Source organism: Equus przewalskii, chromosome 16, assembly GCF_037783145.1.
Source record: "Equus przewalskii isolate Varuska chromosome 16, EquPr2, whole genome shotgun sequence".
Taxonomy (NCBI): domain Eukaryota; kingdom Metazoa; phylum Chordata; class Mammalia; order Perissodactyla; family Equidae; genus Equus; species Equus przewalskii.
This window is the reverse complement of record NC_091846.1, coordinates 29,764,295-29,908,473: the sequence shown is the minus strand read 5'-3', so window position 1 is coordinate 29,908,473 and position 144,179 is coordinate 29,764,295. Positions and strand designations below refer to the sequence as shown.

The following is a 144,179-nucleotide window of genomic DNA, read 5'->3' as shown; positions in this document are numbered from 1 at the left end:
CAGTCTTCTACCACCCAAAAGGTTTGTTTGGAACAGTGCCAGTCACCTAATGGGTGCTCGATAAATACATCTAGGATTATTCCAGTCCAATCCATTACAGTCTTTTCAGGACAAGTCAACTTATCAGCATGACCTTTGACGTTGTTCTCTTGGGGTCTTTCTTACTTCTATAGAGCAGGCATTGTATCCTTAATTACTCTAAACTTTGGCTTAGTGCTTTCTTCTGACTTGGCAGTTCATCTGAAAATTCTTTCAATAAAATAGGTCTTGCTCAGGAGATCTGTTATAACTGGACAGGGAGACCCATCTGACCAAAACAATTAGGTGCTATCTTTACTGCAGGCCAGAGACCCAAAGTAAATATATTTTTATTGCCCTTCCTTATAGTCCTGTGAGTTTCTGATTTAAAATCCAGACATAAAGTTAATGTTCTGCACAGAACTTTTTCTAAGTGGGCCCTTCAGCAAGCCGGTCAGAGTTACTCTGTACAGAGATTCTGGTTTGTGCATTAAGAGGTATCTATTCTGCAAGAAAAAGACAAATAATGAATCCTTTTAACGTCATAGGTTGTTCTCTCTTTGTAACTGAAATTAGCTAATTCAGAAATCTAAAATCTTTGGAAGCAGTAACACAAAAATTTTCCCCTTCTTAATTTCCATAAATGGAATAATTTAATCCCTGTATTCTTGTCCATCATTCACAATTTTTTATATTCCTCTTCCCACCTCTGACCTCACAAGTCCTGCAATATAGTGTTAATGTTATAGGTAAGCGTTCTAAATCCTTTGAGGGCATGGGCCGGGATGTATGAACAGTACTCTACACTTTCTCATTCTCCCTGTCTGCCTCTTACTTTCGCTCTCCCTTTCCACTTGTTTTGTTTACAAATGCTTTCACTAATTATCCAGTTTTCTCCTTGGAAGAACTCCATGATTCATTATCATTACCTCCGTTTTAAAATTGAGAAAACTGAAACGTATGGGCTTATCTAAGGTAACACAGCAATCCAATGCATTGATTTGGTAAACATTGAACTGAGAAGAGAGTCTAGTCTTTCTTCTGCTTAAATCCCTTCAGTGTCTTCTAGTTGCTCTTAGAACAAAGTCCCAGATCCTTAACTTGGATGAAAGGCCTTGACTAATTGGCCCCTGCCTCAATCTCCCTCCTGTCTTCATGTCATTCTCCCTCCTACTTCCCCTCCAGTCACTCCGCACAGCTATCAGTCCCTCAGAGTTCCAAGTCTTCTCTCCTCTATAGCACTTTGCATACATGGTTCTCTCTTCCTGGATAATGCTTTTCTATCCTAATAAATGCTTCCCATTCTTTAATTTCAACTTAAATTTTATTCCCTCTGTGAAGTATTCTGTGATCCTCCCTAGACTACAGAGCTCCCCTTCATATACCCTCTCAAAGCACCTAGCATTTCTCTTCTTTCTTTAATCAAGTTGTTATCTAACAATTATCTGCTTAATTACAAGCTCCCTGAAGGCAGACACCGTTCAGAATGCTTTACACAAAGTACATAATCTATAAATATATCTAACATGTATGAAAGAATATGTATGAATGAATAAACTGCTTGAAAAAGCAGACTCTACCTACTAAAGCAATAATCTTCCTATAATGTGTTTTAATAACTTAAAAACATCACTAAAAACTAGTGATCCTGTTCTTTCCATTTGAATCAACTTTTCTCTTACTAACAACTCTATCTTTTTGTTTTTTGAGGAAGATTAGCCCTGAGCTAACATCTGCCGCCCATCCTCCTCTTTTTGCTGAGGAAGACTGGCCCTGAGCTAACATTTGTGCCCATCTTCCTCCACTTTATATGTGGGACACCTGCCACAGCATGGCTTCACTAATAACTCAAAAGAGGGCAGTAGTGGGAGCGTAAAGAGAAAGAGAGGGAAGAAACTTTGGCAGGGAGAATTAAAAGGACTTAGTGACGGATTTGTGAGATGGAGCTGAAGACAAGTCGTCAGTCAAAGATAACTTCAAGATTCCAGGCCCGCAGAATACAGACAATGGCTTAGTCATTTCCATTAACAGGAAATTAGGGAAGGATGTCCATTTGGGATACCAAAAAGATAATGAGTTGTGCTTTGAGATGAGAAAAATAGTTGTGAAACTATGTGATAATAATTGGAACATGAACCTGAATCTTGAAAGATAAACCAGACTAGAGATATAGATTTGGTAGTCAGCCACATAAAGCAGATAACCAAAGCTATGAATCAGAAAAATAAATTATCATACTCTACATAAATGCTATATATATTTTCTTTCAGCTAACTATTTCTAATTTCTTAATAATTTGATACTATTCTGTTACATACATAATATATTAAAAAATTTTCAAATATTATTGTACTCCCATATACTTTTGCAAGTTTATGTTCTTTAACATGAACCTTAATTAAGAGCCTTAAAATACTGAATTCTGTAGAATTATTAAGGTTTCTTCTTTCTCGGAAATTATTTACAGTATATTTTTTGAGTCTTAGGCTGTATTCTGGAAACCCTAAATGCTGCACTGTGCCAGTTGGAACTGTGTTCCATTTCTGTTTTGGGTTTTCCCTAAACATTGCTAATATGACTAACGAACCAGACAAAAGATTAGAGTGCTGGGTTTTTTTCTCCCACCTCCTATGGACGTGAATGCAGATGGCGCTTTACAAAACGTTCTCTGTTCTCCTTCCACCCTAGGGAGGAAACGTACATTTCTGTTTCCAAGTTACACATCCTTTTTGGCATCAGACTTATTCCCAAAGGATTTTCAACTCAAAAACCAAGGTGTTTTCTGTGCAAATCACATAACCAATTTAAATTTTAATAGCATCAATATTGTGCCTTTTACCATGTCTACTGTAATGTAGAAATGCAAGGGGACCTTTAGAGATTCCCACTTCTTCTGGAACTCACCTCTCTCGTTCATTGAGGAAAACTGTGCCCCTTTGTCAGCTATATCCAAATGATTCTTCATGACTCCCACTATCCTTCAAGATAGCTTCAGGGATTGCTCACGTTGGTTTTATCTTTGCAAAAGTCATGTACCAAGCACTGGCTACCCAGCTGTTACCAACCGAAATACGTTTTAATGGAATACTCTGTTAACATTAACATAAAAAACTGTTGTTAATGGTAGCAATTAAAAGGGATCAGAAAGAAGGGCAAAAATATGAGTTCAGGATACACACATGTTCTATGTTATATTTAAGAGATAAACTTTGGCTAAGATACAAAACTGTGCACTGAACATGTGCTCTGTCTTTTGAAGAAAAGTTCTGTTTTCTTATGATTAGAGAAACATACATCTCTCTCTGATGAAAGAGATTTTTGGACAGGCAGAAATGAAGGGTACAGCGATTTAGCTGTAATTGAGTAAAAGCCAAATAATATTCAGAGAGTGTCTTCAGAGTACCCAAGTAATCTACCTAGATATAATGGCCGTACCTGGCAACTACCTTATCATGGTCTGGCTGAATGTGCATAAAAGCACAGAAGAAACTCTTGAGGGTATTTATGCATATGTTTTGTTTCCTAAACTATATCCAAAAAAAACGGCACACTGTGGATTGTAACAAAAGGGTTTACCTACGAATGGGATTATTTGTCTGTGTGAAACCAGCATTAAATACACACACACTCACACAGTAGAACTGATCTTGGGTTCTTCTCCCGATTGAAGATGAAAGAAAATTTGTACCACCACAGCCAAGGTCAAGCGTCAGGTATTAATTTTGGCAATATAAGACAGTTAAGTAAACTTACTCATATGACTAAATTCCAGGTTTTCTGTTAATTCTATGTGTTTCCCAGAGACACTGGCCTATCGTTCTGTGGGATCTCAGTAATATCGATTATCTCATAGAAGAATTTTAAAAATTAAACGCAACTCTTCCGTAAGAAATATTCTTTACAAAAAGGTTAAAGGTTGGTTTGTGTGTGTATGGTGTGTGGGAAGGGGGTGTGTTTCCTTTAGCCATAATCCCCAAAAAGAAATTCTGGAATCGTCTCTCCATTAGCAAATCTCCTAATTTGGAATCTACTCCCAAACTTGGATCTATACTTGCTAAATGTAACAAAAACAAAAGGCATTAAAACACAAGATAATTCAGATAAAATAGATCGCTGTTCAGTTACAGATAAAATACAAGATCCTAAAACCCTAGAGTTCCATGAAGAGACACAGCCCCTCCATCAGGAATGCTTCTGGAAGTGGAGACCATTCTGTGAGTCTCCCAGGATATTTCGCAATACATCCTGCTGTTTTTATGCCACCTGCTGAAAACACCTGTGCATGGCATTTCTAATCTCCCCGTTCCTCACCAGCATGGAGTAGGGCTCGCCTCGTTCTCTGCCTGCGTTCTGGCATGTGTCTTTTCTTGGCCGTTCAATGACTACCAGTTCTCTCTGTGTGCACTGAATAGTAGTAAAAGAATTCTAAAAATTCCTGCCTCAATCTGTCAGAGCTTACTGCTCCTCTAAGCAGTGCTCACAAGCTCTAGCAATAAAGGTGCCAGGTCAGGGATTCATTCACTCTTCCCGAAATGCATGTCCTCGATTTTCTGCGTAATCTAATGCTGCACACAGAGTTTCTCCAGGAGGGAGGGGTATCACTATGGCTATGCACACAGTTGACCCCTCTCTGCTTCAGTCCTTCACCTCCCCTCTCAACTATAGCACAGCACCAATTCCCCTCAAGTAAGATCGGGAGAGTCGCACCCTAGTCATCATTCATTCCTACCTCTCCATCAGAGGAGGTACCACTTTCAATGTCTTTTCTCCGTACTGGGCTGGTTGCTGATAAGGCTATAATTTCCAAACTATCAAGATCTCAATTCAAGTAAAGCCGTTGTCTTACATAAAATATGAGAAGAGTGCCCCAAAGACCTCTTTCCTCTCTCTCTGTAAACTTTCTTGCAGGTGATATATTTTGAAAATTAAGAGCAAACATTGAAGATGTAAAGAATTTTTGAAAATTGCAGGAGATTATAATAAATGCCAAATTATTTTTATTTATTTTTAAAGATTTTATTTTTCCTTTTTCTCCCCAAAGCCCCTCAGTACACAGTTGTGTATTTTTAGTTGTGGGTCCTTCTAGGTGTGGCGTGTGGGATGTCGCCTCAGTGTGGCCTGACGAGTGGTGCCATGTCCGTGCCCAGGATCCGAACAGGCGAAACCCCGGACCGCTGAAACAGAGCACGCAAACCTAACCACTCAGCCAAGGGGCCGGCCCCAATGCAAAATTATTTTCTAGGAAGAGTACTAGTATTGGCTTTTGTTACTTTAAGCCGCAGAAACAAACAACTCCCAAATTTCAGTGTTTTACAAAATCCCTCAGTTTACAGCAGCAAGTCCATTGTGCCTCTGTTCTGGGGTCCAAGATGAAGGAGCAGCAAGTATATAACACATACCATTCGATGGCAGAGGGAAAGAACAGCAGAACCAAGCAATGGTTGTTAAAGCTTTCATTGATCAAACAAATTCACATGGCCAAGACTTATGTCAGCATAGTGGAGAGTATAACCCTCGTAAAGAGGTGGTGAGGAAACAATTGGCAACAATAACACAATCTACCACATTGCTATCTAGTGAAAAGCACCTATAGGTGACTTTATTAATTTAGTATATTGTTCACAATCTCACATGCCCACATGAGCCTAAAAAGCAACATAAATGAATTAAGACAATGAGATGTAAGGAAATGGGATACATCAGCCTGGTCTGCTAGTTCACTCCAGACCCCAAGCATCACCAATGGGTTAGTAAAGCTTTCTAGCAAGACTCCAATTAATTCTTGGCTTTGCAAATTCACAAAACTCAACACTTATCCATTCACTTGAGAATGAACAGATTTTGTTCATTGACCCATATTATCCATTCTTACAAGAGAATTCTTGATAAATCAGAATATAAACCTAAGGAGTATTGATCGATAGGATATAAATATAAAGTGGAACTGAAACAATTAAGCCTTAAATCCAGACACCCACAAACAGTATCAAAGACTGTGGAAAGCCAAAATTGTAATCTGAAGGTTTTGTTTTAGAACCAAGAATCAAAACAGAAAGAGTTGGATAGTAAAACAGGATATATAATTTTTATTATATCTGAACTTTCAAACGAAGTTTGCCCTTCCAGTTACTTCTAGTAAATAATGTCTCCTTCACTAGAATAATTCGAAGGTTATTTCTGATGTGGTCTCACCCTCTGATTTTCATTATAGAATATATCATTAAGACAGGTGACTTCTGGGGCTGGCCCCGTGGCCGAGCGGTTAAGTTCGCACGCTCCGCTGCAGGCGGCCCAGTATTTCATTGGTTCGAATCCTGGGCGCGGACATGACACTGCTCATCAAACCACGCTGAGGCAGCGTCCCACATGCCACAACTAGAAGGACCCACAACGAAGAATATACAACTATGTACTGGGGGGCTTTGGGGAGAAAAAGGAAAAAATAAAATCTTTAAAAGAAAAAAAAAGACAGGTGACTTCTGTTTGTACTTGTCATTAAGTCACTTTCCTTCATTTTTCATAATATATTATAATTCCAAGTTTGTAGATGATGGGAATCTGATTATATTTTAGTTTAATTTCTTTCTGGTTACAAAAATAGAGAATCTTTGACTCATCAGGAAAACATTCCTATTCTACATTTTGTAATGGATGATTTCTGAGGATTTGCTGAGAACTTGTTCTTTCAACTTGCCTTGCGAGGTGAGGCAACTCTCCTTATTAGGCTGTCCATATGTGATTACTTTTCCATTTTAATTTTCTCTGATAATTTTAAGATCTATCCACTCATTACAACTCACAGAATACATTTGATTTACGGAGTGGTTCCCCAATGTACTAATGACTTAATTCAAAGGTAGAAAACCATTGAGACCACCTGAGGCTGCCTGTCAATCAATCAGTGTATATTTGTTGATTGCCTATAAATATGCACAAAAGTGGAGAAGATATAGCCCCTGCTCTCAGAGAATTTACAAAAGAGTATGTGACAGGAATACACAAAAGCTGATACACAAGTCACTGTTTTAGAGGCGATGTGAGAGAAGCACAAAATCCTGTAGAAGACCAGAGGAATGAGAAGAGCTTTTCTGAAGACATGGACTTTGAAGAATGTGCGAGTATGGTGACTCGACAGGCAGAATTGGGCAAAAGCACATTCCAGACATAATTACTTTTTCTTCTGGTTTCAGGCATGGAATGGTTCTATGTCTTTTTCTGTTATCAAAGTCAAGTTCTCAAATGTCTTATCAATATTTTTATATGTTTTTATTCAGTCTGTTTACTTGATTGATCACAGCTGCTAGTGATATTTGCATATCATCACTTATTAATTACTCTCAAAGTATTTTGACCCAAATGACAATATTATGATTTTTGATGACAAAATTTTCAATTACTTTATTCCAAATTTGATCTAATCTGTGCTAATCTGCAAATTGTCAGTTTTCTGAATATAAGACACAGCACACAGAATCATGGTGGGTATAACTGGTAAGGGTTCTAGGAACAAAGCAAAAAGTAAAACTTTTTACATAAGGGCTCCTTGTTGTGCAACTGCCTTGGGTATTTTGATGAGCCCTTCAGTTCCTTTGTAAAGCCCTTTTCCACTTCATGAGGATGAAAATATACTTAGACCATAGGACCAAGCTTTAGAATCATACTCTAAAGCTAGACCTCTCTAGTTTAGATTCCAGCTCATAAACCCACCAGATCTGTAACCCTAAGCAAGTGACTTAACCTTTATTAGTTACTCTATCAATGAAATGGGGATAGTAAGAAGAGCAAGAGCACAGTGTTATGTGGATTAAATGAGGTAATACATGTAGAATGCTTGCAACAGCAACTGGAAGAGCATCAGGCATCAATCAATGATGTTAAAGGCTAAATTTAGTACAGAGTAAACACCATAAAAATGTTTGCTCTAACAATTATTATTGCTATAAATGCTATCTACATTTAAGAAAAGAGAATGCCAACTGACTGCCAAAATTGACATGGAAGAAGGGTTAAGTGGATGGAAGAATGCTAAGTATTTATTATCAGCTTGTCAGGTGAGACATTTTCAGGAGAATAAAACTTTAATTGTGGTTGATCCTGTAAGTCAGAAATTTACAAGTGGTCTATGCCTCATTAATGAAGCACTAAATTGGACAATCAGCGTTAATGGGAATTGCACAGTAAAATCACAGCACGTCAAGCTGAGACTGGACTAAATGTGTAATCGTACACTTTAGCAATTCACTTCCAAGCACTCTTGTATCATCCTTCAGACTAGATAGATGGATAGATAGATTATCTTTATTTGCAGAGGATGTTTTACTTTTTGTTTATTAATTATACCTTACTTCCTTCAAAGAAAGAATTACAATAAAAATAGGTCAGTTAAAATAGTTGAAAAAAATATTGTTACGGCACAGAGAAAGAATCAAATTTATCAAAGAATTAGATTGATATAGTTATTTTGATTGAATATAAAATTGAGTTCAAAACTTCCTGGTTGTCAAGGATAAGAGCAAATGTTTAATGTTATTGGTAACTATCTTAGCAAGAAATATTTCAAAGTCTATTTCTCTTGTATACCTGACACGCTTTTTCTAAGTATGTAGGAAACTCTAAACATCCACATCCATTCCCTCACTGCTTTAAAGTTTTGTTTTCCCTTTATTTAATAGGAGAGACTTGCCATTTGTTGCAGAAGTTTCTTTATCATGTCTCCTAGGAAACATATCTAATGCTCAGGCAAATAAGCCTATTTGTGTGACGGCCTTAACTCCTAGCGTCCCCTGAGAGATGAAGGTAGTAGCCTGCAGACTCACCATCCTTGAGGAGCTCACCTTTAGCTTGCGTGATTAGGCATCTGAAATATGTCTCACTTTCCTTTTATAGCTTAGATTTCCTGGACAGATGATTGACATGACACCTCCTAGGTTAGCATCATGGAGCAGTTAAATCTGACTCCATTACCTGTCGAATTTAGTTTCTTAATCCCAAACACAATGTGCACACAATTTAGCCCTTTCCGGCTTTTATTCAAAGCTCATGTCATGGTGCTTTATACGGAGTCAAGCGGTATTAAACGGGGTGGAGTGAAGCAAATGGAAAGATTAATTTTGCAACGTGACACTAAAGGGAGCACTTTAAAACAGGGATTAGGGGCTGGGACTGCTCAGGGGAAATACCGAAACATATCCATTATAAGCACCAATACTTCTATCTACTGCCATGAGAAAATCCAGCTTTATAAGCATAGATTTTATATTCTTAGGGAAAAACACACCTAAATTGGAATAAAAAGATCAACATTTATGGCTAGAAGTAGTCTGGCACCTTTATGACTTATGCCCTCTCGCTCTTAATCAAAAATTTGTTAAAGGAAAACCAAAACCTAAATTTCTACAGAAAAAAAAGAAAAATATCTATGAATGTAATTTTCAGAAAACTCAAGTTCACAAAGCCTTGCAACAAAATCACTACCCTCCCGCGTAATCATTACAACCATGCCGGAGAACAGAAGTTACGTCATGACTTTTCTATAAGCAAAAATACAAGAGAAGTAAAATAATAACTTAGTTTTGATTTTGTTTAGTTTCTTATATCTCCTCTGATATAAACTCTTTGGAACATAATTAAAGAGAATACATCCAGATTTTTTCTTAAAAAATCTATAGCGATCATTTGAAGGCCTATTATTTTGTCTTGAGGAACAGCTGAAGGAAGACGTGAAACAAACTTTCAAGTGCATAAAGGGCCATCACACAGAGGATGTTTGAAGGATTCAGTGGAGAGGGGAAATGGCATGAGGGATTCAGAGAAGAACTGAGGGCAAATTTCTTGACAGTTAATGCTGATGGACCTCGGGATGTGTTACCACGGGAGGCAGAGGAATCTCATTTTTCAGAAATATTTAAAAACATGAGAGGTTCTCATCTCACTGAACAACAACACTTATTGGATTTCTGTTGTAAGCAGAGCACTGGATTAGAGAGTCTTGGGAGTATTCAAAGGCAATAGAAGGCGTTCTCTAACTTTGAAGAACTTTGAGTGGGAGGAGTGAAAACCCAACTAGAAAATTATCAGAAAATACCAAATCAAAGTCAAGTTGGCAAACTGTAAGTTGGAGAGTAGACATTCACGGCAGTGAACACGTCTTGAGGAGCCAATATAGAAAGACCTGCAGATTGATGGAGAAGAAAGCGGGCCTTTGATCTTGTGGGAGGTATAGAGAGGATCTAAAAGACCAGGAAAGCACTAAATTTCATAAAAATAATATTGATGTATTTTGTAGAAAGAGAATAGTATTAATTTTTTCATATGATTGTACATAAAGTAATATATATAACACATTGTCAGACCGAGTAACGATTCAACAAACAGAAATAATTGCTAATAGTTATCATCATCATCATTGTCAACACCTTTATCACCTACTTTTATTACCTCTATCCCTACTGCCGGGAACAGAATTGAATTTAATAGGTAGCAGTTTCTGCTGTTCCACTTCTCCTGAGATCTGCGCTGAAGTTTTTCTTCTAACCAGCTCACATCCGCGCTCGCTAACATGCTGGAAGCTCAGTGATTCCTGTGGCGTTAGGCAGCACCCGATAAACTTGAAATAAGAGATTCTCTCATTTCACTGTCGGTTTAATAGGAGTCACCCTTGTCTGAACACAGGAAAGCAAATGCCTCAAAACCAAACTCTTGGGCAGACAAATCAACCAGCTGAAGCCACATTAGTGCTCAAGATTAATTTTTACCTGGCATTTCCTCACAGAAAGATTTACACTCATGTGAAGGATATTTTTCAGGATTTTAGATTCATATTTACCATTTTCATATGAGTGGTAAATGGTTTTATTAGGAGCATTCATTCAGCCCTATAATTTGGCAACTTTGAGCAGACAGACCTGCTAATTAACCATTGTGAATTCTATCTTCAATCAGAAGCAAAAAGTTCATTACTACGTTCAAAATAGTCCTTAATGAATGTGCTAATTGGGAGCACATTAGCACATTTCATCTGCTTCTGTGTTTAATTCTAAGGAAAAGGAGTAAATTTGCTTTCCTGCGTATGTTTAACATTAAGTAAATTTCTACTGTAAGAAAACCATTTCTAGTTCCTCACCTCAGCAGCAAAAAGCTTGAAGATAAGAAAAATTCACCATCAAGATATTTTTAAAAGTGATATTATTCAAAGGGAAATTGTTCTGACTTTTAAGAGAAATGGCTGAGGACGTTACAGGTCACAAAGAGGAGCCATCATTACATTTTGTTATAAAGAGGAGTCATTCGTGATAATGACCAACATGAGTCTATGGAGCCCCTGACACTCAGCAAAATCCCACTCAGTTTCAAAATGCCTAATAAAAATTCATAGGTTCAACGCTTTGATATTTACTTAGATGTTCACTGAAGGGCATTTCGCAAGGTTAAAAAAAAGGAAATTATTTTCTAAAGGAATCATTCTCTTAAAAGAGCCCTAATTATGCCCAGTTCTCAAATAACCCCTGTTTACAATTTACAGTCATTGTCTCTTGGCACACATATCTGATAAAATGCCTTCCATTGTTGAAAAAATCCTGTTTCATTCCTTGTTCCCTCCGTGTTCAAGTCACAGGCTTCCTCTTGTTTCAGGCCCTCATGGAATGGACTTGAATGGTCAATGAGAAAACAGGACACTGTTCCTGAGGCAGAATTACAGATTCTGTCTCCATCCTCCTTCAGGACTCATTAATTATTCTATTCACTAATGACTTAGAGTTTTGTTATAATTCAAGTAAATCGGGGTGGGAAAAACAACAGAACTAGAAAATGATGGTTCTGAATGTTAAAGGGAAGCTTTGGTCTAGTGTAGAGAATTTGGATCTCTTGTTAAAGGACATGAGTTTCAATCTCAGTCTGTCTCTTTCTAGCCTTTAGAACCATGGGCAAATCTCTTAACCTCTCCAGTTTTTTTATTTGTATAAACGCAGAAAATAATAATCTGCCTTGGAGTGTTATTGGAAGAATCTTGAGGTAACATGTAAAAGACACTGGCAAACTATAGCAAGTGAGGATCACGAGAGTTACTGTTATTAGCAATAATATCAGCAAAAATTTTATCCTCCTTAGCACTTCAAGCCAATGGGATGCCCACCCCAATGTGACTGGCCCATTAGGGAAAATAGCTTAAGACTATGAATAGATGTCCACAGGCCTGCTCTAGCACTTGCAAGGGGTTCAGACAACTTTGACTCTTCCTTACCCTTCCTTCTCTGCCTATCCAAATGCCACTAATCCTTCAAGATCTAACTCATGCTCCATTCTCTCCTTAAAGCAGCACCTAAAGGACCTATAAGATGTGTACTGAGTGCCCCCTTTCGTGTCATACTTTGAGAGAAGTCAGTCAGAGTTCCATCCTTACCAATTAGTATCTATCTTAAAATGCAACACACCTAATGCATATGAGCATCTAACACTATATATATTCTACTTCCATACCCAACTGGGTGTACCTCAATTCAATTCTAACAATACCTACTCAGTTAGTGCAGACCCCACATATTAAGGGATCAGTCCTCCACAGGACTACCCTTTTAAGATGCCAGCCACACTCTGGGGATCCCCAGGCCACCACACTTCTGACTAACTGGCTATAAATTTGGGGATTTGCACAAGCCCTTCAGGTTCAATAATTTGCTAGACCAACTCAGGAAAGGGCTATGCTTATGATTACAGTTTTATTTTAAAGGATATACATAGATGAGGTCTGAGAAGGAGCACAACACTTCCATTCCCTTTCTCAGTGGAGTCAGGGTGCATCACCCTCCTTGCACATCAATGTGTTCACCAACTGGGAAGCACCACCAAGCCTTGGTGTCCAGAGGTTTTATTGGGTGTCATCATGTAGGCATGATTGATTAAATCATTGGCCACAAGATTGAACTTAATCTCCAGTCTCCCTCCCTTCTCCAGAGGTCAAGCTTACCCAAAGTTCCAACCCTCTAATAACATAGTTGGTCCTTCTGGTGACCCCATCCTGAAGCTACCTAAGGGACTCACTATTATTTATCTTATTAGCATAATAAAGATACTCCTGTCACTCAGGAAGTTCCAAGGGTTTTTGAAGCTCTGTGGTAGGAACTGGGGACAAAGACCAGATATATTTGTTATTATGTTGCAGTATTTTACATAGGTATTTATTATTTGTCCCCTACATTGAAATATAAATTCCATAAGACCAGAGACCTTGTCTGTCTCATTCACCTCTATACCCTAGCAACAAAAAGGGTTCTAATCACATGATAGACGCTCAATATTCATTACCTGAAGGAATCAATAAATGTATGGATGAAAAAATTCTACCATCATAACTTTTTTCATTTGAATCTTGAAAGATTTAGTAGTCCTCTAGCCTTCTTGGTAAAACACAACATCTTCAGCCAGCCCCCTGGCCGAGTGGTTAAGTTGGTGCACTCCGCTTCAGGGGCCCGGGGTTTGCCAGTTCAGATCCTGGGTGTGGACCCAGGCACCACTCATCAACTCATGCTGTGGTGGCATCCCACATAGAAGAACTTAACTGACTTACACCTAGGATATAGAACTATGTGCTGGGGTGTTGAGGAGGAAAAGGAAAAAGAGTAAGATCAGCAACAGAGCTTAGCTCAGGGCCAAACTTCCTCACCAAAAAAAAAAAAAAAGGAATACAAAAAAATAAAGCAAAACACAACATCTATGATATCTATGATTATGGTCACTCATAAATCATGAACAAACAACACATGGATTAGGATAGACTCAAGACTGGTAAAAATTCAATTCAATTCAATAAATATTTATTATCTACCATGTGCCAGGCACTGTTTTAGATATTACAGATTTTAACAATTGACTTAGGTGATTTTAACTTCAGTAAGTTTGAAAGTCACTGTGATCTTACAGTCTGCTGATGTCTCCTATCACCATCTTATGCAATATTTGCAGCTTAATCATCCCAAACACGACTTTTATTGTCTTTTCTAGATCAAATACTCAGAATTTTATCCATAGCCTCGTGGATCAAGTTCAAGATCTATCACATTCCCACCAAATTAATCATTTCCATTCTTACTATCCCCTAGGATGCATGCTCTATTTTTCATGGACATCAGAATATATCTTAGTCATTCCCATCTTCAAGCTCTTGCTCCTTCATTGCACCCTCCAAGAACGCTATTCTCTGTCTTCTCCATTAATCCACGTCTGACTCCTCTATCTATTGCAATCCAGCAGAAGTTTCCTTTATGGTGGCTTCCCCAATCTTTCTATCCACAAAAACCCTCAATTCCTATAGTACTTGTATCTTTAGCACTCATTTGGCACTTGTCCTACTAATTATAATAATTCTGTGACTGTATTATAAAAGATTATTACTAATATCTTTCAAATCTGAGTTAATTGTTAACTGATTCTTTTAAATTACATTTTCCACATTCAGAAAAGAGCTCCAGAATGTTGGATTCCTGTCTTGTGTTTTCTTGAATTCCTTTTTTAAGCATTTAGAAACCTGGAATTCGTTGTCTGACTCTAAGATTTTACAGTTCTACAAAACTGATTAAACAAAAAACAAAATAACCTTAGACATCACCTACTTATAACCATGTTATAGATTTTCTGCTAATTCTTTCCTGCAGAATTTAACTTAATAAGGCAAACTTAATTTTTTTCTAATCTTCAATAGCTCCAAATAGATATAGGAATCTCTTTATTGCCTGAAGTTTCAAGGTATACAGAGCTTAGATGTAGATTTCCTGGGGGCCACTCCAAAATAAGTAGAGCTATGATATAACTATGTATTTATCATTCACAATAGAAAATTATGTGGGCAGCTTTCATTATAGCTGAATAAATTTAGATAAATGAAGTGTGTCAACTCAGTAATTACTAAATGTTATATGTGAAGCAATTAAAGCATAAATGCTTTTAGACATTGTTGTAACTACAGGCTGTTTTTTTTTTTAAATTGTGACTCAAAATAATAAAAGCTGCCTCAAAAGTGAGTCAAAGAAGGAACAAAGGAGAGGATACCCTAGGAATCACTCTACTTTTAGGAAGGTTGGCTTTCACCCTTTGGTAATCAAGGGTAGAACCATGAGACTATTTTTATATCAACATCCTCTTCCATTGAGCTTAGAAATGAACAACCCATAATGTTTTTAATGTTCCTAAGAGTGTAACTGAGGCAGGGATATTGTACTGTTTTATACAATATTAAACTAGGATTCAGCAACTGGAACTCATATTATACATTAAAACATATCCTCTTGACACTCCTAATATTAGACTATTTCTCAAAACCAGTAAGGTCTGAATTCCCTTACAATGAACAAAATGTAGCATAGATAAACTTTTTGGCAATAAGGCTATTTCAAACAATAGTTATTTATAGATGGTGTCCTAAAGCAAGAGTTGATCAATACTCTGTTTTCTCTCTAAATATGTTGCAGTAAGATCAAGCCATGCATTCATTTTGTTAAGCTCTGTGAATTCTCATCAGTTCTTGGAATTACCAATTTTACCTATATTGATATTTGGCTCCAACTTAAAATTAAAAATCAATATTTTAGGGAAAGAAATGTGCCTTGTTCTTGAAATATTTTTCCCCCTCTCTCTTTCTCTTTCTCGTTGCAATGACCAAAATTTTGTCCTCAGAGTAATATACTTTTAAACACCAAAGACTAGTTAAGTCCTGTCTAGAACATAGTGACAACTAGCATCTATTTGCCTACTATTTTAAAATCATACATCGGATGCTATCCAAGTAAAAATATCTGTCAGTTATGCTCAACATTTGGTTGTTTCTTGTCAATGTTATCCCCATTGGGTAATACAGCCCCAGAGTGAAGGCTGCATGAAACATGATATCAGAGACTATAAATTTCCCCGAATCTCTGATGTTAAGCTGGGTGCATGACTCCCCAGAATAAAACCACATTCTCCCAGCTTACATTGTATTAAGTGGAATGTAAGCAAAGTGAAAAGGAAAGATTCCAGGAGTGTTCATAAAGGGGAATGCCCCTTTTCCCATTTCTTCTTCATACACTCTGAAATGAGAATGCAGCAGTTGGATCTTAAGTAGCCATCTTGGATAGTGAGGTGGAAGATATATATTGGGGATAATGAAGCAAGAAGATAGAAAGAAACTGGATCTCTGATAAACAAACTGCGGCACCATATCAGCCCTTGGCTGCTTATTTCTGCCTTTATTTCTATGAGAGAAAAATCAATCTTTACATTAACTAAACTATTGTTATTTGAGAGTTTCAGTCACATGCAGCCAAACTAATTCTAACTGATACAAATATAAGAGTTCAATGAATTTCTTTCTTTTGTCTGGATATGGAATTTTCAATATCCAAATGATGAGTACTCTTAAGAAAAGAACACTCATTCTGTTCTATTTGTCATTTGATTAAATTGATCCTTTCTGGTCACCTCTTCTGAACTCTATTTAATACACTATGTTTCTAGAATAACCAAAAGCAAAACAATGTACTTTTTTTTTTAAAGAAAAGGAAATTTGTGTGATGCTGATCCCACTAAACCTATATGCTCCTGCTTCTCAGGGCTGCACTGAAACATCCTCGTTTTATTTTGTATTCTGAACAACCCCCAATTCATTAAGTATGTGCAGTCACAAGTATCTATTATAATTCTAGGTGTAACCAATTATCTCCCACCCAAATGTCTTCAAGAACGCTTGTCATCCTGGGTGGCCTTTTCCTTGAATGTGTAAACAAAAATTTCTGATCCTCTGCAGCCCAGGAACAGCAGACCAGACGTTCAAGAAGTCCTCAGAATTCTCGCATTCCTCATCATCTAACTCTCTCCAGTTTTTTGCTTCTGCTGACTCCCCGACTTCCACCTTGGTCTTGCTTTCTGAGGCCCATCTCTCCCTTTCTTCTCTGCTTTATGCCACACTGGACATCAAACCTATTCATTCTTTTAAGAATTGCACACACAAGCCTGTTCTGTGTGTTGCAGGTCAAATTTCTGGTCATAAACACCATAGAAACTTCTTACTGCCCATCTTTTTCATTCTGGCCTCCACTTTCTACGGATTTCTCCCTTCTCTTCTCTTTTCCTCATCATCCTGACCCCTGAGATAGCATCTTCTTTTGGAGCTCTCAAGAGACTGTCCTCTAATTCCTACTACTTTGTTTGCAAATCAAAGTAATTTGTTCACTTTATAGTCTTCTTTGACATAATCCTCTGTTACAGTCCAGGTTAGGAAGTGAAGGGGCAGTGGGGAGGAACCTATTGTCTCTTTCACAATCAAAAGTTTCATTAATGTAAAGAATAACAAATACAAATGTGAGAAATATAACCTTTATCTTCATTTATGAATAAGGATCAAAAAAATTGTAAGTATCAATTTTTCTTAACTTTAAGCCAGTTTAAAGTTTAAATATTTAGGGAAGACTTTCTCCTAAATGAGAAAAACCCCTGCTATAGAACACGTCTTCTCCTGACCTTCAGATCACGTTCTCCAGGATTTCATTTTTTCTTTCTCTTTACATGAGCCCAAGTCTCTCTACCTATAGGTCTTCTGATTTCTAGGGCATTGCTCTTCCCACTAAATTACATTGATTCCCAAACCACTTTATTGGAGTTCTTTTTCTAAATCCATTTTGATCTCTTGTACGAAAGGAACAGGAACACTTTTGAACAGTATGTCTCTTGAATTACTTACTGATAAAGCTGTGTCATTTCTTTGAGTAAAGGCATGACTAGACTGTATTTGCTTTTTATAAGTGAAGAAACTCTCTCATCACAACTACTGCTTACAATCCTCATATGCAGAACTAAAGCTCCTTCTTACACAAAATCCCAAGTATGAATGCCTACAGAAAATATAGTCCTAGAATCTTGGAATTATTTCAGTTTTTTCCCCAATAATCATCTATTGAACACTTTTTATCTGCTGCCATCACACTAGTTACTAGAGCTATTTGAAGCTAATAAGATTTCATTTTATACTCTGGAGGAGGGAGAAAGTGGAAGAAAGACATGATAAAGTTATGATAAGGAGCTATGTGAGTACGAAGGAGGGGCCCTTATCCCAGTCAGAGAAGTATCACTGAATGCCTCATAATGGAGGTATTACCTGAGCTGAATCTTGAAAGACAAAAGAAAATAATGGTTAACTAGAAAAATGGGAGTTCAAAGGATACATCATGCAAAGCAAAAAATATGAGCAAAGATTTGGAGGAATCAAAGCTTATGTGCAAGTAGTTTAGAATTGCTGTAGCATTAATTGCAGAGTGATAAACGGAAAAAGATAAGTTATACCTTAGTTATGTATTTGCTTATGTGTGTTTCCTCTGTCTTCCCCATTAGCTCTATGAGAATGGGAATTTTGTCTTCTTTTTCCTCAGCACCTAGAACAGTGATGTCCACATAGTTGATGCTCAATAAATATTTGTTGAATGATTGAATGACTCTAACTGTAGTCAGGGGAAAAGGTGGTTCAGTGTAGGGATGAAGAACATGAGCTCTGTCCAGAGGAAATTCATGCATGCATACACTAGGAAATATGTATAAGAATGTACGTGGCAGCACTGTTCACAACAAAGTCCTGGATGCAACCCAATGCCCATAAACTAAAGAGCAGATCAATAAACGATAGTATATTCACAAAATTGTTTATTATATAGTCATTATATAGCAATAAGTGTATATAAAAAGAAAAATGAAGTCAGAATGACAGTAACTTCTGGGAAGCAGGAGAAAGGAAACAGAATGAATGGATCACATTTTTAGGTTTATATTATTGTCGAGGTCTTAACTCACGTTTTGGGTGGCATTTTGGAGTGTTGTTACATTATTAAAAGTAAGAAATTATCCATGCACGGCAATGTTGAGAACATGTCATCAAACAAACACTAAGCTGATTTTGTGCAACTGAGGCCCAAAGAAGAAAAAGGAGGAAAAACTGTGTTCCTGAGCACCTGCTCTCTACTGGGAGTGGGAGAGGGCGGCGGGGTATTCTGTGCTCTGGAATCAGACCTTCTGGTTTCAAATTCCAAACATACAGCTTTTGAGCTGTGTGGTCTCAGATAAATTCCTTATAGACTTTGTGACTCAGTTTCCTCAACTGTAAATGGAGGGTAAAAACAATACTTTCATTTTAGGGTTATTTTGAGATTAAATTAAATATACGTAAATGCATGTGCTTGGTACACAGTGCTAAGTAAATGTTGAGATAAATCCAAATGATAAATAAATATTGACTGTTAGTAGTATGAGACCAGAAACTGGAGGACCTTGTATATATGCTAAATAGTTTCTGCCTTACCTGTAAAGGCTTTGAGAGCTCCAGAAAAAAGGTCAAGTCAGGAAATAACATGATTAGGTTTTCATTTTGGACAGACCCCTCTATCTGTAGTACTTTGGAAGGAGTATAACAGTTTCAGCAGGGAGGCCAGCTGATATATTATTACAGTAGTTATGAAGAAATATGATGAAAGCCTAAACTAAGGCAATAGTAGTGGAGAAGGAAAAGTGGGGACAGAAATGACAAAATAGTAAGGAAATAGAATCTTGGTGCTCAATCATATATGGAATGAGGAGCTTGGAATGACTCCCAGAACTTAAGATTAAGGGGTGAGTGAATGTGGACACTGTTCCCATGATAGGAAATACAGAAAAAGAGGAGGTTTCTCAGTGCAAGCGCTATTGACATTTTGGCATAAATAAGCCCTGAATATAGAGAAAGAGCAGATTTACAAGGGGAAGATAATGACCTCAGTGTTGGATATACTGAATATGTCAACTTTGAGATGATTCTGAAGCAAATAGGTGGTGCTGTCTAACAAAAAGTTGGAGTTAAGAGTGCGATTCAGGAGCAAAGTCTGAATTTTCAGTACAGATTTGGAGTGCTAAATTTATACACTATAACTAAAACCAGAGGAAGCAATGAATTCACCTACGGGGAGCATGTGCAGTAAGAAGTTAAAGCATTGAGGATATAAACCTGGAGAACACGCCAATTCAGGCACCAGCAGAAGATAAACCAGCAAATGGATAATTTCTTTTTTTCTCGTCTTATTGCATTTGCTAGGACCTCCACTAGAGTGTTATATAACAGGGATAGCAAGCATTGCTGTGTTGTTCCCAAATATAATGAGAATACTTCTAAGATGTTCACCATTTAGAATGATGCTTTCTTGAGAATGTTGGTGGATAGGAAGGCAGAGATTGTTAAAGAGCTTATTTGCAAGGAAATAAAAACTGGACCAAGGACACAGGTAGAGGAATAAGCTTGAACAAAGGAATATACAAAGAAGAATGTACCACTTCCTTCAAGAATGGAGAGAAGGAAGTGGGAAGGGTCTTTAATTGTTTTATAATAATTATGTCCCATTGTTTTATATAAAATACATGAGATATTTAACTTACTTAGACTAACTCTCATAACCATTCTGCCGGTAAAATCAGAACAACAGTTTGACTGGTAAGTTTATAGGTTTAGGGAACGGAGAGCAGTTTATACCTTGTAGTCTTGATTTTTTTTCAAGTAGTAAGGGATCTGAATGCAGAAATCTTCATGGATTCAAAGTGTCCCCCAAAAGGCTAGCAACCCAAAGCTTTACATGGTAAAGCTGGACAGAACTGATTCCATTTAGGGGAAAATGACCCTTAAATATGATTTTGCTCCATGATTGAGTTAAATTCTGCTATTGTTAAAAACTCAAAAACATTTGGAAATTCCCTTCAGATTGAGACTAAATAACCCTCTCCTAGAAAAATGAAGATGGCAAAATACAAGATCCAGAATGGTGTAGGTAGGGAGTTGACAAACTACAGCCCACAAGACAACTTCTCGTCCTGTTTCTCTAAAGCCCATGAGCACCACTTGAGTAGCTAGCACTACAGAGGTTCTTGGAACCAAGCTGAGGCAGCCACCCCGTGTCCCAGGCTCCACCCCCAGCACCCACCTCCCGAGCTGGCAGCTGAGCCTTGCCACTGCCCAGGGCCAGCACTCATTGCCCCATGAATGTTGGGGACTTTGCCCTTAGCCCCGAGTGGTGGAATCTCAGTCCAGGAGTCGCCTCACTGCCAGGCCCCACCCTCGAGCTGGTTAGCTCTTCCTCTAGCGAACAGCAACTGGATGCAAAGCTTGCCTACCACCTAGGACCACCCATTCCAAGCAAACGTAGCAGAAAGCAACAGGGATTTTCTCCCTTCTATAATTATCTTCAATTTTGCCCCTTGGCCCCACAAAGTCTAAAACAATTACTATCTGGCACAGAAAATGCTTGCTGATCCCTGGTATAGATCATTTCTTCGAAATTGGGTAAAGGGAGGAGCCAAGAATAAAATAATTGTTCCAAAGAAAACTGCATCCATTTGCCTAGCTAGGGAAAATGTATCTCCTTCTTCCTAAATAAACTAAATTGCCAAATGTAAATAATACGACTTTGTCACAGTTAGGGTCATTGAAATTTTTTCATCCGGGGCACAACTGACATTTTAGGCCTGATCAATCCTGTGCATTGAAGGACGTTAAGGGGCATCCCTGACCTCTACCTTCCAGTGCTGGTAGCAATCACCTGCCTCCTCCCAAAGCTGTTGTGACAACCAAAAATGTCTCCAGACATTGCCAAATGTCCCCTGGGGTGGAGCGCAAAATCCTCCCCCCTCAGTTGAGGACTACTGGAGTAATTAAAAGCATGAATCCCCTTGACCTGCCCCACTTCCTATTCTACCAGTATTTTAACTTTGTAAAAATTACTTTCTCACTTTTGGGAAATTATTGTAACAGTATTCTTTCCTCAATCAGTATGAGAATTTTAATTTCTGGGATGTCTGTATCAGTCCTCCCATGGTGGGGTGTGTGGGGAGGGGAAGAGTAGTGGGGTACAGGTGGTAGTGTGTGTAGGCAGAGAAAGGGAGAGCACTCCCATCAATGAACGTGCTGGAAACACGGAAATCAGGAAAGGAAACGGAGCTAGGAACCGAGGCGCTGTTACTCAATTCCCTATGGACAGGAGTCCATTGATCCGCCAAAGACAAAAAGGCCAGAATCATGGATTAAAGCAGGACGGCAGAGCCTGGAAGATGATGGCAAGCATACCACTTAAATGCGGAAACGTCCAAGAGTGTTGCTTTGAAAGACTCAATGCCTATGGCTTTTATTTGTCAGCTGGCACATGGCGTCTAAATTGGTGAGCAAAGTTGAAAGGGCCAGAGAGGATAATGACATACTGATCTGATCTTATTGGCACTTCGGTTAGCAAAAGGAAGTAAACTTCTTCATTCCAATATCTATTCAGAAAGAGAAAGACATGGTCAGCCACCTGTGTTAAGTGAAGGCAACCTTTGTTTCCCAAAGCTTCAAGTTTTCTGGCACTCACTGACCCGTCAGCCCGTCCCAAGCTAAGATGGAACATGTGTAGGAAAGGGCTCTGAGCCAAGAGTTTGCAGTAAGAACAGCTGACCGGTAAGGCCTTCCTGGAGCTTTGCTCCCTCACTGCTTCAGCCCCCTGACCCCCTTTGTTGTCTCTTTCTATCAGACGCAAATTTTCTTGGTATTCAAGGGCCACCTCCCTGCCACCTGAAGAGGCCCTACCAATCCCCTTCGGGTTCTAGTTGCTTCTGTCACTGTAGCCACATCCTTAGCACTCAGGTAGCGACGTACTGGATTACACATGTTTCTGAGAATAAGGTTTTTTTCCTGTGTATTTTCAGTACTTTCTTATTCTGTCCCTCTTATTTTTCTCAGAGTGCCTTGCTTCCACATAGTTCCCTACTGCGACGGGGACAGTTGTCTGCAACGCTGCAGGTACTCGGTAAATGCTGCCCACCTGCCTGGCCACTCAGACAAGGACTCCCATCCCCGGCATATTAATGACAGGATCTCTCCTGAGATGACATAGTTGTTGTGTTATATCTATGCTGGAGATTCTTTGAGTCTCTGTTGGTCTCTGCCTCATTATCTCTTTTTCTAAAGGCTGTATCAGTCATACACACAAGAATTCTAGCCATGTCTTTTCCTCTAGGAACAGGGATATGGGTAAGAATAGCAAAATGAGATTCAACTTGGAAAAGTGCACAGAATTTTCCCTAAGAGAGTTTAAGAATAAGGGGAAAAGATTCAATGAATTGGAGAGGAGTAAATTTAAAAGAAAAAAGGGAGACAAATAGCAGAAGAATAGTGCTTCTTTTAATGGTTTGCCCTTGAACAGCCTGGATCAATTTGTACTTGTCTTAATGAGAGACCATAGTCTCCTTGTATCCTTGACAGTAATCGCTACTGGTATGTGCTGTAAGTATTGTACCTTGGTATGTACATATAATAAACAGTGATGATCATTCTCACTATTTAACCCTTAATGTTCCCCCCAGAGTAACCATCTTGGGAAATGCTCCAGAACAAGTTAATTGATTAGGCAGTTTGGGAAACACCTTTTCCTGTAGACACATCCCACATTAGCATTGTTTAACTTTGTTATATACCGCATATCCCCACCTTGTTTGACCCTGAAACCTTTCCATCATATCACTCATTTCTCATCCATTGTCATGCTGAGAAATGCTTCTCGGCAACGCCCAGTGAGGCCAGAGAAGGAACTGTAGCAGCAGCCAGAGGCTGCTCTCCAAAATCTATCCCCCTCTATTCCTATCCTCTTACTAGGGAGCAAGAGGACCAGACTGGCCGGCCTCTCCCCTTCAAAGCAGAAAGCTTTCATTAGCAGACACAGCGAGGAACAGAGAGGATGAAATGCACTCACTTGATCCCCTGTGACTTTTGGAAGATTCCAGAAGGCAGCCTAAGGCTAGCAGCAGGACTATGTCCGCTACTGAGCCAGGCAGGTGCCTGCTGGGATCTGGATGGGGGTTGGCAGCTGAAAGCCTAAGTCAAGTCACAAGAGAATCTTGAAAGAGAAAGTAGGAGAGAGGCATACTAGATTGCTGTCCTTTTGGGTAAAAACAATGACTTCAACAAACCAGCATGACCTCCCAGGCCAGGCGACTCAATGGGCTTCCTTTTGGCACTTTTCTTTCTGTTTGGAACCCTGTGAGTGACAGCTGCAGGATGAAAAAGAAAAAGACAAGTCATGACACCTGTTCTTTTTCTTCCTTCTATAATATAAGCTTTAAATCCTGCAGAAAGGCCAGAAGTTATACTATGACTCTCTGCACTGTCTGCTGTTAATGAGGCCTCCAGTGACATTTCCCCCCTAGACAGTGGAACAGGTAACGATTCTGGTTCTGAGAAAGGAGAGGTGGGTCACACCTGGGGCATCCCTGATTGTTTCCAGCAGCCAACCCCCACCTTGGGGGAACCCTGGCCCTGGCAGGTACACTAATCATGGTGGAGTGGCTGGGATAAAAGGCCCTGGATTATTGGGGTGTTGGCCATGCCAGTCTACAGAGCTTTTTGCAGATACTCATCTTAGGGATTTTGCAAGTGAGCTGCCTGTGTAGTGAAAGGTGCAGGCTCTCTGGGAGCCTCTGTGTTTCTTTGCAGCTCTTCAGTCACTTGCAGGGCTGAAGGTAGCTCTAAGGCTTGTCCCAGGCATTTAGGTTGACCCTCAGCCATGCTGTAGATGGGCTATGCAGGCCTCATCTAGAACCTAACCTGCATGCAAGACAAAACAACCTTGTTACCAAGACTGATTTGCTTGGTTCTCCAAGGCTGTCACCAGATAAAACCCTCTGAGCAGAAAACACTCAGAAAATGCTTCCTAAGATGGCAGTGTTTAGGGCTGCTTCCTGGGCACGTTGATTTGTCTCGATCGATAGTATGAATGTGTTATACTTCTCCCCATCTCGCCCTCTTCAGATAGCATCTCTAGAGGCTAAAACATGCAGCTTTGCCTGGCACCCATGTCAGCCATAAACTGGTTCTTTCATGCACTCCACGGTCCACTCTCCCTTTTTTTTCTGTAGCTCAGTATATCATTACATTCTGAGCAAATGCTACTTCCCTGACTGTGATTGATCCCCACTTATTTCATCCTGAATGCAAAGTGTTTGATTTCAAGTGCGGTTCATTCTGCTCGGTGAACTCATTATAAAGTCAAGCCGAGCATCTCACAGATGTGAAGCACCTTGTCTGTGAGGTTCAGCAATCTAATTTGGAATCTCATTACAGACCTTCTACTGGTGGTGGGCACAGGGGCAACTACCTGGCTGATGCTTCCCTGCCCATCTCCTATCCCATAAAGAAGCTGTCATTTCAATACCAGCACACCAGAATATTCCCCATTTTGGAAAATAGCTTTATTTATCTCTCCACAAATGCTTCTTGGCACTGATGAGAGAGTAATACTTTGTAGGCTGTTTTATTAAGCGTCTCAGGAGGTCAGGTGCTGAAAGAGACAGCTCGCAGCTGCTTGCTTCCCATCTATTTAGTAGGCTTCTCTATGGATTGCATGTTACATTTTCTAAAGTTGGCAGTGTGGTTGTCATTTTGCTAAGGATCCATATACCAAGAATCTTTGCTTGGCACTGTAATGCAGTTTAACTCAGGGAGGATCTGATTTCTGGTGTCTCTCTGGTGGATGAAGGGAGAGTGGGGTTGAAATGGAAAGTTAGCTTTATTTGCAGAGAGATGCATTGATTCTGAAAGACTGATGCATTCATTTTTTCACCTATTTGGTGCTTTCAAAACCAATGAGCGTCCAAGGCTCAGTTCTGGCTACTAATGAAGTTTGTATTTTTCCACTTTCTATTTTAAAACTTTGGTAAGGGAGAATATTTGCTTTTCCAATTGCAATTGTTTCCACTCCCCTATAGAGCAGGTCAAGCCTGGAAGAGAACTGGAACTTTGTGTCCTTGCTATAGAAGAGTAAAGTAGATTTCTGAAATCACATAGAAGGAAACATGAGCTGATAGTGTTTACATGTATCAATGAATAAGGATGGATTAATGTAGCCATGTCCAGCAACACATACAGATATTTATCTTGCATTTTATGTTCAGCAAAAACACAGATTTTCCTAACATCACGTCTCATCTCCTGACTTCTCAGTTTGATCGAGGAAAGAGATCGAAAACTACAGGGCGCAGGCCAAACCGGTCCACTGCCTGTCTTTGGAAATAAAGTCACACCTACTTGTTTATGTCTGTTGCTGCTTTTGAGCTGCAAAGGCAGAGTTAAGAAGTTGTGACAGAAACTGTGGCCCACAAAGCCTAAAATATTTACTCTCTGGCCCTCTACAGGAAAGGTTTTGTGACCTCTAATCTAGGAAAAGGGATCTTATTGGTTCTATTTAATTCATGTGAACAAAGCATGTGTTTTGAAAATAATTTTCAGTATGAAAACTAGGATGAGGATTACAATGAGCATAGAACAGAGTCTGACCTGCTGGCCTTCCGAGAAGGCTTTATGACTCTTAAACCTCTGCTATTTCTACTGAAGAGAGGTCTTGAATGGAATGGTTAATTAATAGCAAAAATCTGATACAATTTATTGATGTTTTGGATGACTTTGTGACTGGGAAAAGCTCCCTTTCCACTGACTTTTGATTTCCACTTATGGACTTGGAAATTAATTATTTCATTTTATTTTTATCACATGACATTCGGACCAGACACATTACCCAGGAAAGGTGGAATTAGGAATACGTGATAGTAAAATTTTATAGCATATCCACCCTATAAAATTGTCTCATTACTGTATTTCTCCCCTTTTGGTCTTCCTTTCTGATAGTTTCTCCTTGGTTGTTATGACCCTTTAGAAAGTGCTGGCAGCTTCAGTGGTGGTAGACCTTAAGGGTTGGCACACAGCACGATGTAGTTGGGAAGTTGGGAGCATGTCAACCATCCGTGACTATTGGCTCTTGCATTCTACTCTCAGACCATGAGTTACATGCATCCAATCTAGTATGGGTACAGTAAAGCAAAAAGACTAGATGAATGAATGGAGATATATAGATGATGGAAGATAGACAGATAAAGAGAGAGAGAGAGAGACAGAGAGAGAAGCACAGGACTAGGAGTTAGAAGACCTGGATTCAAGTTTTGTCTCTGCACTTATCTCAGCCAAGTCACGTACCTCTTTGAAATCTCAGACCCTTAAAAATAATAATATATTATGAGAATCTCATAAGAGGAAATATGACAATATATCTGAATGTACATTTAAGTTGTATGTTTATAATTATAAAGTTATTAATATTTTGACAGGGCTAAAAATTACTTTTTACATGAAAGTTCACAACCTTTCCCCTAGTCCAAGAAAGAGAATCCCGGAATTGCCCAGGCCGACTCCACCCTCCTCCCTGCTTTTAAACAGAAGGGAGTTTGTGTAGCTGGAGCCAGGACAGCTGAATGTGCATTGGAAAGGAATGAAGTGGGAGAGCTGGGGGGAGGCAGGGAAGACACTGGGCCTGAGATAAGCCTGGGAGCTGCAGAGCAGCTTCAAGTATGCAATGGATACAGAGAAGAGAGAAATTAGGGTTTTCATAAATGACGCTCAGGATGATGTATTTGACCATCCTCCCGAGCCTGGGAAATGCAACTTAAAGATTTGTTATTTCAAAATTCATTGGTTACTGGAATTTGTTTCTTTTAACTGGAAAAGACCAATAAAGACTGAACGTCATAGTTCACCCAGGCTTTTAAGGGGGTATTATGCGTTATCATAATGAGTCCCTGGTTTGTTTGTATAGTATTACTCTTTAAAAGACCTAAATGTAACTTAGGTTACCTAAATGTAACTTTAAAAGACCTTTATGTAACTGAGTGATTCTAGGTGCTTTTAAGGGGTATACTAAAGACTGTCTCATTTAAAAAGCTCTTCTCCAAAATCATAGAAATGCCAATCATTCATATTTGTCAGACAACGGCAGGGTACCATTTCCGGTGAGTCATGGTTAGAGTATTAATTCAGAGATTTTCAAATTGGGAGGGTGGGTTGTGATGAGAATATAGTTTGAAACAAAAAAACTTACATTCAACATATTTTCTTAAAACAAAGAGAGAATCCAACACACATATCCTTGTCTGTCGGTGACATGTAGAAGACTGAGCCAGGAAGCCCGTAAAGGATGAAAAGTGGGGGGAAAAATGGAAATTTTAAGAAAAGAGATTAAGAAACCTACTTGGCAGTCACCAGAAAGGACTCCAGGATTGAGTTAACATGATGGTAAACTGGCCCTGAAGTATTCAAAACAAAATTTAAAGTTTATTGGACAGAGAAAAATCATTCTTGAATACCTACTATATGCCAAAAATATGTTTTACGTATATTTTTCCATTTAAGCCACCCGCTAACCCTCTAAAGTAGGCATAATGCTCATTATTATAGAGAAGAAAACTTGAGGGTTAGCAACCAAGTGACGGGGTAAGTGCCACATCCAGATGCCTTTGTTCCAAAGTCTTGGTTCTGCCAAGACACCTTCCACTCCACTTCCACTTCCAGGGGAATGGCAGTGCCAAGCTGGCAGGCCTCAAGGTGAGAAAGTGAATCATCCAGTTTTAAAGCTGGCTGGAGGCCCCACTGCACCAGTTCTATAGATGAGGCTCTGAGACGTTAAGTGACTTTCCCAGAGTCACATAATTAATTAGTGGATGTCCTACAATTGTAATCTCCTGAATCACATCCGCACCAACTTTTAAACCTGCAGGTCAGGGAAGACAGACGAATAGCACGTGGAAACCTGGCCCCTAAGAGCACTGGAGAAGGCTCATTTGCTTCCACTAATGGTTTGGTTTCTTTTTTTTGTTTTCTGTCAGCATCTTCTAATCAACTTGCCATTTTTGCCAGCTTTCTATATCAAACAAAGGTAGCCAAAATTATGACTTTTGTATATTATTATTTCTATGGTTTCTAGAAGAGAGCCTAGCTAGTTGAATTTCGTAGAGCTGCCATGAAAAAATCACCACAGACTTCGTGGCTTAAAACAACAGAAGTTCATTCTCTTGCAGTTCTGGAGCACAGATGTATATAATCAATGTGTCAGCATGGTTGGAACCTTCTGGAAGCTCTGAGGGAGTACCCATTCCATGTTTCTCTCCTGTTTTCTGGTGGTTGTGGGCAATTCTTGATATTCCTTGGCTAGCTGCATAATTTCAATCTATGTCTTCATCTTTACCTAGATTCTATGTCTCTATGTCCTCTTCTTTTTTTGTCTCTTATCAGGACACTTGTCATTGGATTTAAGGCCCAAGCTCCAAGGTAATCTCATTCTTAACTGAATTACAACTGCAAAGACTACTTCCAAAGAAGGTCACATTCCTAAGTACTGGGGATTAGGATCTGCAATATCTTTTGGGGGAACACAATTCAACTCACTACGCCAGCAAAGGTGCTGTGACCCATGAGGCGATTAATCCCATGGGAGCATCAGACTCTGTATACTGTGTCGTAATCATAAAGAAGAGGAGTTTTCCTCTTCATCTCTCAGAATCCTGGATGTATGTGCTGTCCACTGGGCTTTCCAAGGATCTGATAGTAGAGACTGTGGTCTGAACCCCAGTGGCTTCCCCACTGTGACCTTGGGTAAGCTGCTAAATGTCCTTAAACTTTATTTTCTTTGTCTGTAAAATGGGACAACAATAATAACATCTACATCCAATTTTGATTACTATATATTAAAGTGATTTTTATTTTATACAATAGTAATTTTATTAGCCAGTTCAAAGTCCAAATAAAACATTCCATTTCCTTTTTTATTTTGCATAGCTTTTCCTGCTTCCATTCATTCAGAATCAGTATTATTCCCACAGTATTTTTGGAAGACTCTTATTTTGTGTCAGACCCTTGGCATGATCCAAAATGGCTTTCTGTATTCTATATTTATATTGAAAGGATTATTTGAAGGTGTGTACAAGAAGGCAAAGGTGACATTAACAACAGTTAATTTATGAAATCAAATATTTCAAAAGTAGGAAATATATCTAAATATTTCACTACATTCCTGACTCACATTATGGCTTATCCTAATAGCAGATAAACAAGGAAAAAAGACGGAGAAAAGTTAAATGTCTTTGGCAAATATCATGTAAACTTGTCCTTCTGAAAACATTTTCATGATCATTTAAAAGGAAATGAATAATATAATTCAAAAATATAAATAGATGATCATATTGGACTGCAATGAGAGCAGATGTTTTAAGTTATGTAAAATCTTACCCCATCTGGTAAACAGTAAAAATGTCTTAACAGCAACCCACAGATGAAATGTTTCCAACGAAGTCAGGATAGCGGGGATAGGGTAGAAGTCAATTTTACTGGATTGCTTCATAAAACGCTGAAAGGCCGTACATATATGTATATAACACTTTCACCTCTTACGTTAATTATCATTCCAAGAATTATTTTCAAAAATATTAGAAATTGCAGCTGACCAACTGCATGATACATTATGCTATCAATCACAGTTCTTAAATGAAACACTTCATTTTCTCCCAGAGAGTCTGGAACCTAGAATCCATCCTGGAGTGGTTACAGGTTTAAGTTAATTGAGACATTTACTCCATCTCCAATCTCGTGAGGATGAGCATCAGTAAGAGAATAAAATTAGATCTGCACCAGACTCCCACTGTCGCAGACCCATTCTGTTTGTGAAGAGTAGGCGGAAGCATCAGGAGCATTTGGTTTATGTCAGTTTGCCTTATAGCTGAGTTTCATTGTGTGAACTATTTCCAGTCATTTCAGCTACAGATAGGTGGCTACCAATATAAACTTGCTGCCTTACTCGAAGTTGAATTACTACCAGAAAAGTTTTCTAAGAGCAATAGAATTGAATCTCTTCAAACATAAAGTCTACTCTTCAGCCTCTCCACCACTTGGGTCTAAAAGTTGTTCGCAGTTCTTGTCCCCTCTTTTTAGCTGCTGTCGGGAAACCAGTACCACTTCACTTTTTCATTCTAAATGGAAGAAAGGCCAGCAAAGATGCCCTGCACCACAAAGAAGTCTGCAAAAAGTTATATTAATCCCTCCCAGGTATGTGCAGGTTCCTCTTTAGAGCAATAAATGGTTTCTTGCATTGATGAGGAGTAATCCAAGATGCAGAGAGAAATAAAGCGAGGACATTTTAATTACAAGGACAAGTTATTGTGCTAATTTTTAAATACTTTTTCTGAGAATTCAGTTAAAGGGGTACCATACTGACACAAATATGTACCACCCCATTCCCCCAATGTTCTACTTATACTAAAAGTTTGTTTAGCAAAACCCTTTCTCATAGATTAGTAGAAATGAGACAATTAAAATGAACTGGCCAAGACAACGAATCTGAAAAATTGAATTAAGTATTCTTTTATTTTTAATGGTTGTCTAGTCTTACTCATTGAGTCCTTGAACCCTCTGGAAATGCTTCATATGAAAAAACAAAGACCATTAATATTCATTTAGAGTAAAAAAGCTCTGCTCTTATAAGACATAGTTTAATTCAACAAATGTCTATATTATCTTTGAAAAGTATAAATCAAGCAATATTACATTCCTGCTTAAAGTTCTCCGATGGCTTCCTACTGCATTTCAAACGGAATCCAAACTTCTGGTCCTGAATGATCTGGCTCTTGCCTGCCTGTCCAACTCTCTCTCTCTGCCTTACATGAAATGACTTCAGACCATTCCTAGAACAAGCCAAGCTTTCTCGTGCCTCAGGATTTTGTTGATCCCACTCTTCAGAATGCTCTACTTGGGCTGACCACTGCCATTCCCCAGAGTGGCACTTTTTCATCCCCCAGGTCACCACCACAAACGGGCCACTCTTACACCCTATCTAATGGAATATCTCACTTCCTCAAAGACTCTCTTATCCCATTATCCTGTTTGCTTGCTTTATAGCATGAATCACAATTTGTAATTATTTATCTGTCTATGTGTCTATTGTTATTCTCCCACCTCCAGAATATAAATTCCACGAGAACACGGATTTTGTGTGTTTTGTTCTATGTTTCCCTGGCACCCAGAATAATGCAATTAGAATGTGCTCACTAAATGTCCTTTGGATGTGCTAGTTTCTGAAAGAGACACAGTGATGAAATGATTCATTGTTCTCAAAGAGCTTACAGTCTAAAGGGAAAAGAGGCTAGAAACACAACTATAAGAGAGGAATGTGAAAATGCTAAAACTGGGGATGGAAGCAAAATGCAAAAACTGGGGATAGAAATAGAAAATAGGTAGTAATGATCTGAAGAGTTATGGAGAAGATTTAATGAAAAGAGGTGAAATTAGAAAGGGGTCATTAAGTGTGATAATAACATCAGGGACAAAGGCACAGAATGAGGTAAGTACAAGAGAGTCTGCAGAATGATGGAGAGTTTGGGATGCATATGACATTGGGTGTATGCAATGGGAGTGATATGGGAACGATACTGGGAAGGTGGCTTGGGGACTGAGAGCAGAGAGCATTAGTGCTCTGCCAAGGTATTCAGGCCAGACTTAAAGGGCACTCAAGGAATGGCCCCCTCAGCAGAGGGAAGGATGTGTGGTCCACGTGGAAGTGCATACCCTAACAGGGCCAAAGCAGAGGGGAGCCAACAGAGGACCTGGCTGGCAGAGCTGCTTTGACGCCTTAAGGAAACCCTTTTCACATCTCTTACTCTCTTCTTGCTTCAGCATCTTGGGCTCTTGATTGAATAAGCCCTCCAGAGATAATGGTTCTATAAACTGTGTGTCAAAAATGAATTCTTACATTTTCCCCTCTTTAAGTGCATTTCATTACAAATAGTTACCCTCCCCTCCCAATTCTCAAAGGCTCTGGTGAGTGATAAAGGAAGGGAAGTAAGGACTTAGGTATTTGAGGTTTATGTTTCTAAGTAATGTTTTTAAACTCATGTCTAGTTTTATCAAGAGGAGAAATCGGGCAATTTTTCACAGGGTGAAGATAATGGCTTCTGCCTGTGGCAGGTAAAGTACCTCGGTGGCCCTCTCTTTTCCTGGCTTTAATGCCGACTACAGCAGCACTAAACCTCGGCCAGACAAAGGCTGATACAGTCAGTGGACTGTTTTACCAAGATAAGAGGAAAGGTGAAAATAAGTCTTTATGCTCTAGGCACATATGTTTTACCCTATGATAGCAGGAAGCCCATTTATTAGCTTTTTAGAAAGCTGTTTTCTAGTTGACGTAACAGAAAGAGATTTTAAGTAATCAAAAATAACACCAAAAATTCCCTTAAGGAAGACTGCCGTTCCTCCTAAATTCCTTTTTAAAATCTGCTAGTAGTTGCCTTCGTTCACTGTACATAATTCAACATTTTTAATGTGGACAGTCCTGACACCCCTGTGTCTCCCTACTACCCATGATGATGTCATTTCTGTGCTAATGTTTCTAAACACTGTTGAGGACGTTAAGCACTAGTTTGTTAGAAAGACTCTCAGAACTTCATCAAGCTACAGTGCTAGAGCAGGCCCTAATGCGATTATCTGAATTTTGCTACTCTGAACCTACCTGCCTTTAACACACACAAAAAGTAAAATACATAACAACTTCTGTGTTATTCCTATTGGGCTTTTGTGGACATGCATCCAAAGCACTTAAGTATTAAAAGATGTTGACTGACCTAGGAGCCTGTGGGGATAACAGGGGCAAAGTAGAGCCACCTTCCCCGGGGCAACTTTCCTGACTCCCAGCTTCAAGGACTGGCTTCTCTTTGGACTCCTAGAGTCTCTGAACTTCAGGCTGGGGAGCAGGCACCACATGTGTGAAGAGTTTCCATTTTTGCGTGGTCTTCCACCCTAAACAGTAACATTCTATCTTCTCTATGTGTCCATAGTTCTTACGTAGCATATAGTAGGCACTCAATAAACATAAAATGAAACAGTATGGGAGGAAGAAAAATTTGAAATTTGTGAACTTAGAAAAGTATTGGTTTTGTCAAGACTCCAAGTAATATCAATACATCAAGTGTATTTAGAAACAAAGAGAAAAATACTCAGGCTTTCCAAAACACAAGTCTGAGCGTATCTTCCCCTACTTAAAGACTTTTAGTGGCTTCGTATTGCATTGTATTTAGAATATATCCAGACGTCTTCCCATGGCTAAGAAGTCCCTGCCTGATCAGACCCTCTGTCCACCATGCATCGCTCTTTCCTTCTCCTACACACTGCACATTCTGGTACATCTCGGTTCTTGGAACGAATCTAGCTGCTACCTTTGCACAGAAGGTTTCATCTTCCCCATTCCAACATTGTTATGACTAAGGCCTTCTTTTATTATGGATCTAAATACAGAGTCAATGCTTCATTGAGATCTTTTATTACCAAAATCAAGCCAAAGATTATGTTTTTTTATTTGATTATTTGCCTCTTTCACAATCTCAGCCTCTTTTTTGTTTCCTCCATGGCCTTAAATACAACTTTCCAATCCATTTACTTATGGATGTCCTTACTGTATGTGTGTACTTTTGTGCATTTTCTGTCTCCCACAGTAGAAAGTCCACTCCAGGAAGGCAGGGCCCCTTTCTGTCCTGTTCACCGTTGTATCCCTAGCATCCGGCACAATGTCTGGAAAATGGTAGACGTTCAATAAACATCTGTTGATTTTAAAATTGAAGAGCGGGTGCCAGGCAACTGGAACTCTACTATTTCCTTCTAAAGTGCCATCTCCAGGGAACGTTTTTACATAAAATTGCTTTAAAGCATCTCTGACCCACGTTTTTCAGACTATTCTTGGAGCAATGAGTCATTCATCTCTAGTGTGAGGACCAAGTGACTGGCTACCTGGACAGTTGAGCCATTTAAATACAATCCATTTGTAAGTAACATTTCAGGTCATTTGGATGAGTATAGAATTGTGTGTACTTAAAGGGAGCACTCCCTTTGGAAACTTGGCTCATTAGCAACAGCGAGGAGTAATGGAGTGTGATCTGGGTGGGCATCAGTGCTTTCCTCCAGAGGCCGCCTCGTTGGGGTCACCGTCCAATTGCTAACCTCAACTTACTAGCACCAGAGCCCCTTCTCTCAGACTCTGAGAAACTGCCTGAGGCCAACAAGCCATATGCCTTGCTCCTTGCCTGACTCCTTTCACAGACTTACAGAACATTCTTTCAGGTTCTGAAGTGCATTGTTGCTTATTTAGATGATAAAGAGCAATCTAAGGCATCAATCATGTGGAATACTCAGTGACAAATTCATGCTTTCAGCCGTCACAGGAAAAAAAAAAGATTTCTTTATTACTAACAGATCTCTCCCCACCTTACACATTCATGTCTCAGTTTTGTAGAAATTGATACATTTGCTCAGGGTTTTTCTCCCTTTTTGACAGTTGCTTTGCTGGTTTAAAATTCTCAGAGGCGCATACCGTAAGAAGACAAAAGTCCTTGGGAAACTGAAGTGGAAAGGCAATGGCTGCAACTGCTGGGTTTCCCAGAAACCTCAGCTCCTCCTCCCAGCTCTGCGCGTCTTGCTTTGAGAAGCACCCAAAAGGTCAGCTGGAATTCAAGTCGCGTCAAGCTATCCCTAATCGTAGAGGAGGCACACTTTAGATCTTGAACAGCTCACAGGTGTTTCGGCGCTTCTGGAGTTGCTCACAAGGTGGGTCATGTTTATTGACAACGTAATAACCACACGAAGCTACTTCAGTTGTCCAAGTGAAACTTTACTGATTTGATGGGTTTTGGAGAATACTCAGTACTCAGAAAAGTTTAACATTGCTAAAAACTAAAATAAAGTGTTAGTATATTTACAGGCGTGAAGGGACATCTACACAGGTTTTACAACAATGTTGGCTGCAAGAACAGTAAAAATTTTAAGGAACTACAGTGATTGGACACTCTAGTGGAAAAAACATGTATACAAAAAGCAGAAAGACAATATGAGGTAAGAGCTCATAAGGAAGTGAAAGAACACCTCTTCCACTCTTTAAACCTTACAGTGGCATCCCATTGCATCTAGAAAAATTCAAAACCAGTTACCAGTTATCATTACTAGTTACCATTTAAAACTAAATGATTCTACATGATTTACCCATGACCACTTCTATACCCTCTTGTCCTCCTGCTCTTTCCTTACCCTCTTTGTACCAAGCTTGTTTCTGCCTCAGGGCCTTTGTACTGTCTGTGTTCTCTGACTTGACGTTTGTTTCCCAGATGGTAGAAAACATCTCGACTCAAAGGATATCCCCCTTTCATCACGACTCGCATCCCTGTTTCATTTCCTTCAGTGTTTATCACTGTGATATCTTATTTACTAAAATTATCTTATTTAGCTGTTTATTATTTGTCTTTCTACTCCAGGATGTAAGCTCCATGAAGGCAGGGAATTTGTATATCCTATTTTCTGCTGTATATACAGAACCTACATCTGCCACACAGTATGTTTAATAAGTGTGTGTTGAATGAATAAATTAACAATGAATAAAACAGTAGTAGTAACAAACACTTTGAGGCTCTATATTATTAAAGAACAGCGTTACACAGCACTGGGAGGAAAGTATAAAATGGGTGGAATAGACACAAGGACTACAGCAGTTCAGGGGAGAAGGACTCCCTAAGGGACAAACCCATCAGAACGGCCCCCCTTAGGCAGGTGGGCCATATAAAAGGCTGAATTTGAGGACAGAGGCTTGAAGGAAGGGATTTACTGGAACAAATATAAAGGAAGGAAGAAGCAATGTACGTTACATGTTGAGGGTCATATAAATCGACCAGAAGTTATAGACACTTCAAGTAGGAAAATAATAGGAAATGAGAACAGAATCTCTCCTGTGGAAGGACTTGAATGTTGGTTTAAAAAAAATGACACATTATCAAGGGTTATAAGCGCTGATGATAAAATTACAAAAGAGCAAGAAAATGGTCATCACAATTATCACAAATTGATACCTCTAGGTAATGAGGTGGTGTCAGAAGGGAACATGACATAGAAGGCTGCTCACAAAGCTTCCAGAGCCCTGGCAATGTTCTGTTTGTTTTTAGGGCTGCAGCTTATACAAGCATCTGCCTTACAGGAGTTCTTTAAATTGTATATATAGGTTTTAAATACTTTTCTGAGTGTATGCTAGCATTCAGAAGAAAAAGCATGTTTTTTTTTAAAGGCAGAGGTTAGGAGGGTAGGCACTGGTGTCAGACGGCCTGAGTTTAAATGCCAGCCTTGCCACTTAGAACCTGTGTGCTCCACAGCATGTCACTTCAGTCCTCTGAACCTCAGTTCTCTCCTTGGTAAAAATGGGGGTAATTTCCTACCAAGCATGGGTTGTCATGAGAACTAAATGAAACACTACAGGTAAACCATTTAAGAGAGCGCCTGGAAGATAGCAAACACTCACTGTTGGCATCTGTTCATATTAACTCTGCAGGCCCCTGTGTATCCCCAACTGCATTCATTTGAGTCGCATCTTCACTACGTTTCTTGTCTATAAACAAAAGGAAGTGCCATGTTATCGCTGAAAATGCGCTGATACCTAAGGAGATTCAGTTGACAAGACTCCATCCCAGCCATCTGCATCACTGTTACTCTCCCTACATTCCAACAATATATCACAGACGCTCCAGTGACTTAGGGTTTGAAGATTCATGAGCATGCACAGAGCTCTAAGATGCTGTGTCTCCTAAGATGGATTACTACTGAACTACTGATCTTAGCCCCAACCTAAACTTGAAAAATGGTGGAATTCAGAAGCCAATTATAGTCTTAGCAAGAATTTGTTTTCATATTCATAGCATCTAAAGTTATTTCATGGTGAACACGTACACTAATATTGCTGCTTTCAGCAACAAGGATTTTTGAAAATTTAATGTGCGTGTAACTCCTTACTATGTGCCAAGACTGTTTTCAGCATTTTACAAATATAAATTCATTGACTGCTCTTGATTACCCTTTAAGCCATTGAAGGTTTAAGGAAGGGGAGTGATAAGAGTCCAGTTCCAAAACCATGGCTATATATAAGAATTATCTGGTATATTAGTTCCTAGGGCTCCCACAGAAAAGCACCACAAACTGGATGACTTAAAACAACATAAATGTATTGTCTCAGGAGGCCAGAAGTCCAAGACCAAGCTGTCAGCAGGGCTAATTCCATCTGAGGTCTGTGAGGAAAAAACTCTTCCATATTGCATCCCTAGCTTCTGGTGTTTGCTGGCAATCTCTGGTATTCCTTGACTTGAAGAAGCATCACCCCAAACTCTGCCTTCTTCTTCACATGGTGATATCCCTGTGTGTGTGTCTGTGTCCAAATTTCCCCTTTTTATAAGGATACCAGTCATATTGGATTAGGGCCCACCCTATTCCAGTATGACCTCATCTAAACTTAACTAATTACATCTGCAATGATCCTATTTACAAATAAGGTTCTATTCTGAGATACCAAGGATTAGGATGTCAGCATATGAATTTACAGGGACACAGTTCAACCCATAACTGGGAAGCTCTTTAAAATAAAGAGCTCTATGTTCGTTCAGAACCTCCAGAGATTATGCCAATTTTGTAATAAACTCCCTGGGTAATTTTGGCCCAGTCATCCTGTCACTGGTCCATGGACTTGTACCTGGAAATAATCGATAGAAGCAAGGAGATGATATGAAGAGTTTCTTCTGTCGCTGGGTTTAGGAGTGGTTGGAATACTCTGAGTGCAATCAGACATGAAGAGCTAAGAATCAGACTTTAGTGAAAATCTTAGCAATGCAAAGAGAGGGATGACTGTGAAGAATGTATGAACCAGACTTAAGGAATATTTGATCGGAAGGAAAAGTAAAAGGGGGAGTCAGGTATGGCTGTAGGATTCAAGCCTTAGTGACTGCAAGGTTGATGAGAAAGTTGAATGATTCAGAGGGAGAAAATGGTTTTTCCCCTTTCAACAATGAAAGTCAACATGTATGAAGTGCTCACTGAGTGGAGGCACTTCATTAGGCACCAGAAACACAAAGATGAATGACACACCATGCCTTATCTCCAGGAGTTCACAGTCTATTGGGTGAAAACAGTTAAACAAACTACAGTTTGAGAAGGGCTATAATTCAGATGACCAAGATCCTCTGGGGGAATCCTGGGGAAGATGGTGGACTCCTTTGGAGTAGTTCAGAAGTGACTCCCGCTTTAGGCATTCAGGAGGCTTACCCTCAGGAGAAACCACCTCTATTGACATCTTGTCCCACAGAATAAAGGCAAATCAGAGGGAGGACCAACATTTAGTCCTGCTGCAAACAGGCCCCAGATGCAGGACTGGAGTTCTTCTTGCTTATTGTACAGATGTGTGCAGAAGTCATGGAAAACATCCAGGACCAGGTGACTGTTTTCTCTCTGGTGATTCATTCCTTTTACATGCTAAGTGTTTTGTTTAGGTTTGTTTTTCTCAGTTTCTGTTCTCTCTGCTATCTGTTTACTAAGATATCCAATGACAGGTAGAAACTTCTTGAGTTGTTACAAGGAAATAAAAATCATTGAGCTCAAAGAAGTTCATAGAACTTCAGGAATTATCTGCTCCAAATCATTATCACTTCCAGTCCTCCAGCAAGTTATATTTGATGTAGAAACAAGTTGTGTTATAATCAGAAGTAAGTACCCCATTAATTCTTAACTGAGCCTTTTCTAGGATTATTTTTGCATCATTTCAGGTCTATCTACAAGTACAAGTTGTCAAGAGGAGACCATATATGCTTCTGTCTTGTAGTTTCCCAATTTATTCAGAAAGGATATCGATCCGAGCGAAGATAAGGTGGCTGCAGACAGCAGGAGGAGAAACGCCATCACACATTTTCCTCTCATCCCTTGGCTCCTCATGGGTAAGGCTGATGCTGCTCTACTTGGGGACCACCCAGCTAGAGTTGAGAAAGATGACGAATTCTTGCTATGCCACAGTTCTTTTATACTCAGGCTTACATCTTCCTTCCAGAAGAACTTACAATAGCTGTTTATGAATTTGATTGTATTAGTTTCCTATTGCTGCTGTAACAAAGTACCACAAACTTAGTGGTTTATAACAACACAAATTTATTACCTTACAGTTCTATAAGTTAGCAATATGATACGGTCACACTGGGCTAAAATCAAGGTGTCAGCAGGGCTGCTATCTACCTTTCTGGAGACTCTGGGGAAGAACCTGTTTCCTTGCTTTTTCCGGCTTCTAGAGGCTGCCTGCTTTCCTTTGTTTATGGTCCATTCTTTCATCTTCAAAGCACACCACTCCAATCTCTGCTTTCATAGTCACTTCTTTACTGATTCTGATCGTCATGCCTTCCTAAGGATGCTTGTGATTGCATTGAGCTCGCCCAGATAATCCAGGATGATCTTTCCATCTCAAGATCCTTAACTTGGTCACATCTGCAAAGTCCTTTTGCCATGTGCCATATTCACAGATTATGGAGATTAGGACATGGGCATCTTTAAGCAAGGAGAGGGGGCGTTATTCACCTACCACAGTGATTAAGGAGTTCTTTACACATTTTCAGCTCTCTCGATTCTTGAACCAAACTCTACACCAAGAAGAGCACATCTTCATCTGTTAGCCACCCCTGAACAACATCATGGACTCCAGCTTGTACCAGTTTCAGAAAGCCAAACTCCTAGCAACCACCAAATAGGTGTTTCAGCTAAGCTACTCATTTCTTTAAAGGAGGGAGACTGACATGATTGATAACTTACTGAAATTAAGCATGTCTTTGCACCATTAACTTTCATGTAAGTTTCTTATGTCTCCAGCAGAGCCTGGCATATTTTCTTCTACATAGTAGGTATATAGTAACTTTAATATTATTGACTGAGTGAATTAGCCTGTTATAACAGTAGGTGTTAATTTTACATGCCAATATTTTTGCATGGCAGTATCAAAGCTAATTTAAAAATGAAAGTGTTTTAGTCAGACAGCAGCGACATAAAAACATTCATTACAGAAAAAGTGGAAATTTCAACTTGGACTCCAAACAGCTTAGAAAACAAAACAAAAACAAACAAACAAACAAATGAAACCGTCTATTTATAACAAGTTCGATTCTTTAAAGTACGTGTTACATTTGTTATATGTGTTATATATACATTTATCTGAATGCTTGATAATAACAAGTGAAGGCAAAATAGCTTAAGGCAAATCGACCCACTTTCCTGGCACAGTAAATGTCGTCTGGGAAACTTGATGTATTAACAATGTTATTCAAATAACATGTTTTATCTTTTGTTGTCACCTCCTCCCGCTCTCCCCTAACATAAACTGGGCAACTGTACCTTGTTCATTTTGCTCGCTTTCTATGAAAATAAAATCCCATTCACACTCTCCACATCCTACAAGTCTGTTGTAAATCTGAGGTGGGCAGGAGCAAACTCATTTCCACCCACATATTTTAAAGTTCTTTCCCCTACAATCAACAAAAGCCCAAAGCTTTCCCTACCCCTCCATCTCGTGCTAGATAAGAAAGCAAGTAGCCCTGGTCCCAGCACCAAGCATTTCTGGATCTAAAAACCCCTTAGTTGTATAATCACAAGACAAAACTCATTTTCTTATGCACTTTTTAAATTAATAGTCTGTAATACATTCTCTTTATGAGTGTGAAAGAATAGAATACAAAAACAAATGCTTATTTGTTCTCTCTGCTGAAAATGTCTGATGTTAGAAGAAGAAACTTTGGTTTCCACAGAAAATATTGGCTTCCCCATTAGCCATCTGCTAGGTGGTGGGAATGTTCTGTGTGGCTTTCTCAGCTGGAACATTTGGAAAATGAATACATTGTTGCAAGAACTCACATTGTTGGCCATAATGTTTGTGATAATGGTGTTGACTTACCAGATGTCCTGGAAATTCCTGGAGTGGAAGTATTTCCAGTCGTTCCAAACCCCTCTGTTATGTTGCAGAATGGTATTTGGTAAATATGACTCTAGCTATGTCTCATGGTTCACCATGGAATTTTTCATTCATTCACTCATTCTGTAGATTGAAACAAGATGGAAATAGAAACCATCGAACTGTTCATGTTATTTCAAACTCTGCCCTGATACTCAGTGCATAACAGATCTATTTGCCATTTTTCAAAATAATTCCTTCTTCAATCCCAACTATATACATCTGTTTGTAAGATTAAATAGCATGACCTTCATTGTGCTTCTCTCCAGCTGGTAGAAAAGCAACAGAGTCTAACAGTTGAAGGCTTTGCTCACTCATTATGCCTAAGGAGTTCGTTTGAAATGTGAATAACCTCTGTTTTCAGTCCTGGCCTTCCCTTTTGAAATTAGATTAATGAAGTGGTGAATAAAGTGAAAAGTCCTTTACACACTGGCATGAAAATAGATTAGACTTCTTCTCTTGCAAATGGAATTATCTCTTACAGGTCGGCTTCTCTACCTATTTGCCTTTCATTTAAAGCAATGGAATTCTCTGAGCAGAGTGAAGACTTGTTCTAAATGGGAATCCATTTTAATATTCCATAGAATTCTGACTGCCACACTAATCATACATGGCTGTATATATTTGCCAAACTACACCTCATGATTCATTTTTATCTTCTATTTCTGTCCAAAGGAGATCCCATAAGGGTTTATATCTCCAAAGATTTTTAAAGGGTGACAATTTATATTTGAGTACTCTAGTCCACCATACAATTCCAGTTTCATTTGTTCCTTGGAACTTACACAATGTCAAGGCAAAGAGGTGGCCTATCTGGTCTTATGTCACTTGTCTTTACAAGCATCCACCTACCATCCATCCTCCGTCCTGGTGCTCTGCTCTACTCAGTCACTACAGAGATGACCTCATCCCACAGCCCCTTCAGCTCAGCTGGTTCTTTCTGTTGCCTGTAGACATGGGGAGACCTGATGAACTGTCTACAGCATGTCCTCTTTGATGGGCCTGACAGCCATCCCCTTGTTACTAATTTTACTTCCCTCTGGTGGGCCTTGAACCCACAATCAGCCCTTCTCTTCCTCAGAGTGTTCTTTTCTGTTTGGTGTCGCAGAGCTCAAAAGAAACCTGAGCTGAGCATTCATCAGCACAGCTTTATTCAATGCCCAAACACTGGAGAAGTAGGAACTATGTTCACAAATCAACATCTTGGCTCCCGGGGTGATTAAGCAGCTATTGTAAGGGGTCTAGGTAATGAAGGGGAGGAATACTCAGAGTTATTTGGGAAAATGGGCAGGCTTTTCTGGGGAGCAAGGGTGCCACCTCTTTTCTTTATTTGGTTACATCCTTCCATTATCATGGCAGTTGTAAACTGTCTTGACATCCTGGGTGTATCCTATAATATGGTAATGTATTAAAATGAGCATATAATGAGCTGTGGGTCAAGTTGGACTGCCTCATTGCCTACTACCGGTTTTAACTGGATTTGAGCTATGTCTCAGCCATCTTTTCCTTCCTCTCTTTGTGGTTTCCTGTAAGTTAAAGAGAACACATTAGGTTTATTCTGAGCAGGGTTGTGGTTAATGTCTTATGGAGTGGGTGGGCCGGGTAACATCCTCACTGGCCTTTTTCATTTTGGGCATCTCCATCAAAAAAGTGGGCTTAATCACCTTGGCCCTTTGGTCTCCTACACCCCTGGGTTGTCCTGCCTCCCCAGCACTCCTCCTGCAAACAACGCCGGGGTCTCCTGAGCCCACTGAGGTCTCTGTTCACGCTTCCCCTTCCTTCCTCTTCATTCCCCTTCATTCCTCCTTGAGGAATTCCATAATCTAGAGAACATTCCCTCTATCAGAATAATCTCCTTAAAGGGACCAGGCTTGGGGAACCTAAAGCTGTGTATGTTTCTCTTTTTTTTTTTTTTGGTCCATCCTACCCCTAAGGCAAAAATTATAAAACTAGCTATCTGCTTGAATGTGGTAATGGAGGAGGGAAAAGAAAACATGGGGAGGAGGCATTTAAAAGTATCTGTTATCTCAAAAATATCATGCCATCACTGAACTAGATACAGAACAGAGGAATAAACAGAAGAAAAGACGACAATGTAGAATGTAGGATCAAGAACTTTATCAGCAATTTTCTGATATTCAAAGAACTTTGCTCCAACTGCCTTTTATAGAGGTTGGTATCCATGGGACACACCTCCACACTCATGGTCCCCACTGCACGATGTGCAAGTAAACCCAGGCCTCATACGTCCAACTTTGAATTTGACAAGAATTGCCAAGATTTGTTCAGTCTCTGATTATTGAATGAATGAATACAAATTGGTAGCAGAAAAAATATTACCACCATATTATTGTCCTTCAATGACATATGTTCTTCTGATGGAAAGTTTTCTTATCAACCAGTATCCTCTGCTCTGGGAATATCCCCATAAGTAGAAAAGAATTGTGGAAATATAAGGCTGAAGACACTTGAAGCTTATATAATCCAGTTGTTTTCAGTCTTCACAGTACATATTAATCACCTGGGGAGATTTCACAACCACATATATGCCCCACCCCATGCCCAGACTAATTGGATCAGGTGGGCCCCAATCATTGCTGTTTTTTAAAAGCTTCTCAGGTGATTCTAATACACGCTGGAGATTGAGAACCACCATTCCTGCTTACCTGTCCCATTTACACAGGTAGGTTGTCATTTATCCAAGGTACATCACCATAAGTGAAAAAGCAATGGTTTAAAACTGCTTCTCCTGACCCTTTGTTACATATTCTTTCCACCACACCCCCACTAAATCCCAGCATTTAAAAAACATCTTAGAGTGTGCAAAAAGGATTCTGCTCCAGTTGATTCCAATGTTGAAGAGAACATATTAGAATGGTATCAAATGTTATTCTCACGGTTTTCACACTTCCAAAGCTATAACATTTGTTCCTATTTCCCCAAAGAATAACTCCACAGTCCCCCAACCCCACCCCATCCACATATTTGATAAATGTTAAACAACACCTTTATGAGATGGCATTCCATTCTAGAATGACATTTAAAAGCTCTGAAGTTTAATTGCTGTGGATAACCGTCGATCATTGCTGGGCTGCCCCTGGGACGGTGGACTTTGAGGTATGCCATCCATCTCGTGGCGATATTGTGGCTGGCTGCCTTCCCCTCTTCATCACTGGTTGATGGGGCTGATGGAGATGGCTGCCGCACTTTCAAAGTGCCTCCCGTTCGCTCACCTGCTCTGCATGACTACTGAACTGAGCCGTGTTGTGACAGTCTGCCTGCTCTTCCCTGTTCAGATTAATGAATACAGCTTTAGCTGTTAATTCAAAGCTAGTCAAGCTTGTATCCAACAATTAGAGACCAATTTTCATATTCAGCTCTAGCGTATGTGTGGAAGGGTGTGGGAGCGGAGTGCAATTTGGCAGGATTCTTTCTATCTAGGGTGAGCACAAAGAAGCAAGAGTAAGGATCTTGAAGACAGTACCTGAAACTCTCCTTGGGTCTGGCTACAATAAAATCTTTCAAGCCTCAGCTTCTTTGCAAGCTACAACGATGTGACCCTGGGGGTTTGAGCTTCCTGCCCTGCAGCTAGACTGCAATCCATCAAAAATAACAAGCATGCGGCAGGCCCCTCTGCACTTCTGCCTTCGAGGGGGGTCAGCAGCTAAGCCGGTATTTGAAGGGCCTTTAGAATCAAACCCCAAATCTCCCACTTTTCTTTTCTTCCCTCCATAATACGAAATGAAATGTTTACTTATACATAGAATTATGTGAGTGACCTCATCCTGCCCCTTTCAGGATCATTCAGGGCAATAGAAACTGAATCCTTAATTCTCAACCCTGAAATGTCCTCCTCAATAAAGAGAGGACTACACATGCCCTGTCTTGCATGGAAAAGCTATGTATGGATCCCAAGTGCCAAACACTGTTGAAATGCACTCTTGCTGGAATTTCTATTTACAGAGAGGAGAAAACAAGCCCAGGCAGAGCATCCTGCCCCTGGTCATTGATGGTAGAGCTGGTTCAGAGGAACACATGCTGGTCCAAGGTATGCTACAGCTTTGCCCTGGGAATAGAAACCTCCCCCTAGTCATTTTGACTGATCTCATTTTTAAAGCATGTGGCCTGGGGTTGGAACACAATACATAGCAGCTGGTAGTAAGTTTGGTAATGTTGATAAACTAGTTACTTTCTTTATTGAATTTCTTTCAGTTCTGCCTTAGTATTGCCAACTGTCTTTGGCATCAGACTAGCTCAGCTGTGCAAGGAGAGATCAAGGAATGGAGCTGCTATCCCCTTTTGGGCAGTGCACCCATGGGGACCATATGGAGATGGTAGAGATCATCCAGTATGAATATCTCCACCTGGTAGGTGAAACAGAGACAGAGAATCAGAGGCAGCACAAGCAATAACCATTTTTCTGGATCTCTATTCTGCTCAAATGTTTGAAGTCTCTGTTTGGTGTTTTTAAAGGGTGTCTATTATCTTGTCTGTAAAGTAGTGATTAAAAAGACCTAACTTACAGAATTGATGCTAGAAGTAAATGGGATAAATGCAAAGTGTTTAGTAGAGCGTCTAGCACATAGGTAGAACTTAATAAATGGTAGAGGGAAATGATATCAGTAATGGTTCCTGTTTTCCTGGAAGGTTATATCCAATTGGGGACACATACAATAAACATGGAAAAACACATAAATGGTAACAGAATGAGTAAGGGCTAGTTATGATGGAAGAAATAGTCTAATAGACAATGATTGGAAATAAGGAGTCTGCTTTGGATAGGGTGGTCAGGGGAAGCCATTCTGGAGGTGACTTTTACTCTGAGACCAGAGAAGGAGAAGCTAGAACAGCGGGTGAGTGGCATTCCATGCGCAGGAAACAGAAATTGCAAAGTCTGTGAGGCAGCGACGAGATGAGAGCAGTTGGCATGTGGACGCACAAGGGAGAAAACAGAGTGAAGGGAGGCCAGGCAATTTTGATTGTGCTTCAAGTTCTCACTACTCCAAGTGTGGTTCCGGCATCACCTGGAGCCTGTTGGAAATGCGGAAACTCCGGTACCACCCCAGACCTCCTAGCCAGAATCTGCACTTTAACAAGATCCTTGAGCGATCCCTTTGTCCTTCTGAGATAAGGAAGCACTGGTTTAGGAAGCTACTGGAAAGGTTAGGCAGCACAGTGGTGTGATCTGCTTTATATTTTTAAAAGGATCACTCCAGAGGCTATGGTGGAAGTGGATTAGAGGGGAGTGTTTTCACTGCTGTTTTATTATTACTTTCAAAGTCGTATGCCTAGTTTACTGTTCCTTCTCCTTCCAAGACTGGGTGCTACTGTAACCTGGCCGTCTTCCACCTGAAGTCCAGCCCAGTGCCTACTGCCCTGCTTTCTGCTTATGCGTTGCTCAGTGCTGCAGCCTGCCTGCCTTGGCTTTTCAAGTGTCATCTGTTCCTGTATTCCCCAGATCCCAGCTCTGCCCGCCACATCAGGAAGTCCACCCTCTTACAGCCTGATGAGCCCCTCGGAGGCTGGAGACTGCCCTGCCTTCGATACTGTACCCCACACCTTCAGCTGGATCTCTTCCAGACCTGGCCTCTGTCCCGGTGGTAGTTTCATGCCACATCCATCTGTTCCCACTACATGCCCCTTCCATGCCCCAGGAATTCAGAGACCAAGTAAAAAATGAGCATTCCTAGCGACCATAATTAGATTCCAAAGATGAGAAAGGAGTTTGTAAGTAAATGCCAACCATCTCCATATAAAAAAAGAAAACTTTTTAATCGATTGTTGGGGGGAGCTGTTAATGAGCTAACCACTTTTAATTCAATATTTGACAGTAATTGCAACAGAATTACATTTAACAAGACAAGAACCTCTATGGGTTTTTAGCAGTCAAATGAGGTACAGAATGGTTCTTTTCAAGGAACTGAAATATAATCAAAGGAGCCTTCATGCCTGTTGCTGAGTCTGAGTGACAAGACTACCAACAGTAACCCCCAAAGACGGATGATACTGGTTGTCTGGAATAAGAAGTACAATACAAGTGAGCCCTGTGCTTCGCATAGAAGAGTCTAAATGTCGGGGCTGATGGAGCACGTAGGTTGTTGAGGATGGTGGGAGATCTTGCTCAGCTAAAGCTGTCAAGGAGGCTGGGAGCCAAGGGAAAAAAGACTTAATGAGTTCTAATGGAGGTTCATATGTAACTTCTGCAGTGATGCTGCAAGTAGATATAACCCCTTCCCATTGTGTGGCAATAGTGAGGATATTTTTTTCACATTCTATGCTGGGCCCTGGAGAGAAGGAGCAGTTCACGTTGCTGCTCTATATCCTTCTCTCTGAATAGCATTGTGAAGCAGCCCTTAAATTAGCAGAGTTTAATCCAACCCACTAAATGAGGGCAGTATTAAGAGGGGACAGGAGACAGAGGAGGGACGATGAGAACATCATAAGGATTTAATCAGGTCACATTGCATTTCATCCTTGGGAGATCTGAGTTAGGCAGCTGGGAGTACCAAAGAAACATGGCTCCAAAATTGTTTTCATTATGCACTTTCTGGAAACCCTCTGAAGAAGCTCACCTTTCTCACCTCAAATGGCTATGTCATCACCTTTATTTCTGCTCTAACTCTGGCTTTGATGGATTTTCTGAGCTTCTAGCTTTGAAACCACACAGAAAGAACAGCTGTACCTGAGTACCATAGCTGTTACTCAGATCATATGTCATCGGTCCTCAAGAACAGCTTTCACTTCAGAATGCTGTTCACATTTGGGGGCTTTAAAGCTAAGCAAATAGATTCTCTATATTTTCAATGGTCTCTAAAAGAAACTTCAGGAAGAAGACTCTTATTTTCTTTCAATTTAACACTATATCTGTTATAAAACAAATAAAGGAAATCAAAATACCATTTTATACAGTATCTTTGGGGGAAAGTCATGTGAGAAGAAAGAAAAATAGCTAACAAAATATTCACTTTGCTATATAAGGAAAAAGAACCTTTGGATACAAAGTTCATATTTGACAGGTAATGTGACAATAAAAGGGGGGGAAACGTGAATTAAAATGCAATGAAAAGTTCATACTCTCCGTGCACAGAAAAATAAGTGAATGTTCTTAAATTGATCAGTTCTCCAGCTGGGAGAAGGGCTTCAACTGACTGATGGATGCTTCATGGTTTTTCTTTTAGATCCGTGTTGAACCATAGGAGATTAATTGGAGTCACTTTTTGAAGAGAACATATAAATGCATTTGTAATGTACTGTGCTTTGCATACAGTAGGAAGTTAAAAGTGTTTTTAAGATTTACTCAAAACCAAGGCATAGCTTGATGGTAGAGAACTAAGGAATCTACATATTTAGTGTGAAGAAAAAATGCTTTAAATATTGGAATTCATTTGAAAGCTAAACCTAAAGATGGTGTCAGACTGAGCAACATTGGAGGAAAATCCAGTAATGGGTAATGGGGCTCACAGCCACAGAGCACTGGGAGAGTTTTCAAGTTCTCATCAATAAAACACAGTGGACTCATCACCTGTCACATACCAGCAAGACAGAGGTTAAAAAAGTGTTGAAACTGGGGCTGGCCCCGTGGCCGAGTGGTTAAGTTCACGTGCACCGCTGCAGGTGGCCCAGTGTTTCATTGGTTTGAATCCTGGGCGCGGACATGGCGCTGCTCATCAAGCCACGCTGAGGCGGCGTCCCACATGCCATAGCTAGAAGGACCCACAACGAAGAATATACAACTATGTACCGGGGGGCTTTGGGGAGAAAAAGGAAAAAATAAAATCTTTAAAAAAAAAAAAAGTGTTGAAACAGAACCACACTACATGCATAAATGTAATTTTCCAAACTGACCGCTCATGAAAATCACAAGAAGCTTCTTTTTTCATTTTGCAACTTGCTTTTCTCACTTTATTTTAGACACAGTACATTGTGATCTTCATTATTTTTATCGAGGTAACTCTGGTTTATAACACTATATAAATTTCATGTGTACATCATTGTATTTCAACTTTTGTATAGACTATATCATACCACCCAAAGTCTAGTTTCCATCCGTCATCATACAAATATCTCCCTTTACCCCTTTCACCATTCCCCCACTCCCTTCCCCTCTGGCAACCACCAATCTATTCTCTGTATCTATGTGCTTATTTGTTGTTGTTTTGTCTTCCACATATAAGTGAAATCATACAGTATTTGTCTTTCTCCATCTGACTTATTTCACTTAGCATAATACCCTCAAAGTGCATCCATTTGTTGCAAATGGTAAGATTTCATCTTTTTATGGCTGAGTAGTATTCCATTGTATATATATATATACCACATCTTATTTATCCATTCATCTGTCATTACGCACTCGGGTTGTTTCCAAGTCTTGGCTATTGTAAATAATGCTGCAATGAAATAGGGTACACATATCTCTTGCATTTAGTGTTTTTGTGTTCTTTGGATAAATACCCAGAAGTGCAATGGCTGGATCATATGATAATTCTATTTTTAATTTTTTGTGGAATCTCTATACTATTTTCCATAGTGGCTGCACCAATTTACATTCCCACCAGTGGTGCACAAGGGCTCCCTTTTCTCCACATTGTCTCCAACACTTCCTATTTCTTGTTTTTTTGAATAATAACCGTCTGACATATGTGAGGTGATATCTCATTGTGGTTGTGATTTGCATTTCCCTAATAAGTAGACATGCTGAACATCTTTTCATTTGCTTGTTGGCCATCAGTATATCTTCTTTGGAAAAACGTCTGTTCAGACCCTCCCTATAAAAGTCCCAATGACATTTTTCATGGAACTAGAACAAAGAATCCCAAAACTTATATGGAATGACAAAAGACCCCAAATAGCCAAAGCAATCCTGAGAAAAAAGAACAAAGCTGGAAGCATCACACTCTCTGATTTAAAACTATATTACAAAGCTAGTAATCAAAACAGCATGGACTAGCAGAAGAACAGACTCATAGATCAAGGAAACAAAACTAAGAGCCTAGAAATAAACCCACACATTTATGGGCGGCTAATTTCTGACAAAAGATCCAAGAACATACAAAAGAGAAAGGAAAGTCTCTTCAATAAATGGTGCTGGGAAAGCTAGACAGCCACACGCAAAAGAATGAGATTAGACTACTACCTTTTCCCATACACAAAATATTAACTTATAATGGATTAAAGACTCGAATGTAAGACCTGAAACCACAAAACCCCTAGAAGAAAGCATAGGCAGCATGCTCTTCGACATCCATCTTAGCAATATCTTTTTAGATATGTCCCCTTAGGCAAGGGAGAAAAAAGCGAAAATAAACAAGTGGGACTACATCAAACTGAAAAGCTTCTGCACAGCAAAGGAAACCAGCAACAAAAGGAAAAGACAACCTACTGGTTGGGAGAAGATATTTGAAATCATGTATCTGATGAGGGGTTAATATCCAAAATATACAAAGAACTCATACAACTCAACAACAAAGAAAAAAATAACCCAATTAAAAACTGGGAAACTTCTGAGACAAAAGACCCTAGGATTCCCTTAACACTTACCAAATCAGAACCACACAGTGGACCCCAGGATGTTTCCTAGATTTCAGAGCCATTGCTTCTTTTTCAGGCTGAATCAGCATGTTTTATGTGCAATGATTGAGTGTAAGACCCTCATTTTAATGCCACAAAATTTGGAGGATCGTTATGTTTATAGTTGTAGAGTCTGCTGCCACTGCTGAATGAGAAACGTAGCAAGCATACATGCACGGTAGCTCTGACGCTCAATGGTTGGAAATCATTGATACAGAACGTAAGATTCATGAGAGCAGGAACTGTCTTCTCCATCATTGTTTCTCCAGACCCTAACGTGGTGTCTGATGCACTGTGGGTGATCACAAAACATTCATTGAACTAATTAGGGAACGGGGAGGCCTCCAATCATTTATTACCATCTCTTAGGTTAGACTGAGGATTTAAGAATTCTATAGTCAGTGGCAATACAAAGGACATCAGAGTGGAGAGCCCTTCAAGCCCAAGTTTCATAGTGTCTTGGAACAACTGGACCCAGGAATCTTGCCCACCGTGACCTTTGAGACCTGTGAGACTCCTCTTCTTTGTGTCTCACCTTATGCTTATCACAATGACAGGTTCACAGGAGATGTACAATAAATAGCATTTCTTTAACAAATCAATGAACGCATCCTCTTTTAAAAGATTTTATTTTTCCTTTTTCTCCCTAAAGCCCCCCCATACATAGTTGTATATTCTTCGTTTGGGTCCTTCTGGTTGTGGCATGTGGGACGCGGCCTCAGCGTGGTTTGATGAGCAGTGCCATGTCCATGCCCAGGACTCGAACCAACAAAACACTGGGCCGCCTGCAGTGGAGCGCACGAACTTAACCACTCGGCCATGGGGCCAGCCCCGCATCCTCTTTTAAAGTTATTAGGAGAATACAGATTCATTGGTTATGAGGAAAAATTTTGCAGGGCCTCTTCCAATTTTTTTCAAAATAAATGGATACTACAAAGAACCTATAACTATATCTAAACTATATGAATGTCATATTAATTCACATGATTCATAGATCAAAAGAAAGCTATTTTAAGTTTTTAAATTTTTTTTTTAAATTTTATCAATTCTTTATTGTCAATAGAAATGAAGGTGTATAAAAGCTCAAGGAGTATCCAGTATATCCAGCATGATTCACCCACTTCTGTGGATTTGCCAGTCAGTCAGAGTGACAGGGAGAATCATATTTCAGGTTTCCTGGCAGCCTTCAATACCTATGGCACCTCCCTAGCCATGTGTCAGAGTTCTGACTGATGGGATGGGAGCTGAAGTGTTGTGGCCAACTTCTGTATCATCATCTTCAAAATGAAGCTGCCTGTCCTTGCCTCCCCCTATTTTCCCTTTCCACTGGATGGCAATGGTGTGTGGACTTGCAGTGACCCACACATGGACAACACCCCAGAGGATGATGGAGCCACAAGATGGAAGGAACCTGGGTCCTCAAATGACTGCTGTGAACAGAGCCTTCCCCACGAGGCTGAGTTGCTCCCCTTTGGACTGTCATGTGAGAAGAAAGAAATTTTTGCCTGGTTTCAGTCCCTGTATTTATGACTTCTTTGTTTCAGTACCTTAGCTCTTACCTAAGTATTATACTTCATATTTTAAAGTTCTGTGAGTTCATATATATCTAATAGGCAAAAAACGTTTCATCTATACTGGTTACAAGTTTTCTTCTAAAGAGGATTTCATGGGTTAAAGCAAGTACTCCACTCTGTTATCCTGCACAAATCACAACCACCAATAGAAAATGTTCTCAGGACAACTGTGCTAAATAGTGAAAAAAGGTGAGGTCATGAAGCTGAAAATATTATGATACACAGTATTCTTTTGACCTGCGTATATCATCTGAAGGTTCATTTTGTTGGGCATATTTTAAATACATTCTTAGTGACAAGAAACAATATTTGTGAGTATTTCTGGTCATGTGCAGAGAGTTAATTAGCAACTCCTAACTTACTGTGCATGCAAATTTCAAAGTTCAAGAAGTGGCAATTTTCCCACATAAACCTTAGGCAGCTTTTATTGTTTTGTCAGATCTGCTTACTTAAATGCATAAATTAAGTACTATGTGTTGTACCCACTTAAAAATATGGCAGAATTCCTCAGGAGAAGTGAAAATTAAAATGTCAGAGGAAAAAAGCTCTGCCATCCCACTCTCAAAGGTGTGCCACAGGTGAAAGTCACTCTTGGAGATGTGTTGGCTGCCAGGCCAAGTGTAGCAATAAAGTCTGTTCCTTTTCCTAGCCCCACCCAACCCGACATACACACACTCACTCTCAGCACAAGGGAAGTCTATATATGCTGGGTATTGAGGACCCATGAGCTTCAGGAGAACAACCAAGCATCGAGTTCACCTCTCCTTTTCCAAGTATTTCACTCAACATTTCAGAACCCAAAGCTCATCCAAGATTCTCAGGTCAAGATTATTTTTGTCATTCTACGTAGAGTAGGCCTCTTCATTCTTCCTTTTGTCTGAATTGTCTAGACATTCCTGGCAGAGGGCTATATTTTCCTTTGCCCTGCCTCCTTCATGACAGAGAGTATCCTTTTTAAAGATTTTATTTTTTTCCTTTTCCTCCCCAAAGCCCCCAGGTACATAGTTGTATATTCTTCGTTGTGGATCCTTCTAATTGTGACATGTGGGACGCCTCCTCAGTGTGGCCTGACGAGCAGTGCCATGTCTGCGCTCAGGATCCGAACCAATGAAACACTGGGCCGCCTGCAGTGGAGCGTGTGAACCTAACCACTCGGCCACGGGGCCAGCGCTGAGAGTATCCTTTTTAAAAGACAAAGAGGTCTCCACAGCACTCGGCAAAGTTGCTTTCTATCATAATTATTCATTTAATATTTTTAAATGTTTGCTTTGGACTACTTTGAAACAGATTACTTATTCTTATATTAACTGAGATTGCTCAGTGATTTTCAATGTGGATTTTAAGTGACTTAAATATCCCTGAAGGTGATGAAGGGGCTTCTCCAACTACATTTGGCATTTCAAAATGACACATGCCCATGTGTGTGCGCACACACACACACACTTACTCTTGAGATGACCACACAGGTTAGCAGATATAAATTTCCTTAGGCTAGAATTATTTTAATTCAGCGTAGCAAAACTGGTTACCTCGTGCCAGCTGGTCAGAAGTTTAACCAACCAGAAACTTGGTTCTGAAAGAGAATCAGTTATTACTGAGTGAAGCTTATTTTTGGGAGATATATTTTTTTCAAAACAAGGGACATACTGAATGATGGAAAATAATAAAGTTCCTTGTTGTTTAAAAATTAGGATACATCTTATCATTTTCTCTGGAGGTTTTAAGATTCTATCCCAAGATAATTTAAACAATTTCTTGATAATACTGTTAAACTACCAAATGGGATAATCACAGAAAATTCTGCTTGTCTTCCATCTCTCCTTAATTCTGCCAATAAAGCAGGTGATACCACCTTTTTATCAACTCCCAAAGGGAAAAGAAATCCCTCTATTTCCCAATCATTTACTACTCAGAAAAATAATCAATATACTCAAAATAGAACCTATGCCTATTCTGTTCTCCGAATATTTTTGTACGTTAAAAAAAAAAAACACCTCATCACTTCCTATTCGACTCCACCTTATTTCCTGCCTTAATCTTAAAAATTCAAGGTACTTTTTTGACTAAACAGTCTTCATCCTATCCACACTTCCACAGGCAGTTTAAAGAAACATGAAAGAGAGGGGCTGCAGCCATGATATCCTATTGTCATTGTGGCCCTCTGCACCAAGCCAGCCATGTGAAAGAGATCCACATCTCTCGGTCTCACATCGAGTGTTTACTTTTTATCATTTCAAAATGTTTCTCTCTGATAGCACTCCTGTCAAATTTATGAATAAGTCTGGAAATTTTCAAGATAAGCTGAAATCGGTCTTCTTTGTTGGCTTATGACTCAAATTCCTTCTACTTCTTCAGAGAGGAAGCTACTGATTTTAGAATCCAACTGCTGTATGTTTCTTTGCCCCAACTCTAGTTGTAAATCACACTTGGTTTCACAGATTTGATAAAGCCTGTGAGCTTATAATGTCCCTGCCAGAACTAGCCAAGAGTTACTTCCCGGGGAATGAAGTCAGTTGGCAGCCCTTCTAGCCACATAAATATGACCCTATTAGGTGGAAGTCAGTGGGCCTGTCTAACGGTGGGGATTTGCTCAAACAACTCCACAAAGTAGCATGATCAAAGTGATAAAAGAAATTTCCTAAAATGACAGGAGGACAAAAAAAAAAACAAAACAGAGCATTCTGTGTTGATTTTTGTCATCTGCCCTTCAACTCTACTTGGGCTCTGCAGCAAGAAGGATTTTCTACCAATACGTAACTGATTTCTATATAAAAACACGAGCTTATCCACTAATACAGACCATCTCTCACACCTCAGATCCCACATCACATCAGAAACTTCTATTTTGAAAACTGAAAGCACAGAGACTTGTATAGGTTTTGGCAGTGGTGGGAGAGGAGCAGGGAGTTATAAAACTTCAGATACTGACTTTATACATTTCCTGTCTTTCTAAATTTGAAATACACTCAGTGCCCTTTGATGGTGCTGGTGAAGACCAATGGTAATGGCAGAGAAGAATTATGCTGTCACACTGACATATATTTTACCCATGAATAAAAAGAGTGCCTATAATAGAACTGATAATGGTTTATTATCACAAGAACTGCCTTGCTCAGTGGCTCTTATTTGACTCTATCAAAGACCATCTGCTAACATGGAAATATGTTGTTTGAATATTCACTCATTATTTAATTCACTGAGCATATACTGAGTGTCTACTATGCACATATGCTATGTGCATTTGCCTCTGATATTACTGACACAAAGATTGTGCATGCATGGTTTGGGGGTGGATAAGGAGAGCATAGACAAGCATTTAAAATCTAAATCTAAAAGACCAAAGTAAGCTTGGATAATTTTTTCCCCAACGTAGATGTCCATTATTCTAGTTTATCCCCAAATAAGGGGGTTTAGATTTCACTATGTTGCATGAGTTAGTGTTTGTATTAATAGTAAAGTCTGAGAATAACGGACCCTAAACTTTAAGTACTAGCTTGAAACAATGTTAGACTAACTTGAATAAATGATAATGATAATATTGTTTTTATTTCCCAATATTGTCTTTAATAAAATAATTTTTTAAAACAATAAGTATTTAAAAATATGACAGGAACCTCAAAGATCAAATAATCTAACATTATCATTTTATAGATGGGCAATCTGAGAACCACAGGGGTTGAGTTTCCTAATGTTGCACAAATAATTGCTGCGAGATACAGAAATGATTAACTGTATAAAGAGATTCAGATTGCATCCAGTATGACCTGTCACCATCTAAACTAAGAATTGTGCTCAGACTCATGCCTGTGTTATGGGTCTCTTTGTTCAGGTGCTCGGGGCAAAGTGAGTATGTGATTAAGGCAGATTTTTCATCTGGGCCCTGAAAGGGTTTCCTGACAGGGAGAACTTGCTTTCAAGTTTCTCTCTCAACATGGTCTTGACAAATTAATGGATGAGACGAAGATTAAAATATCTCAAATTAGATACTAAATTCTGTGAATTGTTTTCACTCTATAATTAGAATAAAAATCAAAATTGGGAACCTGCCAGTTCCCAGAGTTTTTCAGGTCTTCACAAAGGGGAAACTCACTGTCTCCTCATCTTTTTATTAGGGACAAAACACACTGGATAAGTATTGCCAGCCTTGGATAGACAGTAATGGGCTGCGTTTCATCATGGGCAGGACCCCTACAGAGATTCTAATCATCCAGCCCCTGTAAGGAGACACTGCAAAAAAAAATTAAGCAGGCAATAGAGGGCTGAAGGCCACTCGTCTTATCCTCAGTAAGCTGACGGATGCAACGGTGTCACTTGACAGCTAGCTTTGTACTGAGCAGCTTGACACAGAAAAGCCCATGCTCTGAAGCTGTCATTTAAGGCACATCTGCTCTGGCAGAACCTCATACGAGGCATCCCCTTCTTAAAGGGACCCCTTTAGTGGATAATATAAACCTCCTGCAAATGAAAATAACCATGTCAATGCAAAGAGTAAACACAAGTGGTGATATAGTGCATCCCTGTTTTCTTCCCATAACCCGTGCCAAATAAAACATAAGAAGTTGGGATCAAAATACACACTGAAGGACTTTCATGGAGATAATTTTTGTATAGTCCCATGAGAATCACACCAAGAGAAGCATCCCAAGGAAGCTCCTGTGGAGATGCCCATTTTCCAGGAGCAGAGTTTGAAGTTTGGATCAGTGTGTCTCCAAAGGCCTTGCTTTATTTCTATGCTGTACCCTGTTCCAAATGTTTACTCTTATGGCTCCAATGAAGAGTGTGATGACACTTCTCCAGCTGTCTTCCATTGAATAACTGGTAAAGGTAGGGGGAAAATACTTCCTCTTTCAATCAGCATACAAAATCAATTAGAATCCACCAACTGGTGAGATTTGCCCTAGCATCTCATATTCGGAGACATCTGAGAGCATGCAATAAATTTCTGAAATGGTCAGTTGGAGCTACCATTTTTGGACCTTGTGAAGTTTGACGTTTATGATATCCTAAGAAATACAGAAATATTTCTTTAGGGTAATCATTATTCCTACATTTTTGTAGCACTTTCCAGTTTGCAAACAGTTTTTACACTTATCACCTTATTTAATCACAAACTATTAATTTTAAAGAAGAAGAAACTGAGGCTCAGAAAATTTAAGTGGCTTGCTGCAGGTCACACAGCTGGGAAATAAGAGATGCAGTTGAACCCAGGTGCAATGGACTTTTGTCGTGTTTTACTCACCAGCATTCGCCATCCAGAAATGTGGGGAATGCACTATTGTGTATTCCTGGATGGAAGGCATGGCCCCAATTCCCCATTGTTGTGCAACATAGTGAAATCAGTAGACGTTTTATATGTATAAATGTACCATGAGTAACAATGCCCTTTGCAAAGCTTATAAGAATTCCTTATCCAGTCAGCCATCACCTCTGATTATTATTTTCTCCCTACTCTATCTCTGTCTGATCAAAGGACTCTCTCTCACTATTGTTTAAGTAAATTTCTATAGTCACAGATATCAAGGAAGCAGAAGGTGGTTGATCTCCCTCTCCCAGTTTTCTGGGATTTGGATGCAGGCCCCTGACACAGACTTAGTCAATCAGAATCTCCTTCTCTGGTCCCTAAAACTTGAGGGAGGAATGAAGGGCAAAGAGAGCCTCACCTACCACTCAGAGCCATAGTGGAGAGCTCCATGCCCAACACAGTAGCGGGGATATAACACAGTAGCACAGAGATATAACCACCCCGCTCCTCGGAGCTCAAGTTCCCCTGGCTACTACCCATTGTGTGAGCTACCCAATGGCCCTTCTATAACTCCGTTTCTGCTAAGTTAGCCAGGGTCCATTTCTATTGTTTGCAGTTAAGAACCCTGCATGACACACTCAATTGTCCAACTTTAATATCAGGGGTTTTTCCAACACCCTCAGCCTCTTCCAATAATTATATTTGATATTTGATAAAGTTCCAAATACCAAATATACCCCTTTCTGAAAATCAGAAAAACTACAGTGTCTTATATTCAGAAGTCTACCATGAAGTCTGTATACATTAATTTTTTGTTCTTCGGCATTACATAATATGGAGTTAATTCAAGGATAGGCTATAAGGACCAGCTATAATTTTTTTGCTAAAATTGTCCAAAACCACTCCAGCATACGGTAAGTGCTTTCTCCCTGGAACTCATAACACTTAATGTGTAGAGCATCATCTGGCAAGCCACCACATATTGTCTTATGACAATTCTTGCATTAGCATTATATCTTAAATATATCCTTAAATTTGGCTCTTAAATGTTTCGTATACTATCATCCAATTTTCCTAATTAGAATCATGACAAACTGGAAGAAGACAGGGATGGATACTAGGTTTTTGTATTTCTAACCAACCGTGCTATAGAGATCAAGAGCCTGTGCCTATAAAAGGTACCCACTCTTCTGTAAATTTGAAGCAAAAATATTTCTTCTAGTTTGAGACTAACCAGTTATTCTATGTTTATTTATATACCTTACAACTCTCCTTTTATATTTTCTTATCTGCTAGTACAGTGACTTACACATAGTGGAGGAGTAATAAATATTTGAAAACCGGCGGTTGATTGGTTCAGAAAAGATCTGTGACATCAATGACTGCCCAATATTATTAAAGCAGCAGTTGACATGAAATGACCAGAGAGAAGGATCATAGAAAAAAGATGGCAATAATTAGAGGTTGGATTTGTTGTTAGTGCTGTGGAGTCGATGCCAATTCCTAGTGACCCTGTGTACAGCAGAGCAGAATCCTGCACCGTCTTTGTGTGTGAGACGCTGCCCGGTCTTTTTGCATCATCCGCTCACCTTCTGGCACTATATCAGACAATGCTCTGCTGCTCTTCATAAGGTTTTCATGGCCAATTTTTTTGGAAGTGGATGGCCAGGTCCTTCTTCTTAGTCTGTCTTAGTCAAAGACTTCACTGAAACCTGTCCACCATGAATGACCCTGCTGGTATTTGAACTACTAGTGGCATAGCTTTCAGTATCACAGCAACACGCAGCCACCACAGTGTGACAAGTGACAGATGGGTAGTATGGTTCCCTGACCAGGAAACGAATCTGAGTTGTGGTGGTGAGAGCCCCAGATCTTAACTGCTAGACCACCAGGGCAGGTTATAGGTTGAATAGGCATTCTTATAATAGGACTTCGTTAAATCAATACACACACACATATGTACATATATAGCATATTTGTACATTTAAATACTCAAGGACTTCATATTTTGTGTGAAGAGATCCCCTTCCACCTCATCTCCTGCCCCTGCCTAAAAAATTGACCTCATAGAAAAAGAAGCTGTTGATAATTATCATTTTTGCCATAGACCCAAATTTTTCTGGTTGTAATTATATCTAACAAAACAAAACAAAAAATGCCTCTGGTAAATGCAGACAGTGGAAGATACAGTGAACTGCTAGTGGGAAATTGGTGATGGTACATGCATATTTTAAAAACATTTCTTTCAACTGCCAGTTGCCTTGTCTAATCAGGGCACCTCTATTCTGAAGGAGCAAAAATCCAAGTCAAGATGGAATATAAATGCAACATTATAATATATGGCATGTAGAATGAAGATATGGCAAAGGTTGACATTGACGATGATTAAACCATTTGGGATCTGGTCTTATAGACGTGAGGTTGGAATCCATAATCACCAGCCCCCTCTCCTCTTTATACAGTACCTGCTAATATATAGCAGCTTCATAATTACCTACTAAAAGATAGGTGGAGAGTTCATTAACCACACTAATTGCAAGAACAATTTATGCTAAATCATCAGCAAGAATGTTAAAAACACTCCTTGAAAACCAAAGCAATGTAAAACCGACCTTAGCGCATGTGGAACATCTGTTCTTTAGGACAGAATAAAAGAGAAAATCACAAGAAAACAGAGAAGATGAGAGCAGAAAAATATTTCTTTGTCATTCCCAACCGAATGACAGGTGCAAGTCTATTATATGAAGAAAATGGTGTGTATTAGAGATGATGACCTCACAGATAAAGGGATCATTGGCAGCTGCTGCTCCTCAAGGCTTCACGACTTGTCACCCAGTGGCCCAATTTGTTATTGCTCAGAGGGATTCCATCTCCGGCTTCCTCCTCTCTGAAATGTGAATCAGATGGAGAAGAGCAATATTCCAAAAGTTTTTTGAGATGTGCTTTAAATGTCTTGTCCATTTTTATATAACTCTACCAGATGTTCTGAAACCAAAGAACAGAAGATGATGGCTGACTAATGACTTGATAGTGCGTGATAGAGAAGTTTAATTGTGAAATTAACAAAAGAAATTATTGCAAAAGGTATTTTAAAACATCGTTTAGTAAGTACATATAAGCATCAGGAGCTAAATTTCACTGAGAGATTTCTTTGAACCTAAGAGTTTTAGGGCTATTATTATTTCATGATTATAAAATAATTCCTTGTGATTAGGCAGTGTCAACTACGGGTTTTTTTCTTCTTTTGCAAAAGCCATCCATATCTAAATGCATATAATTACCTTTTCCCCTGCAGGAATAGAATTTTTAAAGGGGGAGCTGATTCAGATAATGTTTTAAGATCTCTTTAAAATGGAAATGCTTCTTTGGAAATTTTCCACACATTTGGCATCAGAAGTCTCTGCTGTTCGAGCTTCACTAATTAGAGGCATGCACATGGAGGTTGCGATGTAAGGTGAAGGGAGAGGAACATTAATGACCCAGGCTGTGATATCGTTTGTGAGGACTTCTTTCCACTGATCTGACACCCATTGAAGTTCAGCTTTCAATTCTGTCTTTGAAGCCCAGATCAAGCAGTGTCATGGACACATGTCTTTTGTGTTACACACTCATGTTTTTCCCTAAATTGCCTTGGACTACCTGGGAAAGAAGATATCCACCCAATGCCAGCAGTGGACACAGTTTCAAACTAGTTTTTCATTTGACATGTAGTCTACTGTGGCAACTTTTGTGGCTCTTTGGTGGCTTAGGAATGGCCACATCATAAGAGGAAAATACTTCCTTGGAAATGATAAACGACTAGAAAATTCTTTTCTACCAAACTCTGCTTTCTTCCCCTAATTCATGGTCTGCTTTGAAACCAACCAACGAGGCGGGGGGACACGGGGGGGGGGGGGGCCAAGATCAGTAGCCTCTGCTAAGCAATCTGTGTGATTCCAATGAGAGCAGATGATTAGAAAATGTCTTTGGGGCATTAGGGTACTGCTGTTTCACTGCAGCAAAAAAGGATTTGGTCAGTCTCAGACAAACAAACTTGTTAGTCATTGGCAATGTCCTACCTGCTTGTTGGCACCACTTGTCTCCATTTCAACATCCACCTGATGCCTAGACTCCTCTCATATCCCTCACTACCTGTCTCTGTTTATTTCAGTAAATGACTTTTGATGTAGAGCAGACGTTTCAAACCTCACAGATGGGAGCTTCTTAAAAATACCATTGCCTGGGCATCGATCTTTATTTAAAGATGTCTCCAGGGGATTCTAAAGTCCACAGAAAAGTTAAGAACCACTGGAACCTTACTGCTCAAAGTGCAGCCCCCAAACCAAAACACTAAGACCAGAGTTTCTTAGAAATGCAGAATGTCAGACACCTCCCAGACTTAATGAATCCGAATCTTCATTTTCTCAAGAAGTGTGTCTCTGGAGCAAAGCCTCTTATTAAACTTAGTTATCTGCAAGACTCCAAAGAAACCTGTGATCAGAATATTATATGTTTGTGTTCTTGCACTTTTTTCCTAGGGAAGCATCCCATAGTTCTCATGATATTCTTCAAAGTCTTTGTGACCAAAATAAGGTGGGAAAAACAGAGCTAGAGACTAAACCAGGGCTCATAAGCTTAAATACTTATGGGAGACAGCCAAATGAAGGAAATGAGTGAATTGGGTGGGGAATTTCCAAGTAAATAGGTAGAAATATTCTGCATAAAAACACCATGCTCTTTCTCACTTTTTTTGGAACACATTGCCCTCTCCATCCTTAATTTTACCACTTTTGGTAGAAACGTGAGTTCAAAACAATAACTCTCTACTATAAGGCAAAAACATGCACCTGTATGATGATACATGACAATTGACCCAGCCTTGGAACACAACAGGACAAGATGAGGATGTGGAGACTCGGGGAGCACACACCCGGCATGAATAAGGAGGCCATGCAATGGCTCCAGTCAACTGCTGGCATGGAGGAACACAGGCCCAGTGTTGTTGGATTTTCTGACTTTTAAAGACGATCCAGAACTCCAGATTTTTAGATAAAATGAAATCTTTAAGTGTTGCATCAATATTTTTCGATACTCAGACTGAGTAAGCCAAATAAAACTCCCTTATAAGCGTATCTAGACAGTTATCCACTGGTACAGACCTATCTCTCATCTCTTTCTTCCTAGGAAACATCTTTCTGGAGTGCATTCCAGCTAGAATCAAAATTCTATAAAAAAGATCATGCAACCCCATCTTCTCAATTTAAAAATGAGAAGCCAGACAGCTGACGTGTCTTGAAAAAAGCTATAGTGAATTAACCTTGGTTAATTTCAGCCTAGCATGAAAATTTGGTCAGGAAAGCAGAGAATAATTTAAGCTTTTCAAGAAAGAAGAGATTCAATAAAGGGAAATGCGTGATGAAAAGGGTGAAAGTGTGAATGTCTGGAAAAACTGCTTCTAGTTCTCAGGCTTGTTGCTGGCTTTCAGAGTCAGGAAAACAAGAAATTACTAGCAAGGGAAACAGCTGCCTGCAGCAATAAACTAAGTGGCTCATAGAGGAAGGCCCAGAGGCATTATCTGAATCCTACCTGCCAGTCCTCTGCTACCTGAGGAGCAATAGGATACTTTCTGCCTCTCTCCTACTTTTAAAAGTCTTTCACTAGTGGCTCTTATTGGCAAAATCTAACCTAGAACCCTACTGGCAAGAGATTCTGAAAAAACATAGTTAATAGACTTTAAACTCCTGCAAAAAAAGCAGAGCACAGAAGAGGAGCAGAGATAGTGCTGAGTTGACAACTGATAATGGGGCACAACCAGCTCATCTGATATTTAATCTATGCTGATGTCTAATTTGTTACAAATTCATTGTAACACAGTCCTTCTTGAGTTAACAGCTCCAAGCTCACTCATGGGAGCGCTAACAGATCTGTCTTCAAGAACGAACTTTGTTCTGCTGGGAGGATGGTTCAGGAAGCAAAGGAAACTTTGCTCTATTGGACAGTTATCTGGAGAGAAAAGAAGATATGATGGATCAATAAGAAACAGACGGAAAAAATAAATTTATCTATATGAAAAAATCTAAGCGTGTGTAACCATTTCCATCTTAATTTTAACCTCTTGCTAGCTATACCTTATTGACAACATATATTTTACGTCAAGGGAGTAAATAAAAACATATATGCATGTTAATGTCAAGGAGATTCAAGTTGGAGCACAGCTGTTTAGAGCCATGGTAGATAAAAATCAGTCAAACTCAAGACAGTCCAAATACAGAAGCAGAATTTACATTTCATAATGAGTTATCTTTTCTTTATAACTTACTTCCCTTACATAAGTAGAGCACCCACTCCCTTATTGCATTCCTAAAGAAAGGTGAAAAATAGGATGGATGGATGGACATATAGGGAGATAGAAAGAAAGATTTAAATGGATATATTGCTAACTCACCTAAAGATATTCAACGTGATTGTATTGAAAGGCACCAAAAATAATAGAGAGGAAGGGTGAAGCTTGACATTCCTTTAAGGTCAACATTCTGAAGAGATATCTGAACTCTGAGTCAAGTTCTTTTCCCAATTCTGGCACTAATTTACCGTGTATATTGAACTTCAGTTCCCCTCAGGTACAATGGGGACTTTCCAGAGCTTGGTTATAGAATTATTATAAAAGATGCCTGTGTGATGAAGAAATAATAGGAATAGAGACATTCATAAGAGTCCCAGTGGGCATAACCTAGTGGTAAAACAACAGAAATCAATACTGTCAAGAGAGGTTCATTTTGTCTTGTGCCAAAACAGAGTTTTGCTGAGCTGTACACATTTGGGAGCAGGGAACATAGTGACTGCTTCAGAAAGACAATGTGATACATAAGTGCCTTCTTGGGTTTCTGATAGATTTGGCTCTTTTCCATTGAACAAGAAGACAGTGATAAAGGGTATTGCCACCCAATGTCAAGAAGACACAGTATAGTTGGGCCATTGAATAATAATAGCTAACATTTTCTGTGGCTTACCATGTTCCAGGCATTGTCCACTGATGTATTAATTCATATAAACCTCATAGTAAGCTCATAAAGGACAGTCTATTAGGATCTCCATTTTACAGATGAAGAAACTGAGTCTGTTTCAAGAGGTTAAGTAAACTGCCTAAGGCACACAGCAAGACAGGGCTTGTGTCTTGTGACAGTGCCAGGTTTTGTCTATGTTCTTAATCACTTTATCCATTCTGTCACCGAATGTGGTTTTCAACAGAGTTGTACCTGTTTGGCCTTCAGTGGAATTTTCCCCAAGGTTCTGGCAATTGTGAGTCTTAGTTCCTAATGTTATTGTGGATTTCACCTTTCCCAATGTCTGTACAGCTATTTTAACAAAAATTTTGGAGAAAGTACTAGCCAGAAACCATTTTAATGAGGAAATCAACATTTAAGCTTCATGCTTTGTATTCCAGGCCAAACCTCTATCATCCCCCACTTCCAGCCAGGGGTGTTGACCCACCCGTATAGCCTCGAATATCTTATAAAGAATAACAGCTACAGACTCTGTCAGACATGGAATGATATATGTAAAAGATATGTCCTAGGGATTTTACTAGGTCTCCACTTTCCTTATGCAAATGTCCCTTTGTTTTCAGAAACAAGTAATTAGTTGTCATACAAATCCCAACAGAAGAACATAATGAACAATTTGGGAGCATAAGTTCCACTGTTAGTACAAAAGACAAAAGAATGCACAGAAGAAACAAAAACCTGCATGTGTTTGGAAATACCATTGAAATGCTGAGAACATCACTTCTAGGTACTCAGATCAACTTAACCACAAACATTTTCAAAGTGGGAAGATAAGGGCTCTTGACTATTTTTTAATTTTCTAAACTAAGGTCACCATGACTTTCAGACTGTGTTGCAAACATGAAAATGCTTTAAATCAAAGTTTTTCTGAGATATTTGACTAACTACTTGCTCATTCAAAATAACAAGTGTATATGTGTGTGTGTATATATATATATATGTTAACAGTATATTTTGAATATATTTAGCACACATTTTAAGGAAATACATTTATTCCTATATATAGTAAAATTCTGAGGGTGTCTAGCTCTGGAAGTTCAGAAGGCTGTTGCTTTCTACCATCATTTTCAAGCATCGCACTTATTTTCTGAAAGCTTTAGCTGAGGTTTTCAAGAATCTGTGGTCACTCTCAAAAAACTGCTCCTTTGGTCAACGAAGTGGGAATCTTTTAAATTCAGGGTAAATCAGAAGATAAGGGGTGGAATTTCTACCCATACATCATCTATTCTCCAGAAAACTTTTTACAGGGCCAACTGCTATCTGCATGACCTCTTTCATCAGCACTGAATCCACATTCAGAGGGAGAAAGACACTTGTGTTTGGAAGACACTCCACCCCAAACCACATAGGTAAAAGCCACTTCAATCTTTTCACTTGCTTTCAAATCCTTCTGCTAAAAGTCATTAGGGAATGCTAAGAGCATACATAAAACCAACATTTCCAGTTGAAACAGCCCTACTTTTAAGAGCATTTTTCACTCCAAGCTTCCAAAACCAGTAATCCAAAGAACAGAGAAATTGGTCCTGAGTAAAAAAGATGGGATTTATATTATAAAGTTCAAAATTTACTAAACCCAGTGGATACCAGTCCTGATAATACTGAGAGCAAGCAGAAAAGCAGTTATATAAAGTCTATGTTGGTAATATTGCTGCCAGAGAATTCTCTGTTTTCATTGTCACAGACTGAAGCAAAAGATTATTTTTATTTAGCAAAAAACATGTATAGAGCATCTCAAACTTGTAGAAATGAATGAGTAACAAAGTAACCATAGAACCATAATTTCAAGAGGTTTTTTAATGATGTAGCTCTAAGAAAAACATATTTTAAAGAAAAAACTAACAGACGTTTATTAAAGAAGCTCAAAAGAAACAAAAAAATCAACATTTATAAAAAAGTGAGAATTCCCCAGTATCTTGACTTCAAATGACTTTCTGGAAACTTTTAAGAGTTCAGTACATATTTTCAACCCGCCAGTATAATCCAGACGGCTCCTTTTAAGAAAAGGGGGGGAAGAGGAGAGAAAGAGAGAGATTTTATTTTCCTTAAATTACCTGGATAAATGAAAAGCAAACAAAACAAAAATCTATTTCAAGCATGAACTATTATTTATCATCCTATAACATTGTATCTATTCAGTGCAGAGACAAGGAGAAGCTTGTTAGCTGTCTAATTTATTTAAGCTAGGTTAACATACCAACCAAACATTTCAAACACAAAATTAAAAAGCCCTCAGAATTTGTTTGGAGTGGAATTATTTAGATCAGCTATTTAGAACTATCAAATAAAATGACTAAACCTCATCATCACATTCTATTTGCAAAATGTGCTAGAGAAGAGGAATTAATCGAAAAAATAATCTGAGAATCTCAACTTGACATACAACAAATTTAAAACTCTACTTTTACACCTGCCCAACAAGGAGATGTTCTCCAGGAGAAGCCAGAGCCAGCTCTAAACCCACAAAGTGAATGCTCAATCAGTCCGCTGTCTAGAGCAGGGCCAATAATAAATTTTAATTTCCATAACCAATTTTTGGGGAAACATGATTTTTTTGCCTCATTTTTCTGGATAAGTGCCTCAAGTCTCCATTCTGGTTTGCCTTTGCAGACCTGAAATATTGGAGGGTGAGGAGGCAGCCCTAAAAAGGTATGTGTATTACATCTGAAGGTGGCTGAACTTATTGGCAGTGGGTTTTATTCTTCTGGAGAGTTAGAAAATGTTTACTCTTCTTCGTTTTTTATTTCAACTCTAGTTAAAGAAATAGGAAAAATAGCTTATCGATCAGTTGTTGCTGAATATCATCATAGGCTGAACATATCAAGCAGAATGATTAAAATCCTCCTCTCCTCTATTTGGCCCTGATTTCTTTGTTTAGACGGACTCCTTTGATGATATCTACTAGTTTTCTTACTGAAAGAAGAGTCAGTTCTTCAAGAAATATGCTGGATTCTTTTGGGGGAGATTTGCTTTTTGGTCTTTTCTATAACTCGCAATGTAATGTCTTAAATGTATTATCAAAGCATCCATTTATTTGCAAACTGTGGCCACTCATTGACACACAATCCCACGCTTAGTTGCCTCTTAACATTATTTGAATAATTTGTATTGCTCCCAAGCAATACAAAATTAATCCCATAAAAAAAGTTTTCACAAATAATGAAAAAAATGACTTCTCCGTTGCGTCAGCTTCAATGTTGATGACTATCTATACCTGTGAAGACTCCCCAGCTGCCTAGGCAAGATCAAGAAAACTTTCCTTGTAGCCTTCACCTGGGAACACCTTTTTCTCATCACTGGATTCCAGGGACAGGGATTTTTCCTAAGCTATCTGCCCATTTTATTCTCTCCACCACGTGAGAAGATGGAGGGACCTGATTATTAGATCTGGGAAAAGTAACAGGCTTGCTCAGCTTGGTTCCATCAACATTCTACCAATTGTGAGCCTCAGACTTAGAGGGAGCAGACTCTCCTCAGCTCCTCCAGATGCTCCATCCCATAGGAAGGGGGAGGCCTACTCTGGCTCAGTGTGCTGTGATTGGATGGCTGAGTCTGCTTAACTCTCTTAGCTAATTTGTTTGGCTAACCGACCTAAAGCCACCTCCTCCAGGCCTCTATCAATAACAAAGAGATATTTTAGCCCCTACTTGCCATGCTTAGATTTACATCTCCATTTGTTCAGGTGGAGATGAGGATTCTACTTTAGAAGGGCCCCTTCAAAGAACTTCCCCAGCATCACCTACAGCCCCTAGTTGCATCTGCACGTGGGACCACCGCAGCACTTGTCCATCTCTCACACGTGGTACTCCCTGTCTTCTGCATCATATCACAAGCAGCCAGACTCCAGGATCAGCCAGCTGCCCTCACTTGTTCCCAAGAAAAACTTGGGCATGTTTCAATTTCCCTAAATTTGTTTCCTTCTCCATAAAATGAGGAATATAATCTCTTACTCAGTTATCATATAGGTTAAGTAAATTAATTTATATAAAACACTTAGCATCAGGCCCAATGTATAAGAAGCACTACATAAATATTTATTATCATTGTTATGCTCTGAATATATATTTATAATATAAAATATTCTCAGAATATTTTATTTTATGTTATGTATAATATATAAATTAATATAATTATTAATATATAATCAATATATGTTAATTATATATTAATTAATATAATTAATTAGTACATAATTAACATATTATATAACATAAATATATATGACATAAGTATAATATTTGTTACGTTCTGAATATATATATGCAATACAAAATATTCTCAGAATATTTTATTCCTGGATGTAGCCATGTTACTAAGTTCTGACTAATGAGATATAGATAGAAATATTTTACTGCATTTTCAGAATATCTCTTTAAAAGGGAAGAACAGGCCTTCTTGGTCCCATCCTAGATTTTACCACCTGGAGTATGGATATGATTACCAGAGATTTAGCGGTGATTTGGATTTTGAAGACGAACCCCCCTTAGAGATAGCAAAATAGCAGACTGGGAAGAGCTTGGGCATCTGAGGATTGTGAAGGCTCCAGAATAAGTCCTGGACTGCCTACTTCCGGATAGCTTTTATGTGAGAGATGTAGCCCTCTGCTCTTCCAAAGCACTGTTATTTTTGAGTTTCCTGTTTGTGGCAGACACTCTGCGCGCACCTCCCCATATTCTCAGCTCATCTTTGAGTCCACCTACAATCGTTGTAGATAGTGTCCCACCCAAGAGCCTGTGTCTCCCTGCTTCTCTGTCTGAGGCTTTTCTCTGGCCCCATGGAAACTTAGCAGGCCGCAGACACAACTCAGTGCTATGGAGCAGTTCCTCCCCTGCAGGCAAGCTTCCACTAATGAGCAACAGTTCTTGCCCTTCCAGGGGACAATTCTGAGACTGTTTCTCTTGGTTTCTTGGAGGCTTCCAGTAGAATTGAGCACCAGGTGCCCAAAGAGGTAAATCGTTCTTTAACATACACTCTATTGTCATTTCTCTCTTCCCTGTCTGACTCTCCTTACCAACTCACTTATGCTTCCTAGAATCACAAAAGTCCTGGTCTCTGAGTCAGGTCTTGAAGGAAGCTAGCTAAGACACTGTGGCTTACAGCCTAACCAAGTTCAGCTACTTACAGCTTGGCCAAGAATAGCTCAGATTTGGCTGAATGCAAGAATCTCAGCTAAGAAACAATTAGAAACGGATGCAAACAAATTTGCAAATGATACAAATGTTTGGTTATTACAAGCTCAACCTAAGAGCCAGAGGGAATAGATGATGTGCATGGAAGACTAACATCATGCTTGATTAAGTCTGATCTTAGTCCCTGACCAGTTCTTGACAATATATAACCAAGGCCGAATGGAGCAGTCTAAATGACCCTCTCTCTTCTTCTGTAGGAACCATCACATCTCCTCAAATGGGTTCAAATCATTCCCACTCAAACCACATGGGCAAGAATAACATTTTTATTTGCCTACCAAGCAGAAATGGGAACTATGACTCTCAGTATGGCCTAAAGGGATATTCTACACAAGAGCAATATTCAGATAGAAACCGAGGACAATTATGCAGATTTTTCGAATAAATGAAACTTTAATTCACTGATTTTATGGTGAAACATTATAGTACATTTCAATAATCAAACTCTCATTCTCAATAATAAATTTTCCTTAACATTGACTCACTTTTTTATATCCTGGCTGGTAGTTTTGATGTAGGCAAAAGCTCTTCTAAGAAAAATGCTGTTATGAATACAGTGATTCATCGGAACATCATTCTAAGAATTAGTTCTTTCAAAATTGGGTCTTTCAAGGAAATGTATGTTTTCAAAATAATTGTCCTTGGATCACTAAATCTGGGTATGTAGCATCCTCCCTGCCACAAGGCTGAAAGATTTTAATGTTGTGGAAGGAACTGGTGACAGTGGTAAAGTTAATAGGATCCTACTTAAGAAATAACTGGACATTCCTCTTGTTTTATGAGGCAATAATTTTACTCCCGAGTGAATAAAGACTGGAAAAAAATGGATCACTGCCAAAGATATAACCTACATCAAGTAGTGCCATTACATTTCTCTTAACTGCCTCCTGGAGGTCATATGGCTGCTTACAGGGGAAGCTTTTCTGATAACTTTTTCTGAAAAATCACATTAAACAAATACCAGCCTAATAATGCAAAGATGTAGTGCTCAGCGTTCCATAGATGACTTATGGAGGTGACTTTCGAGCTTCCAAAATTCATTTCCCTCATTATTACCATACTGTATCATTGCCTCTTATGTAAATAACCCAGGAAACATTTAAGTCAAGTGTACCATTGTTTGTTGACACCAATGTGGGAAATCTTATTGGAGTCTCAGGATTCTTGGCCTGAAGAGCGAAAAGTCTCCACTGAAAAGAAGGGGATTACTGTGCGTGTGTTCTGTGTTGCTCAAAATAAATAAGCATTGAAAAGAAAGTATTTCAAAAGGCAACGAATCAAGTGTATTAGCAAATACATTTCCTACCCAAAAGCAAATCCTAAAAGAATCCTCCTTGAAAATCAGCTATTGGATTTGTTTCTGCTTATCTGACTGAAAACAGTTAACCTGCCCACATAAAAAATAATATGTTCATAATACCAAAACAGCCCTTACAAAAGGATACAATAAAGTGACAGGATCTAATAAAGTCAGCGGCCGAGTCAGTTTCCAAAAATCATCTTTAGTGTCCTTCATTAACAAGCTGTACCTCAGAAACCTCCCCATGTCACTTCGTAGCTTTCTGATTTAATTTGTTGACCATGAACGCAGAAAGATTGGCACCAAATTTCTGAAGTAACAGAAAATTCCATCACTAAAGGAAGTTTACCTTATATGTAGGTAGCCCATTATACTCAGAATAGAGAAATCAACTCATTTGAACCAGGCTATATCGGGAATTAAAATAACTGCTAAAAATTTTCAATATGCATTAATTTTGCCCACAAGGATATTCTACGGATAATTGTGAGTTTCTAATTATAGTGCTGTGCTTTGAATTTCCTGATTGACATAAATTTAAAATCATATCACAGTTTTAACTCATTTGCCCTATTAAATACATTGGGGGTTGACATTATTATCCTCCTACATGTCTAAATACTTAGTGCAGCTGAAAGGTTAAGTAACTTCACTACCAACACATGATGAACTCTTGTTTCATTCAAGCCCATTCTCCTTCCGCAACTTGGAGAATGAATTTCACTCTCTTCTGTGTAGCAATTCTGTCTCCATTGCCCATCCTCAATCTGGACTCAGTGAGGACCCTGGTCCATGTCTATACTGCTATATTGAAGAAGAATCCGAGCATTTCTTGGAAACTCATAGAGGATGCTTCCAGAGAATCCAGGAAACCTTATTTCGCTCAGCCTATGTCACTCTCCATTTTGTAGCAGGGAAGTTCCCTAACACTGTACTGAGGACACCCATCCTTTTTCTGCTCTCCCTCCACCCCAACACTTCCATTACTACTGTAAAGTCATAAAGACACACAAAACTAGGCCAAACAAAAAAGGTGATGGCACAGAACTAGGCCAAACCAGGAAGGTGTTGGCATCATCTTTGGGATGCTCTTACCTCTTCTTCTGCTGCCCTTACTTTCCCAACAAACACTAAACCTCCTTTTCTTTCTCTTACACCAAAAGGCACCCAATCCTGTTCCCAAATCTTCTTGCCACCTGTGTTTATTAAATGGATCCAGTGAGTTCATGAAACCAAGATGGGTAGGACAGGATCGGTGGCTTCCCGATAGAGCCCTATGCCCTTTCACACATGGGAAAAGGAAGGTGCGATGGTTAATTTTACATGTCAACTTGTGGGCTATGGTGTTCATTTGTTTGGTCAAACACTCGTCTAGATGATAACTGTGAAGAGGTTTTGTTGATGTGATTAACATCTGTAATCAGTTGCTTTAGGTAAAAGAGAATACCTTTAATAATATGGATGAGACTCACCCAATTGGTTGAAAGCCTTATGAGCAAAAACTAGATTTCCTTGTGAAGAAGGAGTTCTGCCTCAAGACTGTAACATAGAAATCCTGCCTGAGGTTTTAGCCTGAGACCCATCCTGCAGATTTCGGATTCAAGGCCTCAACATCAACTCTTACCTGAGTTTCTAGTCTGCTGGCCTGCCCCAAACTTGCCAGCTGCCACAATCAGGTGAGCCAATTCCCCATTCTTTAAAATAAGTCTCTTTACCTGTATATGTGTGCATGTATATATACACATACTTTTGGTCCTATTCTCTATTGGCTCTATTGGTTCTATTTCTCTAGAGAACTCTGATTGATACAGAAGACAACTAACATCTCTGGAGCATCTACTCTGTGTCAGGAACCGTGTTCATCAAATGAGTTAATATATACATTAACTCATTTGTGGAGGTAAAACTTTCCATAACCAATCATGCGAAAGAGTCTGATAAGTATTTTTCAGTTGTTGCTCACAATGGATTATTCCAAACATCCCTAAGTCATCTCCCACCCTCCTCACTAAAGCTGCAGGATTTGATGACCGATCATAAATGCCACTTCTGCCCTGGGGGAAGAGTTTAAGCATGGCAGCAGGCAAATGAATGAACACAAGCCCACAAAAACTTGAGGCCTACTATAAAAATGAAAAAGGAAACCCTCTGATAGTCCTCCATAAAACACAATATTCGAGAATGAAACATAAAAAGTAAACACCGTGTACTGCTAAATATTTAAAAAGATAAAAAACTGCTTCACAGACTCCATTTTAGGATATGTAATTTTATACTTTCTAGAGGGAAAAAAATAAGAATAATGTAAAATGCTATATAAAAAAGGAGGCACTTTGCAATTTATGTATTCTCTGAGGTCAATCCCCATAATTTCCAAGAAAAGAAAGAATCTCAGTGCCTAGTTAGAGAAGAAACTAAAGAGGTGCAGTGGTTTACATGCCATTATATATGTGCCTGAAGCGTAAAGCACATTTTAGTTTATTCCAGGGAGAATAGAGCCTGCCTGAAGGATGCAGATGAAAGATTCTAAAATCAACAGCATAATTGGGATATGTTTTGATGAATTTTTCCCAATGAGATGGAGACACATTTTACCTAACAGAGGCTATTTGCCGCCAAGCAGTGCCCCCTTAGCATTTTCTTCCTAAGTATAAGACAGCGCCCAGCAACAAACAAAATAATACCAACAACCACAACAAAATAATAACAGTAATAATAATAACACCTACCCTTTATGGAGGGATTGTTTTGTGGACTCTATTTCATTGTTTTAAAAAATTTCTACAAAGCAATAAAATATAAACTCCAATAAAGTAGTGGGGAAGGGATATTAAAAACGCATAAAGAGAGTACAATGGCCAATAGAATTAGAAAAAATGTTCAACCTTGCTAATAAATACAGTAATGTGAATGAAGACAAGACTCCATTTCCATTGTATTTGTTTGTTAATGAAAATATCCAGTGTGGATGAGGGGGCCAGAAACAGGTGCTTTCAACTATCACTGAGTATCAGAAACTGGTAAGATCTCTCTGGAGGACAATTTGATAACTGGGATCAAAGGCTTCATAACACAAATATCCTTTGATCCAGAATTCCCTTTTCTTGAAACTGATTCCCAGGAATGATAAACATGTGTACAAAGACTTACAGATAAGGATATTTATCACAGTGTCTATAAGTGAAAATATGAACATAAATTAACACATCAAATAGGTATTCAGTTTAATTCTGGCACATGCATCCGATGCAATACTTCCAGGCCAAAACAATGTGCTTTAGTAAAATATTTAGCAGTACAGAAAAATATTAAAACATTTTCAAGCAACGAAACAAATTTTAAAATATATGTTATTCTGATAAATTTGTCCTTGCACAGCACACTTAGCTTTCTCTGGGCCTCTATTTCATTACCTTTGAAACGTGAAAGTTGGACTGAATAATAGCTGGTATCTCTTTCCCATCTCTAGTTCTAAGATTCGAAAGGTTTTAGTTTTGACCTGGAAAGTCTTCCCCTACATTTAAGAGAGAGCCAGTAGTGTCTGTCGCTTTCAACTCCAAATCACACCTATAATTACTCCAATTACTCCGTCAATAGATGCGGCTAATTCTAATTGTGCAAATTTCACTCCAGGTGAGAACCAGTTTGAACAGGTGGGAATAGGCACCACCATCCTTCGAGCTATACCATGAAAGCAAATTTTTCTCTTCAAAAAAGTTGGTACCATTTCACAAACGGTACTGATGCTCCTATTTAAGCTTAATTATTAGTCAATCACATCACTATGCAGATAACTTGAAAGAGCTTGTATCAGCCAGGGTTCCCCAGAAACACTGACTAGTTAGTGAGAGAGGAAGAGAATGAAATTGGCTTACGTGTTCGGGCAAGCAAGTCCAAAACGGGTGGGGCGGACCAGCAGGCTAGAAACTCTACGACAGGAGCTGATGCAGTCCTTTTTGAAGATTGGCCCTGAGCCAATCTTCCCCTTTTTTAATTTTTTTCCTGCCCAAAGCCCCAGTACATAGCTGTATAAGTCATTCTAGTTCTTCCATGTGGGAAGCCACCACAGCATGGCTTGATTAGCAGTGTGTAAGTCTATGCCCAGGATCGGAACTGGTGAATCCTGGCCTGCCAAAGCAGAACATGTGAACTTAACCACCTGGCCATGGGGCTGGCACCTGATGTTGCAGTCTTGAGGCAGAATTTCTTCCTCCTCCAGGAAACCTGTTTTTGCTCTTAAGGACTTTCAACTGATTATGTGAGGTCCACCCACATTATCTAGGGTAATCTCCTTCACTTAAAGTCAACTGATTGTAGATGCTAACCACATCTACAAAATACCTTCACAGTAACACCTAGATGTGTGTTTGATTAAATAACTGGGAGCCATAGCCTACCCAAGTGAACATATAAAACTATCCATCACAGAGCTCATGTTTTTCCTTCTGACATCAGGCTACGATCCTTCTTAAAAAAATTAAAATTTTGCTTGGACTTGCAAGAAAGCAAGAATTGGAGAGAAGTAGAAAGAGGAGCAATTTTGGAAAAGAAGTACAAAACAGCTTCGAGCCTTAGCACAGATCTGGACCCAGACTCTCAAGATCTGGCATCAGAAATCTCTCTCCATTTCTCACCTTTGATGTCCTTATGTAAGCTCTCCTGTCTGGCAGTTTCCTTGTGACTGGTGGCTGATTAGCAAAATTACTCTGTAAGGAGGCAGAGAAGGGAGACTGGTGAGGAGATCTAAACAGATAAACGTGCATAAGTGGAGCCTTTTCTTTGCTTGTGTCTAGAGCCATTTTGCAGGGCCTGGAAGCTGTTCCCCCCTCTGTTTTAATCACCAATGATGAGCCTTTGTCTAAAGAGCACTGCCCTGGTTGTGGCATATCAGGCCCATTTATTTGCTCTAGCTTTTCCTTGCTTTGCTGAATCCATGTACTCAAGTATTTGAACCAATGTGTTTAGTCTAGGAAGCCATAATTTGAGAAGGATGTACATAGTTAAAAATGCAGGTTATAACAATGAGAGTGGTCTGAATTCTTGGAAATGTGTCTTATTAAGACAACTGCTGTCACTTATCTCTGTGGTTTTTCTGATGGGAGGTTATTCAACTTTCAAAATTCTCATGCTGTAGTGTGGTTATCTTGGTACTAGGTGAAAGATATTTGTAACAATCATGATCATACTGTGCAAACCAAAAGACATAAGCCCTCATATTTTTTACTGACACCTCAAAAAGAGGCTCTCTGCTTGAACTGTGAAGTTAATCATTGAATGTCTTTCCCTTAAAAAAAAAAAAAATATATATATATATTTATACACATACATACATATGAAATGGCTTACCTTAAGTAAACACTAAACAACCAACAAAAAATAAAGTCAGAGGATCCTAGATTTGATCATTTCCTCACTATTTCCTACCTGTCTTAGAATTCTTGGATTGGAGCCTAAGGTATCCCTCAGTGTTTTATCCTTAATCTCTATCCTTGCTCAGCACCAGTACCCCTCAGCTCCTTATCTCTCCATTGGTGAATTATGTCTCCACAGCCATATCTAGCCTTTGTTACCTGCCTGGTCTGTGCAAAATAATCAAAGAAGGATTTATTTTGCCTTTTCATGAAATCATATAAATTTTCATTTGGCCAGTCTCTTAAAGATCTCCTAATCCAAGTACTTATTTTATGGTTGATAAAACTTGGCCTAGAGTGGTCAGGGAATTCGGCCACGGGCACACAGGTAGCTAGAGGTGGGACAGAGAGTAGGACAATCCATGATGGGAAAGAAAGTTATACACAGCTCAAGCTAAAAGTACTCAGTAACTGATGGGAGGGGAAACTGAAAACAGTGAAGAGGAAAGTTTTGTCACGCTGGTGAGGGGAAACCAATGCCAGCAGCACTGTGGTTGTCATTCCACTGCGTGACCCTATCCGTTTCTTGTTTCCTTCCAGGCACCTGTAGGATTGTGGTTCTTGCTTTCCCTGTTGTTGGGTGGAGCCGTGCAACTGGTTCTCTCCATTGAGTTGGGAGTGAAAGTGACATGTAGCTTGTCACCTGGGCCCACGACTGAGCACTATGGGTCAGGATACTTGTTCCTCCCATTGATTTTTCACTGAGTTGGAAGTGACATGGAGCCCCTCAACCTGAGTTTCTGAGGAGGACCATGGAGACATGGAGTAAAAGTCTCAGTTGACCCTTGTTGGATCTGTAGGGTAAAAAGAAACAAGTCTTTGTTATTTTAAATATTGCTATTTGGAGAATTTCTGCTAATTTTATTACAACTTAACCTTTCATGACCAATACAGTCATCACACTGCTGCATAGTTATTTGACCTCGCTTCTTACCTGACATCTGCAAAGAAAGGAAGTAGGAAAAATACGAGTAGAGTTAGAGTCAATGTAACTTCTGGATCTGAATTAGAATCCTTTCGCTCACTGTGTGTGGCCTTAAGAAAGTTAACCTCTGGGCCTCAGTTTTCTATAAAGTAGGGATAATAGTATCATTTGAAAGGGTCCTTGTGAAGATTAAATGAGCTAAGATACAGCAACATGCCATAATATCCTGAAATTTTTGAGGCACTCAACTGCTATTTCCTACTATTACCATTGGAAACTGGGTCAGGCCATTTCTCTCTCCATAACACCACCTTACCTCGCATTCCCTATCTTACGGCTTCTGCTTTTTTTCTGAATGTGTAACAGACAGGGAAGAAATAGCATCATACTGCTAAGGCAGTTAATGCAACACCACAACTCTGGCTCCCAAGCTGGACAAATCCTTCAGCAATCAGTCAACTCAGCTCTTCAACTTTCCTCTTCCCTTACCTACTTAAATTGTAGAGCTGAACTATACGTAATTCCAGTTACATATTAAAATCATTAGGTTAACAAATATTAAATGGTATTACGAATGGCTTGAGGTAGGCTAGTAGGAGGGTAACCAAGAAGATTTCATTAGAAAATGTTTTTCCAAGGAGTGAATTTTCCTTTATATAGAAGAATGCAGTTTTGAAGATGGGGACACAGGAGCCTCCTGAGCTCCCCTCTTCTCAAATCAGGAACAAGACAAGGATGTCCAGTCTCACCGCTTTCATTCATAATAGTGCTGGAAGTCCTAGCCAGAGTAAATAGGCAAGATAAAGGAATAAAAGGCATCCAAGTCAGGAAATAAGAAGTAAAACTGTCTCTGTTTGCAGATGACATGATATTATATATATAAAACCCTAAAGACCCACAAAAAACTATTAGAACTAATACATGATTTCGGTAAACTTGTAGCATGTTAGATCAAGCTACAAAAATCAGTTGCATTTCTATACACCAACAACAAACTGCCAGAAAAATAAATTAAGAAAACAATCCCATCAAAAAGAACAAAATCTTTAGGAATAAATTAACCAAGAAGGAGAAAGATCTGTATACTGAAAACTATAAGATATTGATATAAGAAATTGAAGAGGACACAAATAAATGGAAAAATATTCTATGTTCATGGATTGAAAGAGTTAATATTGTTTACACGTCCTTACAATCCAAGACAATCTACAGATTCAGTGCAATCCTTATCAAAATTCCTATGGCATTTTCCACAGAAAGAGAAAAAAATAATCCTAAAGTTTGTATGGAACCACAAAAGACCCTGAATAACCAAAGCAGTCTTAAGAAAAAAGAGCAAAGCTGGAGGCATCACACTTCTTGATTTCAAACCATATTACAAAGATATATTAATGAAAACACTATGGTAATGCCATAAAAACAGACACACAGGTCCATGGAACAGAATAGAAAGACCAGAAATAAACCCATGCACATATGGTCAATTGATTTTTGACAAAGGAGCCAAGAATATACAATAAGAAAAAGATGTATCTTCAATAAATGATGTTGGTAGACACATGCAAAAGAATGAAACTGGGCCACTATCTTACCCGAAATAAAAATAAAAAATCAACTCAAAATAGATTAAATACTTGAACGTAAGACCTGAAACTGTGGAACTCCTAAAAGAATATATAGGGATAAGCAACTTGAAATTAGTCTTGGCAATGACTTTTTGTATTTGACACCAAAAGCAAAGGCAACAAAAGCAAAAATAAACAAGTAGGACTGCATCAAACTAAAAAGCTTCTGCACAGCAAAAGAACCCATCAATAAAATGAAAAGACAACTGACAGTATAGGAAAAATATTAGCAAACCACATATCTGATAAGAGGTTTATATCCCAAATACACAGGAAATTCATACAACTCAATAGCACAAAACCAAATAATCCAATTAAAAAATGTGCAAAGGTCTTGAACAGAGATTTTCCCCAAAAAGATATACAAATGACCAATAGGTACATGAAAAGGTGCCCAACATCACTAATCATCAGGGAAATGCAAATCAAAACCATAGTGAGATATCCCCCCCCCCATCTGTTAGGATGGCTCTTATCAAAAAGACAAGAAAAACAAGTGTTGGCAAGCATGTGGAGAAAACGGAACCCTTATGTACTGTTGGTTGGAATGCAAACTGGTGCAGCCACGATGGAAAAGAGTATGGAGGTTCTTCAGGAAATTAAAAATAGAAATACCCTATGATACAGCAATTCCACTTCTGGGCATATAGTCAAAACAAATGAAATCATTATTTCAAAGAGATATCTGCACTCCCAAGTTCATAGCAGCATTATCCATAATAGCCGAGGTATGAAAGTAATCTGCGTAATTCAATGGATGAATGAATAAAGAAAATGTGACATATAAAATGGAACATTATTCAGCCTTAAAAAAGGAGGAAAGCCTATCATTTTCAACGAGGTGAATGAACCTGGAAGGCATTACGCTAAGTGAAATAAGCCAGACAGAGAAAGACAAATACCACATGGCATCACTTACATGTGGAATCTACAAAAAAAAAAAAAGGAGAGAATAGAAAAGTGGTTTCCGGGGCATTGGGGGTGGGGGCATTGAGGAACTAAGGAGAGGTTGGTAAAAGGGTACAAACTTTCAGTTGTAAGATGAATAATTCTGAGTATCTAATGTATAACATGGTGACTATAGTTGATAACACTGCTTTGTGCAATGGAAATTTGCAGAGAGAGTAACTTAAATGTTCTCACCAAAAAGAAAAAGATACAAAAATGTTTTGTTTGATCTACCTAAATATTATGTTAAATCTCTATTCTTAGAAAAATACCAAAATAGTTTAAAGTGGCACAGGAAACATCTGAAACATAAATTAGAAGAAGCTAAGGAATATGCGTAAAATGAGAAAAATGTCTTGTTTTTTATTGTGTAAGTTTCCCATGACATTTCCTGAAAACCATATGCTGAATAAATGAATAAATGAAAAAGAAGAAACTTTATTATAAAGAATTCCATGCCCAATAAAAGCAAAGCCAGATATTTGTATTAAAAAAATACAATTTGGATAAGATTTTACCAAAAATTTAATTTAAACAGAGATAAGTTGATAGAGATAAAAGAAGTAGATTTTCTCCAGAAAGGAAAGATTGACAGAGAAGATTCCCAGTTAATAAACATGGCCACCTAGAAAGGAGAATGGGCTCAGGTGATCAACTTGATGATGCAACAGAAACCATGGAATTGACCTTCTTGAGATGTTAATAGTTTAAATTGCCTTGCAAGTGATTACTAAAACTATTTCAGCCCACTCACTTCTCTGGGCCCCAGAGTCTCCATTGACTGGTCTTGCTCCTATTGACCTGATGAAAATATAGCATCTTCTTACAGTAACTATTGAGTCCCTCCCATCAACAGTTTCCTCTGGGCAGACTGTCTCAGGTTTTCTAAGTTCATGCCCATCTCTCATTAGGTCCTCCCTGAATTATTTAGGTGCTGGACTCAACGTTTATTTCTATGGACAATTTAGATCATACCTTCACACATTTGATGTTTCCAAACTGGATTGTATTAAATCAGTTTCGCACCACCTCTCTTTAATTTCTGTTCATTCAAAGGAAAGGGCAATGTTTAACATGATTTAAAGTAGACTGAGAGTTGGAGTGACTAAGTGGCCAATTAATAGGAGGTCACATAAAACATTTCCTTCAACAGAGCAAAATTTCTCTAGAATGAACTATTTCTCCCTGTTCCCCCTGGTAAAATAGATAGGAAAATTAAGGTAGAACGGGGCACACAAAACATTTCATTTATTCATGCTCTGACAAAGGTTGTCAGGAGGTACAACCTGTCTGCAAAACCTAGGGAGACCTCATGCCTTCAAAATGATTGTAGTTATTTCATACATACACAAATTCTTCTCTTAATTCTTTCATACATACACAAATTCTTCTCCTTATGCTTTTATCCTCTGACACATAAACTCGCCTAAATTTCTCCCTACTTCTCCCCACACAGACTCTCCCCCTACCGTTGGATGTTACTCCACTTCAACTATTCACTTTATTTGCACAACACCTTAGTGCAATGCCGTGAGCACCAGGAGACTGAACCATAGTTCAGCTCAGCTAGGATTTCAGCTTCACTTGGTTGTACTTCAAATGTGTGCTTTTCTTTCTGCAATTGCAAGAATACAAATATCCTATAACGTTTTCTTCTCCTTATTACATCTGTTCCTTCACAAGTGCCAATTGACCAGGACACTTTACCTAAAGTTTACTCACTTAGCTCAGCTTATTTCTACCAGCTATGCTTAACCGTTTCTGCTCACCTAACACAATAGCTTTCCTTGTTTCATTCATATTGATGTACAACACTTACAAACATAGCAATAACACAGTATCTCCTAAATAAAATACTGTTCTGGAAATGTTAACGGTGCTCTGGGAGGAGAAAGGGATGGTCGTTTGGTTTTTAAAAAGTTTGGAAAGTGTTAGGCTAAGATTTTTAAATATCTTTATGACCAGTCTTTTCAGAGTCTTGAAGCTGTAATGTGCACTGTAAAACTCCTAAAATGGGATACGGAATGTATCATTCCATATACTATATGACCATGGTTCTTTTTCCTAACTTTAGTTTACTGTCATTGAAGAATTGCATATGGAAAAGAAAGTTCTAAGTTCATCAGCAGTTAATTCAGGATTACTAAGTAACACTCCCTAAAATAGCTCTACTAATGACTCATATGACAGTCTTTTTGCTACAGTTATTATATTTATTTATATTATGTTTTATACTAAAAGTGATTATGACTTCAAAAAATATTTTAAATACCATAAAAAATAAAGTAAGTGAAAAGAGAGACATCAGAGTGAAAAAAATAATGAGAAGAATGTTAAAATAAAGCCAGAGTAAAAAATATAGAGAAAGATATAAAAATGTCTTCTGGAAAATCCTTAAAAAAAAGCTAATGCTTGTCAACATTGCCTCTGAGCTTACTAACAGTGAAAATCAAAAATGCAAAAGCAATCATTTATAAGATTTGTAATGTCCACAGGATCAAAACATAGCAACTGCTTTGGAGAAACGTAGCATTTCCTGTGTCCTATGGACTGAAAAATTTTCTCTTCTGTACCTTCATAGAGGAGACAGTGTGTGATTCAGCATGGTGGATCCCAAATGCAGCTGCATATTAAAAACCACCTGGGAAGGTTTGTAACATAAATCTTCCCAGTTCCCACCACAGAGTTACTGAATTAATATATAGATTTTTTTTACTGAGGAAGATTCGCCCTGAGCTAACACCTGTGCCAATCTTCCCCTATTTTGTATATGGGACACCACCACAGCATGGCCACTGACAAGAGGTATAGATATGCACCCAAGACCCACAACTGGGCTGCCAGAGTGGAGCATGCTGAACTTAACCACCAGGCCACAGGGCTGGCCCCTAAGTTAATTTTAATTTTGTGAGGAAGATTGTCCCTGAGCTAACATTTGTTGCCAATCTTCCTCTTTTTGCCGGAGGAAGATTGTCACTGAGCTAACATCTGTGCCAATCTTCCTCTATTTTATGTGGGATGCTGCCACAGTGTGGCTTGCCCAGCAGTGCTAGGTCCACGCCCAGGATCTGAACCCATGAACCCCGGGCTGCCGAAGCGGAGCATGCAAACTTAACCACTACACCACCAGGCAGGCCCCTGAATTAATATTTTTAATAAGGCCTCTAGGTAATTCTTCAGCCAATCTGGAAGATCAGAAATCAGGAATTCTTATTTTCGTAGATAATATTCTTAACAACGTTCTTGTTAAAGCTGTTTGAGCAGTTGCTTTAGCCAAAGATTTTACCTTCACAAAGAAAGATATACTTGGTCAATTACTTAAAGATATTCCTTTAATGTATTTTCAATTGTCTCCCTGTTCAACTGCAGAGGAAATTCCTATAAATAAAAATTATATTTGAGCCCCACTTCTCTGAAAGCCTGTGATTCTGTTACCCAATTGAAGTATTCAACAAAGTCAGTGAAAATTTATTTGGAAAACACTCAGCTATAATAAAACACAACTTAAAAGCAAAAACTTTCATTTATAAGCATACTCTTCTCTCTAACTCAAAACCATCAACATTAATTGGCGACAGAATTCTCCACTTCTGAAAGCTATATAAACAAACACAGATGTCAGACAAGAAACAAATTGATAGGATACACAAAATTATCTCAGTTGCCATACAAGGTGACACTGAATATATTAAACAAAAGTTGGAAAGAAAATTTAATTTACAAATCTCATAAGAATATTGGTTTCATATTATAACAGTTAGTTCTTATACTATGAATTTTCCCTCAAGGAGAGAACACCAATGGAGAATAAACTCTAGAAATTTTCACACTCTGGTACAAAACAATAAAACAGATCAGAAATTATCTAATCAATGTTGGGAGAAATATCAAAATAAAAGCCCAGATTTGCATTCCTTCTGCGGCTGCTTACAATTGCTTAGTTTTGAAAGAAGAGGAGTTGAGGTTTTTAAGGATGTGCTCAACAGACAGGGGTAAGACAAGGATGATGTCAAAGAGTGACAAGAGTTCTATCAGTTTGGGGTCAGAAGGGCTTGTCACCATAAATTGCTGCTGTTTACTGAAAATGCTAAGGACCACAAGGACATTGTTTTTCTTAGTTATCTCAGGTCCAAAAAGAGCAAAGAAAAGAAAAGCCAACAATGGTGAAAGTGACAGGAAAATAAAATGTGGCTCAATAAAAGGAAGGACTCTATGACAATCAGAGGCAAAAGTGAGTTATCCAACACTAGACAAGTTTATAAAGAAGTCCTCGGACCATCTGACTGGCACATTGTAGAGCAGTAGCTCTTAAACTCTAGAGTGTGTCTGAATCATTGAGAAAGCTTGATAAGACAGTTTGCTAGGCCATATTTCCAGAGCCTCTGATTTGGTAGGTCTGGAGGAAGGCCCTAGAATTTGCATTTCTAACAAATTCCCAAGTGATGCAAACTCTGTTGGTCCTGGACCATACTTGAAGAACCTCTGTTGCAGCATGTGGGTGACAAATTTGCACGCCTACAGGATCTTGACAAGGTTACTCATCTAGAGCTGATTGCTGCCCTGGGGGTACATAGGTTAAGTACTCTGGTTTCTCAATATAAATCAGAATTCCAAATTTTTATAAGAAATCTCTTGATTTTTAGTATTAGCAACTGATTTTTTTAAAAAAATATTTAAACACTGAGCAAGCTAAACCACACAAATCCATGAGCCTGATTAGGCCTGTGTACTCAGAGTTTGAAATCTCTGTTGTAAAGGGATTCCTGTATCAGGTGAAGAATTTTGTTTAAAAGACGTAGATTTAGAATGACTCTCTAAAACAAGGTGAAGTTCAAAGACCCAAGTTGCCAAAAATAAGTATAATGAAGTGTCAAATCGTAAAAAATATACCAACATTATCTTACATTTTTTTTCAGTTTACTAAGTGCTTTTATATATTACTTCATTTTTATCCTTAAACTCATAAAAGAGGTGAGGATTTTGCTGTCATCTCCATTTTCCAGATTAAGAACCCGAGACTCAGAGCGGTTGAATGTCCAGAAGTTTAAAACTCTATTATGAAATATTTGTACTATTTTCCTATAGCAATAGCTTGATGCTTTTAAAAGTTATTCACAGCCATTCTACTTAAACATTTGGGGAAACAACCCATTTAAAAGTCTAATAAAAGTAGATTGGGATTGGGATCTCTGTTGGCCCAAGAGCAGGTAGGTTGGGCAACCACCAAGGTAACCACCATTAACAAGAAGTAATTATGAAGTAGTGCTAAATGCAAAGTACTATACCATGCTTACTAAAACGAAATCTCCTGTGGAACTTAGAGAAAGTAGAAATGCCCAGGCCCTACTCCTGAGAACAGTCATGTGCCACATAACAATGTTTCGGCCAACGACAGACCGCGTATATGACGGTGGTCTCAGAATGTTAGTACCATATAGCCTAGGAGTGTAATAGACTGTACGTACCATTACATTTGTGTAAGCGTACCCTGTGATGTTCGCACAATGACAACATTGCCTAATGACGAATTTCTCAGAACGTATCCCCATTGTTAAGTGGTGCTTGACTGAATTCTGTTTTAGAAGGTCAGAGGTCAATGGGAAGGAATGATTTTCCACTATCACTTGTCATCAATGCTTAATTGTGCCCAAAGAGGTTGAACTTTGATACCAATTTTTTTACCCTATTCTTTCCTTTTATTCAAAAATGTGACTGTAAACAGGAAAACTAACTCGTTATAAGGATAGTCAAGGAAAAAAGTACTAAATTGTTCCAATGAATGAAAATCTATTTTCTTCTTCAAGATAGCCAGAAGAAAAGATGATCCAGTTCTTTTGATGAGACATTTTATGTTCAATAACTTTCATTTCAGGAACTTATTCTTTCCTGGCTAAAGCCTTTGGTCTGGAGCATCTGTCATCTATGTGTTCTTAATTCATGACCAATGGCATGCTGTCCTTTGTCTAGACCCTTTATGTCATATATCACACACCACAGGTCAACGTCTATGTGATTAGTGAAGTCTCTTAAGTATGATTTAAAAACAAACATAGAAAAGGAGAAAGGGCCATATTTTTCCAAAGAAAACATCCGGAGACAAATAAAAGTTTTCCAAGTACTTAAAGTTAAAACCATCCCAGAAATGCATGGTCGTTTGGCTATTTGATATAAATATGAGCACCCACATATCTAAATCTATTGCTAAAACATACCAGTCCAGCCTCCATTCTCTCCAGTCTCAATTCTCTCAATGGAATAATTGTCTCCTGCTCTCAACAAGGGGAAAGAGGAAAACCATAGGCTTTAGATCACACTTGCTAAGCCAAGTGACTTAAAGCACATCACTTAACTTCTCATGGCCTTAGATTCCTCCTTTGACTGAAGAAAAAAGTAAAAGCAAGAATAGTTATATTTATTTACTGGTAGTTCTATGATGAGTAAGTGGAAGAAATGGCATATATGAATGGGGATATCAGGGCTGCAGTAATTTTCCAATTTATTTTTATTTCCTTACTGTCTTCTCTTCTATGTCACCTGCCTTCACCATTTGCTTCTGGGTCTGGTTAGTGTAAATCCAGATTTCTCAACCTCAGCACTATGGACATTAGGACAAGATCATTCCTTGTTGTGGGAGCTATAATGTACAATGCAGGATGTTTCGTAGCATCTCCATTCTCTACTAATTAGGTGCCAGTAACAGCCCCCTGCACACAGCTGTGACAACCAAAAATGTCACCAGACATTGCCAAATACCCCTTGAAAGTGAGAGGGAATCACCCCCAGGTAAGAACCACCGGTGTATATACAGAGACGGCTGTGAGAAATAGACTCAACTTTTGCTTGCAACTCTGACCAGTCCTCTGAGGGGAAAGAAATAAGTGAGCAGCCTTAAATTTATCTATCTTTAAGTCTTACTGTTAGAGAATATCAAGTGGAATCATCAAAGTAATAGATGACTCTTTCACTAAGGTAGCATGTATTTGAAAAAGACAAAGACCAAAACTACAGAGCAAATCACATTTCTGAAATGCTTCCATCTTCAGGAAGACTTTAGATTATAACCCCATTAAAAAGGTAATCCCCTTCTCTCTCTCTTTTTCTCTCCCTCTTTCCCTGCCTTCCTGCCCCTCCCAGCCCCAACTACACTTTTGGCCTCAATAAATTAGGGTAATAAAAACAATACTAAAATATATAGTGTTATTGAGGACATTTCCAAGGTATGGTATTGGAGAGAGAGTATCTTGAATAAATAGATTGTTGTTTTAAACTGAATTCATGATACTATTAAGTTTTCAACCTCATAGTCTGGAGGGGAGCATTTCGAAGATAAACTATCTTGATATTTTCATTTCAAAGACAGGTAATAAGTGGAATACAACAATTTCCGGGGTACTCCAGACAGCATAATCTACTTTATGCAACCAGTCACCATTCCGAGGTTTCTCAAAAAGGTTTACTTTATAGTCAGTCTGAGAAACTGCAGGATTTGTGATGATGGCACTGCCTACATGGTAAAGATGGATTACCTGATTAATAAATTCAGAGAGTAGGGGATAAGAGGGGAGGACAAGGTGAAGCACAGAACTAAAATGAAAAGATAAGACAGGTAAGGAAAAACACAGTCAAGTGAGGAGGGAAGAAAAAAGGAGCAGACATAATGCTCCCTTTTCATGTGTTGAATATTTGGATACGCTATATTTCTGAGAAAATGTGATTGTAAAAATATGAAATATTTGCTTCTACCTAGAATATATTCCTCCTCTCTCTCATACATTATTTTATAGGTAACAAATGTCCTCAAAGATATATAACACTGATCTATTCTGACTCCCATTTATGAGACACGTGTCTTTTCAGAGCTAGCAACAGGAAGTGTCTCCCATGCAAAGGGAGCCTGATGTAATAGGAAGTGAGAAAGTGTTGCTATCACTCCTGTATGAATAAGAAAATTGAAGATTAAACAGGGTACTGCTTGTGCTCTGAAACTTGCGGTTAATTTAATCAGACCCTCTTGTGGTTCAGGATCTTAATAACAAAAAAGCAAGTTCCCTTGATAATTGATCTTACTCTTTTTTTAAGTTAGGAATTGCAGGCCTGAAAAACACAGAAGAAAATGCCCCTCAGAGGGGAAAAAGTAGTGTGTGCAAAGGTAGCAGCAGCACTTTGAGAATATTTAAGAGAGTCACAGAGTTTATGAGGATTGTGCAGCATCTTACGTTAGAAAATATGCATGTAATTCTCTGGTGTGAAAGACTTCAGGACCAGGAATGACAAGAGTTTCCTCCTAGCACTGGCCTTAGAGATAGAAAAGGTAGCTGTACAGTCAGTGCTGCTCAGTGTTCCAGCACAGGAGCAGTAAATAAGCAAGTGTGTTGATTCGCAGGCCCTGAGGTCTAGGGCTTGAATATACTGATTAGAGAAGTGAGCGAGGCAAGCAAGCTCCAGAGCACTGGGACTGCCTCTGCGTGAGCAGTGGCTTCTCCCTGCAGTGTTTCTCTCTCCCCTCCAGGCTTGTGCCTCTGTCCTGTCAATCAAGTCCGCACCAAATTTGACCCTCACCTCCCATCACGTATATGAACAATAGAATTTGAGTTAAAGAATAATTTGAGGTGCAAAGAACAAACGGCTCAGTCACAGTCATGCCTTAGGACGCTGCGAAACCCAGCTCTCTCGGGCCTCTCTCACTGCCCTCCACCCTTCAGTCGAGCCTTACAGAGTCCCACGTGGAAAAATATCACTAGCAACCAAGTTCGCCAGTGCAAAACCTTCAACAACAAGAAAGACAACTGATTTGATATTCAGAACAAATAAGGGCACCCAAACTTAGGTCTCTTGAGTTAGTGCCCTTTGCTTAGCTTCCTAACCTCCCTATTTGGCGAACAATAAAATGCAGACTCCTACTGCCTTGATGCTGCTCAGACAAGCCAAGATGGGCAGAACTGCATAGATTTGCTGTCTGCTGAAAGAGAGGCCATACAAAACACAGACTTCCCTTACATCACCACCAAATTAGAGATTAGAGATTTAAAGTGCCTTTTATGTCTTCAACTATGGAACTGTCCTTTTTAAAATAATGGTTTCTCAAACTGCCTCTGAGGAATTAACCATTTACTTATTGCCTTAGACATGAAGGCATAAGGTATCAAGACAGAGGAGAATAAAGTATGAAGTGGAGAAGTAGCCAAAGATGTTGACTGGCATCAACAAGGGTCTCTCGAATGCCCATTCTAGTGGGCTTATGCTGAGCAAGGGACTAAGACTTTGTCCCATAGAATCGTAGAATCATAGCTCTTTGAACTCTCAAGGGTCTTAACAGTAATCTAGTTTAACTCAAATCCTTTTACTTATAAAATATATAGAATAACAGAACCACAGTTGTTAGGTGCCTTGCCCAAGATCACCCAAATTGTGTTAACTTTATTTTGTCATTGGTAAGAATTTTGAAGAAGCTGAAATTTTTCCCCTACTTGTAAGCAAATAAGTTAGCCTGCCACAGTATCATGAATGCTAGCAGAACATATGAGACTCCTGGATCAGAGACAAAGGACTTCATTACTCACAGAAATGACAGTAGCCAGAGTATCAGCATTTTCTTGTGCCAGATGACACCTGCACACGCAGTGGGTTGAGTTACGGTAGAGGAACCCTGAGCTTAGGAAATTTAATTATTTTATAACAGACAATAAGCATGACTGCTCTTTGCTCAAGGTAGATAATCATGATCATGAGGAAAATATAGTCAAGATGGTCTAGAAAAAGGTAATCAATGCCTCTGCTTGCAGTTGTGCAGAAATGTCAGAGACCCATAGAGAATTGACTTCCAACAATATCCACTCCTTATTTCTAAAAGACCTTGGCTTTTGGCAAATTTTTCTGAGTACACCACTCAGTCAGTCACTGATAAATCATACCAACTGAGGCTAGGACTAAATGTGTCAATTTGCCGCATGCGGTATTTCATTAAGGTAAGATGAGGCTGACCTGCCGTATTGATTTCAGCTACCTCCAGTCCAGACTCAACCAACTGAAAAGGACCGCAAACTGTCAGGGCCTACCTTAGGAAGCAAGGTTCATTTCTCCTTATGTTTTGGTATGACTCTCTATTTGGCCTGAGATATTAATCCAGGTACAGTGGAATGTATTTGTTATTGCACAGACTCCACCTTGTCCCACAAGGAGAAAATCTAGGGCAATTTTATCATCCATAATAATCCAGGTCAGAGTGTGGAAGCAGACCTGAAAGTTTTCCAGGGTAAAGGGCTAAAGACAACTCCTACTCTGAGTGATTTCCACACTAAGAATATTGCTCATGGAGTATATGTAAACAACGAATCAGTGATCCCTCTGGGAAGAGTAGAAGCGGTTTGTGCCAATTCCAACCTAGAGCTTTTAGGAGGGTGAATGTGCCTCCTGCATGGTCTTTCCACTCTTCCCAGCTGCACGTAGTCCATGAGGAGCCCAGGGGAAGTTGGAGACACCAGTGGAAGAAGCATAAGTCCCTGAGTTCCTTCACTGAGGAGAACCACCCACCGACATAAGCACTTGCTCTGGGTTGTTACATGAGCAAGACATAAACTTCTGTCTTAGAGACATGACAAATTTGCTGACTTTCAGCAATAGAGCCTACACTAAGTCATGACATAGCAATTCCACTTTCAAGTATTCTCCCCAAAGAAATATGCACATGTGCAAAAGCGGCCTTAGTGATAGAAAACAAAAGGAAAGAGTCTAAACAAACCATGACTGACTCAGACAATGAAATACTATACAACAGTTAAAATGAGTATCCTAGATTTACATGCATCAATAGGGTTAAGTCTCAAAAACATAATTGCTGAGTGTAAAAAGAAAGGTCCAGGGATACATACCCTCTGATATCATTTATGTAAAATCATAAAACACATAAATGCCAGTATATTCTGTTTCTTGATATCAACACAGGCATTAAAAATTTACTTATTCAGGGAAATGATACAGTCCAACTTTAGAATAGCAACCACTTCTGGAGACAGGACAGAGGAAGTGATGCAGGAGGGAAGCATTAGCTGTATTGATAATTATTCTCTCTCTTTAAAAGGAGGGAGAGAGAGAGATCTGAAGCAAGAAGAATATGGCAAAACGTTAACATCTATCAAATCAAGGTCAAGAGTGCATGGTCTTTTTGTTACATTATTTTCTATGCTTTCCTGCATGTTCAAAATAGCCCATAATTAAAAATAATCTTTAAAGCAATAAAGCGGTATTTCTCTATTCCTAGAGGCCTGTGACTACGAACTCCTACAGTTTATCCACTCTACTTGCATGTGAAAATCTTTGGGGAGAAAGAAGCATAATTTGACTAAAAGAGGGATGTTATAGAGTTCTTGCTCTCTGGGGAAATAAACAATGCATAGTAGCTGCTTCAGATGCCTAGTCAACAGGGAGTCATCCAATTCTGCTCATCTTCAGCAAATGCAGGGAATCAAATGCAAAATTTAACACTCTGGGACTACGTTGTGAAGCGATGACATTCCCTGGAGGTCCTCAGGTACATGAAATAATTAATGGACTATGCTCACCCATAACTAATTTTCTCATCTCTAGAAGAACTTATGGGAAATTGTCTTCATTTAGTAACTAATCAGAGTAGAACTCAGTACAAAACAAAATATTTCTTATATTTTTAACTACCTCGGATCACTGTCCAAAAAGAAGTTTCAATGGGTTGAAATTGTTTATGATTGATAAGACCTGGGAGCAAAGTGGTGGATGTCATGTCAACACTCGCCAAGTCCTACTACCTCCTTCACAGACATTCCCTGACCAACCAAGTCCATAAAACGCTCTCCTCTTCTGACCTCTTAAATACAGTATTACGTCTACTGTCGGTTACTACTTATGTGATTAATGAACATTTACTGGATAGTTTTTTCTTTCAAGTGTATATACCTTGTTTGACATATTCTGTATCCTCCATAGCACCTAGTACTGAACTTTATATCAATTAGATTTGGGGAAAAAATTTGGTTGATGAGCTTACATCTGCCGTACACAGTTCAACTTTGATTTTGAGGTTCAATTGTCTGTCCCTTGGCTTGAGCTTTATAATCCCTCGTCACTTTACCTTCCAATCCTTCATATGGCTAATGTTTTTCTTGATAAACCAGTCAGTCAAATGAATCAATAGGTAAATCCAAATGTCTTACACAGTTGAGCATAAGGAAATATACTCCTTCTGACTTCAAATGTTGAGTTTAGAGGTGGAAATTGATCATTTTTGCACTTAATCTCCTCTTCTTTTTCCCTATATTACTTCTACAATGAAACAAATTGACCATTTGTAACTATTCAACTATTCCTGAGCTGTATACTCAACATGACAGAAGGTTTTGAAAAGTCTTGCCTGGAAGAGCAAATTAGGAGTTAACAGGATGTGTTCCATCCTTTACCTGAAAAAAAAAAAAAAAAAAACATAGTCAAAGACCAGACCTTGCTAACAAGCTTAGGCTTCACAAGAAAAGTATACATCACCTCAAAAATTATGTGACTATATTCTATGGCAGGAAAGCATTTCTCAGACAGTTGAGACATATTTACTCTGACACATCCATTATTATCCAATGACAAAATAACAAAACACTTATAAAAGGAACTGAAGAACTAACACCTCTGGACTAATGAGCACAGAGTCTACAGAGGACATCTAAACAGGCAAAAGTCAAGATCTCTACTTCATCACAGTCTCACAACCACAAGTCAGCTTTCTTTTGCCCACGTTAGCTGAGAAGATGAATAATGTGGACAATGAACTTGACTATATAAGCAATTATAATGGTGAATTTTAACCAAAGATTTGCACTTGCTTCTCTCTCCCTACAAATCACATGCCGAAATTACCAAATATGTTGATTTCAGTTTGGACAATGGCACTCCTCTCTTTACAAGTAATCGGTGATTTCCTATTACCCAGGAATAATGCTCATATTTCTTAGCGAAACATTAAAAGTTCTTCATGTTCACATCCCAATTTATATTTAGAGGCCTGTATCCTACTACATCCCTCAGTTCATTATGTGATTTGACACACCAATCTATTTGCCAACCCAAATACCAAGAATAGACCATGTTCTTCTTTTACTTGGTGTCTCTGCTTAGGCAGTATCTTGAAGCTGGAAAGCTCTTCCATACTTTACTCACACATTCGAACTTCTACACATCTTTTAAGACTCAACTCAGTTGCCTCTTCTACAAAGCCTTCTCTGATTGCCCCAGGAAAGTTAAATGTTCTTCTGTGGAACCACAGAAGATTTCTTGCATGTTGTGGGGGCTGGCCCTATGGTGTAGTAGTTAAGTTTGCGTGCTCTAGTTCAGTGGCCCAGGGTTCAAGGGTTCGGATCCCGGGTGTGGACCTACATAGTGCTCATCAAACCATGCTGTCATGGCACTCCATATATAAAGTAGAGGAAGATTGGCACAGATGTTAGCTCAGAGACCATCTTCCTCAAGAAAAAGAGGAAGATTCGCAACAGGTGTTAGCTCAGGGCCAATCTTTCTCCAAAAAAAAAAAAAAGAAAAATTCTTGCATGTTGATTTAACTCTATTAGCAATGTATCTTGTGTAAGTGAAGGCTATTTGAATGTCTTAATTCCTTCCAGCATTATACATCCCTATGGTTATGATCCACGTCCTAGAGCCACAGTGCTTAACACACTGCTTTGCACTCAATGGGTCAATGAATATTTGTTCCATGAGTAAATGAATAAATGAAAATGTATGGTTGATTAGTTTACATTTTTAACTTGGAATTTCATTAACACATAGAGTCCAATAAGCTATAAAATCATTACAACCAAAGGGAGCAGTAAGATGAGTAATCTACAGAGTAGACTTTAAACAGAGTAGAGAGTAGAACAGAGATATTAGAGTTGAACTTCAGTGTAACATTCATGCTACAGTTCCACACAAAGGGAAGAACACTCAATGGGACCATCAGACCTGAATTTATGTTCTTCTCAACCACTTAACTCATCTGAATCTATTTCCTCATCTATATAACAGAAGCAGAAATCTCTATCTGTCAGTGATACATTAAAAGTCAAATGAGAGAATGTGTGTGTATGGTGTGGGGGAAAAAGGGAGGAGATTATGAGATATTAACTCATGGATTTTCCCTGTATTACTTTAAACTCTCATCAACTAGGTGTTCATTGCCTCAAGGAAGACATGAGAGAGCAAAACAAGAGTCTACTCTTGGGTTTTGAGTTTTAGGAGTCTAAAGTTCTACAAGGCATGGAAAGACGTCATACAAAGAAGTAGGAGCAAACTTTCCTTTTTCCCACCTCAAAGGCCTCAACTCCTGATTAGACACATGTCCAGGTTGGATGATGGGGGAGAGCTAGAGGGGAACACAGATGGGCTAGCTGTGGCAGTGCTTGGAAAGTAGAGCCTTTTACAGGGACCCATCCAAGGCTGAGCTCTGGAAAGAATGGAGAGAAAAACAGGCTTATGGGATCTGAGACCAGCAGAGGCCTGTGCCCCCTTTCTCAGGCAGCAAGAAGACTCCTGTGGAGAAATGGCTGAGAAGTGTGTCCAGAGCAGAAAAGGCCTTACACAGCCTCACTAAGTTCCTGTGACTCAGTGTGGCCAAGAAGCAGTAGAAGCATCGCAAGTACTTACAGTGACACGCAAGCAGATGAAGTCTCTCACAACCTCTTGAACGTTCTGCAACCCCAGCACCAGGTAGAGATACATTACATTTTCTGTAAGTCCCAGAGCGTCAGAGAAGATACAAAGAGAGGCATATCCAAAAGGGCCTTCAGAATGGGATCAAGAAGCAACTGTAGCAAGACCTTCATGAATGAGTGACAATTACCTGGCAGGAGTGAGGTTGAGGACAGTGACAAGATGCAACACAACCTGTCCAACATCTTGGCACTGAACACTTCCCCTCACCTAGAGCACAGATAAAATCCCAGGGAAGGAAGAGAGGAGAAGACTGAATCAACTGAGATTAAGTTTCTGACATCCAAAAGATGGTATTTCATAACAGAAATTACAGTAAGTTTCAGAAAAAAATGAGTGAAGTTACATTTCTTACACTGCTGAGTTTATAGACCTGGGCTTAACTTATGCAAAGTGCTCAGCTCAGAATTTGCATGGAATGCTCAACAAATGTCAGTTTCTTCCTCTTCTCCCCTTGCCTCTTAGATAGACATACTCAGAATTTTGAACGGATATTTAGTATCTTCTACTAGACACAGGAGTTAACAAACTTTTTCCATAAAGGGCAGATAGTAAATATTTTCGATTTTGCAGGCCATAGAGTCTGTTGCAACTACTCTACCCTTATAACATAAATCAGCATTAGATATACATAAATAAATGAGTATGGCCATGTTCCAATAAAACTTTGTTTTCCAAAACAAGCAATGACCTGGATTTGTCCTGTAGGTCATAGTTGGCTGACTCCTGGATTGGAGGAAGGAAACTGGCTTAAAGAGCTGTTAAACTAATTATGAAAGAATATAAGCCTGAGCTAAGATGGCAGCCATAGGAATGGAAAGGCATAGGCACATTGAAGAAGAAGAGGCAAGCATCTACAGAAAGAGGGATAGGCGAACAATTCAAAAACCAATGTGTGCCCTGGTAGACTGAAAGAATGAGGTACTACAGATAAAAAGGAGCAGTTGGAAAAAGTTTGGAATCCAAAAGAGAAAAGAATGTAAATACCTCCTTGAGCACCCAAGGTCTTGATGCTCCCACATATGTGTAGAATTCAAAGGCAGAAAGAGCTTAGAAAAATGGCAGTTCCTGCAGGTTCAAGTGCCAACACTTCAATAGCCATAACAGTGCAATATAATGTTTCACAGATGCTATCTTGACTCCGTGTTGAAGTCGTGGCTAACAGCTCTCAATTTCCTTTTGTTTTTCAGCAATTTGCTAAGCTCCACCCAACCATTTCCCTTGTCATACTCCCACTCTCCAAGACCACTAGGCAAAGACGCAAATCTCCCCAGGGCCAGTTGTACCAAACATCTAGGGACAGCATATGTGTCCCAGACTCCAAGGAATATTCAAAATAGCCAATTCTCAAGAAGCCCGGGAAACACAGCCATCCCCACCTGACTTGCCGCACATCAGCCACCTCCTACAGTTCCAACTTGCTGTTACCCTGTCCCCAGGTAAACCCCCTGTATGTCTCTGTGTGGTGGCCTTCTCTCCTGTGGAGCTATAAATTACACAGTCTTCTGCCTTTCATCTATCCGAGCGTCATCGTGCTGTATCCCACCATCAAAAAAATCTTTCAGTCTTATAAAGCAGACGGTTACCTTAAAATTTTGATGTGAACTGTGGTGAGAGGAGAAAACTTCCAAATCTGATCTCCCTCCAGTTCCTATTTCAGTCAAACAGTGGGTTACCCAACACTGTGTGCACGACACAGCGCTTGCTTAAACATTTCCGAACGGTTATCCAAAGCAGACACAAACATTTGGAGAGAAAATTGAGGAAAGGAATTTGCCATTAGATTGTCACAGTACATCTGTTTTTTCAAAGTCATTGCCACAATGTTCCTATCAGGAGACTCCTGAGCTTCCCCTAAAACGCAATCAGCAAATCACGCCAAACGAGTGAACAGACTCTCCTTGCTGGAGACTGGAGTAAACTTTGTTAGCGGGTCCTTTCCACCATGACTGCACATGTAAATCACTGATGAGGGCTGTGAAGTCCCCTGGAAGGGAATTTGAGCGCCGTTCCTGCAGGGTGTCCATTCCACAGGCATTTGCGATTTGCTCTCTGTAAAACTTGCTTCTTGCCATCTGTTCCGAATTTGTCACCCTTAGTTTACATTACCTAAAACTGTAAACTAGATTGACATTAAGCGTGCAATTTAAGATTTTACTTCCATCAATAAATTCTCTTGTAACCACCAATTTAGATTTTATGTAGCTTCTCCCTGCTCTCCATCATCGGCCTCCTTAAATAACACTCTGGCTGCCCCTCGCTTCTGTTTCGTAAGCATTTCTTGAACTCCCCTTCATGCTCTGTCCTGTCCTATTCCCAAGAACATGCTGTTGTCCTCTGTTTATCCTGTTCTCACTTCCAGTTCATTTTCTGACCCCTTTCTTTGCTGCCATCTTGGCGTTTTCTTCATTTTGTATTTAGTATATTCAAAGAGGCTTTCATTGTTTCACCTCTTCATTAAAATAATTCCCCAAATGCTGATATTTCCTCAAGTCCTTCTTGTCCTCTAAAAATGCAAGAGTTTATCTCAAGAACTAACAGAAAGAGAATGAACTTTATGATTTCTCAGCTTATGATTTCTCAGCTTAATAGCCTTGGCCAAGTCACCTAAACTCTCTCAGCCTCAGCTTCCTCATCTGTGAAAAGGGGATAAGAAAAGTTCCCTACTGCACAGGATTAATGAAAGGATTACGTGAGACGTAAAGCATCTAACATAACGTCAGGTGCATAATTGGCGTCCAATCAACGTTATTTATTGTTTCTAACAATTATTTGTAATCTAATCCATGTTCTCATTGAGTTTAAATTATGGCTTATTTTCCATCTACAGAAAGGATTCTCAATACTGTTATTTTCCCCCAAAATTGTTTTATTACTCCATTATATTATTTTATATCCATATGCACCTTTTGAATGTATGTTGAAAATCATTGCAATTATAATGCCAGGGTAGAAAAGGAAGCAGGATCTTTACTTTGAAGAAACAACCCACAAGTTGGACCAGAAACTGGGGTATTTATTTTAATAACAACAAGTTGAAAGTTAATTCTGGAAATCCTGATAAATTATATTGCATTTGACATACCTTGGGGAATCTAGATCTGAGCTCAGAAGCTCCTGATTCAGCTATAGTGAAAGCATTAATTTACAGTCAGCTTGGAGAGGAGAAAACACCACCGTCTTTGGTGTTTTCCTCAAGTACTGCCACAGATGAGGAGAGCCATCACTGAAGACCCACAGGGTGGCCACAGCCTGGGTTGTCCTGCCCTTTACCCAAAGCAGCCTGCCCACAGCCTGTGAATACATGACCCACAAATCTTCTTCTTGGGAGCCAACAGGAGAAAATTTATTTTTGTCTCAAGGCCTATTGACTGCCTAAACTCACTCAGGACTGAAACTTTGATTTGAAAAAAAAATAAAAAGAAATCGCAGTCATTGGGTTTTTTAAAAAAAATGTTTAACAACAAACCACGAACTTTGAGTGATAATAACATGTTAAAATAAGTTCATCAATTGTAACAAATGTACCACTCTGCTAAGGAATATTGATAAGGGGGTAGACTACGCATGAATGGACACACAGGATATATGGGAAATCTCTTGTACCTTCCACGCACTTTTGGTGTGAACCTAAAACTGTTCCAAAAAATAAAGTCTATTAAATATATATATATATATATATATGTACACACACACACGAAACACAAAGAAACACAAAGAATCAACATAGTAATAAATGTTCAATGTAGAAAATACTATTAAAAATATACAAAGCATATAAAATGATGACTAAAGATAATTAATCATTGTTAGTAATTTCAGTGCATTTTCCCAGGGTTTAACACACACACACATGTATACACACACACCAGCATACTGTGAATTAAATCATTCACACATTTAACTTGTGCACAGATTTTAGGACCTAACTATCTACAGCCTTCCCCAAGATGAATCTTCACTACTTCATTAAATTATCGCATCAGCAAACCATTTTATTTAATTGAATTAATGTTTAGAAGCTTAGTAATAAAAAGTGGGGAATGTTGCTTAATGATTAGCAGACACACTTCATCATTCTCTCCTCACCCATCTCCCATTCACTTCTAGTTATCTGATAGTTATTTTAAAGACAAGATTATTTAAATTCCCAAACATCTACATATAGACCTTTCCTTTAATTCTTTCCTTTAGTCTAATCCAATGATTCTCAAATTTTTCAGAATGTATCAGAATTACTAAGTGGTTTGTGTATACATAAAACCATGTGTATTATTCTTCATGGGTGAATTAAAGTACTTCTAAGCATAATTTTATGTAAATGACTTAATCTTGTATAATATAACTTCACTGGACACATACACATTTTACATAATATGTATTATTCAAGGATATACTGGTTTAATATAATACAATACAGGCTCCTTTCGATGTTATTAAATGTTTATTTACAAAATTTCTTTTAATGGCTGCATAGTATTCCTACCTATGAATGTATCATAATTTAACCAATACTCTATTTTTGAACTTATTAAGTTGTCTTTAAGCAATAACCCTCATTTTACTAAACATACCAATATGTGAACTCAGCTAAGGGTTAGAGTGAAAATATCCTGGAATCATTCTGAAAACATTACCACAGCTCCACAGCTCCCTTCTCCATCCAGGAATCAAGACTCAGAGACCCAACTCCAGGAAAACACAGGAAAATTAATTATATTCGAGGTCATTTCATCTTCCTGATAGAGGTAGTTTCTTTTCCCCAGAGTGAATAAATATATACATAAATCTAATCTCTCCTTATTTGAGGAATCAGAGGGATAAATTTCATAAGCCTTATTATCATTTTTAAGACCTACAGAGGACATTGTCAGATGGAGAGTCGGAGCCTATCTTAGTGATTTCAGGCTGCTATAATAAATATCATAGACTGGGTGGCATAAACAACAGACACTTATTTCTCATGGTTCTGGAAGTCCAAAATCAGGATGTCACATGGTTGGGTCCTTGGTGAGGGCCTTCTTTCTGATTATGTCCTGATGTGGCCTTTCCTTGGTACATGCACACAGAGAGAGATCTCCTGTCTCTTCCTCTTTTTTTCTTGGTGAAGAAGATTGGCCCTGAGCCAACATCTGTTGCCAATCTTTCTCTTTTTGCTTGAGGAAGTTTGCTGCTGAGCTAACATCTGTGCCAATGTTCCTCTATTTTATGTGGGATGCCACCACAGTGTGACTTGATGAGCAGTGCGAGGTGCACACTTGAGATATGAACCTGTGAACCCTGGGCTGCCGAAGCAGAACATGAACTTAACCTCCACGCCACCAAGCTGGCCCTTTTTTTTTTTTTTGCAAGGAAGATTGACCCTGAGTTAACTTCTGTTACCAATATTCCTCTTTTTTGCTGAGGAAGATTAGCTCTGAGCTAACATCTGTGCCCATCTTCCTCTATTTTGTATATGGCATGCCACCACAGCATGCCTTGATGAGCAGTGCCCAGGTCCACACCAGGGATCCAAACCTGTGAACCTCGGACCACCCAAGTGGAGCTTGCAAACTTAATCACTACGCCACCAGGCCAGCTTGAACTCTTCCTCCTTTTATAAGGCCATTAATCCCATCATGGGGGCCTCACCCTTATGACCTAATTATCTCCCAAAGGTCCCATCTCCAAATACCATCACATTGGAAATTAGGGATTCAACATATGATGTAGGTAGAATATAAACATTCAGGTCATAGCAGAGCCCTAAAATAATAATTGGTTCAGGTAAGGACCATCAACAAATGCTAGCACAACTGAATGAAAGGTTTTTAAGAAAGAGGATGTTCACACAATCTCAAAATATCACCCTACAGATGACTTAACATTTATAAAATAGAAAATATCTCTTCATAATGTAGAAATCTATTGATCATTACCTGTATCAAATGATTAAACTTGGCCCCACCAATAGTGAGAAGCCTGATACCATGTCATATAAATAGTAATCAGAAAGAAGTGACCTTAGCAAGATGGCAGAACAGAAAGACTCAGATCTTCCTTCCTCTGACAGAAGCAGACTAAACAATACATGGACCAGTTCCCTTTTTGAGAAATCTAGAAACCACTTAAGAGGCTCCTACATACTAAGAAAGCATGAATCAGCCACATCAAAGCCAGTAGGAACATCCGTGGCACTTAGTTACCGTAGTCTCTCCCCTAGCTCAGTTAGCTCAATTAGAGAAAATTTCCAGCTCCCAGCTTCTCCTCAGGCAGAGAAAGCAAAGACTGAAACGCATGTCCGATGTTCAGACTTTCCAGGGGGCTTCGCAAGGGACTGGTTTCTTTCTGTCTTAAATCTAAGCACTGACAGTAAAGGGTTTCAGGTTGGGTGCCACTGAGAACAAAGGCAATGGTTTGGACTAACACACACCCGCTTGGTATAGTCCCTCCCCCTAGCTCAAGGTGGAACAAGTTGGTGAAAACTCCCAACTCCTGGCTTCTGCTTGGAGGGAAAGAGTGGAGCAGGCATCCAACATTCTGGCATTTTGGGGGGCTGCCCATGGGTCTTGATTCTGTCTCACCTGTCTCAGAATACTGACAAGATCTAGTACACTCTACATGCCTGGGGGCCACTGACAACATAAGAGAACTGTGCAGCTTACAGCAACTCCAGAAAGTCTGCAGTACCGCAAAGAGGAACCAAGGAAGGCAAGAAATTACAAACTCCTGGAAAAAAGACAATGGCAAAACCCTCTCCAACTGGAAATTTACATGCACAAGTCCAGAGAGGACACATCCACAGAAAAGGTTTGAGAGGCCCCCAGAATCTCTAGCCAGGCTGACTGGTGAGGTCTTTCCCTGTACAAAGCCAGCCCGTAAAGGCCAGGAGAAGTGACTGTTTTTCCAAATGCATAGCTCACAACACAAAGGCACAACGCACATGGAGAAACAGGAAAACATAGCCCAATCAAAGGAACAAAACAAATCTGCAGAAAATGATCATAAAGAGAGTTATACAGGGCAGCCCCGTGGCTGAGTAGTTAAGTTTGTACACTCTGCTGCAGCAGCCCAGGTTTCACCAGTTCGGATCCTGGGCATGGATTTAGCACTGCTCATCAAGCCATGCTGAGACGGCATCCCACATAGCAGGGCCAGAAGGAGCTGCAACTAGAATGTACAGCTAAGTACTGGGGTGCTTTGGGGAGAAGAAGAAGAAGAGGAAGAGGAAGAGGAAGAAGAAGAAGAAGGAAAAAAAGAAGATTGGCAACAGATGTTAGCTCAGGTGCCAATGTTTAAAAAAAAAATAAAGAAAGAGAGTTATACGGATTACCTGACAAATAATTCAAAATACCCATCATAAAAATGCTCAGTGAATTCAGGAGAATGATGCGTGTAACAAACGAGAATATCAACAAAATAGACTTTAAGTCAAAAACTGTCACAAGAGACAAAGAAAGGCATTGTATAATGACAAAAGGGTGAATTCACCAGGAAGATATAGCAGCTATAAATACATATGGAATCAAGATAAGAGCACCCAGATATATGAGACAAACGTTAAAAGAACTAAAGAGAAAGACAGCAACAAAATAACGGTAGGAGATTTCAACACCCCACTTTTAATAATAAATAGAACATCCAGACATAAGATCAATAACAAAACAGAGGACTTAAACAACACTATAAACCAAATGGGTATACAGAACATTCCATCCAATAGCAGTAGAATACCCATTCTTCTCAAGTGGACATCAAACATTCTCCAGGATAGATCATAAGATAGGTCATAAAATAAGTCTTAACATATTTTAAAGGATTGAAATCATACCAAGCATAATCTCCAGACACTATGAAATATATTTGGAATAAAAAGGAATGAAACTGGAAATCAATTACAAGAGGAAAACTGAAAATTCACAAACATATAGAAATTAAACAACACACTGTTAAGCAAGCAGTTTGTCAAAGAAGAAATAGAAAGGGGACTTAGAAAATATCTTAAGACAAATGAAAACAAAAAGAGAACATACCAAAACTTATGAGATGTATGTAGTAAAAGCAGTTCTAAGAGGGAAGTTTATTGTGGTAAGCAACTACATTAAAAAAGAAAGATCTCAAATAAACAACCTAATTTTACACCTCAAAAAACTATAAACAGAAGACCAAACTAAGCCCAAAGTCATTAGAAGGAAGAAAATAATAAAGACTAGAGAAGAAATAAATAAAATAGAGAATAGAAAAATCAATGAAAGTAAGAGTTAGCTTTTGGAGAAGATCAAACAAATTGAGAAATCTTTACACTAAATAGAACAGAAAGAGAACACTCAAATAAATGAAATGAGAAATGGGAGAAGAGATGACAATTGATGCCGTCAAAATAAAAAAGATTATAAGAAACTACTATGAACAATTAGATACCAACAAATTGGATAACCTAGAAAAAATGGATACACTCTTAGAAATATACAACCTACCAAGACCGAATCATGAAGAACTAGAAAATAAAACAGACCTATAACCAGTAAGAAGATGGAATCAGTAATCAAAAATCTCTCAATGGAGAAAAGCTCAGGATCAGATCGCTTTATAGATGAATTCTATCAAACATTTGAAGAATTACCATCAATCTTTCTCAAACTCTTCCCCAAAACTGAAGAATAAGGGAACACTTCCAAACTCGTTTTGTGAATACAGCATTACTTTGATATCAAAGCCAGAAAAAGACACTACCAGAAAACTACAGACCAACATCCTTGATGAATATAGATGCAAAAATCCTCAGCAAAATACTAGTAAATCAAATTCAACAGCATATTATAAGGACCATACACCACAACCAAGTGGAATCTATTCTGGGCTTGCAAGGATCCTTCAATATACAAAAATCAATGTGATACATAACATTAATAGGATGAAGTATACAATCACATGATCATCTCAATAGATGCATAATAAGCATTTGACAAAATTCAACACAATTTCATAAGAAAAACACTCAGCAAACTGAAAACAGAAGGAAATTATCTCATCAAAACAAAGCCCATAAATGAAAATCTCATAGCTAACATCATACTCAATCGTGGAAAACTGAAAGCTTTTCTTCTAAGATCAGGAACAAGGCAAGGATGTCTACTCTGATCACTTCTGTTCAACATAGTACAGGAAGTCCTCTCTAGAGCGATTAGACAAGAAAAAGAAATAAAAGTCATCCAAATCAGAAAAGAAAAAGTAAAATTATATCTATTTGCAAATGACATGATCTTAAATGTTGAAAATTCACACACAGAAAGAAACCTGTTAGAACTAAAAAACAAATTCATCAAAGTTGCAGGATACAGAATTAACATACAAAAATCTGTTGTATTTCTACATACTAACAATGCACAATCCAAAAACAAAATTAAGAAAAGAATCTCATTTACAATAACATCAAAAAGAATAAAACACCCAGGAATAAACTTAACCAAGGTGTAAACCTTACATACTGAAAACAACAAAACATTGCTGAAAGAAATTAAAGTAGATATGCATAAATGGAAAGACATCCCATGTTCATGGATGAGAGGACTAAATACTGTTAAAATGTCCATACTACAAATATCCAAAGCAATCTACAGATTCAACCAATCCTATCAAAATCCAATGACAATTTTTGCAGAAATATAAAAAACAATCCCCAAATTCATATGGAACCACAAGAGACCTCTATTAGCCAAAAAAAATTTTTAGAAAGAAGGAAGCTGGAGGCCTCACATTTTCTGACTTCTAAACGTATTACAAAGTTACAGTAATAAAAAGAGTGTGGTACTGACATAAAGGTAGACATATAAGCCAGCAGAATAGAACAGAAAGCCCACAAATAAACCTACGCAAATGCAGCCAGATGATCTTTGACAAGGGTGCGAGGACTACACAATGGGCATAAGGTAGTTTCTTCAACAAATATTTACATGCAAAACTATTAAATTGGACCTTTATTTTACACCATATGCAAAAATCAACTCGAAATGGATTAAAGACTTATACATAAGACTTGAAACAATAAAACTCCTACAAGAAAACACAGGGAAAATACTTCATAACATTGATCTTGGCAATGATTTCTTGGATATAATACCAAAAGCCCAGGCAACAAAAGCAAAAATAGACAAATGGTACAACGTGAAACTAAAAACTTCTGCATAGCAAAGGAAACAATAAATAGAAGGAAAAGACAACCTATGAAATGTGAGAACTTATTTGTGAACCACATATCTGATAAGGGGTTAATACTCAAAATATATAAGGAACTTCTACAACTCAACAGCAAAAAAACCCAAATAACACCATTAAAAAATAGGCAAAGGACTTGAATAGGGATTTCTCCAAAGAAGACTTACAAATGGACAACAGGTATATGAAAAGATGCTCAATATTACAAATCATCAGAGAAGTAGAAATCAAAACTTCAATAACGAGTTATCACCTCATCCCTGTTAGGATGACCATTATCAAAAAACCACAAAAAACAAAAAACCCAGAAAATAACAAGTGTTTGTGAGGATAGGGAAATATTGGAACCCTTATGCACTGTTGGTAGGAATATAAAATGGTGCAGCTGCTATGAAAAACAGTACAGAGTTTCTTCAAATAACTAAAAACACAACTACTCTATGATCCAACGCTCTCTCTTCTGGGCAATTATTCAAAAGAATTGGAAATGGGATCTCGAAGAGATATTTGTACTTCCGTGTTCATTGCAGCATTATTCACAATAGTCAAGATGTGGAAGCAACCCAGTGTCTATCTATGGATAAATGGGTAAATAAAATATGATATATACTTACAATGGAATATTACTCAGCCTTAAAAAAGTAGGAAGTCCTTTTATATGCTACAACATGGATGAACCTTGAGAAAATCATTCTAAGTGAGATGAACCAGTCACCGAAAGACAAATACCGCATTATTCCACCTATATGAGGTATCTAAAGTAGCCAAACTCATAGAAGCAGAAAGTAGAATGGTGGTTGCCAAGGGCAGGAGGAAGGGGGAAATGAGGAGTTGCTGTTCATCGGGTATAGAGTTTCAGTTATACAAGATAAAATGTTCTAGATATCTGTTGTACAACATTATGAATATAGTTAACAATACTGTACTACACACTTAAAAATTTAAGAGGGGAGATCTCATGTTATGTGTTTTTTACGCAATTAGAAGAAAAAAGTAGACATGTTTGCCATCTCATTTAGCTCTCTTGTGTAACATTTAACCATGGAATCTCAGTGGCAGACGACAAATAAAGTTTTTGCTTACACATCTGCAGAGTGGCTGGGATTCTGTTGATCTAGTCAAGGCTTGGCCAGGCTGTGGTTTCAATTGAGGTTACATCTATTTATCACTCAATTTTTCTGAAATCCAGGAAATGTTGTTCTCAGGTCAATGTCAGAAGCACAAGGGGACAAGCCCAATTGCTCATGACATAGCTGCTAACACCCCACTGGCCTTAGCAAATCGCATGGCCAAACTCTAAGGCTTGTGTAGGCAATATGCTCCTTCAGTAAGGAATGTGGGAAAGGGGAGGAAAAGTGAAGTGACATTTTTGGGGACAGTAAGTTAATTCACCGCGGTCATCTTTGCAATATTCCTTCCAAACAAAGACCTAACTTAATTCTAATCATAAGTAAACAGTCAGACAAATCCAGAATCAACAACATTCTACGAGATATCTAGCCTGGATTATCAAAAAGAAAGTCTTTGACATAGAAAATAAACAAAATAAAAAGATGAAGGAAGTTTTTCTAAATTAAAAAAGACAAAAGGCAAAACTTGAAACTTGACTGAATTCTGGAATTAAAAAACAAACAAACAAACTATGAATGACATTTTTAGGGCAAGTAGGGAAATTTGAAAAAGAACTATATATTGAATCATGTGATTTTTATTAAATTCTTTGAGTGTAGTAATGATGTAGTGGTCGGCAAATCCAGCTTTATTCTTAATAGCAAAACATCTTTATTCTTAAGAGATCGATGCTAAATATTTATGAATGAAATGTTATAATATCTGTAATTTACTTTCAAGCAGTCATCAAAAAATATACGTATTTATATAGAGAGAAAGGTAATCAAAAGCACATTAACAATTGATTAATATTACCAATTGATTAATCCAGGCAAAAGATGTTGATAATCATTGTACTATTCTCTCTCCTTTGTTGTAGTTCACTAATCTATATATTTTCAATGTTAAAAGGAAAACAAATAAAGGATTGAATTAATTACCTCAAGAATTCACAGAAAATGTCAGTCAGGCTGAGGAACACCCAGGGCCGTTACAATGAATTAAACAGTCTCGGGGCTATAACGATTATATTTGCCAGAGGATTGCTTGGTGGGCCATTCAGTTTGCCCACACCGGTTGTAAGGTGCTCAATAAACCTAAAAGCAGTGAGACCTGACACAGAACTTGGCCAATAAGAACATTTATTTAGTGATGGGTTCATTTGATTTGGAGGAATAACTACTAATGACAGAGAGGACTAGATATCAGAGAAATACTTGTAGTTAGAAATATTTGTCGTGAAAATCCAAAAGAGTGACAAAAATAACTTCCAGGCCATAGTAGGCAGAGCTGCGGAAACCACAGTATTCCCACACCTCCTGGGAATTCTGACACGTGGTATGCCCTGAAGAGTCCATTTATGTGGTCATACCTCCCCCCCCCCCCCCCCCCCCCCCGCAAATTACACTTTCTGTATAGAAAATCTCCTCTGGTTTCTATGAGTTACTTCTCTTAGCAAAAGTATTCTTGAGCGAAGTCAGAGCTCTTCACCAAGTCGCCAAGAACCACAGCTCATGTTTCTTGTAAATAAGTTTGATAAGGTTCATTAAGAATTTGTTCCTTTCAAGCATCAGATTCTCACTTTGCTTCTGCTCCCAGAAGACTCTGTCTCGTGGCCCTGGGTCCCTGTTCAGGGAGGAGCAGGTGCAAAACCAGAGAGAACGAGAGCAGACAAGCCAACTTGGCTGTTAGTCTGCATATCCCTTGGGTGACTACTTTCTAATCTACATACAATAAATTCAGCCAGCATTTTTGTTCTGCATTCTCTTTTGGGAACTGAAGTCTGTCCTGATGAGGAGTCTGCTCATTAATAGGAAGGAGAGTTTAAAGATTTTGTATTGTTTAATTCCCATTTTTCCACAAGAAGGAGAAAGCCAGTATTCTAAATAGGAACAGTATCAAGCAGAGAATAAATTTCACCTCAAGGAGTCTGTTGTTTCCAAACCTCAGGAGTTCCCAGTGAAATCTGAAACCAGGCCCCAAACACAGAGGGCAAAGAAGAAAGATGGAGACCACTCCAGATGGGTAGGTGGTAGTTTTCATAAGCAAGGGTATTTCATACAAGGCTTGTCCTGGGCAGCCTAAAGTCAAGTAGATCTCTGCATCTGTCTGCCAGAATCTTAAAAGTTGAGGTAGAGGCCTTACCTGGGTTCGGTCACATACATGTCCGGATGGTCTCAACAACACATTGCTCTCTCAAGGCTGTGTCCTTGAAATGGCTCGCACTGTGGGAACACCGGACAGAACGCACATTCCAAGGACAGGGGAGGGGGTGAGCAGCCTCTGATTGCCTGGGTCTAATGCTCCAGTCAACAGTCAGTACCATCCTCCTGATGACCTCCTCCAACACTCCAGCCCTCGTGGCTGCTTCTTACTGGCCCCTTTTCTACAATGAACCCTGAGCGGTCAGCAAGGGCTTTCATCAGCACAGAGGCGGCTCGTTTGGCGGCTATCTGGCTGCATTGGAGGCAGATATGAGAGTGACAGTATAGCTACATGCAAGAGAAAACAAGGTAGGATAATGTTTCCCAAAATAAGTAACCTTTTTTTCCACCAAGAGCCCCATGATGCGACTCCCTGATTTATTAAGCCCCTAGACTAGAGGTTGAATCATTCAGCGTGTTCACTTATGTCCTCATGTGATTTAATAAAGATGATACATTAGCAGACTCATCCGTTATGAACACATGACATTCTGTTTGGATAATGGCACAAGTGCCTTCTCCTGAGACAGTAATGATGTCCAAGGCCATGCTATTTTGGAGCACAGCTATTCTCATTAGAGACATTTCAGTGTTCAGTAAAGACAGGCTTCACTGGCTATCATTTAAGGCTTGTTGGATGAAGGTAGTAAGGGCTTCTACGTGTGCTATAACATCCACCAAGCCAAGTGAGGGGACAAAGACAGTGGCCAAATGATCACACCAGTGGAAAACAGAATGTGCCCACCTGGTCTTGAGGAGAGGGAAGTTGGCAATTTTTGTCACCACAGGATGGATTCTCCCCCACGCCCAGGGAAAACACAGGGTGCGGTGGCCCAACCACCCAGGTAGAAGCCATGGCCAAAGATTTCTGCCACACAACCACTGGGTCCCATTCAGAGCTGCCCAATAAATACCTGGATGGCACAACCAGTCAGTGCCAAACTAGTCACTATCCTTTAATGTAACAGAATGACTACATAGTTCCAGTGATATCCATCCCATGTCCCTGATGCAATTAGTTTGGTTCTGTTTAGAGTGATTTTTCTGTTCCCATCATAGGGGTGCTGGGTACTCAAATGTCCATAACCCGGAGAAGCTACATCAACCCATCCCAAATCTAAGGGTAGCCACCCATGGCTCTGATGGTGGTATTTTTAGGATCCTTCTGGTCAGCGGTTTGATGGGCTGCCTGTATAATTTGATTGACAGAAAAAGAATACCCATGCCCAGGGTTATTGATACTGTGTGTGACAGGCAAGGTTTTTGGATCGGTACTGGTAATACCAAATGAATTAACAGTACTAGGTCTAGCATGTTCTTCCTTAATGTACTGCTTTAGGGGCTTTCAATCCTCTCTCTGGAGTGGTGACATCCACTACGGCAATGCTGATGAGCTACAGAGGGACAACTGTCTGCAGACCCAATAGTTGGATTGATTCCTTTGCTGGGCATATGAGTGGGCCCACTGTCGAAAAGTATTTTCATCAGGTGCCCCTCTCTTGACTGGCCACCACAAGAGCAGCAACAGTCTAAGACGAAAAACACAGATATTTAGCAGGAACTTGTATGGTAAGTTCTTCCCCTTCTATAAGAATTACACCTGTGCCCTGATCCTTGTGTATTAATGTGACTGCAGCTTTAGGAATTTGACCTGGTTTCGTACCACATATGTTGGCCAGGGGTGGCATCACTGTCAGGCGTAAGAAGATGGAGTAGGGGCGGGATATGCCAGACCAGAACCCCCACCTTCTCCCCTCTTTCAATGCTGTGTCTGCCATTCCAAGTATAGTGTGTTTCAACAGATCTGGCTTGCATGAGGACAATGAGATTGAGTAGTTCCCCCCGCCCAGGAATGAGAAGTAACCCACCGAACCCAGTGGGACAATCCACTGCAATTCCGCAAAAAACACCTCTGCCAGGCATGATGGGACTTGGTGTTCTCAGCAGCATAGCATGTTGATCCACGGTGAGAGGTGGGGCCATGGCTGTTTTCCACGATTTTCATAGATTTATGGTATTGGATGTCTCAGCAGGAGTCCCTAGCCTGGCTTATGGGCTGATAGGCCCTACTGGTTGATCATTCAAATGCATTAGAGACAATACTGGAGCAGTACTTTAGTCCACTGGGCCAAGGTGGTTTTACCTATTAGTAATTCAATCTGCTGCTTTAATAGTTTATTTTTCCTTTTTACCAACCCTGCTGCTTGCAGGTTATAGGGGAGATGAGAGCTCCATTCAATGACATGTTCTTTTACCCAGTCTTGCACATCATCGCCTTTGAAATGTGACCCCTGATCACTATCTATTTGATGAGGATATCCATATACAGTACTCAGCTTCTCTAATTCCCTAATGGTGGCAGCCTGGTTTGTGTGGCAACAGGGGGAAGGTTTGGTTAGGCCAGATGCAGTGTCCACACAAACCAAGGCATATGTAAAACACTGACTAGGAGGGAGGGGGCCAATTTAATCAATTTACCAATCCCTCACTGGTTGAGAACTTCAGTGGATGGCCCAAGATTCTCTTGGCCGTTTCCTTGGGCATTGTTTAGAACACACAGGATGTGCTGTTACTACATTAACCAAGTCACTGTATTTCAATGGCAATCGGGCATCATTGGCAATACGCCATCCCACCCGGTGCTACAGTGGTCACTCTCTAGGCACCCAATCTACCGTATCTACTGAACCATCAGCTACTAGGGCTTATACCTGAGCTATGGCATCAGTTTCCCAATTGCCAGGGGTGCCAGTGCCTTATGAGCCAGGATATAGGAGACAGAGAGGACTGCCTCAGGCTCTTGCAGGCAAACCCAAATGTCTTTCCACATATTCTGACCCCACAAGGGCTTATTCATGATCATCTACCCCTCAGCTTCCCATTGTCCAAGCCATAGGGTTAATACCTTTAGAACAGCCCAACTGTCAGTCCAAAGGACTAATTACCAGGGTACATGAGTGATCACCATTGAAATTGTTTTGAGTTCAGCCCACTGGCTGCTGCATTTCTATTTCCATTCAGATGGTGTCAGTGTTGGGCTGAATAGAGACTGCAGTTCATGTGGACGGATTGCCACCATTAGACCCATCTCCGTACCAGGCATCAGCAAGAATTTCCCCCACTTCCTCTTTATAGACTGCCAGGGCTGCCACAGGAATAGGGGTGGGGGCATTTGGAGGATCTACATACTCTGCAGGGCCTAATAGTATCCGCATTTCTAGAGAGAGTGGGCTGGTGGACAGGGTGAGCCTCTGCTGCAAATAGGCATGCCATTTAGTCAAAGTGGGAGTTGAGCCATGGCAGAGGTGGGTCGATGGCACATAGTCTCAATTTACCCCTTGATAGGAAGGCAAGTTCTTGCCATGATATGCTGTTCCTTCGTGACAGGTTCTATCTTGGGGAGTGCTGTGTACACTGCTGGGAACTATTGCTCTGTGGGGGTTTATAGGTTTTCTACCCCCTTCCAGAGCTGGGACCAAAATCCTAAGGATACTCTCTCCTTCTGTTGTCTCTGCCACAGTGCCCAATCCATACCTTCTGGAGTCACAGAGACATCTAATTCAAATGGTAGCCCTTCTTGGGAGATGCCCGGAACTTTAATCTGCTTCTTTGGGATTTTTTTTTTGGGGGGGGGGTTCTCAAAGGCAGTATTCTGCTCTGATCCCCAGTCATCACTGTTAACATTATATCATCAATGTAATGGGCCCATTTTACTGATGCAGGGAAAAAGAAAAGGGAGATATCTCAGGCTACCATCCCATGACATATTTTGGAGCTGTGCAGGTAGCCTTGAAGAAGCACTTGAAAGGTCCATTGTTGCCCCTCCCACATGAAGGCAAATTGATCTTGTAAGTCAGCGGCCAAGGGTATACTGGAAAAATCATTCGCTAAGTCTACTACAACATGGTATGCTCCTAGAGCCATGGTCAAGGTATTTAAGTTGGTGGCAATGTTGGGCACAACAGCATGGATGGAGGGCACTACCTAGTTCAGTTCTCAGTAGTCTGTGGTCATCCACAACAAGCCATCTGGCTTTTGTACTAGTGATACTGGCTGTTGAAAGCACTATGGGCAGGGCATGCAAAACAACTTGGTGCTGTTCTGAGATAGTTTCTCCTACTCCCTTACACTCCCTGGGCAAATTACATTGTTTGACAGTTACCATTCTATATGGGGGTAGTAGACTTACTTGTTCCCAGTTGGCGTTTGCCTTCAGCACTGGTGTGATTACTCTAACCTGAAGGCAGAATTCACCAATAGACGTTTGCAGATAGCCTTATAAGATATCAATACCCAATATGTTCTCTGGTATTTGAAAGAGAAAGACCTAGTATTCTCGTGAGGGAGAATGCCCAATTTGCAGTGTCAAAGGGACCTTCCTGACCATAACCATTTGCCCTCTGCAACCGTCAGTGGCACTTAGGGGGCCAGAAAACTTCTGAGGGTTACCATGTACAAGAGTACATTCGACCCCAGTGTCAACCAGAGCCATCACCTTTTGTTTATTTCTGGGGGGGCCAGTGAATAGTGAGCTCAACATGAGGCCTCTGACCACCTCCAATAGCCCTCATCTGGAGGCAATTTTGGGCTGATCTTATACCTAGGGCACAGGAGGTGCCCACCCCAAATAGGAGTGTATCCCTGAGGCCTCTGCTGGAGCAGGAGGAGAATCAGGGATGGCAGGAGGAAGGTGGGGCAGGTCTGAACTGTTGTTCAGGTTTTAAGGATTTCAACAGGCCAACCAGCACAGCATTGGGTTGCCAGTGTATCTTCTCAAGTTGGGTCCCAGCAGCAAGAAGGACAAACCACGTTTGCTTCTGGGTTACTTTTACCAGGCTCGTTACAGCCTTTTGTCTTCTCAAGCTCCCTCTCTGTCTGAAGTCTTTCTTTCCCACAGTGTCCCATACCAGGTGCTGGGGGCGGACTGGAACATCTTGGCTTTCATTCTTGCAGTGAATGAGGCCTCATCAGGGACTTCAAAGACAGGGTTGTAGATGGCCTTTCTCATTCCCAGCTCACTAAGAATTTACTGTACCTCGTCTATAGATTTCTAGAGTCCCACATGCCCAGGGAGATCACCCTCATTGAGCCAAGCCTCTGCAGGATAGAATAATTCCATCTATAAGTAAATAAGTACCTCGAACTCCCTGAGCATCATGTAGGTGCTGCAGAAGGGCAGGGTATATGGTGATGTTGCTCATTTTCTCTGCCTCTTGCCTGGTCAGAGAAGTACCATCCACATCCTCCCACCCACCACCCAATAGTGGCACTAACCATGCCTGGATAATTTCTCTGGCCTTTTGCTGGAACTTGGCAGCTATATCAATAAGTTCAGTGGGAGTATATTGTCTCATCTTGAATGTCTCCTAAATTGGGGGCTGTCTCGCTAACTGGGGTGGTTGTTGCTAGGCTTTTGCTTTCCTCCGTATTAGAGGTTAGATGTCCTGGGGCATTTTGTTGTTTCACTGTCAATCACCACAACATCCTCCTCTTTGCTCTCCTCACTCTCCCAGGGATTCCATCTGCTCCTACCATCCCTGATGCTCCACCTGCTCCAGGAGAAACCTCAGATATACAGTCCTATTCAGGGTGGGTGCTTCTCGTGCCCCAGGTATATGATGCAGGCCAAAATTGCTTCCAGGTGAGAGCCATTGGAGGTGATGGGAGGCCTCATGTTGAGCTCACTATTCACTGGTTGCCTAGAAATAAACAAAAGGTGATGACTCTGGTTGACACTGGGGTTGAATGTACTCTAGTACATGGTAAACGTCAAACGTTTTCTGGCCCCCTCAGTGCCATTGATGACCTCCTCCAACAAAGTCACCATATTTTGTTTTATTTAAGTTCTGGTAGTGAAATTGCTTTAAAGTCATACCTCAATACCTACTTAACATAACCTTTGAGTTGTTCGACTAGCTTCTGGGAAATATCCATGCTGTCAGAGATGGTTTTATGTATAAAGTGGAGTACTTCCGGCTTTTTCATGTCTTTATTCTTTTAGTCCCGTATTCATCCATTTATTTCTTGCATACCTCTTCCATCCCAAACATTTTTATTAGTTTCAGGTGGTCTCTGATGGTAACTCTAAAAACCATAGCTTTCAAAAAAATTCAGAGTTTCTCTCTCAAATGGGACCAGAACCAAAAAAATCCCCTCCTCTCCTTCCTTCTCTCTCTCTCTCTCTCTCAAACACACACACACACACTCACACATACACACACCTTCTAAGGGCTCTCTTGATTGACAGGCCAGCCAAGTCTCTCTACTCAAGTTTTCCTAGGCAAGCATGTTCTTCCAGACCAATGCCGAACCTGACCTCAAACTTCAGGGGTTTAGAGCCTTCACTAGTATTGTGGTCCAAAGAAATGGGACAAGACTGTCTTGCTTGGTACAGTAGACACTTAGCCTGGCAATGTTTAACTTCAGCTGAGAAATCTAAAGCCCGCTATGGAAAACCCAAGTATCACTGTACACATTAGAAAGTGTCTACACTTTAGAAAAGTATACACATGTTCTATGCATTAGAAAAGTCTTTTTGCTTTACAGACAAAATAAGTCTTACTTCTCAAAACCAGGATCACACATACCAAATCTTGGTGGACCTAGAAGGGAGAGGGAAATACAAATGGACTTGCCTCCACCATGCTACCTACAAGGGCCCTTCCATGCTCTGTCCAAGAAGGAAACTACAGTCAGGGGGACCCTGGGTAAGGGAAGTGTGTATAAAATAACCTCAAGAAAACTGTTTTTGGGCTCAATTGTTCTCAAGTTACCGAGGAGAAAGGCCAAAGGGCTTAGGTCTGCAAAATTGTTGGAAAACAAAGTTAAGATTAGAACTGACAGCTCATATTCTTAGTGCATTGTTCCGTACTCCCTTCTCCTCCCACTTTTTCATAAGTTATTCTCCATTTTAAGTATATCTATGGCAAAATCAAAAAGAAACCTAACATCAATCAATATGTAAGAGTTTGACCTTCTGCACCCATCTGTTGCTTTTCATTCCTTTACACTTGTTTCTGCAAATCATGAACACAGTCTTAAATGTCTGTAAATAAAAGGCTTGATTTGGACTGTTCTGATTTCTATAATAAATCTCTGTTGCCATCTGCCTCTAAATCAACTGTTCTTCAGACCAAATATTGACATTTTACCCCTTATTTAATACCATCAGTGCTGTTAATCACTTTTTCAATAAACAAAAGAGACAGGCAAAAAAATATTTTCCTTACCTCTTCAATTTTAGAAGTATCCGAGATTTCCCATGATTGAACTGCCTTGTTGTTATAATATTATTACTAATTCTTCTTAATAAACATAATAAAAGAGAGGGAACTTTGTGTAAATATATGTGTACGTGTGAGAGAGGTGTTTATAGTTACTACGGACATACACATATACACACTATATAAAAAAACACTTTTTATAAGATCTGTGGGTAAAAAGAAGCGTAATAAAAGCAAAGAGGAAACCATGGCATTGCAGCTTTCTTACTATTTTCATCACTCAGGACACGAAAAATAAAGAAATAAACATCAGATTAAAATATTAAGAGTTTTAAATTCTGCTAACTAATATTTAGTATCACTGATTTTTTTAATATTTTGTGCACAAGATCGTTCCTGAGCTAACATCTGTTGCCAATCTTCCTCTTTTTGCTTGAGGAAGATCGTCACTGAGCTAAGATCTGTGTCGATCTTCCTCTCTTTTACGTGGGATGCCGCCACAGCACGGCTTGATGAGTGGTGCTGGGTCTGTGCCTGGGATTCAAACCTGCAAACCCGCAAACCCTGGGCCACAGAAGCAGAGTGCCCGAACTTAACCACTAAACCACTGGGCTGGCCCTAGTATCACATATTTTTTAAGTATCTGTGTGTATAAGAAACTGTTTTTAATATACCAAATATACTGTAATTCATAAAACTGCAGCATAAACTCAGCCTACCAATGAAATATTATTTTGAGACTCTGAGCTTTTTGATTAAAAATTGTAGGTGGTTGAACCCACAGCTGCTTTGAGACTCTTGAAAAGTAACTAGATAGGTAAAAAGAGGAGAAAGGGGTGTTTGCAAAACAAAAGAACGTCTCTGAAAAATAAGGCTCTAAAAATATATTAAAAACATTCCAGGTTTATGTACAGACAATGGGATGCTGATTTGGAAAATATAAGAATAAGAAAGGACAATGACAGTTTAAAACTCATTAAAATTAAATCATCTCATTGTGTATCCTTAGCTAAAAGGAAAATGATTCTTCTGTAAAAACACGTATGCTCCTTTTTTCCCCTTTATTTGCAATAGTCCGGAAAGACACTTCTCAGGTATATTAACGTCTATTCCTATTCCTACAGCATCGTATTCTCCAGGAAAAAAAAAATTGCAAAGGTACCCAGCCGACCAGGACATATGAGAAACTTTGTAGGAGAAACTTGGTTTGACCATCAGCCGCTGGGCTGAAACAAAAAGCAGGCAATACTGTCATTGTGGTCGCTGTGGGGGGTTTATGTGGAATTCTAATTAACCAAGCCTCATTTTCTTTATAGATATCGAAAGAAAAGATCTGACTAAGGTTCCTAAGGAATTTAGAAGGAAAATATAAAGATCTATGGGACATATATTAGAGGGGCCTCCTGGCAGATTCTTCAGGAAACTATTCAAACATCTGTTTAAAACATTTCTTTAAGCCATGAAACCGAAATGCCACTCATCAGAAATCGAACCTCCTGGAAAACATCAACTTAGAAAACAGAAAACTGTAGCATTTCAGTGTCTTGGGGTTGATAAGAACAAAGTCCAGACAACAGATTTTCGCAGTACAAATCCCCTTTGTAAGTCTCTATTTAATGGCCATCCCCTTGCAAACATAAGCTCCAAGAACATGTTAGTGTTGGCTTGTTCATCATTCTTTCCCAAGGGTTAGTAGAGTGGCTAGCACACTGGAGGTAGTCAATAAATATTTGTTAAGTTTTTTCTCGTAACTTCTTTCTAGGCATAGGAAGAAGCAGAGGAAATGAACAAGATTAGCAAACCTCCACAGAGAACTAGGAGGCTTTTGACAGAGGAGTAGAAAGAGAATGCAGAGAAATAAATCCTCATCCCTTTGTTACTGTTGCTTAGATTTTTCTCCTTTCTTTTTGCAAGAAGAGCTCATGATAATAACGGTAGTAACAGTGGCATAAGCTCAGAGAACACACAGATAAATTTCCCAAGTTTCCTTTGATGTTTAATAACACATCACATTTGCCTAATTTGGTCCAGGAGTCAATAATCTGCTGGGAAATCTGTGAATCATTTACATGCGCATTTTTTGAAAAATTCTTAAGCAATCAATCAACACAATGATGGGCATCAAAAGGCAGTGTTTATTGTTGAATTGTTTGTCAGTACTCATGCTTTAAAACTTATAAAGTCTGCTTAAAAATTTGAAGCCAGTACAGGTGTCCACACATATGATGAGAATTGTGCAAGGTAAAACCCAACATAGCCTATACAATGTTTTGGTTTTAGGCACCTGTTCATTTGGAAAATATCTGTGGCATGTTTGGCAACCAACAAGGATGAAAGACAGAAGCCCCAAAGACTCCCAGACAGGCTGGTGCTTGTTTCTGCCTGTGAATTATTCTAAGCCGGTACCTTGATATTAACGTGCTTTCTCTGGCTTCACTAATTATTCTACTAGGCTGCATAAAGCCTGTTTTCACAAGGGACACAATTACCATAGGTAATTGTGTGTAAGCAGATATCTGCCCTTCCATTGGGTAGTCACAGCGCCACCCATGTTCCAAAGCGCCAAACTCCCTTTTCAGGGCTACACTTGACGTGTCATCGTTGAAGTAGTTAGCATGCTTAGGGTTTTTTAAAAATGTATAAATGCATCAAAGTTTCACTAGAGATTTTTGTTCTTGTCAAAATCACTACCATGACGACCTGTGAATTACAATAGGAAGGTAATTGGAACACAGTGTTCCAAGGAACATGTTGAAATATGGAGCTACCTCTCCACAGTGTTAGCTAGGGAGACAGGTGTGGATTTCATGCCATCTTCCTGAATTTCTGTTGCACTGTAACTGAAGAAGTTCAAGTGCATGAATTGAACTAGTGACAATGGAATGATGGTACAAACACATTAAAAGCAAGGAGCGTTCCGCATAATTCAGACAAAGCAATTCAAAGCACAATACAGAATTCAGAGACTTTTAGGACTCACTTGTCTGCACTGAAAGCAGCAATAGCAATATTGATTTTTTCTTTTAAAGATTGTCACCTGAGCTAACATCTATTGTCAATCTTCCTTTTTTTCCCCTTCTTCTTCTTCTCCCCCAAACCCCCTAGTACGTAGTTGTATATTCTAGTTATAGGTCCTTCTGGCTCTGCTTCATGGGGCACTGCCTCAGCATGGCCCGATGAGCAGTGCCACATCCACATCCAGGATGTGAACCGGTAAAACCCTGGGCCACTGAAGTAGAGTGCACAAACTCAACTACTTGGCCATGGGGCCGGCCCCAGAAATATTGATTTTATTTATTTATTTGCATCTTCATCCAAAAGCTGTAAATGCATCTTACAAAATACAAGTAACACCACAGGATTTTTACAAAACAACTTCAGAATGCCAGGAAAAAAAGAAGAAAAAGAAAACGAAGTCAGAGGTGAAATTATCACACAAAATGTGTGCCACGGAGTCTAAATCTGGCACTGAGCTTGGCATCAACACAATGAAAAACATCACCTAATTCATGATGTCATTGTTCAGGAGAAGCACAACAATTCCTGAGAAGTAGACTGATAGTTCCCAAATTAATTCTATTTGGTTTAAAAGGTATCTTGTGGTTTATATTCTCCACTGAATTTACTTTCCACATAGTCTAGACTAGTGCTATTCAAAATTTGAATTAACCAACAGTATGTTATAAAAATCAATGTTTTGGTCATGACCAATAACTTTTTAAAAATGAAAATTATTAAAATGCATTGCACATAGGACAATTGTTACTTCATGAAATTTTTATTTTAATTACATATATATACTGGGTGGTAAAATTTTAAATTTGTTTCTTATTATGGGTTGTGGTCAAAAAAATTTTGAAAGCCCCTGAGCTAGTCTGATGAAGTCTCTACTTACTTCCACTGAGGAAGAACAAGAAAGCAGACATGAAAAATGCACAGAATTGAGAAGAGAGAGAGAGGTCTGTGCGTTTGTGGGAAGGCAGCTGTATGTAGATGAGGCAGGTTCTCTGGAGGGTTCTAAGAGAGGCTTTATAGCCACGGCAAGTCCCAAAAGACATTTATCTCCAACTGCTCTCTTGCTATTACTTTTGATGAATTTTAATTAGTAGTATTAAAAAGAGAAGATAGTAGATATTAAAGTTGTCTTTAAATCACATATCAATAATAATATCAGTTCAGGAGAACCAGGAACTGTGCGACTCCTTACTCCCAATTCTCCGAGGTACAATCAGTGGCTCCCCTAATCCATCCAGCCTCAGCTGGGGCTCTGACAACATTCTTGTGTGCGCATTCATCTCCCTTGTTAGACTGAGAACCTTCAAAGACAGACTGTAACTTCCCCACGGCAATCACACTGCTCAGCACTTCGTAGACATGCAAAGCATATTTGCGGAGAGAGTGAATGCCTAACTGAATATTCATGGTTACCCCTGTATTTCTCTGATGCAATCAAAGTTTGTTCTCATAAAGAGGAACACCTGACAGTCCAAGAGTCTACAACACTTTCAGAATTAAGAGAGGAAAGGGGCTGTAATGTTAATTTCATCCATTCTAATTTTTAAAATTAGTCATTTACACTTACCAAGGATGGCAGATCAGTTTCAGCTCCTGTGCTGACACTGAGGCACTGGTGGCAGCTTCCTGGATTTTGAGGCTGGCTCTGGGCCAAGCTGGCAGAAGTGAACACCAGGACTACTGAGCCAAGCAGTGCACTTGAGGAGATGACAATGACCATCGCCAAATACCTAGTTAGAGGACCCAAATATTCATCTGTAAAAAGTACCCCAAACTGGTTTTGTTTACAGTAGCACTCCCGCTCTTCCCAGCAATTCCTGGGAAACAGTTGGCTATAAGGAGTTTTGGAATGAGCAAGGTAAAGGTCATAATTAGTTCAATCTAGGTTTCGGTTGACACTAATAGATAGTACAACCGTTAGTTCCAACGTGGGAGAGATGACAACGGAATTTGTTTTACCCAATCTCTTCTGCCTGGAATGAGACAGAGGAAGAGAAAGAGCCGCCTCATAAAGGCTGTAACTCTTAAAATAGGTATTTCCTAATCGCTACTTAACAGCGATTTTTAAAAATGGAGTGAGCAGCTGAGGTAATTATAGTCCACTTGTCAAAACTTTTCAGTGTTTGCTATTTTTTGATAGGTGGCCATTCTTTCATTTCCTCCTGGATCTGCAGGGTTGAAATAGGGTAAGCGACTGTCTTAAATGCGACACAAGACATGCATTTCAAAGAGGGTCTTTTGTTTTGCTTCATTTTTCTTAGATCCATGTTTATATCCAAGATCTCTATGAAGTAGAAAGCAATGCACTCTAGAGAAAATTGTTTGCAAACCAAAGAGAGAATTCAAAATTATGGGTCAGAGCCGCTTGCTTGCGGTTGTAATGAAAATTCATGATTAGATTTCAGAGCACTGCTTGATCATCAAAGCATTGTTTATGGGGCTTTACCTGAGAAATTAGATAATGGACTCAATCTCACTCATACCTCCACGCAGTTCTGAAGAAAGGTAGGTTGGCAACAAATTGGAAGAGTCCTGCTAATGTCCTCCAGGGTGAGGAGAGGCTTCCTGGTGGAAAGTAGGCATCCGGGGAAGATGCTATGTCCCACGATAGGACTCAGCAAAGTTCGGGAGTATTATCCAGAACAGTTGGGCCGAGTAGGAGGTAACACACTGAAGTTCACAGGATGGGATGTGCCCTGCTTTGGACAGAGAGGGCCTTTGTACAGAACATTTAATGAAATCTAAAAAAAACCTGCAGAGCACATTCAGGGCTTCATTGAGACTTACAAGCGTTCTCCACCTGTTCCACCCCTTCACCCTCAGGAATGGGTAGAAAGCAATACTCAGGCATTAAACGGTAGCTAAGAGAAGGAAGGCTGACTGTTCTGAGGAGGAGATCATGAATAAAGAAAAGATCTGGGTGGAGCCGCCGGGTCAAACATGGGTAGGGCGGAAAGAAACAGCATGGCAACGATGCAAAAGTGCTCCAGTCAAAAGGAAAGACAGAAAGAGAAGAGCCCACAGAAGGCAAAGACAAAGTAAGAACTGGGACTGGCAGTCTGGAAGAAAAAAAGTAGCACTAAAAACAAGAGCAGTTAATAAAATGCATTACTAAAAACGTAATAACGGGGCCTGCCCATGGCACAGTGGTTAGATTCATGGTGCTCCGCTTCTGCCACGCGGGATTTGCAGATTCATATCCCTGGCACAGACATGCGCACCATTCATGAAGCCGCTGTGGAGGCATCCTATATAAAATAGAGGAAGATTGGCACAGATGTTAGCTCAGGGCCAATCTTCCTCACACACACACACAAAGAAGTAGTAAGAATACAACATCTGTAAAACAAGAGCCCGAACTAAAGTGATAAATAGCAACAACAAAATGTAATGAAAAGGACTATAATAAATAAGGTAAAAACAGAAAAAAAGAAAATGCACAGGATTAAAAATCAAATCAATCACTTAGAATAGGGATCTTCAACCTTTTCTGTAAAGGGTCTAATAGTAAATATGTTAAGCTTTGCAGGATACACAGTTATTCATCTCTGCTGTAATATATAAGTAATATGTTAATATACGTGAAATGTTTAGAAGAGGGCCTACACATAATAATTGACAATTATTATCATCAATATCAAGGCACAGCTAAAGTAAGTTACCCAGCTTCAAAGATGAAGAAAAAAATCATTCAAGCATGTAGGTAGAAAAAGTTACCCACAGTGGGCAAAGTCAGGCTGGCCTTGCTTTTTCACAGCAATATTTAATTCCAAAAGTTGACACAACAATGTCTACAACATATTAAGGAGCAGCATGTGTAACCAAGAATAAGACATCCAGCCAAGTGTTCAAGTAGAAAGGCAATAGGCGGCATTCTCAAATACGAAAGAACTCTGCGAATGAAGAACTGATAATCCCTTTGCTAAAAAATAAAGTAAATAAAAATTTTAAAACTACATGACAATGAAATCCAACCAACCAAGTAATAAATTAAAAAGCAAACTCAGTAATAGAAAAGTCATGGTAAAAGAACCAGTGCTGAGCATTGCTTCCATTTAAATAGAGAACTCGTAGTGATTAACAGAGAGAATTATGTTTGCAGAACAAGACGTAATGCTACAATGCTGACAAAGAACGATAATTTGAAACAAAAGTCAAGAGATAGAGAGAGGGAAGGAAAAACGAAGTAGAAGAGTCCTTATTACCCCATCTTTCCTTCCAGGTTGCCTGACAAATACTGTTTAAAGTTGAAATATGTAATTCAAAAAAATTAGGACTGCCATCTTGTACAACTTTTTATGTCATTAGTGGAACAACATAAGACTTACTATCTCTTATTGATTAAGAAACGTTGGTAATTCCTAAGCTTCACGTCAGCCTCTTATTCTTCTAAAATTTAAATGAAATTTAATTTAAATAAAATCAAATGTAGCATTTTTATAGAGAATGATTGCATTATTTCAAAATTATTTTTTACTTATCCATTCAACCATTTGTCCGTCCACGCTGTATATGTCCAGAAAAAGATGTACAAAATGATATTCACCAAGTTATTTTTAAGTGGTAGAATTTAGGATGATTCTTTCTTTCTTCTTTGTACACTACTCAGTTGTGTTTTTTGATAAGCAATGTGTGATTCCTAGCTGCCCACCAAAATCTTTTCTTACTTGCTGTCTGCACCCCTGGCTAACCCATGTTTCCAACCTCTCTTACAGCTACATGTGACAGAGTTACTAAGTTCTCTTCAATAGAATATGAGCAGAAGTATTTTTCAACTTGCACCTGGTGTGATCTTTGACTTCTTTCTTTCTCCTTCCTGCCTTGTAACCAAAGCGAGCTTTAGAAAGCATGCATTGTAGATGCAGACGGGTCAGGCCACATGTCTGAAAAAGTGTGTGGAACAGAGGCACTCAACAGCCAGAAATGCTCACCCTGGTTGTGTTACATGACAAAAGAATAAATGTTGTGTTCTTTAAGCCATGTTACTCTGAGTCTCTTCTTAGAGCATCCTATTCTTTTAGTATAATTAATGTAGGCATGCATTCTTTCAGTTAAAAAATAAATAATAAGCCAATAATTTAAAACTAGAATTGAACTAGTCTAAAACATAAATAAAATCCAGGTAAAACTACCCAGCACAGAAGTCACAGATTCCCATTAGTTTGGCAATAGTATAAGAATAAATGTGGCTGCCATCATGATGACTGACAACACTTGAGGATGGATTTCACTGACTGGTGGTAATGGCATTGGCGGCCACATGGATCTTCTGAATTGAATTCATTTCGAAACTTGTTTTGTTTGATTTTTAGACATAGCCTGGTTTATGATGTTTCAGATTATTCAAGAGAATATGTTTTCTCTAAATTCAGAAGGATATTGGCCTCTAATATTCTTATCCTTGCTACTCAACCAGATATTTCACTTGGTTGTAAGTCAGTCAGTTGGATCTAGACAAAACCGTATTCTCTAAACACGGTTTCATAGCTTTTGAAAATTACCATTGATAGAGACTCTTTTTATATAGATTAATTAAACTCCTTTGTCCAGAGCACAGTCTGGGAAACATCAACAATACACCATCCATTGTGTTTTTGACACTCAATAAGAGATTACAGCTCTGTATCAGTGTATAAGGCTATTGAAAGCCAGCAAAATTATTTCAATCATTTGGATGCTAATTCTGAAATCTAAGTATTTATAGCAGAAAAATCATCAGAAAACTGGAAGGTGCCTCAAGAGGGCATTTGGTCCAGGCTCTTCCAAATATTTTTCTTAAACTTTTTAATTAAGCTGCAAGATGACAGGTTTCCAGATTTTATTTATCACCACAGAGATAAACGGTTTTCAAATAATCACTGAGGAGGGGAACGTGGGAGGTTAAAATAAAAACTCTCATTTAGTTCTCTTCACACATCTGCCCCTGGAAAATCTTTTTTGAACTCCAAAAAAAATTTTTTTAAATTTTTTGAAAGAACAAATTGGAATATGAAAGGCATGAGAATCCTAAATGTCTGGCTCATTTCCTCTCAAGAAATAAAAATCTTTCAGCACTGTGTTTATAAGTTACAAGCCAGACACAAATACTAATTTCTCAGTCCAGAGACATCCAATTTCCATTATAATGCATTTAAATCTCTGCAAACTAGAGTATTTTTAGAAACCATGCCAGTCAAAGATGTCTAAAACAATGTTGCCTGATTCTTTTCTGAAGTTAGCTTTATACCAATTAGCTATTATTTCTAGTGAGTATTCAGCCCCCTCAAAGATAACCATTCCACTCCCTTTATTCTTGACAATCTTATTAATTTTGACATTTTTCCTTTTATACATTAAGGTAGCAATAGCAGCACTATCAAATTCATCAAGTAGAGAAAGATACTTCCAACTTGAAATCTAATTAATTTTTCATGTTCATTATCTTTTAAGTGTTTCTTGCAAAAGGACATCATCTCTTTTCATGATAATTGATGCAGTTCTTCCCCCACCCTTTTATTTTTTTCTCATAGGTGAGGAAAGACCTTTAATACTTACACTTACGATCTTGCCGATAACTTTTTAAAGGATAAGTATTAAACATGTCATTCAAGACGCATAATGTATTAGAAAAATCAGATCCATTAAAATAAGAAACTCATTAAGGAGTAAGTTTAAAGAGTTTATGAAAGTACACCATTACTTTATGAAGCGCTGAATTATTAATATGAAACATGATGACGTGCCTTACCTTTATATTTTTCAGAAATCATATAAACAAGAAAGTTATTTTAGTGAAAATATAACATGATATGCTGCATATTTTTAAACACTGGCTCCCAATTACATATAACAAACTAGCCTAAAGGGATAATGAATGTTAGAAGAAAAAGGGAAATACTCTGGACAGTCAAAGGCACTTCAGGGAGCTAAAGAACTAGCTGTGGTTTAAAAAGAAATAAATAATAAACCAACTTTTAATATAAAATTTTAACAATTTTTAATGTTGGCACTGAAAAAGTAGAAGTGAGTGAAAGTTTGACATTTGATACTGGAGAACAATTCCTTATAATGTACTTACCTACTAAGTAAGTCTGCTGAAGGTATGTCTGAGACTGTGAAAAGAGTCCCTGCATCCATTCTTGGCTGATCTACCCTGATGGGCCAGAAAGGTACTAGTCACTGAGAATCAGTGGACACTCATAAATTGTCAATTAAAAGAAAAGAGACTTTTCTGTATCCAGACAGAAAGGACAAAAGTAGTGATAAGATAAGCCAGCTGAAATGAATGGAATGCCTACTATTGGGCTAGCAGATTCCTTAAAACGATGCCTGCGCTAAAAAAAAGGAAGGCGAGGATGGCAGTGGGGGTAGGGAGAGCACCACCAAAGGAGGCAATTGCTTTCCAAACATGAACTCATCACAAGGCACTTTCCTCTTCAGGGGTATAGATACACTGGAGTCCCAGAGATATTACTAGTCTAGATCAATTCAGGTTGCCTAGCAAGTCAGGAATGAAGAGAAAATCCAAACTGAAGCTTAATAAGACTTATTAAAGCATGTATTACAGTTTTGTTCACTTTCTCGCTCATTCTTTTTTAATCCACTATGATGCTGTAGATGCTAATCCTTTCCTTCCTTCAGTAGAATTTGTTGCCTTGAGTTGTCATCTCAGCAATGGAAGCACCCTTGCTCACACTTGGGAATCAACAGAACATATTAACAAATTGAAACCGTAGCTTTTGCCTAATGAGTGGAATTTTTCTTTGTGAAAATCCAGCTAGTTCATTAAATAGGATCGAAACCATATACTCAGCTTCATTAAGCACATATCTATTCAACTGAACTATCCAGCCCAAAAAGACATTGCAACGCACATAATATGGACAGAACAATTCTGAGGGTTGTAGGGAGGAAGACTTTTCCTCTACCTAATGTGGGTTCGTGTGGCCAGAAAACAAATTAAATTCACATGAGACAGAATAGCAAGAGAAAGTTAAACAAAGCTTTATGAGGACCATGGCCTGGGGCCTTTCTTCCTGAAGGAAGAAAGGGTACCGCAGAAGTGGGGTGCACGGAGTGGTTATATACCCCCAAACAGGCTGTTTCACATATGATTGAAATGTCCCTCCCACAATAGTCACAAGATTGCCCTGTCAGCACAGCACTTGATGGATACAGCAGGAGTCAAGTCTATTGTCTTGAGCTGGGTGGTCACAGGTGAGCGCAGCAATCGGTTCCTAGCCTAAGGAAAGATGCTTAATCCTTAAAGAAATGCCAACCTTGGGATCATGGGAGATTACCACACAAGTACAGTAAACAAAATGCAGATTTAAGTCCTTGCCTTTGGCATTGATTAAGAGTTTCTAAAGAGAAGGTCATTCCCTTTCTTCTTCCTGGTACAGAGAGGGAGGCACCTTTACAGATAGAGATTTACCTTACAAATGTAAATGTCTCCTAACAAAGGGTAAGTAAATTCCACTCCTCAGAGCCTCCTTCCTTGTCCCAGTTTATCAAAAGCAATCAGCCTCAAATAATCCCCATGCCAAAGAGACATATCTTGGGGTGGCCAACTCCAGTCCCCACAGGGTTCATAGGAACATATACCTTTGCTTCTCTACTCAGGTATAGATTTTAAATATTAAAGAGGATATCAAAGGAAAGAAGAAGGCTGCTAACAATAAGAAAAAGAAAAAAAGTCAAAAGGACATTAGAGGACTTGACATTTTTTACCCGAATTAATCCAAGTCTCACCAGTGAAGGAGAATGGGGTGTTGGCTGTTTTCTGGAGAATTTACATGGCAGAGCCTCTGCTGGATAATCCATAGTTCCAGGCCTAAGAATTCACATCAAAAACAAAACAGGCTCTCAGCAGGCCTAACTACATTTTAAAGCTGATTTAGAGCATAATTTTAATGCTTTCTGAAATTATAGTTTTTTTATGCATTGCCCTATTTTTAGCTACTCACATCTCAATTCTTTTTCTCTATCACAGAAAAAAAAATGTAAGCAAAATTTTAAGAAGGAGGCTGAAAGGTGAGCTGTTGTGTAGAGATGAATAAGCTAACATTCCCTGGTCATGACTTCCTGTGCTGTACAATTTGAAGAGAGAATATAATGAGGCTCATCTTCAACAGATGAGTCTTCAATTGCATTCTGAATAAACCCAATCACGACACCCTCATCTTCTCCATTTAGTTTTCAATTAGATACTCAGGGTTTAAACGATCACTTTTCCTTAGGAAGATGCGTATTCTCTCCTTGTAAGACATACTATTTCCTCTCTGTTTTGTTGAGACCTTCTTCAGGGGAGCTCATTTCTGCATCCTAGAGAAGCGGTTCTGCTTGCCTGATCATTATCATCATTAAGCATTTATGAAGCACTTTGGACTTATTTACTGGAGCTCGTGAGATCCCTATAAGATACGTCGGTATAATAGTCTTCTTATAAATGAGATAATAGAAGTTAAGCAATGTGGCCAAGGTCACATAGACAATTTGGATAAAAGACTCAAAGTCCCTGACTTACTGTTTAGCACATAACTGAAAACTCTTAGGTGGCATAAAAAGTTATCTGCTTTGAACTTTACACGTCAACTGCTATGGAACATGAGAAACAAGAGAGATTTTTTTTGCTCTAACTCTGTGCTGATGGCATTGTTTTAGTGGAGCTGGATGCCAGGGCCAGTATCTCTGTAGTTCTCTTGGGCTTTCCTTCTTAATCTCAGGATTACAGCTCTGGCTTCAGGCAATACTTTACGTCCCCATTCAAGACAGTAGGAAGAGGAGACAGTGTTTCACCAGCCCTGTCTCCATCAAGAAAGCAAACACTTTCTCAGAAAATTCTCAATACAGTTCTACTTATACGACTTTGTCAAGAGAGGTTGTTGTGAACTTTTAACATTCTACTGTCTTTAATGGAAGACAATAAAAAAGACGGGCAATTGTGCCTGCCAACCAATGGTGTCTGCCACATTTTGCAGAATTTTCTGTTGAAAATTCGTTTGCTAAGCACTGTTTGGTTCCATTACATGCTAGCATTTGTTAACAGAACAGTGGGAGCCAGCCCCCAAGTTTTTTAAAAATTGGGATAAAAACTTGTAAGTTGCGAAAATTGTATTTGTGGATTTAATTTGGTCTTAATTTGAAAGGAGGGGAATTTTACAAAGATAGGCAGAAGTTGATTTTGATGGCTTAAATCTATGGTCCAGCTTATCGCATGCTAAGGAAATAGAGTTTGAAAATACATATTTTAGTATAAGTGGCCACACATTTTCCAGCACCTCTGCCTCTCTTTTCTTGGTGTCAACCCCCAACAGATATATCTCCTTCATCCTCCTCTTTGTTTCTCTACATCCTATCACTTACCTCATAGCTCACTCACTTATTTGGCACACTACACAACTTTGCCTTGCTGGAACGTTCACCACCTGCTGTGGGAGCATTTACTGTCTATGAAGATTTGTGACATAATTTTTCATTTATGTTTGTCTCAAGGAGTGCGTGCTCTCTTCTATTTTGTATCAATATAGTGAAATATATAGAACAACAGCTACCCCTTATTTAGCACTCAGCACGTCAGCTAAATAATTTACACATATTATTTCATTCTTACAACAATCCTATGAGACCAATATTATCATTATCCCCATTTCATAGATGAGGTAATTAAGTTTAGAGAGGTTAAGCAACTCACTCAAAGACACACAGGCAGTAAGTGATGCAGCTGAGATGCAAGCCAGGCAATCACTCTTAATCATTCTGGTTTTGTCATCCCCCACCCCCCCCCCCCAGCTTTATGGAGAAATTATCGGCATAAAACATATGGAAGTTTAAGGTGTAGAGTGTTATGAATTGATACACGTATATATTGCAAAACGATTGCCACAATAAGGTTAGTTAACACTTCCATCCATTCACATAATTACCATTTGTGTCTATGTGTGTGGTGATAACATTTAATATTTACTTTTAACTTTCAAGTCTGTGATATACAATGGCTGAGTGAAGAAGAATGTTCATGAAATAGGACTCTTGGATGTGCCAGACACCAGGGGCAACCAGTGATTTTCCAGTAGAAGGCAAGATGACTTGGAATGAATTATCAGGTGCACTTTACTAGATTTGCCCAAATAATAAGAATAATAGTTAGTGCTTGTGTGAGCTGAGTGTGAGTCATGTATGAGATGTTAATGCCAAGCCCCTTACAAACATAATTGCATTTAATGTTCACAACACTCTGATGTAGGTATACATATTATTTCCATTTTAAAAGTTGAGATAATTCGGGCCTAAAAAATTAAGAAATATGCCCAAGGTCACAGAAATAGTAATTGGTTGAATTTTTATGATGAAAACAGAGTTTAGATTCTTTAAAAATACATCATAGTACCTATTACTAAAAAATAAATAGTCAACTCTAACTCGTATTAGAAGCGAGTAACCTCCATTCATGGTTTTGCTCACTTAGAACTGCAGATATGATGTCATTCCATCTCTTCTCATTTTTCTGCCTTTTGCCTTCACCCACCTACATCTGTGTCTGCAGAGAAGGCATTTCGCCGCCTCAATTCCTCAAATAGAAAGCATTATAACGGTCTGATGTGAATCCTTCTTTCTTTCAGATTTGTTGTTCGAAAGAAGCGTCACACATCTCCTAAATTAGTGCTCCAGCCAAAAACTAGAATCAACTCATTGACTACATTTTGTATCCCATCCTCAGAGGATAATAAGCTTGGGTTCCATCAACAAACACCCAGTGACTCTCAGCATTCCCTTAGAATCCATGTATCAGGTCTTTCATTATAGACAGCTCTTCTGCATGCAGACTAGAGATAACCATGCTGTTGTTTAAATCTCAGTATCTTGCCAGTTTAGTATATTTATACACTTACGAAAAATAGCTAAGGCACTAATTGCCACTAGGAACTAATGGCCCACAAAATTTTTTGTTTGAGCTTGAAACTGTGTTTGAGGTAGAAGCCACTAGGTTTCTCTTTACCTTTCCATAACTTGTGATACAAAGTAGATTATCTCCCAAGGAGAAAATATTAACAAATTTTTTAACTTTAAAAGAAATTTAGGAGACTCGGCCGAATTATAAACCCTTGGAGTAGAGCGTTCTTCTCCGAGATTCTGGTGAATTCCAACCTAGATATTGCAACCATTTAGAATATAGTTAAGATTGTATTAAATGGTAAGTGCATTTCCTAACATGTTACTAACAAGTAGCAATTCTAGGCTCCCAGGTTACTTCAAACATTAACGCTGTCAGAGTTCATGTTAAGGGCGTGATGTGTAGAGTTTCCAGATCTGGGAGGAAGCAAGCCAAAGCAGAGAATGTGTGTCCAGAGTGAAGAGCGGTGGTCCCTGGGCTGCTTTTGTCTTGGATCTGTTAGAAAGTGACTGGAACTGCTGTGGATCCTTGGGTTTGTAATCAAATAGGTCTCACAGTGACCTTGAATAAGCTACTTAGACTCTATGAATTTCAGTTCCTCATCTGTAACATGGGGATCATAATGCTTCCTTTCATGGTTGGTTGAGCACTAAATGTGCTATGTATAAATCACAGAGCCATGGATTATCCTACAGGACATCTTTTCTTGAATGTCCCTCAGGCATTTCCAATCCAATACACCCCAAAAATGGCTTTATCAACTCCCCTTCCTCCGCCACCACTCCTGCTTCATTCTGATAACTCAAATCAAAATTGTAAGAACCATCACTGACTATCCCTTCTCTCTCAGCTTTGATATTTAATTGGACCTGCGAATGCTGTCAAAACTGTCTCCTTAATATATCTAGTCTCATACCAAGATGACCAGGGTTTCCTGTGATGCCAAGCACTTCCTGGGAAAAGATGTAGCATCAGCTTCATCTCTTGGCTCCCTTTTCTCACCCTCTGAAATCTCAGGAACCTCATATGATCCATGATCTGCCATGTCCAGTTAGACTCCAGAACAAACCTTCGCTAATAGCGTTATTACCTTAAAATGTCTTCTTAGTGACAGTGTAAGAAAATGATAAGGCAGTTTCCAATTTCATTTAAAGCTATCAAAGACTGTCATCCACAAAGTACTGACAGCCTGCTCACTCCATCCTAGCACAGAGATATAACGCAGTGGGATAAAGGGAATATTTTGAAATGCTTACCAACATATTTTCTCTCTTTGGTAATTATTTTGGGTTGAATTGTGTCCTCACCACAAAATTCATGTGTTGATATCCTAGTACCTCAGAATGTGACTTTATTCGGAGATAGGGTCGGTATAGAGGTAATCAAGTTAAAAAGAGGTCACTAGGGTGGGCCTTATCCAACATGACTGGAGTCTTTATAAGAAAAGGGAATTTGGACACAGACATGTACAAAGGGAAGATGCTGTGAAGAGATAGGGAGAAGACAACCTCTACAAGCCAAGGAGAAAGGCCTGGAACAGATTTTCCCACACAACTTTCAAAAGGGACCAGCCATGATTGTAGACTTCTAGCCTCTAGAACTATGAGATAAATTTCAGTTGTTTAAGCCACGTAGTTTGTGGTACTTTGTTATGGCAGCCCTGGCAAACCAACACAGTAAACGAGATTCTCCACACCGCCCTTTCACCATTCCAGCAGCCAGAGGCGGGAAAGATGAAGACCTCTGAGGGAAGAAGGAAGATAGGATGTAGGAGTGACTCTTGTCAGGCTGAAAGGAAGTAGAGAGTGCATCAAGAGTCATGAGAAAGAGCTGAGTTGGGGAAGAGAGAAGGGGAGAAAGAGGAAGAGAGAGAAAAGAGAGAAGAAAAAAACAAGAAAGGAGAGAAGACTCAGGAAGATCTTTAAATTTCCACCATCCCTAACAGCAGAGTTGAACTTCTATGGAGGTGCAGTGGAGAGACCCTTTACAAGCGCTGCTCCTCACTTCTCTGGAAATTTGCAAGCCTCTTAGAGAAGCCCTGAACTGCTCATGGTGCCAGAGTAGATGAGAGATGGGAGTAGAAGTGGAATTTGTTGGGGGAAGTGTCTAGGAGAATGGATGAAGCTAATACTCCTGATTTTCCACAGTCCAGGATCCAGAAGCCCCCATATGGTCCAGTGGGGCATATATGAGTGCTGAGCGAAGTGGTGGACTAGTAGAGGCCAGGGTCAGGACCGAGCCCACGGTGTGGAAACTCACGACCAGACATGACCACCCCTAACTTGAGCAATGGCTGCCAGCATAACACCCAAAGCACAAGACAGGACCAGGCACATATCAGGGGACACCCATTTTCTTGCTCAGTGACCTGATGGAATGACACATTTCAGAGAATGCAGACAAAATCCCAGAGGACGGTAAGTAAAACAAAGGTCCCTGCCCTGCTCCCATGTGGACACTTAAGCATCTGCTTGTATCCATATGGCATCTTGCGAAGAACAGAGGCAAGAGAGGCCCTCTGTGTTGAGAGAAACAGACAGGAAGCTTGAACTTTGGACTAAGCGTTTACCACAATATAAATCCTCTTTTGTGCCAGCAGATACTGAACTCCATGTACCTGGCAAATTGAAGTTTCTGTAGCCATCATTAGGAAAGGGGCTTCTAGGTAAGGCAAGGTTGATTATAAGACAGTTACTATTTTTATCTTGCACATCTGAACTGTAATGAGTAAATTTCTACCCCCACCCCACCCCATTAGATAATGAACCTGGCATGAGAAGCAGGTAGCTTAAATTAAAAAAATATCACACTGGAATGAATGATTTCATTCATTCATTCAATATAATGCTACAATGTGCAAGGACATGCCACACTAAGCTCAATAGGGGATCAAAAGATGCCTAAAGGAGCAGACCTGCAAGGCTGGCCAACACGCACCATCACTGTTCAGTGGGTACCCAGGGCAAAGTTTCCATTGCATTGGGTGATGTTCTTCATCCTGCATCCTCTGGTATAGAGTGCTGTTCTTCAGAGTGCTGAATCCCTCTTAAAAGCTTTCAAAAATTGACTGAAAAGAGACGTATCATGTACCGGGGTTTGTGGCGGGGTGCAAAGGGTGGGATAAGTCGTACATGGGATAATCTCCACTTTTAGAGTCAATGAAGCTTATGGTTTACAGCACTGCTTGAGCTCTCTGTGCTGCACGCCTGCATCTCCTAATCTATATTCAGGTGATGATTTTGAGTATTATGTAGCTTGAAAACTTGAAGTGAATTTTCTGGGTGGTTAATAAGCTATCTGTATGAGTATTAATGAACAGTGACCTTGCACTGAAACAAATGCTCCCTAAGTGTTCGTCTCTTCATTACTTCTCTAATATCATAGCGTTCTGCTTCCTTACTTTCCTAGCTGATTACTGTTGGCCAGTGTTCTCACCTTACAAAATCAGAAATGCCAAGTGGGTATACTGGATGTATACCCACATATCCTTCAGAGGCCATACGTGAAGGATGTGAACAAACCTCTGAGATGTTTTAACTTTCATCTCTGCCCAATATGTACTCACATAGTCAGGAATATTTGTAGAGATGTGGAGATTTTGAACAGATCAACCTGATTGTTTTATTGAGCAGTCAATATGTGCCGTGCACTGTCCCAAATGCCAACAAAAGGAAAAATGATAAAGAATGACATAATGCCTATCCTTAAAAATTACAGAAAATTCTGAATAGTCCAGATTTATGAGATTGACTTTTAATAAAAACATTTAGAATATTCACTAAAACATATTTAACATGAATATAAACATTCAAACACTATTGATAATAGCTAACTTTTATTAAGTACCATATTCCCTGATGTGATTGTGCTGCGTTTGTTTCTAACAGTGATCTCCACAGCAATCCTATTCGTTAGGCAGTAGTATTAACTCCATCTTACAGATGAGGCTACAAGAAAATTGCCTGAAGTCATGTTGCAGATGAAATGCAGTGAATCTACTCTTCAAACCCAAGGCTATCTAACCCACATCAAAAGGAGCATTCATCTCGATGCATTCCCATTTTTTAAAATACTGCACAAGAGACTCTGTAACATAGTATAATACAGTCTTTCAACCAGATAATTATCAGAATTATCTGAGAAGCTTTATAAAAATATATATACCTGGGCTTAAGTCTGAGAGATTCTAACTGGGTAGCCCCGGGCTGGGTTGGTAAATCTGTATTTCTATAAAGCTATCCACCCAGTTCTAATGACCATGCAAGTTTAGAAGTCATTGCGGTAAGAGATAAAGTCAACACAGACCAATGGGTGGAAGTGCTGGAAAATATCCCATTATTTAGGATCTTTCAAATCATTAATTCAGAACAAAAACATGCAAAAGAAGCTTAGAATCCTAAAATACTTTAATTAATCAAATTTGTTAGGGGAAAAAAAAAGTCACCTAGACAATCTGCTATATGATAACCAGCGTGTCACTGAAAACACTTAGGCTCTTGGGCTATGAAAATAGTTGACCTCTCGTGCCTTGAACACTAACAGGCAAAGACTTGCCAGATGGGTTTTTCCCTAAATTGGTTTCCCCTGAGATTCTTCTGCTGAGTTTGGGTGTCCATAGACTGAGATTGACTTTAAGCCAATCAATAAAGCCACGACGCTGCCTTGAGTTATAGTTACACAGGTACCCTCGCTATCTGTGTAAGCCTGCAAGGAGAACAGAAATTGCCTTTTTCATGCTTTTGCTTCCCTCCCGGTGCCTCAGGCCGTGCCCTGCATATGATGAGTACTAAAACATATTTATGCATTTAGAGCCTCACTCTCTCTTGCTTCTCTTGGAATTCATCCTCCTGAATCCATAGCTTCGCTCATCAAAGACTAGAGTTACACCTTATGAAGGAGGATAATTGATTATCCAAGATTAAGACAACGTGATTCTTCCTTAGTGATGATGCCCGAGTCTCTGGTTATTAACTGTGTCCAGTCCCCACCCACAGCCTTGCCCTTAAATCCCAGGCTAACTAGGTACGGGTTCAAATCATTTTGGGAGTGGGAGGCAGTCTCCAGCTGCTTAATTATGTATGCAGAAAAGATATCAAAAGCTCCTCCGTGTTGTCTATCATTGTGCCTAAAAGTGAGAAAATGAAATGAGTTTGTTGTCATAGACACTGCCACTAAAAACAGATTTCTCTTAGTCTGTTCCTGGAAGACAAGATAGAAACAAAAGGTATAAAGGTATTTTGAATCTTTAGTTGAACTTAACTTGAACACCATTGTTTCTCTGCTCAAACATCTCATTAACTAAAGCACCATAAACATCAAACGTCAGCTTTGAAAACAAGCACCAGTCACTGTTGTTTTAACTTTACTTTGCTTGTCAAACTCAGAAACGCACTCGCTCGCTGTTTTCTCTCTGCTTCATTTGTAATTTCTTGGCTAAGGTAGATGAGTAGCTATGATGAAGCAAACTCTCAAGTGTCAGAAGGAGACTAGAAAGAAAGCTATCATGCACACATGAATCACTTTTACGCAGTGCAACTTGTCACAGTAAAGGATCTCTCTTCTATTTGGAGAATGCCTCTGTCCCTCTCTTCCCTCCACTTACACAGACTTTCAGTTCTGCCCCTTCTCCTCTTCCCAGTAAGATTGCAGAGGTCAGAGAGAGAACACAGAGGGTCTACTATAACAGAAAGTGAGTTCCAGAGACTAGATAGCTCAGAAGATAGGTAATGGGTTATAGAAGCCGCTGCCTCTGGGTCACCAGATCTATACAGGCACAACAGAACAGTGGCTGGCTCCATCTACACAGCTGCACCTAATGTGAAGCCAGGGGTTGAAGTAATTTTGGAGGAAAAAAAATCCTTTTATATTAGAGAAAAATATCATGTTTGAGTTAAGTGGATTTTCTATCCCCATTTTCTATCTCACAAGGCAAGTATCTGTATTTATGCATAGCATAATGTGCTATGCATAAATATATAAAAGGGCTTGATCCCCTCACCTAGCCTTATGTGACATGGTAGAAAGAAGGCAACAGCTTAAGCAGGTATGATTCATTGCAAAAGAAAAGATCTATGATTATTATCTTTTGCCTTAAGAATATTTTAAAATTACACCAGAATTTATCATTCAACAAACACTTATTGAGTGCCTAATATGGCCAGGAAATATGCTAGGTCCTTGGGCCACAGCAGTAATTAATGTAGAAGAAACAGCATCCTTGTCCTTCTGGGGCCCACAGTCTAGCAGTGGAGAAAGACAATTACATAAATAATAAAGATCAAGTGTGATGTTCATTGTGATGTGAAAGTTTAGGGAGCTATAGGTACAAATGGCAAGAGTTGCTAACCAGGGCCTAAGGTGAGTGAAATCTCCTAGCAAAAATGACACCAAAGCTGGGACCTGATATAAGAGTTTGCTGGGCACAGAGGAAGCATCTGTGAAGGCCCGGAGGTCAAAGAGAGCTTGATGTATCTGAGGACCCAGAGAAACCCAGTGTGGCTAGACAAGGAGAGTGAGGGAAGGGTAGACTGTCAAGAGGCTGGTGAGGTCAGTGGGGCCAGCTTGAGGAGGGAGACACCACCCACAGGAATGGCAGTCCTACCTGCCGCAGGAATGGTCAATCCTTTCATGATCTCTGGTTGAAATTCTTCCCCATGTCCCATCCCAAGTGTTCCACATCCTCTTCTCATTTCCCAACCTCTCTTTCACCCTCAAAGAAGAGTCTTGCCTCTCCCTTTATTGAAATGATTCCTTCTTATACAGCTCAAAACGGTTCTGTGCGTGTATTTAATTCCTCCTCTTTGCCTCCAATCTCAGAGGAGGAAGAGCTGGTCCATATGAGAAGCAGGCACTGAGCACCTGCAAGCTTCAAACCTTGTGCTAGGAACTGAGTGGATACAATTACGGGAGAAATGCCAACGATTAAAGCTAAGTAGCCCCCAGTAATTCTCTCTGCCCAGGGGTATCAGAGGACTGAGATGGGGCTACAGAGAGGAGAGTCTTGGGAGGAAGAAGCGAGTGGAGGGGTCGTAACCCTGGATTTGGAGAGGGCGAGGAGCTGCTGCAGACATGCTTGGCACATATCTGTTTCCTCCTCTCCCGTCTTCTCTTCTTTCCCATTCTGAAGCAGCATTTGACAGTGAAGTGAAGAGATGGAACAATAATGTGGATGGAGGTGTGTGTTTTCTGTATAAAAAGCAACAAACTGGAAAAGGACGAGAGTGAGGCCCAGGAGAAAAAACCACGAAGGGCTGGCCTTGCTTTGAGGACGAGCACAGAATGGAGCTCTGAGGTCTCTCCAGCCCAGCGCACCAGAGTAGGGGAGCAAACAGGAGTGCAGGGAAAACAAAAACAATTACAAAAAAAAAAAAAAATGAGCTAGGTTGCTTGGTTGGTGCTTTCAGGAGTTGTGAGATATAGATAAGTCACACATTCACCTAAAGCAAGGAAGCGAGGGGTACACATCAAACTGAAGGGAAGCATTCCTAGAAGTTGTACTGATTATGAATCTTTCATTACAACCGACTGATAAGCTTACTCAAATTTACTTAAAGCAAATCAGAGGTATCAAGAGTCAATATCTCTCCATCTTTCAGTTCAGTTTTACTCTCAGGTTCCACATGGTGACAAGATGGCCCTCAGCAACTCCAAGATTATGGCATCTTGGCTTCAGATTCAACAGAAAGGAACCCTTTTCTCTCCTCACCAGATGATAAGAAGTTACAGAGCTCTTCTCTGTGCCAGACTCTGACCTAAGAGCTTTCCTTATGTTAACTCATTGGGTCTGCAGAACAATCCTGTATGACACTGAGACACAGAGAAGTGAGGTAATTTACCCAAGTTAGTGATGGAGGGAGCGTGTGGACCCAATAGTCAGGACCCAGAGTCTGGACTCCTAATTACTATTCCATGCTGCCTTCAGCCTGCTGTCTGTGGATGGAAGTGGATCAGGTGTGTATCTCTGTGCCATTCATCTTGAACTTGATGCTTTGACTAGCCAGGCCTGAATCACATGCCACACAGAGTGGGGAGCAGACTCAGGGCCACCTGAACCATGGGTTGACAGTGGACAGGGTGGTCACCCAGGGGAAAATCCGGATGCCACAACAGAAAAAGGATGAACAGATAAACAAGATATCCATTACAGAATATAAACAAGGTGTTCTTGCCCGTGCCTCTGATCTCATTCCCACCAGCTTCCTTCTCTATCTCTTCCTTCTTCCTCTCTGCCTTCTAATCCGTAGCAACGCTATGCACACTGTGTACCAGACACATGGATAGAGCACTAACTAAAACAAAGTCCTCAGTCTCACCGAGCTTACATTCTAGTGAGGGTAGGGACATACAAAATATAAACATGTGATATTCATTGGTGCTGTTAAGAAAAACAAAGCAGGATAAGGGGAGAGAGAATGACAGAGGGAAGAAGAAAGAGTGCTATTCTATACAGTGATCAGCAAATGCCTCTTGGATGAGGGCACATTTAAGCAGAGATCTGAATAAAGTGAGAGAGGTAGTGAGCCATGCAGACTCTGGAGGGAGGGAGATCTAAGCAGTGAGAAGAGCAATTGGAAAGGCCCTGGTGTGAGGTTGCTTAATGAGTTCCCAGACCAGCAGGGTGCCAGTGTGACCGGAGTGGAGTGAGTTAGGGGAAGAGGGAGGAAATGAGGTCAGGAGAGCTTTCTCCAGGGTCACCTCAGCCACTGCTGCAGCTTCTCTATCTAAGCTGATAACTGGAACACCGACTCCTTTCCAAAGAGGTCACCCATATTTCCAACTACCTCAATATAAAAGTCCCAGCCACATCTCAAACTCAACATGCTGAAATTAAAATCATCCTCTTTGACTCAGACCTATTTCTCCTCCTGGGGTCTTCATATTTGCTGGTGACTATACAATCTCCTAGTTGTCCCAGACATGAACACCTTGAACTATAACTTTTCTTTCTCCTTCACCCACCAAGACCCATTCAAATGATTTTTATATCTATTCCCTTCCTGCAATGTCTCTCTCATCCATTCCCGATTGCATTTCAGGGAAGACCCTTATATTTCTGACCACAGACAATCGCAACCATTGCTACCTGTTCTCATAACTTCCACCATGCCCCCTTCCAATCTGGACATTACACAGGTAGAAGAGCAATTTTCTGAATGCACAACCTTCATCACTGCTGGCAACGCATTCTAATACCTTCCCAATAAGATTTAAAATCTCAACATGGACCTAGTTAGTATCTAAGTTCTTTGATAAGGAAGGGCCCAGCATGTTTACAGCCTTGGCTCTTATTTTCTTTTTTTTTTTTTTTTTTTTAAGATTTTATTTTTTCCTTTTTCTCCCCAAAGCCCCCCGGTACATAGTTGTGTATTCTTCGTTGTGGGTTCTTCTAGTTGTGGCACGTGGGACGCTGCCTCAGCGTGGTCTGATGAGCAGTGCCATGTCCGCGCCCAGGATTCGAACTGACGAAACACTGGCCCGCCTGCAGCGGAGCGCGCGAACTTAACCACTCGGCCACGGGGCCAGCCCCTGCCTTGGCTCTTATTTTCAATCAGCTAAGCCGACTCGCTTGTCCTTCTGAGCTTCTCTACCTTTATGCCTTGGTTTGCCATTTTCTTCTGCTTGAATGTATACTCTCAACACCACTAGCTATGGGAATCTTTTCAACAAGGCTCAGTTCATACCTCCCTTCACATGAGCCTGTCTTTATTCTCCCGACTGGAAGTGATTTGTCCCTAATCATTTCTCAAAATCATTTTGTTGCTTTCCATCTGGTTTGACAATATAGGCTTTTATCTCTCTAAATGCTCTTCTTAATTTCCTCCTCCAAAACTATTTTTCTCTTATCTTTCCCTTTCTCAATAAACAACATCAGCATTTACTCAGTTTTTCAAGTAAAAAATCTGGATAAAACCCTTGATCCTCCCCTTCCATGACATCTCCTATCCATCAGCAAATGCTGTTGGTTCTTATTCTGATCACCTCTTAGTCATCCTGTTGGTGAATAAGGGACTCCCCTCCCTAGATAATATGAGATGATCAAACACATGACACTGGACAGATGAGATTGGCAGAGGTTTATTAGTCGGATGTACTCAACAGCTCAGGGTAGAAGGACAACATATACCAGGTAAGGCCACATAAGGGTTGCACTCAGGAAGAAAGTGAACAAGCAAAGGCTGTGGGAGACAGACTTTGCAGTAGTATGAGTTGGGGGTGACCTCTGGTTCCAGTGGAAGGATATGACTGCTTATTTGAATAATTTTGAAGATTGACAGAGAAGTGAAATCCATTAGGTTGAGGACCTGGTGAAGTATAGCTGGTCGAAGTAATGTGGGAACTACCTGGGTGGAGAGCATACCTGGCAAGGGCAGGGGAACTCATGATTAGGGCTTTGAGACCCTGTGAAGCTCAAAGATGTCAAGACAGCATTGCTATTCCATCTTAATTTCAGTCTTTATACCACAATCAACTGTTTGATATCTTGATATCAGTTTAAACCTTGGTGATGACTGAGATTTTCAGGGAGTAAGAGAAGTACCTCCCTAGGAAGTGTCATAGGCACTTAACCAAATGAGAGAGGCCCACATGGTGGGGTGGTTGTCAAAAAACATGAACTTGAGAGATATCCTCCTCTGCGGCCAATAAAGGCAACTTAGGGACCTGTGTGGCATGAGTGTAGAGGGTACATGTTCTTAGAGGGTATGAATTTAGATGAACAAATTCCTGTGACAAAAGTGACATCCAATAGGACGGGGGGTTCACTTGCCACTTTATAACTTAAGTAGGAGTTCTTTGACGAGCCCCTAAGGCCTATCCATTAAACCAGCTGCCTGGATCTATAGGGGAAGACGATGTTCCATTGAACGCCTTCTCCAAGAGCCTAGCATTATGTATCCTGAGAAGTGAAACTGATGCCATAATCACTATCAGTAATGTCTGGAACTACTCCAAAGAAGGTAAGGAGTGTTCTAATGAAGGCTTGTGTTGTGGCTTTAGGATATGTAGAGACATCTATTACCTTGATTTATATTTTGGGTGTCTATGAGGCAAGAGATTCCCAGAATTCTTTACCCCAAATGGGGCAACACTTAGGCACTGGCCCAAGCGATTGAGAAAGGTGCAAATGGGGTAATTTGTTGGCTAGGGCATCCAGTGCTAAGACGACTGCCTGACATTTGGTCAGTTGTGCTGACCTTGGATTTCATCTTTTATCAAGGACATCATGGCTAAGAGATGGAAAACAGCAACATTCCACTGAGCTCCATCACATATGATGGTGGTGACTTTATCTGTAAAATTCATAAAATCCCATTACTATTAAGTCCATTAATCCCAAGGGGCTCCCCAGGTAGGCAAGAGTCTGGGAAACTGGTGTTCTCCTCTAGCACCATGATATATGTCGAGGGATTGAGGACAGGGGAGGCTACTTCCCCCTACAAGTGGAATGTGCCAAAAGGCCCATGTTTGGCTCCATCCTGCAGCAAGAAGCCCTCAGTAGCTGTGCCAAGTTTGCGGGGTGCTCAAGGCGTAGTGGGCAGCTGGTATAGAGGGCCATAGGCTCAGGGTCTCTTAGACCATCTGTTTCTAAGAGAGCCTAATAAGTGGCCAGCAGTTTCCACTCCGATGATATATAGTGCAGGGCTGAGGAGGCACAGTTTCTTGCATCAGAAGCCCCCAGGCAACTTATGGCCGTCACAGGCAATCCAGAGACTCCATGAGAGAGGTTGCTAAAACAACCCTCTACAGTGAGGGACTCTCTATGAGCACTAATGGGAATTCCTGTTGATTTCAATTTGGACAGATTCTAGAGGCTTTTGTTGGACAGGACTGCGTTCAAGGTGGGCTGATTAGCAAGAGCATAAATGGGTTAAGTAAAATTTTTAAACATGAACTATGTTGCCTTCAGAGCCCCAGAATGACTGAAAGATGCAGGACTCGCATTAACATCTGGGTGCTAAAAAGGTCAATAGCTCTTTCTTGATAGTCTCAGAAACGGAACAACTCCTGTTTTACCAAATAATTTTCAAAAATGTAACCAAAGTGACAGGGCCTTACACTCTATGGGGGGCTATCACCTATCCCTGTTTTGTAAGTTATTTTGTGTTTGTATGTCTTAATGAGCGTGCCAAATGAGAGTCTTCAGGGGCGAATGTCATCAGTATAATATCATACATATGCTCCTGAGAAAGGTGGATGCAGTTGAGAGCTTCCTTGCAAAGACTGTGTGCGAGGGCGAGGCTGCTGAAGTACCCCACGGGGAGCCTCAGAAGGCGGAAATGTTCCTTCTGAAATGAAGGCAAACTGCAGCTCAGAGGCTGCTCAAATAGGCCCTAAACAGAACACATTAACCAAATCTATAATAGCAAATATTTACTGATCGCTGACGCAATGGAGTCAGTAATTTCAATAATATTGGGTATTGGGTCTGGGGGCTAAGTGCATGGAACCACAGCATTAAGGTTACAGTGATTTATACATGTATAAACTCGTTTAAACATTTATATATAATTCCAGTTAGATATATATAATTTATATATACATATATATTATATATAATGTTTATTGAAGAAGTGGAAAAAAAAAACTTAAGAAAAACATAGCCCAACTTCTCACCTTCCTGAAGTGGCTCCAATTGCCATCTCAGCCTGAGAAGACCCAGGCCAGCCAGCTGTCTCCCATCCCCCAGCCCAGCTCAGCCTGCCCGAAGGAGCTAGCAGGACAGGAACCAGCAGACGGGCCCCCCTTGGCCTCTCTCTCTCAGAGTTAGAAGCCTCACCTTGGGCGATGGTTGAATGGCTAAGGACCCTGGGCTTAAGTCAGGTTTGAACTAATTCCTGTGCTGTGCCACAGGGGGGCCGTGGATGTCTTTTTGTTTCTGCTTTTGTTTTATAACCCTGAGAATTAGGTTCTCTGCTGTGACAGAGCCATAGGCAGCAGAGTGGTGCAGCAGAAGATAGCTGGGCCTAAACCCAGAACTTAGTGGATGGAAAACACCCTCTGCTACAGCCCTGACTTTCCCTGCAGTGCAGGCTCCCCTCTCCTCTTTTTTTAATCTCTGCACAAATTCCCTCAGCATATTTTGGATTTCTAGCTGCGTAAAGTCACAGCTTTCAGTTTCTGTCTCCATCCAATCACTCACAGCGCAGGCCTTCTGGCTGCATCAGGAACCAGTTAGTTACCAAAGAGCACCTTATGAAAGCTGACTGGAGGCCCTTGATTGTGGTTGGGCCATCCTGTTTTTGACATCAATTATCCTGATTGCCTCTTGTTCACTTTATTGGTGAAGGAGGGATCTCTTGCCTTAAACAGTAAGAG

General features: G+C 39.5%; 2 long non-coding RNA genes across 2 annotated transcripts; one reads left to right on the top strand and one right to left on the bottom strand.

The window, feature by feature from the left end:
* The first annotated feature begins 44,739 nt into the window (after window positions 1-44,739).
* On the top strand, window positions 44,740-49,481 carry LOC139076385 (uncharacterized). Its single transcript, XR_011527950.1, has 3 exons — window positions 44,740-44,822; window positions 45,669-45,753; window positions 45,918-49,481. It is a non-coding gene; the product is annotated as an uncharacterized lncRNA (long non-coding RNA).
* A 17,424-nt stretch (window positions 49,482-66,905) lies between these two features.
* LOC139076461 (uncharacterized) lies at window positions 66,906-120,627 on the bottom strand. Its single transcript, XR_011528092.1, has 5 exons — window positions 120,561-120,627; window positions 92,712-92,954; window positions 77,573-77,822; window positions 76,252-76,323; window positions 66,906-67,122 (listed from the first exon to the last, which is right to left on the bottom strand). It is a non-coding gene; the product is annotated as an uncharacterized lncRNA (long non-coding RNA).
* Between the last annotated feature and the right edge of the window lie 23,552 nt (window positions 120,628-144,179).